General features: G+C 34.5%; 13 protein-coding genes across 13 annotated transcripts; 6 read left to right on the top strand and 7 right to left on the bottom strand.

Annotated features, from left to right (window-relative positions):
* Positions 1-1,922: 1,922 nt before the first annotated feature.
* On the bottom strand, positions 1,923-3,462 carry LOC108993090. Its single transcript, XM_018967853.2, has one exon. The coding sequence runs from the start codon at positions 3,011-3,013 to the stop codon at positions 2,285-2,287; it is 729 nt and encodes a 242-aa protein (XP_018823398.2). The 5' UTR covers positions 3,014-3,462; the 3' UTR covers positions 1,923-2,284.
* A 15,394-nt stretch (positions 3,463-18,856) lies between these two features.
* On the top strand, positions 18,857-24,529 carry LOC108993045 (synaptotagmin-2-like). Its single transcript, XM_035693503.1, has 12 exons — positions 18,857-19,411; positions 20,087-20,185; positions 20,299-20,349; positions 20,452-20,575; positions 21,145-21,263; positions 21,382-21,483; positions 21,841-21,915; positions 22,193-22,269; positions 22,383-22,629; positions 22,967-23,317; positions 23,729-23,860; positions 24,092-24,529. The coding sequence occupies exons 1-12, from the start codon at positions 19,301-19,303 to the stop codon at positions 24,221-24,223; spliced, it is 1,620 nt and encodes a 539-aa protein (XP_035549396.1). The 5' UTR covers positions 18,857-19,300; the 3' UTR covers positions 24,224-24,529.
* Positions 24,530-31,051: 6,522 nt separating this feature from the next.
* On the top strand, positions 31,052-38,978 carry LOC109003885. Its single transcript, XM_035693064.1, has 2 exons — positions 31,052-31,360; positions 35,503-38,978. The coding sequence occupies exon 2, from the start codon at positions 35,612-35,614 to the stop codon at positions 38,663-38,665; it is 3,054 nt and encodes a 1,017-aa protein (XP_035548957.1). The 5' UTR covers positions 31,052-31,360; positions 35,503-35,611; the 3' UTR covers positions 38,666-38,978.
* Positions 38,979-40,211: 1,233 nt separating this feature from the next.
* On the top strand, positions 40,212-46,144 carry LOC109003886 (endoplasmin homolog). The gene is made up of 15 exons (XM_018982220.1): positions 40,212-40,366; positions 40,573-40,690; positions 40,782-40,935; positions 41,020-41,100; positions 41,254-41,365; positions 41,476-41,602; positions 41,700-41,838; positions 42,856-42,973; positions 43,204-43,409; positions 43,498-43,713; positions 43,820-43,985; positions 44,286-44,427; positions 44,541-44,691; positions 44,812-45,216; positions 45,613-46,144. Exons 1-15 carry the CDS (start codon positions 40,300-40,302, stop codon positions 45,889-45,891), a joined length of 2,481 nt encoding a protein of 826 aa, XP_018837765.1. The 5' UTR covers positions 40,212-40,299; the 3' UTR covers positions 45,892-46,144.
* Positions 46,145-47,133: 989 nt separating this feature from the next.
* Positions 47,134-49,300, bottom strand: LOC109003887 (thaumatin-like protein 1). The gene is made up of 3 exons (XM_018982221.2): positions 48,916-49,300; positions 48,155-48,830; positions 47,134-47,492 (listed from the first exon to the last, which is right to left on the bottom strand). Exons 1-3 carry the CDS (start codon positions 48,980-48,982, stop codon positions 47,294-47,296), a joined length of 942 nt encoding a protein of 313 aa, XP_018837766.1. The 5' UTR covers positions 48,983-49,300; the 3' UTR covers positions 47,134-47,293.
* An 8,119-nt stretch (positions 49,301-57,419) lies between these two features.
* Positions 57,420-60,567, bottom strand: LOC109006932 (thaumatin-like protein 1b). Its single transcript, XM_018986379.2, has 3 exons — positions 60,344-60,567; positions 59,509-60,202; positions 57,420-58,010 (listed from the first exon to the last, which is right to left on the bottom strand). The coding sequence occupies exons 1-3, from the start codon at positions 60,402-60,404 to the stop codon at positions 57,791-57,793; spliced, it is 975 nt and encodes a 324-aa protein (XP_018841924.1). The 5' UTR covers positions 60,405-60,567; the 3' UTR covers positions 57,420-57,790.
* Positions 60,568-72,762: 12,195 nt separating this feature from the next.
* On the bottom strand, positions 72,763-75,128 carry LOC108979393. Its single transcript, XM_018950073.2, has 6 exons — positions 74,725-75,128; positions 74,549-74,597; positions 74,378-74,429; positions 73,678-73,832; positions 73,477-73,590; positions 72,763-73,367 (listed from the first exon to the last, which is right to left on the bottom strand). The coding sequence occupies exons 1-6, from the start codon at positions 75,078-75,080 to the stop codon at positions 73,212-73,214; spliced, it is 882 nt and encodes a 293-aa protein (XP_018805618.2). The 5' UTR covers positions 75,081-75,128; the 3' UTR covers positions 72,763-73,211.
* Positions 75,129-77,284: 2,156 nt separating this feature from the next.
* Positions 77,285-81,924, bottom strand: LOC108979395 (protein PSK SIMULATOR 2-like). Its single transcript, XM_018950075.2, has 12 exons — positions 81,530-81,924; positions 80,513-80,721; positions 80,271-80,363; positions 80,094-80,184; positions 79,720-79,813; positions 79,486-79,583; positions 79,213-79,282; positions 78,427-78,530; positions 78,219-78,329; positions 77,970-78,046; positions 77,809-77,850; positions 77,285-77,712 (listed from the first exon to the last, which is right to left on the bottom strand). Exons 1-12 carry the CDS (start codon positions 81,692-81,694, stop codon positions 77,478-77,480), a joined length of 1,389 nt encoding a protein of 462 aa, XP_018805620.2. The 5' UTR covers positions 81,695-81,924; the 3' UTR covers positions 77,285-77,477.
* Positions 81,925-97,860: 15,936 nt separating this feature from the next.
* On the top strand, positions 97,861-101,241 carry LOC108979396 (tubulin beta-1 chain). The gene is made up of 3 exons (XM_018950076.2): positions 97,861-98,423; positions 99,933-100,202; positions 100,294-101,241. Exons 1-3 carry the CDS (start codon positions 98,021-98,023, stop codon positions 100,968-100,970), a joined length of 1,350 nt encoding a protein of 449 aa, XP_018805621.1. The 5' UTR covers positions 97,861-98,020; the 3' UTR covers positions 100,971-101,241.
* A 4,120-nt stretch (positions 101,242-105,361) lies between these two features.
* LOC108979394 lies at positions 105,362-106,999 on the bottom strand. The gene is made up of 4 exons (XM_018950074.2): positions 106,462-106,999; positions 106,072-106,134; positions 105,847-105,912; positions 105,362-105,761 (listed from the first exon to the last, which is right to left on the bottom strand). The coding sequence occupies exons 1-4, from the start codon at positions 106,852-106,854 to the stop codon at positions 105,459-105,461; spliced, it is 825 nt and encodes a 274-aa protein (XP_018805619.2). The 5' UTR covers positions 106,855-106,999; the 3' UTR covers positions 105,362-105,458.
* Positions 107,000-108,335: 1,336 nt separating this feature from the next.
* LOC108990494 lies at positions 108,336-108,740 on the top strand. Its single transcript, XM_018964483.1, has one exon. It carries the CDS (start codon positions 108,336-108,338, stop codon positions 108,738-108,740), a length of 405 nt encoding a protein of 134 aa, XP_018820028.1.
* A 3,675-nt stretch (positions 108,741-112,415) lies between these two features.
* On the bottom strand, positions 112,416-116,089 carry LOC108983683. The gene is made up of 5 exons (XM_018955401.2): positions 115,661-116,089; positions 115,421-115,532; positions 114,629-114,702; positions 114,003-114,530; positions 112,416-112,826 (listed from the first exon to the last, which is right to left on the bottom strand). Exons 1-5 carry the CDS (start codon positions 115,862-115,864, stop codon positions 112,719-112,721), a joined length of 1,026 nt encoding a protein of 341 aa, XP_018810946.1. The 5' UTR covers positions 115,865-116,089; the 3' UTR covers positions 112,416-112,718.
* Positions 116,090-128,332: 12,243 nt separating this feature from the next.
* On the top strand, positions 128,333-131,218 carry LOC108983681 (probable alkaline/neutral invertase F). Its single transcript, XM_018955400.2, has 4 exons — positions 128,333-128,836; positions 129,065-129,496; positions 129,810-130,368; positions 130,608-131,218. Exons 1-4 carry the CDS (start codon positions 128,447-128,449, stop codon positions 130,901-130,903), a joined length of 1,677 nt encoding a protein of 558 aa, XP_018810945.1. The 5' UTR covers positions 128,333-128,446; the 3' UTR covers positions 130,904-131,218.
* The last annotated feature ends 6,974 nt before the right edge of the window (positions 131,219-138,192 follow it).

Genomic DNA, 138,192 nt, shown 5'->3' with positions numbered 1-138,192 from the left:
TGGAACACAGAATTGTTCATATGTGGGATTTCTTTTTTGTATCTTTTCTTGTAATTGCTTATGTTTATGCTCTTATGCATATCTCTTAGTGAATAGATTGTGAGAACTGTTTGAATAAATTCATGTTCGCTTTGATAATTTTAATTTATTTTGATAATCTATGTCTTTATTTTTGTTGCTTTTCGATTAATTATGGTACTTGGGTTTGGATACTTGGCGTTATTCTATTTTAATATAATTGCTGATGTGAAATTTTAACACGTTCGCGGGCTGGGACATGTCTGTCTGTAGCACTACTGTTAAAATATAGACTAATAGTATTGCACGTGTCTTATTTCTGCAGGATATCAGGAGGGAGCTGGGCCTTCTCGCTGATTGACCAGGAAGTGTAGTTGTCAAATGTAATAAACTTCATTACGCAATAGATAATAATGGACTCGGCGGTGTTTTTCCTAGAAATCTACTAATTTCTTTACTCTGATTGACAGGTAAAAAATAAACAAAAAAATCTTCACAATCTCTTAACACTCTACACTCCATATTATTTTTAATTTTTATTATCTTTTTCTTTTATTAAATATTTATTATATGAATAATGAATAAAAAATTTGAAATAATTTAAAAAAAATAAACTCAAAAAAGAATTTAAAAAAAATATTAAAAATTTAAAAAAGTGTGGAGTGTGGTAGAGGTTGTGTAGCAATGCTCAAAAATAAATGTGAAAAAGGACAGTGAACACCACCGAGAGGAGCCTGGGCATTCGGCCTTCTTTTTTTTTAGTTCTCTTAAAACATTAAAAAAAAAATCGCATCATTAATAAGAATATTTAGTATTAATTTATTTATAATGTATTTGTAAAATTATCTCTTTTACAATATCTATTTTGCCATTCAAGAAAAATTCTCACAACGCTTATGCATATTATTTATTTTTTTATTATTACCTTTTTGTTAAAATCAATTTTTTTATATATATTTTACAATTAAATCCACTACATATATATTTGATATTAATAATACTAATAATAAAAAATATAATTTTTTAATAATAATATATTAAAAATATAATAAAATGAAAAATATATATAACATATTATAATAATAAAATGAAAATGTGCAAGTAAAAATTTATTGTGTTGTTGAAAAAAAGAGAAAATAAAAAGATTGTGAGAGAGTGGGAAGAGAGAAATAATGATTAAAATATAATTTATAGCATAAAATAGTAGTTATCCAAACAGTTTTATATAGATAGTTAAATATTTAGATATATATAAATCAATGTGAAGAATTTTAGAACCATACTATATGCAAATATAACTTTGCATATATATATATATAAATATATGCTATATAAATATATGCTAATGCTCCAAGTTAAAAAAAAAAAAAAACAGACGTCCCCATTTTCCTTCAAACAGATGGATTTTTTCTAATGTTTTTTTTTTTGAGATTCTTTTAATTTTTTTTTAATGATTAAAGTATGTTAAAAAAATATTTAAAAAAAATATTTAAAAGAAAATAATAAAAGTATGTTGGTTGGAGGGTAGATATACATTTTACCGTTGCACCAAATGCAGCCATATAAATTTTTGAGAATTAAGTTTTTTATGTTGCTTAAAACAATTAGAAAACCACATTTTCACCCCCACATTTTAACATTTTAGGGTGAAAAAATAACATTTTATTAAAAAAAAATCCGTTCATTTGGAAAGATCACGGTGGGTCGTCTCGTCCCTGCCAACGGCCTCATGTAAAAAATAACTTCAATAAATTTGATACTGTAGTTTGACGAATCACACAAGTCATGTCAGAAACTGATCTCTCCGGCATGTTGGAATTTTTTTATAAAGGGCAGCTTGCCAAGTTTGACAGCAAATTTGTATTGAGCTTTCTGAATCCGGTACAAAATCAGAACAAACCTTGTGAAGAGAAACTACGCAATTTATTTCAGAAAGAAGAAAGAGTACACAAAACATTTCAGGAAGAAGAAAGAGTACATAAAAAAAAAAAAAGCCAGAAAGAAAAACACTCGAAAAGAAACAGAAAAAATACACCCAATCTTACGCAATCTCCTAATTCCAAGCTCCCGATCCTAATATTCGTCGCATTTGTGCACCCCAAACAAAAACACAGGTGGTGATCACAAATTTCATGAAAACGAAAACGAAAACAGAAACAGAAAAGGATTATTACAACACAATAAGCATATTAAGCAAAGCTGCACTCACTGATATTTTTATTTACACGAGCAAACGACAAATTAATCCATCTTCACCCATACAGCTTCAAGGGAGGCGTAACAATCTCCGGAGATTATCCGTCGCTCCGGCATCGATCCCGACAGCCTCAACGTTGCAACAAAGCTTCGGCCTCAAACTAAACTTGGGCAGCGGCAAGCTACTCGGAGGTGGAGCTAGACTAAACACTGTACCCGAAAACTCTTCTAGCTCTTCTATGCCAACCGCACCAAGACTCTTACCCAAAACTCGAGAAACATCCTTGGGTAGATCATTTGGTTCAGGCCCCAACCTCTTGGTGGAAGCGATGATCAAGCTCTCGGAAATAGCTTGCCTAGTTGTTGCCAAATCGTGCTTAATCGGATCTTCTCTTTTCGTGGGTTTTGGTTTCTTCGGCGTGAGGGACTGATCTCTGCGTTTGTTGGGTTTTCGGGCAGAAGGAGGAGAGGAGAAGCCTCGGGTTCGAGAAGGGAGAGAGTGGTGGGTTATGGGGACAGGTAGAGGAAGGAGAGGCGGTTGTTGCTGCTGCTGCCGCTGATATGGATGGTGGTTGAAGATTGAGACCGAGGCGGGGGGGTAGGAAGATGAGAGAGAAGGTTTGGGATGAGGGTACTGCTGGTGCAAGATGCCGCCATGGATGATGTTCGCTGGTGCAAGATTTTCTGAGGATTTCGAAATGAAAGCGCGAGAGTTTTTCCTTGGCGTTCTGATTTGCTTAGAGCTGCAGGAAAAGATTGATTGGTCCGGTGATGAATACGGTGCCACAACTGCATCCATACTCAGATCGATATTTTAGTTTTACAGACAAAAAAAAATAAAGAGAGTTTCAATAATTTGAACCAGAAAAAAAGTAGAGAAAAAGTGGCGTCAATCTTATAATAACACGATCGACAGCCTTAAACTTGTTAGGAAAAATAAGCTACAAAAAATTAAAACCTGTACCAGTGGAAAACTAATCCGTTCTTCGAGATTGATTTGAGAACGTACAAACAAAGATCAAGAAGTTTCAGAAAATTTTATACAATCATAGACAAGACAAGACGAGAAGCTTAATCGATCCGAGAAAGTAGCTAGTGTTAAGAAAAGCAGATCTATGTTAAGGTGTTAGAAACAATAAGGAAAAACCAACATGAAAATAATGAAGCTACCATATAAACATGGGTATGTATGTTAGATTTCTGACCAGAAATGGATACGAGAGAGAGAGAGAGACAGAGAGAGAGAAGGTTTTGGAATTGCTTTCTATGTGGCTCAGACCCCCATTATATAGAAGCAAAGCTCCAACGGCTACTTTATTATTATTATTATCATTATTACATTTCGACTGTTTATTATTTCTTATTTATTTTCAATTATAATGTCACAATTACTCCAAATTTACCGACAACCGTTCAGTCAGCTTTACCCCTCGAGTCCAAGAACCGGAACTGTAGGGCGGCAACCGCCAATGCGATTTCGACCGTTGGATTGTGTTCTGAGGAAAGAGCCGTTGAGGATATCATAACCGTTGGATCTCCTCCTCGGGTTCCTCTAAGGTTGGTCTGGTCAGTGGGTGGAGACGGGAGGAATCCCAGCCATACACGTTTCCAGAATGATGGTCCCCACATGGCTTTGTTTTTTAGTCCTCCTGTGACCTCACGTGGAAGGAACGAGGGAGCGCAACACAAAAATTAAAAGATCTTTTGCGGTGGACCAAATTGAGTTTTTACACGTGGCGACATGTTTGCCATTTATTACGTAACTTGATTAGATTTTCTATTGAATCATTGAGAGGGCCATGTCCATCTGTGCCATGATAACAGTGGTACGTATACATTTAAGGCTTTTGCTGACGTGGCCTGTACCCTGGATCCATCTTCCATACGACCTATTCTTGTTCTTGGATTGGCTTTTCCTCTTTACAAGGCATGGATCGTTTCAACGGATACCTTAAAAGGAGGGATACGAATCTCTTGTACACTGTTGAGAGATATATTACTTGAGATTCTTTTCTTGATTATTTAAATGCAATTGCAGACAAATAAATCAATATTAAATCATTTATAGGAAATTCATAATTCTAAGGTAGGTTTGGGGGGTGAGATGAGAATTTTGTGTTTTGTTTTGAAGTTTAAAATATTAAGTTTTAATATTATTATTGTTTTAGAATTTGAAAAATGTGTATTGGGATTTGAAAAAGTTGAATTGTTTATTATATTTTATATGAGAATTTGAAAAAAGTGTAATGATGAGATGAGATGAGATGATAATTTTGTGTTTTGGTTTTGGCCCCAAACCTGCCCTGAGTTTTGGATAATAATTATATTAAATTCAAATTTTTGCTAATACACAATTTATATAAGATTCATTATAACTTTAAAAAAATTAAAACATCAATTATTTTTTAACATAGCTAATATAAAGGGCTTTCACATCAGTAATATATTATGCGGGTAAAAAATAAGATTAGTAAATATATTTTCTCTTAAATTAAATGTTGTTTATTTTTATTCAATATTAAACCATCATATTGGTCAAATTACTAGAAAGTGTATTTATTCTAAATTAGCAATATTACAAGCCACATTTTTATCTCATTTTCATTTCCAGTTTGGATTGAGAAATCATCTCATCTTATTATTACAATTTTTTTAAATTTTTACACAAAATATAATAAATAATTTGATTTCTTCAAATCTAAAATAATAATAGTATTAAAAAATAATATTCTAACAATATTTTATTTAACTTTTAACTTTTATCTAAAATCATCTCATCTTATTTCATTATCTAAACGAGCTTTAATCACTTTTAGATGGTCTTTTATTAAAAAAAAATTGTTTAAAAAAAATTTTTAAGTTGGTGGATAATATGTCTTCATTATAATGAGATAGGAGTGGGATGAAAGTATACTTTGTACACTTTTCGCTCAAGAAATATGTCCATTGTTTAGTGGATCTCATTTCTATTGGAAATACGTCCAAACCAATTATATTTTTTTCTTGTTCGGTTCTAATTTAATAATGCTATGATTTAGATTCTAATTTAAATCAAACTTACCCTCTATGAAAAAAATGACAGGTGGAAACACTAAAAAATAAAAAATCTCAATGACAATAATTGTGTTGGATGATCACAATGTTGTCCCAATATTTTCTAACAAGTTGTCATGTCATGAATTATTTGTGTTCCTTAATTTATTTATTATTTAATAATTAAAATTAATAAAATATCGTGAGAGAAAAAATCATCATGAAATGATAAACATTATTTATTACCGCAGAGTAAATACAAACCAAACTAATCTGAATTCTTAAATGCGAATATGCCCGCATAAGTCAAACGTGACAAGCTCTTGTTTATTTTATAGTTATTTGCTTTGGTCGGTCATGAAAAAATAGTTTGGTTTGTAATCAACGGATGGATCATGCGGTTGGATTTTCTGGAATATATATTTTGATAATAGAATCGGCTGTACGTTAATATCATGCAGGGTGGGTGCAGCTTTTAACGACGACCAGAAATCTCCGTAGGGAACATGACACGGACCAACCAGTACAATATTTTATGCCTTTAATTTAGGGTGCGGCTACTCTGCCGCCCCTTCTTGACCGCTGGGCTTACCGCCCAGCGTAAACTAGTTTTTTTTTTTTTTTTTCTTTTTTCTTTTCACATTTTTTTAATATATTTAAATACATTTAAAAAATAAAAAAAATACATCAATACATTTAAAATCACTTCCTTAATCATTAAGTAAAAAAAAATAATAATAAAAAAATAAAAAAAGATAAGTGGTCAAATAGAGGTGTCAAATTGAGTGGGCATAGTAGTATTTTCCTTTAATTTAACTTCTGTCGGGACCCTCTTCCTCGCCGCACTTGAATTTGGAATACCAATCTGACGGCTATGGATCATGCATTCTATGTTGAGTCTAATCCATGCTAATTTGGTTGCTATAAATATTGATGCTGATGGGGGATCTTATTTTTTGCTTTACAGGTCTCTCGACCACCGAAAGTTTGTGGTTTAGATTTTGGGCGTTAACGGTAAAAAAACTCGTAACGGTAAAAAACTCGTGACGGATGATTTTGAAAGTAGAGAGAAGTCGAGTTGAGTTGAGTTGAGTTGAATTGTAAATAATAATATCTTATGAGTTATATTGAAATATGTTTGATTTTTTTAAATTAAAATAGATTTAATTTCTTAAGTTAAAATATATAAAGTAAGTTAACATGAATTTAAATTTTTTGTAAAAAATTAAAAAAATAATAAATTTCATTAATAATTGATTTAAAATAAATTGAGTTTGATTCAATAACAAAATACACTTTGAACTTAAGTCCTCGAAGCACACAAAGATAATATAATCGAAGCAAAAAATATCTTCTGAAGTTGTTGTCAAAATTTATGAGTTTTAAATAGGAAAAAGAAATGGCATGTATTCTATAATATTTATTGTTGTTAGTATGAATATATCATATATTATTAAATTAGCAATAAATATTGTAGGACCTATTTTATGTATCATTATCTCAGCTTCTACTATAGACCCTCGAATTTAGATAAAAATTTGAGAAACCTTAATCATAAATAAATAAGAATAATATTATATACAATTATAAATTATGTAAATGCTGCGTACTTATTTTGAAAAAGAATAAAATTTATTATTAAAAAAATTAAATTGTTACATAAGATTAATTTGAATTATCTCAAGAAACAGAATTCTCACAAATTCATATATTTGCTCGTCTTATAGTCCACATCACTTTATTATTTATACATCTAAAGCCTCCTAAAAAATTGCATGCTTCAAGATAAAAATATCTAGATATTTTCTCTAATAAATTGTAAAAATAAGAGAGTTTTTCTTTTGTACGTATGGTATTTTCCCACATATTTTTTTAATGTACGTAAAATTCATATTTAAAGAGTTTTTACATGTGAGGTTAATTAATTTTCTTAAAATTGTGGTATTGGTGAAGAGTTAATTAATAACCTCCACACCCATGTGGACACATTATGGGTCATGGGGTACCCACCACAACATAAAATTTTCGTATAAATCTTATTATATTTACTCACTTTTTTTTAAAGAAGTGTGCGACGTATAAGCACTTTATGACTGTAAATATTATTGTCCCTTTTAGCGGGGTGTTAAACCGTGAATCAAACATAATTATTATTGAAGTCTAGAAAATAAGGAAATGATGATTTGGATATGCTTTCCAAGGAAATATTGATTGATGTTTAAGTTAGTTTTAAAAGAAGAAATTAGGAGAGAAAAAGTATGGGGTCAAAAAAGATTATTGCCTTAGCAACCGAATTATTCCATTTCTTTCCCAGTTAAAGGTTCTGAGTTTCTTTTCCAAGCCAGCTAGATTTGAGGGTGGAATGAGACACAAAATTTTCATATAATCTCATTTTATTATTACACATTTTTTAAATTTCTATATAAAATATAATAAACAATTCAATTTTTTTAAATTTCAATTTAACTTTTTTAAATTCTAATACAATAATAATATTAAAATATAATATTTTAAACATAAAAATAAAATATAAAATTCTCATCTCACTCTTCAAACCTGTCCTGTCAGCACTCATTTCAACCAATGATATTGATTGCTTATAAATTGCGTGTTTGGTTTAATTATCACCGTTGATGGAAGTTGTGAGCCTTCTAATTTCTGAGCATGTCTTACTACGGACGAATTTCAGGTTTAAAAAATAATTAAATAATAATCAAGTCCCTTGGCTTTGATATTACAAGAAGATGAGTTCATATAATTTTTTAATTTAAATAATTTTTATAATTTAGCGAAAAACAGAAACAACATATAATGTATTTAATTTTGGGATCCATATTATCCATAAGAGCTGCTATTCATAAGCCCATACTCCACACACTAAAATTTTTTTATTTTTTTTAAATTTTTTTAAAGTTTTTATTTTATTTTATTATTCTTAAAATAATTGAATTATTCTATTCATAATTCATATACCACACATTTAATAAGAGAATAAAATTAAATAAATCATAAAAAAATTGGTGTGTGGTATATGAGGTTTAAGAATATAATTTTTCTACCCATAAACAACATTATTACCTTGGAATCCACATAGTTTGTTTATCGCTTTTCGAATTATTGAAAATATTTAATACGGAAAGTTCTTTTCAATATTATCACCTTATAACATGTTTGGATATTTAAAATTTTGTAATTAGTAGTAAAATAATTTGATTGAAAATATTTTATTGAGTTTTAGAAAAAGTGAAAAAAAAGTTAAATAAAAATATTATAAAATTAATAAGTTGCTTGAATAAATTTTTTAATATAATCTTTTTTTAAGTTTATAAAAATTATATTAGTTATAAAAAATTAAAAATCTGAAATTAAAAAATATTTTATATTTTAACAATGTTTGATAATTAAATTGTGCGAAGTGAATTCGTTACAAGCCATAAATTTTTTGTGCTTCAACCGAACATTCCGAGCTAGTTTGCTCCGTAACTATTACGCAAAGGCTATATAATTTTTTGGTGAAATAAGTAAAGTCACGGCCAAACGCTTTAGAAAAAAAAAAAAAAAAATGGTAACGGCCAACCGTACTTAGTGGCCACGAGTGAAATTACGTTCTATGTTATAGAAATGTTAGTTAAGGCTTTGCTTTTGGTTATACAGATTATACAGACGAAATGAGGAATATATAAATAATAATGGAATAATTTATGAATATTAAATAGTAATAAAATAATTTAAGTTAAAATATTTTATGAATTTTTTATAAATGAAAGGAAAAAAAAGAATAAAAATTGTTAAAATATAATTTTTTAATATAATTTATTTTTATGATTTAAAAAATTTGAATTATTTTTATGTTTTGTTTATAAATTTAAGAAAATTAAAATGATTAAATAATGATTAAATAAAAAAGTTAAAAATTAAAAATTTTATATTTAAATATTAAAAAATATGAAATAAAATAAGTTAAATAGATGAAATGAGAATTTTATGTTTTATTTAAAGAATTAATTTAAATTTAAAAAATTTAAAAAATTTATTTTATTTTATATAATAAACCTGCCCTAGACGATCGGTCAAATGAAACGGGGCCTAAATTCGAGGAGGTTGATTTTTTGGAGAGACAGAACGACAGAACGTGCGTTTCAATAACTATATTCCTACTTTTTAACTTTTTTTTTTTTTTTTTTGTCAGCAACTCACTATCGTCAAATCATCTTTACCTACCTTTACCATGGTCCATTGTCAATTTGTCATCATCTTGTTCTACAAATAAATATCTTTGCCCCAATTATTACTTTCATTAACCCAATATTGTATTATATGTGTATATTTATAAAAATTATAATGATAAAATAAAATAAGATGAGATGAGATAAGTTGAGAGTATTTTTTAATCTAATATAAGCATAAAAGAGTATATCTATAGTATGCAAATTTTTACTTTTCTTTTTTGATCTAAAAGAGTACGTGGATAGTATGAGATGACCTATTTATTAGAGCGTCGGGTAATTCTTCCTTCTAAAGTAGCTCATTCAATTTGACTGATAGTTGAAATGTGTATTTTTATTTTTCTTTTCATATATTTTTAACATATTAAATATTTTTAAAAAACAAAAAAATATACTAATATATTAAATATTACTTTCTTAATCATTAAGTAAAAAAAATTAAATACACAAACGATCAAAATAAATAAACAAACTAATATTTTCCTTTATCTGAACGTGATAATAATAATATCTTACTAGTTGAGAAGACAGATAAATGAAAGTGACATATCCCAACCCCATAAAAAATTCAATAAATACTTAGATAGATAATATTAATAATATAAGACGAATCTATATTTGAATTCCAACTCAATACCTAATACACGTCAAGTCACAAGAGAGTAACCTAAAATATCATTGAGCTATAATCCTTAGTAGACTGTAGTCAAATATAATAAATGGTAACTATGCAACAACTTCAATTGAAAAAAAATTCATCCTAAAAAGTGGGTTTGTAACATCGCCACGCATATATACCGAATTGTGTCTTGATAACCTATTAAGTATCGCCTTAATATTCAAAATTGTTACTTTAACGTCTTATAAAAGCTACTATTCCAATCTTATTGATAAGTATGTACATATACAATTTGTTTTTTGGTTTTTTTATACAATGGGAGTGGGGAGTTCGAATCCATATTCTCTATTTAGAGAAGTGATATGTATGTTATCATACCATCAGACTCTTAGCACGAGCCTAAACAATCTAACTCCAGCCCGAACCGCTGAACATATTTTGTAGTTTGTATGTCTTGTGTAAACAAAAATATAAGTCTACTTTCTACATTCTACCTAGTGTGTACTCTACATTACATATCTTGAATATCACTTTTTTGTTTTAATTATTATTATCAAATAGCACTGCTTACCCAAGTTTTATTTTCAAAACGACAAAGAAAATATTGATGCAATTCAAGCCGTTGGGTCTTAACGAATGATGTTATTTATTATCCATAATAATTAATGGTACAATGTGTAAACTTTAATAGTTAGATGTTTAGGATGTAAAACAATATTATTAATTTGAAGATAAATGGTGTATTTTTCTCGTAAATGCAACCATTATTTCAATGAATCGTACACATAATCTTTATATTCTAGTCTCCCAGGTTTTTCTTGATGGATGTTAAAAATATAATACAAAGAATAAAATTTACATATTTTTGTCTAATTAAATATTCTACATATTGGACTCACTTAAAGGTGTAAATAGGTTCGGTCTAGGAGCTAATGAATTGAAATTTTTGGTCCATAATTTTTCGGGACTAGACCAAACTAAATACCTATAGGGACCAAACCAAACTAAATACTCATAGGGACCGGACTAGACTGGTAGCTATCGATTCGACTCAATTATTTTGTTATTTTTTCATTTTTTTCAAATAAATTAATAAAAAAATTTATTTAAATTACTAAAATTAAAATTAAGTGAATTCTTAATGTGGATTATATAACTAACTCATTAAAAAAGATATTTAACAATAATTATATCTATGATATTGATAGTTATTACTTACTAACTTAGATTTTACTCTTTAGTATGCATAATTATTAATAATTTATTAATAATTATGATTGCTCTAACAAATAGTACAGCTACAAACAATCTCGTCAATAGAAACTCTCTCAAAAATCCTCCAAATCACATGATAAGGAAAGGAGGAAGGGTTTCCTCCTCCTTCTCATTTCTCCTTCCCCCTTCCTCTTTCATTCCCTCATTTATCTTCCTTTTCCCTCCTACCTCCATCCCTCCATCTCTCTTTCCCTCATATTCTCCCTCTCCTTCCCTCCATTCTCTCATGTTCTTAATTTATTTTTTATTTTGTTTCCTTTAAGGTTGAAAAGAATGGATCTACAGTTCTCCGGCACTTCTGGTGAGGCACAAGCAGCACAAGATGCTTCATAGGCCGATCGTTGGAAAGATAGTGGTGGATCACCAGATCAGATCATTTAGATTTGACTTTTATGGCTGATTTTGAAGTCTAACGGAGTAGATCTAAACTGTAATTCGTCATTTTCATATCTATTTTTATGCTTTCATTGTTGTTTCATTCTGTTTAGTTTTAAAAAAATCATCTCTTAGACGTTTTGTCCGTAGAGGTTAAGTTCTCTCCTCCTATGGAAAGTGGGGTATGAGTCTTTGTTTTAGACAGGGTGCTGCCTCTTAGACGGTTTATCTGTAGAGAGTTACAACAGTAGTTAAAACCATACCAATCATAAATAATTTTATGTACTGGTGGAGCTCCAAATGTAGTAGTTGGCTTGTGATATGAGAATTTCTCTGTATGTATCTAATCATGGATGTAACTTTTCTTTAATGAATGAATAAAGTCAATTTTTCATAACAAATATATATATATATATATATATATATATATTAAATAAGTTCATTGTATATAGATTATTCATATTTGCTTACAATTTAGGTATTTAAAAAAAATTACCTAATTACTTAAGTGTAAATAGTATAGTATGTATGATGTATTAACTATTTACTTATCATGACATAAATTATCACATGATTTATGATTTATTATTAATTGATAGCATATATTATTTTATATTTTATATAGTTAATGATAATAAACTAGATGAAAATTACATCATTAACTTATATAATTATTATATAAAAATAACATATTAAATTATTAAAAATATCCTTAAAATATATACAGGGGTTCGGTCTGGTCGAGTCTAAAATTTATAAACCACGGAATCAAACCAAACTCCTTACACCTCTAGGCTCACTCATTGAGAGAGAGTTTAGTTCACACGTGAGGGAGAGTGTTAAGATATAAAATAAAAAATAAATCTATATCTTCCTATCAGTTTAATCTTTTGGGACAAATGTTGACTTCACATAGTATCAAAGCAGAAGTCTTAAGTTTGAATCATGACTCTATACTCTACTAATTTAACTAAATATTTTACGTGTTGGACCTACTTATTGAAAGAGACTAGCCCACACGTAATGGTTAGTATTAAGAATATAATATAAATAATAAAATTTATTTATTTTTATTAATTTAAACTTTTAAAATAAGTCATAATTTCACAATAAAAAGGTAAATATGTGTCCCATATCACGATCACTTAACTTACCAAGGACAAAAATGCTTTCAAGAAAATCAACAAATAATAAAACAGTATTTTTAAGTGCACATGATATGAAAGGTCTTCTCGATATCTCCCGGACTAAACTCCAAACTTCTCAAAGCATCTTTTTGCAGCTGCCAACAAAAATAATAATAATAGTAGTAATAATAATGAGCATCTTTTGCAATCTTTCTTACCTAAAGCTAAAGGCATTGAAAGCTATTGGCAATAAATCCACAATTCATTACATTTGTCATCAATCGTGTCTCTTGCATTCTTATTGGGGGAGCTGACCCAACCGACCACTCTAGCAAACCTCGGACTCTAACCTATATATATGTTGCAATATTTGATTTCTTTTTTTTTTTTTTACAATTTAAAATGTTTGTAACTTTGTGTGCTTATTATTTTTTTATAATGTTGGATTGGGGTTTCTAATTTAAGCATTTTTAATATAATTATTTAATTCAAGCATTTTTAATAATTATACACAATGTCTCTAAATATTTTTAGAAAAATATATTATAAAAAAGCCTAATTCACTTATTTCGGTCAATAATTTCTTCGTCATATCCCTCTCAATTATTATAAAGGGAATTGTGGATGAGTTCTAAACTCAAATTAACAAAAAAAAAAAACGTTTTTGTTTCTCATCAATGGAGAGGTGTACCCCTTTTGTCTCACAAAACGCAGCCATGTCCTACCACTGAATGTGATGCTCTTTCCAAACACCACCACAAGATTCCAATCCTCAACTCCTGCTAATTTTTCCACCAGAAACGGAAAGTAACATGTAGTATACTGCAAGAGAAGAGACCCCAGATAAAAATAGAGTATACTAACGATGTAGGGTAATACTAGGTCTATCGATAAATACTATTGAAATATTATATATGAAGCAGTTAATATTGGTCTGGCCCAAATTAGAGGCCCAAGGCCTATCATCCATAAATGATAACAATTCAAAGGAGTTGTGTAACTTAACGTAGACCCTAGCCACCCTAGTTATTAGAGAGAATTATACCTCTTATTATGAATATGGATAACGTAGTGATTAGATAACTTTGATATATCTGTGATAGGCCTTCTAACGGATGAGCATTGTGCAAAGTTAATCAGTTTATGATACTCATCCAATATTCTTCATGCTTATATATAGAGACAATATGTAATTTTCGAATGATCTGATTGAGCATTCTTGAATTATTATGTTCCACTTATTGTTGACTTAAGCATCGGAAGGATCACAAGCAAACTGTGCCGCCCACTTAACAATTTGCAAGTTAACGATTACGGCCGGTGGTGGAACACGTCCTTTACATTAAGTCTTTTTAAATCAATCATTTGTATGTGTTTTTTTTTAAGTATTTTTTTTTTAAATACACTATCGATATCTTCCTTCTGTGGATTTTATCGGTGGGACTATCATTTCTCAATAATGTACTGGGAAGAGAGTCTAGTCCAGTCCAGAGTGGGTTGCAAATAGTGGTTGATGACGATGACGATGACGATGGTAAAGTTTAAAACTCAAAGATATAATTATTATAGGGGGCATAGACAGATCACTTCCTTGTCCCACCATGTTACTATCTGATAAAAGTATACCTACTAGTGGATGCTGCTACTTTTGTATTTCAATGTGCTGCCAACAAGCACGACGACCCTCAATAATTAGCAGGGTTTCTAATGTAATTGCAAGTGTTTATATGGATTTGTTCTTATTTTTTTCTTCTTCTTATGAGAATTAGAGAGGGGACATAATATATAAAAAGGCAATGATAATATTAGTAGAATTTAGAATAATGAAGATAATGTTTTATGTATTAGTGTTTAGGATGGGCCACCTGTTGCTTTCATTGGGCTTTTTGACGCAACAGTTAGAGGCTACAAAAAATGGAAATGACATATATATCGGTTCTATTTCAATCTTCACATGAACAGCGAAGATTTTGAGATATGCTCTGCAATCTAGCTAGCTCTCTTTTGTTCATTTCTGAAATATTATTAGGAGAAGTTACTATTTATAGCAGTTATTTTTGCACATATTATATGTCAAAATCTACACCACACATTTCTTAAATTTAAAATTAGAGATGGATGAGAGAGAGAGCTGATGAGAGAGAGCGGAGATGTGAGAGAGAGAGAGAGAGAGAGATGATGAGAGAGATCGAGATGAACAGAGAGGAGAGAGAGAGAGAGCGGAGATGAGAGAGAGCGAGATGAGATGAGAGAGAGAGAGAGAGAGAGAGAGAGAGAGAGCGGAGATGAGAGAGTGAGCGGAGAAGATGAGAGAGATCGAGATGAGAGAGAGAGAGACGGGAGAGAGAGACGCTGGTAAGAGAGAGAAGCCGCTACATTTGAAGGAAGAAAAAAAAACAAGTGGATGAGAGGCATCCACGTAGTGTGTGCATTGTGTGCACCACTACAGTGGATGCTCTCTAGCACTCCTATTTCTTTTTTTATTTTTGAATAGAGAAATGATTTGCAATTGTTGGGCGAAAAACAGCCTATCAACGGGCTGGCTACACGGAAGATCAAGGTTCTGTAGCACAATAAAATGGAAAGTAACTGATTAATTCATCTAAAGAAATACCTTAGAGCCAATCGGGCTTATAAACACTTAAAAACAACCAGCCAACCCTATAATGCCACATATGAGGCACACTCATTCACCTGTGTGACTGATATGCATATGAAGAAGAGTATGCGATTGATACCCTCTCGTCTCCCCCCCTACGCCCCTTCTCTACTATGTGACCTAACCCCCAAAACAAAAAAGAAATCGAAGCCCCTCTCAGCCCACCCCCTTTCTGTGACTACCGCCCCATCTCGCAACGGTGGTGGTGAAACGACCCGCCCCTCTCAGCCCCATGAGCTCTCATCTTATTTCGCGACAAAATAATAAGTAATCTCTCTTATTTTTCTCATCTTCTTCTTTGATTTTCGTTGAGTGGAGCAGTTTTGAGCATGATTTTGTTGAATAAGAGAGGCTAACCGATCTGTTAGTGTTGTTGTTACCTGAGCTTTTGGACTGAGGAATGAGAGGTGGGCGCCGTAAATAAGGTGCGGAATGAGAGATGGGCGTCGGAATGAGAGGTTGGCATCGACAAGAGATGGACTGAGGACTGAGGTGGGCATCGTGTCTACGTGAGCTAGTGAGACGGACTAAGTATCTTCAAAATGGAGAAAATTTTGAAAGGGGGTTGTGTGAGCTTGTGATTCTTTGTGGTGTATCTTGTATCTGTTATGTGTAATATCTGATGTGGTATATAATTAGTGGAGGGCTGTTTTTATACTAAAAGTAGCCGGACCGGCTAGAAGCGCCTCTCTTCATCTAATAGTAGAATAAAATATTGCTAGAATATTATTTTTTAATATTATTATTGTTTTGGAATTTGAAAATTTTGTATTGTTTATTATATTTTATGTTGGAATGATGAAATGAAATGAGTTGAAGTGAAGTGAATTTTGAATTCAAACCTCCCTTAATATTTTCCCATAAAATATTAAATTGCATTTTTTATATGTGCATGACATATTTGAAAATTAAAAATTTGAATTTTGAATTTTTTTAAAGATAATTGATTGTCATTTTTCACATGCGCATGATATGAGTAAAAGTTTGAATTTTAAATTTTTGAAAGATGATTAATTATCATCTTTCACATGTGCATGTTTTGTTTGAAAATTTTGAAAAATGATTGATGCTCTTTTTGACATATGCAAAAGATAGATGATTTTGTTTGAAAATTTTGAAAAATAAATAATGCTACTTTTGTCATATGCAAAAAGTAAAAAATTAGGTTTGAAGATTTTGAAAAGTGAATGATGTTATCTTTGATAATTACAAAAAAAGATGAAGTTTTATTTGAGATTGATGCTCTTTTTGACATATGCAAAATATATATGATTTTGTTTGAAAATTTTGAAAAATAAATACTGTTACTTTTGTCATATGTAAAAAGTAAAAAATTAGGTTTGAAGATTTTGAAAAGTAAATGATGTTATCTTTGATAATTACAAAAAAAGATGAAGTTTTATTTGAAAATTTTAAAAAGTGAGTGGAGCTCCTTTTTGACATGTAAATCTTTTTAAATTTAAAAATAAAGTCTATAAAGCCTGATGCATGGATGCGGATAAATAGAGAGTTTGGGTAAATGATGAAATCTGATGTAGGCAAGTGCATAGTTAGTCACATAACATGTTGACGGGACAGAATGGGATTGGAGGGCTGGTTATGGCTCCAGGTTTTCACTTTTGAGTAAGACTTTGTTAAAAGGGGCTCGTTTGTTTTTAGAGATGTGATGAGATGAGATTAGGTTAAAATTAAAAAGTTGAATAAAGTATTGTTAAAATATATTTTTTAATATTAATTTTATTTTGAAATTTGAAAAAATTGAATTAAATTGTTTATTTTATTTTATATTAGAAATTGAAAAAATTGTAATAATTAAATGAGATGAGATGAGATATTTTCTAAAAACAAACGAGACTTGATATCAAAGATTCATAAGTGTAAAGAAAACATCCTATTACAATTGATAAAACCAGTATATTAAAAGCAAAGAAACAGGCAATAAAGCCAAAATATTGGCCCAGACCCCATTTTTATAGATTTCGAAAATGACCGAGGTAGTTTGTATATATACATAGAGAAGCGCTACACATATAAAGAAATTTATAAAAATAAATTTATAAATTGACATGATTTTATATAATATCTTAGATCTATTTTATAATAAAAGTAATATTACAATCTAATATATTACATCAAATCATATTAATTTATAAGTTTATTTTTACGAGATATATATATATATATATATATATATCATAAAATTTTTGCAATACAATGATTTAGGACATGTTTGAGAGGTGGGATGAGAATTTTATATTTTGTTTTGAAATTTAAAATATTATGTTTTAATATTATTATTGTTTTGAGATTTGAAAAATGTGTATTGGGATTTGAAAATGTTGAATTGTTTATTATATTTTATATAAAAATTTAAAAAATGTGTAATGATGAGATGAGATGAAAATTTTATGTTTTGTTTTGTACCCCAAACCTGCCCTCGGAGCTTTCTCCACCTTGCTGTTATCGTACTTGGTGGTCCGCGGACTTCTTACTTGACTGGTGGGCGGGAATGATAGATCTTCAAAACCAAAACAACGAGGGGGGGCACATGGTGACAGACACAGTGGGATAGCAAGCAGTAATGGATCTACACAAACATGTAAACATCCCCCGTCAATGTGAAAAAACATAAACCCAAATAAATTATGGAGATCAGATCAGCGAGCCTTTGGTAATACTCCATTTTTGTTTTCAATGTTTTGTACTTTTGAAGCTTATCTTGCTTTTCCATTCAACGGGTGGGTCTATTGCTGGCCCTACATAAACCCAACAAGGAAATTAATTATTCTTCCATTTAAAGGTGTCAATAATGCTTAAAACAGCAACAAAGGATCACAGAGTCAGCTATAGCTATCGAATATTAAAATATTCATCTCATTTTGCCACAATAATACACCATTATTTCTTTCTTTTCAATAAACAAATATTACTTGGTCACCTTATCATAAATAATAATTATTAAATAATATTGAAATATCTATATATATATTTGTTACTCTTATCCTATCATAATATGTTGAGTATTTAATTTACATATATAATTAAAAATTAGTACACGTAACCAAATATTTATAATTTATTGGAGGAAGTTTGATGTTCTGAGATTTTTCTTTTTTGGTCAGATATTAGTAGTTTAATTAGAAAAAATAATATATATATATATATATATATATATTTTTGGCACATAAAACTAATATTTTCTAATATCATATATATATATATAAATCACATTTTTTAGACACATAAATAAATATTGAGATATCGAAAGTTTTTAAATAATAATAATGGCAATTTATTATTGTAACGCTGTAGGCTGTAGCGGCAGTGGCAATGGCAATGGCCAACGGACACGGTCCCATTTGAAACGTTACCGACACCCCAACCTTTACGCTTCTGAAAATTTCCTTTTCAATCCGTTGTGTATCCAATAGCCGTTGAACGTTTGAGATTGGTCACAGCCTCACAGGAGTAAATGCTCCTTTATTGCAGATGAGAATTATAGATACACATCTTGTCCAGTAACTACTGCAAAGTATTTATTTCCTTTCCATTTTTCCCACACCCACACAATGTCATTTCACAAATCTCAAGGCAGGCAGCAAGGCGGAGATGTTTTAGTGGATGCTTGATCTCTTTCGATTGTGGGTTTCATTTGAGGTGTTTTTCTGTGCACAGGAAGTGAACCCGGGAGGTCTTTTGCTTTGTTCTTTTTCTTGTTTTGTTTGGGGACGGAGTGGTTGGAGATTTGGGGTGGTCTGGGACTGGGTTTGAGATGGGTTTTTTTAGTACTATTCTGGGTTTTTGGGGTTTTGGAGTGGGAACTTCAATTGGGCTTGTGATTGGGTACTACATGTTCATCTACTTCCAGCCAACTGACGTCAAGGTCTCTCTCTCTCTCTCTCTCTCACTCTCTCTGTGTGTCTCTCTCTCTCTCCGTATAAATTTTGTTTTGATAGCAATTTTTGCTTTCCATTGGTTATTCTTGGTCGTGTTTGTCTGAATGTATCTTTTCTTTTCATGCTTTTGCTGCTCTGAATGTTTGCTAAGCCTAATATTTTCGACAAAAGGGTTTTTACAGTTACGTGTCATGATAGTGCCATTCATCCGTATAAATTATTGAGTAAATCATACACACTATGAATATTTCATGGCCATGTCTGAGCTCCTGCAAGATATTGCTGTGCTTGCATTGCATATTGACATGTATGAACGCTGTTCAGGAAGCGATTCTCTATACCATAATCTCAATCTAATTGGATAGGATGTGCAGTGTATGCGACTTCAAGTTCTATTTCGCAATGGTTTGAAGTTTGTGTCTGTTAAAATCACACAAACTTGGTTTCTCGCACAATATAGGGTACCAAATTTGGCCAATTCTTAATCTCGATCTGTCTTTTTTAATTTTTACTGCTATGACAGAGTTTTAGTTAAAATAATTGTTTGTTGTTAAGCGCAGCCGCACTAGAGTTCGAGAGAAAAGCAAAATGAATGTAAATTATGTAGCATGTTAAACCTACTTGTAAGTTGATTGCATTTTTCACACGTTTTGCACGTCCAGGATCCTGTAGTTCGCCCTTTGGTTGAGCAAGATACCAAAACTTTGCAACGTTTGCTTTCAGAGATACCCCCCTGGGTTAAAAATCCTGATCATGATCGCGTATGTTATTCCTTAGAACTCTTTTTCCCTCAATTTTTATAATGATTAATTCTTATATGAATTATCTTTTTGAAAAATAATAACAAGTTTCTTGTACTTTGGTTTTTCTGAAGCTTGACTGGCTTAACAAATTTATTGAAATTATGTGGCCTTATCTGGACAAGGTATGCATACCTGTGATAATGTTTATTACTTGTAGCGGACATTATTCTTTAGAGAATTTTTCTACTTTTGCTATTTGAATATTGAATGTTCAGTATTTCTAGGCAATATGCAAGACTGCAAGGAATATAGCAAAGCCCATTATTGCTGAGAAAATTCCACAATACAAAATTGAGTCCGTTGAATTTGAAGCATTGACCTTGGGCTCCCTACCTCCAACTTTTCCAGGTGGAACCGATCTCCATCTCTCTCTCATACTCGCACCTGCCAGGAGGGATTATTTTTGAATTATTAAACTATTTTATAAATTTATCTATGTTCCTTTACCATTATTTTTGTTTATATTGATCTGGAACTTAAGAGGCTTATGTTTGGGCTGTACCATGTAATATATACCATTCCAAATAAGGCACATTATCACCATTCTTCATGTCCTTGTTGAAATCTTAGGCCCGGTTTGGATACAAAAGTCCAGCAACTCATCTTATCTAATTATTAAAACTTTATCAAATTCGTACAAAATTTAATAAACAATTCAAAATTTTCAAATTTCAAAACAAAAATAATATTTCAATAATATTTAATTCAACTTTCATCTCATCTCAACTCACTATCCAAACCTTCCCTTAGTTTCTATTAGAGGAATTCTTGTCCTCGTCTTGACTCATATACCAAGTGTCAACAATGACTCTAGTAACTTCATTCATCTTGAGCCTTCCTTACTTTATGTGCACGTTTTTATCCCATCTAGTGTGCTTATAGATAGAATACTAATTATTGATCTTGTTCCCTGCCAGGAATGAAAGTTTATGTCACTGACGATAAGGAGTTGATAATGGAACCATCAGTGAAGTGGGCAGGGAATCCTAACATCACTATTGCAGTTAAGGCTTTTGGGTTGAGAGCCACAGTACAGGTATTTCTTAAACAATAGCTGGTGAATGGAAAGATACTGCTATTTGTCAGTTGGGTTGAGAGAATTATTGATGGATTCAAGTTCCTAAAAGAGTTCTGATTTCATGGGAGCATTTCAGGTTGTTGATCTGCAAGTGTTTGCTTCTCCACGTATCACCCTGAAGCCTTTGGTTCCAACCTTTCCATGTTTTTCTAAAATATATGTGTCTCTCATGGAGAAGGTGCGTGTCAATGATTGAATTTTTAAAATATTAAGTTATCAGTGGTAGTTTTTAGAGAAACATTATCCTTGTTGCTACATATGCTTTATCTGGGCTGATGCCGATAGTGTTTAAATCTCGATAAGAAGGTTTCATGCTTAAGGAACAATTTCTTAGCACCTGTTTTCAGTCAAAACTTAATCTCATTTATGTAGGGCACAATTGCCAGTGTTGGTGTGCAGTTATAATGTCCATAATATGTATTTTTTTACAAGAAAAAAGGGGGTGCAAGAGAACTTTCCAGGAATAATATCCATAATATGATGTCTCAGTCTCTCTCTCCTTTTTCTTTTGTCCACTTTTGGTAATTTTTTGCAGCCACATGTTGACTTCGGACTCAAACTGCTTGGAGCAGATGCTATGTCCATTCCTGGACTTTATAGGTTTGTCCAGGTAACAGTTCTATTTTCGTTTCCCCCTCCTCTCGAGGCTTAATTTATGAGTCTATTATATTATTGGCCAGAACATCATTACATACCTGACATTTGATCCATTTCAAGGATGGATTTTTTTTTTTTTTTTTGGGGGGGGGGAGTAAATTATTAACGAAACGAAATAGTAGCATATACTTGGTTTACCATTCACTGAAAATCTGATTGAATTTACTCCACTTTTCTTAGTTGTATTTAGTAAAATCATGTTTCTTTCCCTGATATCCCATTTTTCCCAGGAGCTTATTAAAGATCAGGTTGCAAACATGTATCTATGGCCGAAAGCCCTGGAAGTACCAATATTGGATCCATCAAAGTAAGTGTATCATTGTACTTTTAAATTATGATGCAAGCCTTTTGTTAGGATTTGCTAATGTTAATTATTGGCAGGCCATTTTAAGGTTTACTTATCAAAAAAAATTTTGGCAGAGCCATGAAAAAACCTGTCGGGCTTCTCCATATAAAGGTTGTGAGGGCAATGAAGCTTAAGAAGAAAGATCTACTCGGGGCATCAGATCCTTATGTGAAACTTAAGCTCACTGAGGACAAGCTTCCTTCAAAGAAAACAACTGTCAAAAACAGGAACTTGAATCCTGAATGGAATGAGGAATTTAATATGGTTGTTAAGGATCCAGAATCTCAAGCCCTAGAGATAATTGTTTATGATTGGGAACAGGTGTGTTTTCTTTTTTCTTTTCTTTGGGGGGGGGGCGGTTGGTGTTGGTAAATACTTGAGTCCAAGTACACCCTTACATGTAGTCCATAGAAACTTTCCAATTGAAAATGTGGCAAATTTTGCACTCATTACCTCCAGCCCCTTCTTTGTTTGGTACAACTTTTGGATTTCACTGCATACCTTTAGAAATTAAGTGGAAAATTCAGAGCCTTTCTTTAGTCCAAAATCATCCTTTGGTTGAGCTGTACAGGTCTTCGTGTTATGAAACTATTGATGTTTAGTTGGATTTTCTTCATTTTTTCTTCGTGTTTCTCAAGTTCTGTTTCCTTTTACTCAGGTTGGCAAGCATGACAAGATGGGTATGAATGTTGTTCCTTTGAAAGAGCTTACACCTGATGAGCCTAAAGTTATGACTCTTGAACTTCTAAAAAACATGGACCCAAATGATGTTCAAAATGAAAAGTCACGTGGGCAACTTGTTGTAGAAGTGCTTTTCAAACCTTTCAAGGACGAACAAATTCCTGATAAAATGGAAGATAAGAATGACGTACAAAAGGCTCCGGAAGGAACACCTTCTGGCGGTGGTTTGCTTGTAATTATTGTCCATGAAGCCCAAGATGTGGAAGGAAAGCACCATACAAATCCATATGTCCGGTTGCTTTTCAAAGGGGAAGAGAGAAGAACTAAGGTATAATGTTGTCACTAATTTGTTTTCTATTAATGACTAAATCCAGCATTCTTTCCTTTTTTACAGCTATCCTGTTCAAAGCAGCAAAGATCTCTCTTTTAAGGAAAATTCTATGCACCACATTACCATCTCACTTTCATTCCACTAAGTAAGATGTGACACATTTATCACCATTAAATGATTATTTATTGGATGCATCTTTATCATCCAATGGTGATGAATGTGCCACATCTTATTTGGTAGAATGAAAGACATTACTCCTCTTTTAAATACGGCATCCTGCTCATTCGATAGGTTGCCTCCAAACTAGCTGTAACATTGTTTTTGAAAGTGGCCAAGTGCATTTTTTTTTCCCATGGGGTCCTTGCCTCCAACCTAGCTGTAATTGACAATCTTGTGCAATTGGCACAGCATGTGAAGAAAAACCGAGATCCAAGATGGGACGAGGAGTTCCAGTTTATGCTTGAGGAACCACCCACCAAAGATAGGCTTCATGTGGAAGTACTTAGTGCCTCCTCAAGGATGGGCCTGCTGCATCCGAAGGTACACATTGCATTCACTACAAAATCATGGTCTTAGCACTAGTTTTAAGATGGTAACACATTGAACTCATGCAGAGCAGATCTATTGGGGGGTACACTGCAGGAAATTTAAATGCTGATTTTTAAAATACTGAATTGTGTCTAGTTTCTGCATTCTCTTTAGCATGCGAAAATGAGCCATTTATAGTTCAGGTTTTTATGTTTCCTTTTATTGTATTCTTTTCTCCATCAGGAAACTCTGGGTTATGTGGATATAAATCTGGCTGATGTTGTCAACAACAAAAGAATTAACGAGAAGTATCATCTCATCGACTCAAAGAATGGGCGTATCCAAATTGAGCTGCAGTGGAGAACCTCACCTTGACAGTATGCTTTCATGACCTGTGTGGCTATTCCACAGGGAATATATGATTCAAAAGTATTCGTTCTTCTATTCACAGTAGGATTTGATATATGCTTCAAAAACTTATTTCTGTAAAGAAACCGAAGAAGAAAAACAATCTACTCCAGCTTGAAGTTTGCTTTTACCAAATTTGTGTTCTAACTTTTAGCATATAAGCTGATTCAATGTTGGGTTTCTAACTTTCTCATGCCCCAAACCTTAAGGGGCATCATTTTTCCTCAATTCGTATGTAATTATTAAATGAATACATTGGACTTCGTGGTGAAATACACTCATTAAACTAAAGAATCAGAAAAATTCTTTTCATCAATCATTATTTATCACTATATCTCACTGCCACACCTTATAATAAACTAAAGAAAAGCACGCTCATATCTTATGAAAAAAATTATAGATGTGAGGTATGAGAGTAAATAGTGGCGATGTATAGTAAATCTCTTAAGTAAATACTCTTCTTGAATGTCAATCAGAGCAATAAATAATTCATTAAAAATAACCTTCCAATATCTATCGTTGTGACAGACAATTTCAAACTTAATATACAGTCTTCAAACTTTTTTTCTTTTGAAGCAAGTCTTACTACAAGTTCAAACTTTAAACTGAATAAGGTTCTCTTTGTCATGAGAATCAGTCTCCTTGCCCAGCTACCAAGCCCCATGTGCCCAATTATTCCTGACCTTTGACACGCTCTTCAACTTTATCCTTCAAATAAATTATAGGTGGAAGATGACTCCACCGCTCAATGGACAAAATGATTAAACTATGTGTAATTTCAAGAAACTTTCTTTGCCGTTGAACCCAAGTTTTTTTTTATTGTTCCGTTTCATTTTAATAAAATATCTTTCTTAAAACTGTCAAAATCTGCATTATTTCTGAATGCATAGTACTAACAATAAAGTGAAACGAATTTAAAAGAAATGATACTTGTAGTTTTAGGGTATGTAAGTCATGATCGGGACTTGCATATCCTAAAAATATATCTAATATTATTCTAAATTTAATAATGTTGGAAGGCCAAAACTTGTCAAGTAATTATAGAAAGAATTGTGCGAATCATAGTTATTTTTGTCGTATGTGCAACTATCTCATCATAATCTTGATGGTCGATAAGGTTCTCCACCATAATCATATCGGCGTTTGACACAATAAATCCACGAGTAATGTTACATACAGTTATGGAATGCGTAAGTACTGTACAGTCACTTTGAAAAAGAATAAAGTTTACTATTAAAATATTAATTTTTTTTTCATGTGAGTTTCGTATTTATTCACTTTTTTTAAAATGATTACATGGCGTTTATACACTCACGACATATATATATATATGTACATATCAGGAGGCCAAAATTGAGTTTGCAAAGCTTTTGTGGGAGTAGGATCTAGTATACAAGTCAAGATGATGATGCCTATATTCATGCACAAAACATGGTTTAGATCCGAGTTGGAGGTTATCCTGATTAGTTTTCCCATTCGTGTCTCATGAGACAAAAGTTTAATACGTTTGGAGATCAAACATAACCAAATATATGAAGATTGAAATAGCTAAAATAACATCGATGGAGACAAAGATACGGAGAATGATACTGAAATATAGGAGATTGTTAACTCGGAACTTTCCTTAGTTTTGGGCCATACATTGACTGTGTACGGTGTGTAGATTTGTAGAACATAGTTGTATTCCTTGCGACAAAAAAACCTTTATCAATAGATTCCTGTTTTGGATGCTATACGTCTGTAAAAATCATAATATTATTAAAAAATATTTTCTTAATTATTAAGTAAAAAGAAATTTTTTAAAATAAAATAAAAAATTCAAACGATAAAAAGAAACGGTAAAAACTAACGGTGATACTATCATTTTCCGTCCAATATATATTTATAGTTGGAAGTGTCCCTAATACAAATAAATTTTTGTTTTAAAATAACTTTTAAATATATTAGTAGTCATTTTCTTAATTATTAAAAAAAATTAAAATATATAAGTGGTCAAAACAAAGAATAGAAGGAGGTGAAAAACTAGCATTTTCTTTCTATTTTTACGGTTCATTTATGCAGAAATTGCACCTCACTAGTAATGAATCAATGATAGAGCTTATAAGATGGGTCCGTAAAAGATTAATGTTATTTTAATATATTTACATCGCACATATGACATAATTTATACGACATGTAAGTCAAAAATTAATGTTATTCTAATGATTTTACACTAATCACATCTGTGTGGCCTAATTTAATTGGTGCGGATTGGGATGAAAGTTGGTCAATCTAAACCAGAGAAACTGATCAGACCGGACCGGATAAGGAGATCAGTCTCTGTCCCTGAAATAGAGGACCGAGACTTTTCAGTCTGGTCCCAATCCAAGGGTTTCCCACCCTGGACTGAACAAATTTAAAAAATATATATATTATTTATATAATAATTATATAATTAATTATATAATTTTCATCTAACCTGTTACTATTAAAAATATAAATTTTTAAAATAATATTCTATCAATTAACTAGTGTATAATATCAATTAACTAATTATATATAAGTTAATAATATAATTTTTATCTAATTTATTATCACTGACCATATAAAATAATTTTTAATTAAGTTAGTTACATAATTCATATTAATAATTTATTTAATTTTAATTTAGTATTTTAAATAAATTTTTTTATTAATTTATTTAAAAAAACAAAATAAAAAAATAAAAAATTAATTGAATTGGAGAAAACGAACTGATAGTTGATGGTCCAATCCGATCCCTAAGGATGGACCAATCTGATCCAGAGAGATGATGAGACTGGACCGGACCGATTTACAAACCTGGGCGCGGAGGTTATAAGAGTTGTTGGTAGGTGGGGACATTTTTAGAGGCATTCTGCAACTGAGCCGAATAGCACAAGATCGAAGATTCTACGCTGTGGCCGATTACGATGAGCTTGCTGTTGGTTACCCCATATGGTTATCTTTGTATCCTACCACTCGATTAAATTCTCGAAAATAATAGTAAAAGAAAGTATTTATTTAGAGAAATTAAAAAAAAAAAAGAAGAGAGGTTTCAACAGGACTTAGATTTGGTACTACAAGTTTGGAGATTATAATTTATAAAAAATAATATTTGATCCATAAGATTCAAATTTTAAATTAAATTATATTAATAAAAATATGAAAAAATCTTATTATAAGTAATTTGGTATACTAAATCGTGCACCAATATTAAATATAAGATATTCTTTTATTTTTTTAAATAAAAAAAATTATGTGAGTATTCGTACGCAATTTCGTGCGTCAAATTGTTTGTACTTAACAAGTCTCTAAATATATTAATATTAAATTATATTATATTAAAAAAAAGTAAAATTTATCTTTAATTAAATTATATTAAATCAAGGCTTCCAAATGAATTATGGGTCATCTACATGTGCTCTAAACAAATAAATTTTAAAAAAATAAAATAAAAAACTCTTTAGACTTTTATTAGGAGTTGAAGGAGTCATGTTAAAAGAGATTCGACCATTGGAAAGGCTTTGAAATTGAAAAGTTGTGCCGCGTTTGCTGGATGGATCCACAAACGAACGTTCATTGAGGTGTGGCCATAAATTCCTTTCAAAAACTTTTACGATATATTCTAAGCCGAAATGGATAGGACTTGAGCCCAATGAAAGAGATCGTGACTGCTTTCAACGTCTCAGTCGCAACCGAGTAGCTCAAACTTATCGTTCTTATCTTTTGAGGTCTTGTCAGAATGTTGTGAGTTCATTTTCTTAATCATGTAGATGACCCATAATTAATTTGGAAGCCTTGATTTGTTACCTCTAATATTCCTTGTTAGAAGTGCCACCGCACAATTTTTTTTTTATAAAAATAAATATATAAATTGACATCACTTCATATGATCTATTAAATTTATTTTATAATAAAAATAATTTTATAATTTAACGTATTACATCAAATTATATTAATTTATAAATTTATTTTTATACAATCTAATTAAAGTAATTTTTTTTAATTATTACTTGATTTGCACACTTTTCAATATTATTTAAAATTTATAATGTACCCTCTTCTTAAAGTATGTGATACAAGTACACCTATTATACCTGAAAAAGTATTAAAAAACTCAATTTATGATTGCCATTTCATTTATCATATTCACTATTTTATTTTCTATGATGATGCATTTTAGATTAATCTATGGTAATCTAATTGTTAAATTATTATTAAAAAAAATTAATTATGTTTCTTATCCTTTAAAAATTCGTATTGATAAATATCATTATTTGGTGCATGGATGAAGAATTCTAAATATTTGATTTGTTTTATATATCTTCCATAATTTTATATTGTTTATAGTTTATTTTTCACTTGGAATTATAATTATTTGTAAAACTTGTTCTTGTTGCATAGATTTATGACTATCATTTGATTAACCGTATTTTTTGTTGTAATTAATGTGCATATTGAAATTTGTATTTTTTATGACAAACACACAACAACACTTTCAATAAGTCATGCGTAATTTGCACATGGGCACCTAACTATTATATATTTGAAAAAATGTTCTCATCATCCAAATCAGTCTATTAAATTGTTATTAATAATTTGAACATAAATGTGTACTTATTTGGTTATGACAAATATAAAGCAACAACTTTACGACAACTTTTATAAAATTATGGATTAAAATAATATTTTTTATATTTAGTTTGACTTTATGTGTTTAAGTTGTGAACAAATATTATTTTATTAAATGTCGTAAATGGGTTGTAACCTATTATTCAGCTTTTGTAATAAGTTTAAAGATAGTAATGTATCATTGGTTTTATTTCATTCAACTTCTAAAATGTGTTTTATCTGATTCTATAAGGTGCAGTTTGAATAATGAGATGAGATAAGATAAGATAATTTTAGATAAAAATTAAAAGTTAAATAAAATATTGTTAGAATATTATTTTTTAATATTATTATTATTCTAAAATTTGAAAAAATTGAATTGTTCATTATATTACGTGTGAGAATTTAAATTTTTTTTAATAATTAGACGAGATGAAAAATTTTCACTATCTAAACGAAATCTAATCTTGCAATGTTAATTAAAGACTAGGGCAGGTTTGGGAGATGAGATGAGAATTTTGTGTTTTGTTTTAATGTTTAAAATATTATGTTTTAGTATTATTATTGTATTTAAATTTGAAAAAGTTGAATTGAGATTTGAAAAAGTTAAATTGTTTATTATATTTTGTATGGAGATTTGAAAAATGTGTAATGATGAGATGAGATGAGATGAGAATTTTGTGTCTCATCCTACCCCCAAACTTGCCCTTAATACTATGATTAGGTTTGGATAGTTAGTTGAGATGAAAATTAAATAAAATATTATTTTAAGATTTAAAAAAATTAAATTATTTATTATATTTTATATAAAAATTTATGAAAATTATAATAATAAAATTGGTTGAGATAAGATAAATTCAAATCTAGCCAATTGCACTTACCATTGCCATTCAATGACGATGTAACATTTTATGTCGTCATGTTTTGAAGATGTGTTGACTTGGCATAGTACGTGTCATTTCAGTGTTGACCGGTTAATGGTCAACGTCAAAGGTTATATTTGAAAATTTAAAGAGTTTTGTATTCATAATCTTTACACGCTATAATTTTTTATAAAAATAAAATAAAATATTTTTAATTTTGGTTTTGTTCTTTTTAAATTTATTAAATTATTCTATTTATCATCTATATATCACACATTTAACAATAAAAACAAATATAAAAAAAATGTGATATATGATATATGAGATGATGAATAGAATTTTTAAATCCCAAAATCAAATTCTTGAAAATTATGTAAAAATTATTAACACAATAAAAGGTTGATAACATAAAGAAATCTATAGACGATTAAACTCATCAGTTTTTAGTAATTTAAAATTTTAAGACAAAAAATGTTTTAACAACACAGCCTTTCTCATCTAATGGCGACCATAGAGAATAATTAATAATTTAAAAGAAACACAGAGAAAAGTCGACAAATTTGCACAAAAGCACGAGTAAAACAAGTATTCCATGCTTGATTCATTTTATGCGGACATTGGAAGAAACAATGTCAAGTTAGGTCCTTTTGTTAGTTCCAACTCACGTAGCTCTACACCATTCTATTTTTTTTTTAAATGATATTTGTAATTATAGAATGTATAAATATTATGTACTCATTTAAAAAAAAAACGAGTAAATATAAAACTCATAAAAAATTAAAATTTTTAATAATAGATTCTATTATTTTTTCATAAAAATACACAATACTTACATAACCCACGATTGTATCTAATATTAAAAAATCTTCGAATATACTTTATCAATAATAAATAAAGAGAAATTATATATAGAAGCCTTACACGATATTATTACATTTAATCAATATGTGATTTGTCATTTTTATTATTTTATCTTAATGTTTAAATATATGTGTTTAAATATAAATATAAAAATAATAAATTAAAAACTGATTAAAGGAATGTGTGTGACATAAGATTTTCTTATAGCATTTAAAAAAAAAAAAAAAAAAGTACACAAAACGGGGACCAAGTCCAAGTGAGACATCAACAACGATAGGTCCATTCTCTTTTCGACTTGGACCATGTCCAAACCGTCCTCCTTTTCTCCGAAAACTCCCAACTGCTTTTAAAAAACACTGGAATTGATCGTTTTTAAAAAACTCCCTAGAACCCAACGTTACCGGTTCACCCGGTCCCTTCCGAGCCGACTCGATCCCAGCCACGACTCTCACGCACGCACGCTCGCCGCGTGTTGTTAACCAATGGCGAACCCAAGACAGGCAAACAGACAGACGGATCCCAGAAAATTAAATTGAAAAAAGAAAAGAAAATGGAAACGTTGCTCTTGCTCTCTGGTTCGGAGAACAAAGCGAGGGTTTTGTGAAGAGGGAGAAGGAAATCCAAGCTCTGGAGTCTTGAGAGAGATAGCATTAGGAGACATAGAGAGAAAGTCCCACAAAGAGAGATAGAGAGAGGGACATAGCGAGGGAGTTTAGCTTCTCTTTATGAAGACTGAGTCGGAGCTAGGGTTTCCAACGCATTGACGAAGGTAAGAATTACATGTCACGGTTGTAATGATTGCTTTTTGCATTCTATTTTTTTTTCGTCTATGAATTAATTCTCAGTTATTAGCGTCATTGATCACCTGTCTACGAGCATTAATCATAATATTTTTTGTGTAATTCCCGAATTTATTTATATTCACTCCACTTCTTACTGAACCGAACCATCAGCCTGGGGTTTCTTAATGTTCTTGTTTCTGTTATTTTTGAATTCTAGGGTTTGGTACTCTCTGTCTATGGTAATTTGTGCTCTCTCTTTTATTTTTCTTTTTTGGGAGTATTTGTTATTTCAGAGGAGATGGAAGTTATTTTGTATGGTTTCAAGCTGTTTTGTTTAGAATTATGCTTTCGATTTATTGAGTCTTAAGTTTTATCAATCTTTCTGTTCAGATGTAGGTTTTTTTGGGGTTTTGATTCGTCCCTCTGCTGCCGAGTCAGGACTTAATTACCTTTATTGATAGTTCATTTTCGATTTCTGTGACATTGTAAGTCATTGAAAAATTAAGTAATTGGAGTTCTGTTAAAATATTTGCATTTGTTTTACTGTATTCAAATCTTCTGCTCCATTGGTTGTTTTCCCCAATTAATCACGTTGCAAACTTTGGCCAGCAATTTTCTGGTGCAGTGAAACTTTTTTGTAAACGATAGGTTGGTATGAGCCTGATTCAGTCCTTTTTTCACCTTGTGTTTTGTTAACACTTTCATTTAAAGGCGCAGGACGTATGTACATTGGAAAGTGATCATAGAACATGTAATTCAAAATAAATTGAGATCGCTACTAGATAAATTGATTGATGTTATTACACCGGAAGGTCCTTTATTTTTTTATTAAGGAAATGTGAAGCCATTGTTTCCTTTTCTTGATAAGTGGAACACAAATCTATTGTTGAGAGTCTTACCCAACAAGGATGCCAATAGCTTGTGCCAGACATGTTGACAACTCCATACTAGCTGACTGTTGTCTTTGCGAATCATTGACAGATGAGCGTGGGAAAAAATTGACAAGTTATCTTCTTCATCACATGGTTGTTTGTTACATAGAGTTAAGCTTCTTTATTGTATTGTTGCCTTTTTCATTCTCAAACGTGTTCTACTACTTTTGGTCACCAATATGACCACATTATTCATTTCCATATATTTTTGGTTTCACTTGTTGATGCATTTTCCTTTTGGCAAAGATTAAACAAATTACATGCGGGGAAAGACATTGATGAATGCCTGTAGATATTCAAAGAAATATCCAAAGTGCCCGAGTCTCCCAAAAAAAGAAAGCACAAAATTGGGCCATTGTAAACTATGAGGAGCTGTATATCCTTCCACTATCCCCTAGGAAGACAATGGACAACTGCTCAATATAATATTACATTTTAAGTTGACAGCTGTTTTTTATTTCTCATGATACTAGCCCGATATTTACCAGGATGACCTAAATATGGTCTTCAAATTGGGGTTTGTAATTTTCAGGACGCTGATTCCGGACACCTGTTGCCGATAAAAAAAAAAAAAATTTGGGGTTTGTAATTTACATTGTCCAAAGGCAATATTGTTTCAACTGGTTCTGACAACAAGTGCTTTTATTTGCTATCTGATTTTGGGAGGATTAATAATCAATACATGTTTTTGGTGTAAACCACTCCGAATTACGTAAAAAAAAGTAAAACCACTTTGATTACGTCATCCTTTTTATTTAACCCTTTTGTCTGCTTTGTAGGGTTTATCTAGAGGTTTTTAATTCTTCGGGTTTGGGCTTGCCTTTTTGTGGAGTAATATAGTCCTTGCTTACTTATTTTCCTCCCGTATGTAGTGTATGGTCTTCTTTTTGCATAATCATCTGGTAAGAGTTCTGGTAGCTATTTCGTTCAATGTGCTCCTTATGATTTGGCAAGTTTATTGTGCCGCAAGTGGTAAATTTTTTTATTTATATGTTTTGGTCTGGGCCGTAAGGTTCTTCTCCTGTAATTTATTATTCTTATGCTTTGGGATAAAGTTTTTAAGTAATTTTTTTGTACGTTATATCATTGATGAATGTCCTTGTAAAGTTACTAAAAAGGAAAAAAATGAACTTCCTTGTAAAGTTGCTTGTGTTAACTTATAAAAAAAAAAAAAAAAATTGCTTGTGTTAATCTTTTTGACTTCATTATTAGTTTTTTCCTTCTATTTCATTTTCCAGTTATGACTGAAAAGTTATGTTAAAAAAGGACTTCATTCCAATTCCGTAAAAATATTGCTCTAGTGCCTTGTAGCTATTTGGAAGTTAATGTTAGTAATTTTTATGATTCCTACTACAAATTCAGTATCTTTGTCTGATTTTTTAAATTGCATGTTTATCGTTTGTTGACTTAAGTTTGTCAATTTTATTTTTACTTATAAAAAAATTTTGTCCTTTGATCATTTCTTTATCTCTGTTGAACTGTAGGAACATAGACAACCAACTTCTTATAATTAGTTATGTTTGTTCTTAACATATTAGTTGCCTCGTGTTATTTGTTGCATGTTGCCAAATTTGGGTAGTAGTTTGACCATTGATCCTGAACACAGATGCCTCCTCATCTCTGAGACTCTTATCTATTGGTATTTTGTTTAACTTGAATTTGTTCAAAACTTTCAATTTAGTTGATGTAAAGTTTGCCCTATATTGGGCATGATTCTGGAAAATGGGCCATGAATAGATAGGAAAATTAACTCTCGGTCGAAAATTAATTCTATCTGACCGAGATATGCTAACAAATATGTACTTGTATTAAGGGGTCACATGTCTCATTGAACTGGAACTAGTGCATATGCTAATTCAGTTTGTTGGCTGAGAACCTACCCCTAAAATTCTAAAGTGCAACCAGTAAAAATATTCTGAGATTATACCTTTTGATAATTTTGATTAACATGCACATCGATGGATCCACAGATGCACATGCTCCTGCTAGCGCATAATTATTTTCTTGCATGTATATTTTTGATGAGTAAGAGGTAAATTTGAGGGATGCTACTCATCATCCCACGCCACACACTTTATATTTTTTTTTGATAAGTAACACACTTTATATATTTTAAAATTAGTTTTTATTTTATTTTATTTATTTATTTTATTTTATTTTTGTTAAATTAATTGAGTTGTTCTACTTATCATCTATACACCACATACTTATTATAAGAGAACTGAAAAAAAAAAAAAATTAAAATAGATTTGGTGTGTGTGGGGATGATAAGTAGAATTATTCGGTAAATTTTATTGATACAAATGAAATAGGCATGGTCCATGTACACCTGAGGTATACAAAAGAACGCCTAAATACATTCTAGAATCGCTAAATTAAGGATAAGAAGTTATGAGCATTGTTTCCATTAAACACAATGGCTGAAAACCAAAGAAATAACGTGTGTACAAAAAAAGCTCCGTCTTTGTGTGCTCCCTACCTTCAAAGCACTGTGCATTATTTTCTTGCATGTTTCATGCTCTCACGAAGTCGAACTTCTTTAAACCTAACTATTTCTGTGGAGAAAAGCCTTTCTTTTTTGAGTTTATACTGGAATTGCTTTGACAAATTAGGGTATTGATTTTCTTTCTTTTTGTTCAATTTCTAATTAGTTCAGTTAATCTTGCCTAATTTGAAGTTGAGTCTATCTTTAAAAATCTGGGCATTGTTTTTGGGCCAGTTGCCAAGTTAAGACTTTATCGTTGTGAATACTGTAATTTATTGAAAGATAATTTTCCTAATTTATCTGTTCTGGTTGGTGTTCCTTTTTTTAAAACATATTGATTCTTTGTAATTTATTTATCATGGCTAAGGCTTTATATCTAGCTGTTTATGCTTTACTAGAAACTGTTAGTGCATTGTGTTCGTTGTTTCCAATTAATCTGTAAATGCTGACAATGCACTTTAGTCAAAGTTAGAGTATGTTTCCAACAACGAGTCTTGTCGTATAAACTTAATTCTGTGCCACCAGAACCTACTTGGTTGAACTTTTTTGTACAGATTCCGGTTTAGGTTTCTTGTTCCTCCCCTTGGTTGATCCATATTAAAGTATTTTGGATGACTTATTGTTGTAGTTTGTAGGAATTTTGCTTATATAGGAACTATGCTAATGTAAAGGAACTATATGTTTAGTCTTTTTGTAATTTTATGCTCTGCAGGTCATTTGGCAAACATTGTCCTGAAATTGTGCAGCACTTTCAATGGGAGAAAAAGCATCAGCATGTCAAGGACTTCTTTGATGCTTGGAAACTTGGTATTTGAAGTAGGATGACACTGGAGGACTTCTTTACTTTGACTGAGATGAAAGATGGGCTCACAGCCCCATCTCGAGTTGCAGAACTCCTCAATGTAATGCAGAAGGAGAAAGATTCGGTTGTGAAGAATGTTGGTGATGCAACCAGGCAGTGGGCTGCTGTTGCCAGCACTATTGCTGCCACAGAGAATAAAGATTGTCTTGATCTTTTTATTCAGTTAGATGGACTTGGGTTTATTGATAGATGGTTGAAAGATGCTGAAAAATTCGATAATGATACAAGTGAGAGTTTCATGGAAGAGTCAATAACTGCACTGTTACGAGCAATTGAAAAGCTGCAAATAGACAATGAGAGATCAATATCTTCAGGGATTTGGATAAGTGTCAAGAATCTTCTTGGCCACAATAGCTCTAAGGTTCAGGATAGAGCAAGACTGTTATTTGATAGCTGGAAGCACAGTGAGAATTCTGATTCAATTTGCCAGGATGTTGATGATGAAAGTAGAAGGCTTGCTGAAGAGGATGGTGTGCGATCTGTTTTAGAAAATCCTCTTGCTAGAGGAAGTCCTAATGAAGAACATCATGTGTTAGAACATGCCAGAGATGAAACCTCACCTTTGAGAAAATCAGATGATCTTCAGCCAGAAAAGACTGAACATGTACAGATTCCAGACCATACTAATCAGCCTGGATCCCACATAACATCGGATGACGACGCTAAAGATGGGACTCCTGACTCTTTACCGTCTTCGTCTAATGATTTGCTAGAAAACCCTTCTAAAAAGGAAGAATCCCCCACAGGTGTTGCAGAAGGAACTACTTCTCCCAGTACTCGTGATGTTCCAGTTACAAAGCAGTGCACTGAGGAGGTACTTTCTGATGTTCTCAAGTTGTATGAGTCATCAGAGAACGAAAAGCAGGTCATTAAAGTTGATGATTCTTCAGAGAACTTGGGCATGACCAAGGTCTCTTCTACCTCGGGTGCATTGGAATCTCGAGCTGCTTGTACTGGTGATGATGCTGCAAGTATGCAGAAGAGTGTGAGGGAACCGGCTTTGCATGACATTGTTGCTGCCAATGAGAGGGATGCCTGTTGGAAAACCACTGCCCTTGGTGATGTGAGGACACCCACTTCTGATTTTAAGAGTGGGTTAGATGATATGAGACTTATAAACCATAGCAGTGAAAATGTGTTCAAGACTACTGGTCAAGATGGTGAGTGTTATTCCAATGCTTATCTGGACTTATCTACCAATGGGAGTATATCAGGAAAACGAGAGGATTTAGACCCTACTTTTTCGAGGATGGAAGATGCTGTCGAAGCTGATGAAGATAAGGAGCATACTAGTGATGAAGGTGATGATTTGATGAATGCTTCTGATTTTCCTCAACCAGCAATGGATACTGAAGTTCCCGATGTGATTGACAGGAGAAGGTCCAATATTGAACTGGAGTATGGCATAGTTGATGCTCTAGAAGTTGCTCGGCAGGTTGCTCAAGAAGTAGAGAGGGAAGTGGTGGATTATAGAGAACCTTCCTGCAGTTCGTCTTCAGAGAAAACCTCAGAAGGTGGAATCAGACAGCCATATAGCCCCAATTTTATAAATGGAAAGCAGGACCTCCCTACAGGGGTCGCACAAGATGTACCAACTGGGCAAAGTCATTCTGCCGAGACAAATCCTGATGGGGATGGAGGCTCAATTAATTCAGCTAATCTGGTGAATGGACCAGAAAACTCCACACTTGATATGGAGTCCTCTCAGGTGACTGAAGCAGCTCAAGAACCAGAGGCTAACACAGAGAAAGGCCTATGTGATTTTGATCTGAATCAAGAAGTCTCCTCCGATGAAACGGATTGTGCAGTGAACCCCTCTACACCCATTTCTTTTGTTGCTGCTTCAAGGCCAGCAGCAGCTCCTGGATTGCCTGTAGCCCCTTTGCAGTTTGAGGGGAGTCTTGGATGGAAAGGATGTGCTGCTACTAGTGCTTTCCGTCCAGCATTTGCTCGCAGAGTTCCCGATATTGGTAAGAGTCTTTCTATTGAAGGAACCAATGATGTTTCAAAGCAGAGGCATGATTGCCTTGACTTTGATCTGAATGTTGCTGAAGGTGGAGATGAGTTGGGAAAACAAATTCCCATGTCATCAGGCCTTCCCTCTGGGGAATCTTCAGTTGAAGTGAGCCAGATGAGATCAGGGAGGCTGAAGCTGGATTTAAACTGTATTGGTGATGATGGCGATGCTCCAATGCTGAATTCAATTATGGGAGAACAGCTCTCTAACAACTGGAATAACCATCGGAGCCCATCTCCTGCATCATCATCTTCGTCAAAGCAGCCTTTTTTGAGAAATATTGATTTGAATGACAGACCTTTTCACAGTGATGCTTTGGATCACGGGCCCAGTAAGTTGTCTCAACATATAAATGCATATGGAGGGCCTAAACCAGATGCTCCTGTTATTTCTATCATGGGCACCAGAGTGGAAGTAAATAGGAAAGAGTTTCTCTCTCAAACTCCATCGTTGTCAAATGGCAAGTCTACAGAGCCTACAATGGATACTAGCATGATGAGAGCAGGGGGTGTTTTGGGGATAGGCCCCACAATATCTTATGCCCATTCTCCGGTTTTTGGGTACAACGGACTGGCATCAGGGCCCGCCATGTCTTTCTCCTCAGCCATGTATGGATCATCTGGCCCGATTCCATATATGGTGGATGCTAGAGGAGCCCCCGTTGTCCCTCAAATTGTGGGGTCTGCATCAGCTGTTCCGCCTGCCTACCCGTTCATCATGAGCATGAGTGGTGTACAGCCAGGGATAAATAATGTCGGGCAGTCTCGCCCAAATTTTGATCTGAATTCTGGGTTTACGACTGAGGGAGGGAATAGAGAGACAACGGGTTTGAGGCAGCTTTTTCTTCCTGGGCAAGGTAGGTCTTTGGAGGAGCACCTGAGGACCAACTTACAACCCTCTTCAAGCTCTGGCATCAGTCCGAAAAGAAAGGAACCAGATAGCGGATGGGAACCCTATCCGTTTAACTATAAATATCAACAACCACCGTGGAAATAGAGGCGGTTTATCTTAAGCTACTTCCTTTCTTTGGATCAGTTCATCAACCCAACCAAGCAAATGATGCGGAATATTTGGTGAGGCCATTGGCTTTAGTAGGAGGGGAATTAGAACTGAATAAGGCCAGGGGAATTGTGAATGTTATATGATTCTTACCATTAATTGCTGAAGAAGGGAAAGCAAATTAGGTTTATTATTTAACTTTGATTTACTTATCTCCTTTTATGTTTCATAGATGGCCATCGCAGTCATAGGAGGCTTTGTTCATTTAGCTGTAATTTCCCTTTCTTTATATCACAGAAATTTATAGGAACTGGTCTCTTTTTACGTTGTTTTTTGGTGCTTATATTCAAGGTTAGAGAATAAATGAGTTCGTGTAGGACTTTTGCTTGCATTTTTTTATTGAAAAATTCTATTTGTAAGCGTGCAATACACAACTTCGGTTTCATAAATTCTTGGGAACACCACATTTTTCCTTTACAGCTCCATATTACACGTGGAAACAACGTTACATCGTAAATAACACAAAAATAAATGAGAGTTGATTGGCATTTGTAACCATGTCCCCCCAAAGATGCCAGCGCCAATTGATCGGGCTGTGGCTCAGCTGACTGTGGGTGGCCCCGATCCAAAGGTGGGGCCACTCCACAATCGGGCTGTCCATAAGAGATCGGGCCGCTCGTGGGCTGGCCCTTGGTACCACTTGACCACCTTTTATTATTATTATTTTTTAATATAATTATTTTCGCACGTTATTTTTAAATTTTTGTACTTCTGTTTTAATTTCTATTGTTTATTAATACTTTTTTAAACTCTTTTATTATTTTCTAAAAAGAAGAATTTATCATTTTTTAAATTTACTGTGTTTTAAATTTTTTTAACCTTTTTTCTATTTTATTTTGTCTTTGTTTTATAATTTTTGTTATTTATGTTGTGTAATTTTGATTGTACATTTATTTTCAAACATAAAATAAGAATAATAAGATTTAAGATAAACCACATATATATATATATATATATATATATATTTAGAAAAAAAAAACAGGAATTAGGAATTGGGAGGTTGTTCCTAGTCGAAGTCAATTCTTATCTAGGACATGGAGAACGCTACAAAATCGAAGGTAGCCAAACAAGCCCCGTAGAGTTATCTAGAACGCTCGACTTCTCCACGTCATGGTGAGAGCAGAGACCAATAAAGCCCTGCCATGTTTCCACAAAAACGAGGGGAACAAATTTAGTCGTTAGATCATCCACGGTGGCAGATCGAAGTTATTCGGACGGGTCAAGTGGACTTACTTCGTTCAAGTCTCCGAGTGGGTCAGTCCTCCACACTCGATTTCTCCACGTCAAGAAAACAAACGTTACCCAATGAAACCACGACACGTATCGTATTACAAATCTTGAGCCGCTCGATGATCCACGCTGGCAATATGGAACCAATCCAAGGCACCTTTACCTCCTAACCCAATAGGAGCCAGAAGGGTCAAGGTCCCGTGAAAACCACGGTCTCCGGTTCGATAACAGAGCTATATATACATTCGCAGAAACCCGAAGTCCCAAGAAGCCTTGGGCCTTGGCTAACCTAGACTGATCGTTTGATTTCCCTAAAGGAATACTAGAAGTCCTAGAGTACGATGAGGAAGTGGACGATCCCTTCAGCTCTGCTCGTTCTCTGCCTCCTCTTTGTCCTTCCAGATCAAGGTACGGTAGGCTACATTTCATTGTTTTCGCCCACTAAGCTTTCTTTCGGAAAGCTATTCACAGGAAACAAAAGTGCTGCTTATCGGATCTCGGCGTTTTCTGTTTACGCATACTTTGAAATTTCTGGATCTTGAATTTCTGATCTTGTTGCTCGTGCCCTCCCCTACTAAACTGCGCCGTTTTCTTGGTTGGATTTGGTTGTGTAGGTCGGAAGCTACACGCAAATGCAGAGGCTTCGGAAGAGCTTGTAGATCCTCCGAAGGTGGAGGAGAAGATCGGGGCCATACCTAATGGCCTGTCTACCGATTCTGATGTTGTCAAGAGGTTTGTGAATTTCTTAATTATACTCTCAGTCCCACAGCACATGCATATGGCACTTAGAATGCTGAAACTTAAAAATTAACTTCGATTGCAGGGAGTCGGAGTCAATCTCCAGTAGATCTCTGCGCAACAGCGCGGAGAAGTTTCAGTTCCAGGCCGAGGTGTCTCGGCTTATGGATATTATTATTAACTCCCTCTATAGCAACAAGGACATTTTCCTCAGGGAGTTGATCTCCAACGCTTCTGATGTAAGCCTGTGTTTTAACGATATTCTCTGATTATTAGTAGGATTTAATTTTGATAATGAAAATTTATTTACTTGTATATTGCAGGCACTGGACAAGATCAGGTTCCTTTCTCTCACGGACAAAGAGATTTTGGGTGAAGGTGATGACGCGAAGCTTGAGATCCAGGTCAGAATGACGATACATTGCAATTTTCACACACAAGAGAGTGAAATTTAGAATTTTTTTTCGCTAAAGAGAGGGATAAGAAAAGCATAAATTCTTCCGTTATATTCACTGCATCCAATGCTGAATATGGAAGTATGAACTTATATAATGCAGATAAAATTGGACAAGGAGAAGAAAATCCTTTCAATTCGTGACAGAGGTATTGGAATGACAAAGGAGGAGTTAATCAAGAACTTGGGTACCATAGCAAAGTCTGGAACTTCAGGTATCTATGTCACGCTAAATTCGAAGTACTTATACTTTACACCCAACGTTTTGTTATCGAGAACAGTTGGGTGTTGACTATCTGGATCTTTTTTTTTTTTTCCTGCACAGCGTTTGTGGAGAAAATGCAGGCAAGTGGGGATTTCAATCTCATTGGACAGTTTGGCGTTGGTTTCTACTCTGTGTATCTTGTTGCGGACTATGTTGAAGTCATTAGCAAACATAATGATGACAAACAGTAAGACTTGTTGCTTCAATATGACGCTTAGTTGAATCTGTTTCTCCGACTGTTGAATCGACATAACTGTTCATCATATAATTTACCCGCCGTTCAGGTATGTGTGGGAATCGAAGGCTGATGGGGCATTTGCCGTATCTGAGGATACCTGGAATGAACCACTAGGACGTGGAACTGAGATTAGATTGCACCTCAGAGATGAAGCTGGGGAGTATTTGGAGGAGAGCAAACTAAAAGTGCGTATTAATGAACATATTTGACCTTGAACAATTTTGTTGCCTCTTTAGTTGTTACATGTGATGCTTGTATTAAACATGAAAACATGCATTATGGCTAGAGGGTAAGCACTCACTTGACTATCATCTCATGTAGCTGGAGATTTATTTTGCTTTTGCCCCTCCTTAGTATGATAGGTTTGAGCTGCCATGTACCTGTAAACTTTCTAATATGCTGCTGGTTAGTGTTACAGTTTTATGTTGCTATTACTGTTTGATACTTCCTTGTCCCGTTTGTTGTAATTGGTTTTGGCATCTATAGAAAGCAGTGGTTAGTTGGTCCTTTCTTAATCCTATTGGATTTTTGAGATCATCGTCGACTGGTTGCTGGCACTTAAACTTTCTTTTAGTCATCAACAATATTACTCTGTCCTGCTCTTATAACTTTTTCACAGACAATGTATTGTTGATGCCTTTGCCATATCAATCATTGCTAATTCCTTTATAGTCAGAAGCTCTTAATATCTGGAAAACCATCAGATACTTTGAACCAAGAGGAGTGTCAGCCGAAACATTCTCTTCCACTTTCTAATTTGGTGTAAAGCTCTTTTTATAGGCTTTAAATTTACCTGTTCCTCGACATAATTAAACATTCCATTGTGCTGTGTTAACCTTGGAAATTGATATACTCTACAATAATTCAGTATCTAGTTTCTTGTGTGGCATTTTCACTATGCATTTTGTTGCATGATAATTCTTGGATTTTATCATGCTTATCCGTTCCAGCTGTCCTGACTTGTTCCGAACAATTGCTGTTTGTGCTTTTTTGTAATCAAGTCTTCTGATGATATTTTGTTTATGCTTTGGTTGCTTACTAAAGGTTGGATATTTATTTTCTTGAGTTATGTCAATTGCAATCAATTACTTGTTAGATTATATTACAAGGGATATATTAATGTTTCTGTCGGTATCCAGTTTTGGTTTATTATTTGACTGAAGTTAAGATATTAATAATGCACGGTTGTTCTTTTTTTGCAGGAATTGGTGAAGAAATATTCTGAATTTATCAACTTCCCCATCTTTATCTGGTCAACCAAGGAGGTTGATGTAGAGGTTCCAGCTGATGAAGATGAATCTAGCGATGAAGAGGAATCATGTATGGAATTCAAATGCCTGAAATGTTTATATTTACTCCCTAGTTATGTGTGTATATACGAACATATCAAAAAATATATTTTTTTGTCATGTATGTATGTATTTAATATGTATAGGTTTATTAATGTATTCTAAGACTTTCGTGGGTAGCCAAAATTCATCTTATGCACTAATGTTTGCATCTTTTCTTGTTACGAACTCTGATTCTCTTTTCTCAATTGCTCTGAACAGCCGAAAGCACTTCTTCCGAGGAAGGGGAAGATGAGGATTCTGAGAAAGGTGATGATGAAGACGCTGAAAAGAAACCAAAGAAGAAGACGGTTAAGGAAACAACTTCAGAGTGGGAGCTTCTGAATGATGTTAAAGCTATATGGCTGCGGAACCCGAAGGAGGTGACGGATGATGAATACGCCAAATTTTACCATTCTCTCGCAAAGGTAATTTGCATATTTGATAACTTTCTGGATGACTGAGTAACTTCTTGTTTTAGTTCTCTTTATTAGTTGTACTTTCTGCATTCGACAGGACTTTGGCGATGAGAAACCTTTAGCATGGAGTCACTTTACAGCTGAGGGTGACGTTGAGTTCAAGGCAGTTTTGTTCGTGCCACCCAAGGCGCCTCATGATCTATACGAGAGTTATTACAATGCCAAAAAATCTAACTTGAAGTTGTACGTTAGGCGGGTTTTCATCTCAGATGAATTTGATGAGCTTTTGCCGAAGTATTTGAACTTTTTAATGGTAAATCAGAGTATTATTGATTGCTGAAAGAAGGTTTATGTCAATGAATTGGCGAAGAAATGTGGTTTCTATAATTTCTGCTCAAGTACGTTTTCATTTTGAGCAGGGTCTTGTTGATTCTGACACTTTGCCACTCAACGTATCACGTGAAATGCTTCAACAACACAGCAGTTTGAAAACAATCAAGAAGAAGCTCATCCGCAAGGCTCTTGATATGATCCGTAAAATTGCTGATGAGGATCCAGATGAATCCAATGACAAAGAAAAGAAAGGTGAATGCAGTTGCTTCTTCTGAGTTTTGGAAAAAAGTTTCATCTGTTGTTTCAGACAATCAACTTAGAGATTTGTGTCATGCTTAACGGTTGGATAAGTGACCATTCTGTTCCTGTTTTGTTATTGGCAACCCTGACATACACTTTTAGTACGTTATAAAAGAGAACAACATGCTAATTTCTGCTTTTTGATTCGCAACGTTTGGTTTTGTTCTTGCTAATTATTAAACGATCTGAAAGTGTTGCTGATTTTCACTTGATTTGCTGTTTGGTTGGTATTGAATCTTGATGGATGAGCAGAAGTTGACAAATCTGGTGATGACAATGAGAAGAAGGGTCAATACACCAAATTCTGGAATGAGTTTGGCAAGTCCATTAAACTTGGTATTGTTGAAGATGCAACTAACAGGAATCGATTGGCAAAACTTCTCAGATTTGAGAGGTATTTCTTTTTTATTTTTTTAATAGTATGTCATTTTAGTGTTGCTGCCTTTTGAATGTAATCCAGCTTTCTGGGGATCTGAGGGACTTTTTTGTCTTTGAACTCTCTTACAGTACCAAATCAGATGGCAAATTGACTTCTCTAGACCAGTATATCTCAAGAATGAGATCGGGGCAGAAGGATATCTTCTACATAACAGGAACCAACAAGGAACAATTGGAAAAGTCTCCATTCCTTGAACGGCTTAAGAAGAAAAATTATGAGGTACTATTGCAAAAATTCTCCATTCCTTGAATGGAAAAGTCTCCATTCCTTGGTATTGTGTTTCATTCCCCTGATCTTGACGCTGGGAAACATCTTTTTGTTTTGCTCATATTGCTGCAGGTCATTTTCTTTACCGATCCTGTTGATGAATACCTGATGCAATACCTTATGGATTATGAAGACAAAAAATTCCAGAATGTGTCCAAAGAGGGTCTGAAACTTGGGAAAGACTCTAAAGACAAGGAACTCAAAGAATCGTTCAAGGAACTCACTAAATGGTGGAAGGGTGCTCTTGCCAGTGATAATGTTGATGATGTGAAGATATCCAACCGTTTGGCTGACACACCATGTGTGGTTGTGACATCAAAGTATGGATGGAGTGCAAACATGGAGAGGATCATGCAGGGGCAGACTTTATCCGATGCTAACAAGCAAGCATATATGCGCGGAAAGAGGGTACTCGAGATCAACCCAAGGCACCCAATTATTAAGGAGCTCCGGGAGAGAGTGGTGACGAACCCTGAGGTACATTTTAGAACTTTTCCCATTCTTGACAAGAAAATCTCAGCAACTTTCTGGTTGAGAAAGATAATTAGTGCATCACATGCAGCAATCCCTGTAAGAAGTGATTGGAGGATATGGAATCCCTTGCAAATAACATGATTAGTTATGCTATACATTTCACTTATTTCATTGCTGATGTGGCTGCATTCCTGGACGACCATTGGTTCAATTTTTGATTTTTAAAATGATGATAAATTCAAGGAATAGGATATGAGTGGGACAAGGTTGGAGTATATAGCATTTTCCAATATGTTTAGTGCACTGCATAAGTAGTACGGTATTCCATTCAATGTGTTTAATGCGGCATGCAAATTTGTGCTAATTTCTGTTAAAAACATGCTTTGTTTGCCCGCCCAGGATGCGAGCGTGAAGCAAACAGCATATCTTATCTACCAGACTGCACTCATGGAGAGCGGCTTCACGCTGAGTGACCCCAAGGATTTTGCATCTCGTATCTACAGCTCGGTGAAGTCTAGCCTAAACATCAGTCCTGATGCAGCAGTTGAGGAGGAAGATGATGCCGAAGAAGTTGAGACTGAAACTGATTCGAAAGAAGCCGCAGCTACACCCAAGGCTGAAGCTGTGAAGGATGATGCAGATTCAGAGCCTTCTTTTGTTGACAAGGATGAGTTGTAGATTGCTTGAAGATTAGACAACCTCGCTTGTTTTTTTTTTTTTTTTTTGACTGCGGTTAAGGTGAGACTTAAAAGGTACTACGCGCATTTTGTTTCCGTTGGTAGAAGCTCTCGCTAAGAAGAAACGATAGATCAATAGATGGAACTGTAATTGTTACCGCCCTGAATTTTGCCCTCTACCACCCACCTACCCACCCAGTTACTTAATGAGTTTATAAAATTATGATGCGTGCCTTGCAAAAACTGTTTATACATTTTATCTTCATCTGTGATCTCCTGATTTCTTCGGCAATTATTTTCGGAAAACAATGATTTTTCCTTTTAAAAATATGGGAAAAGATGCTCCACTATTTTGTTCGTGATGTCTATCTCTAGCCAGATAGTCTAGTTATCCAATCCTCAGCCCGTTATATTTGCCTTATGCTGGGCGAGCAGAAGTTCAGCTCAATTTGGTACAAGAAGTTTTTACTTGTTATTTGTGTCCATCTTTGAAAGAATAACAAGTAATTAAATAAAATGAATACTGACACTCTACACTTCCTTTTGTAAGCGCTTAATTTTCACGATTCTAGTTCTTTAATTTTTTAGGTCTAGCCTCTACTATTATATTCTCTCTTTGAAAAAGTAGTTGGCTCAAAGATAAACGGGTTTAAGTCTAGTTATTATATTATATAATTTCCTTCACTTTCTGATAATTAATTGATACAAGATTTTGAGTAGTCTCCCATGTGTTCCCCTTCCGCTTCATATGGGAGTATTATTCATTTGCATTATTTTCCCCTTCTTGGGTCGGTTCATTTATTAATTAGCGAAATGGATTATATTCAGAAGCTTCATGATTCCCAAGAACAAGCGTTTCAAACATAGAATGGATCTTGTAATAATGAATGATTACATGCCCCATTTCCAATAGATACCACCATTTCCTTCCAAAGTAAATAAATATACAATCAGTAAGCTTGCAATTGCAGCAAAGTTGGCCTACTTTAGTTGTTGATCACCAATCAACACATGTAGATTTAAAGTCAAGCAAACACTTCTTTTCTAGCAAATGTATGTCATGTCGGCTCCATTATTAAATAATAATAATAATAATAAAAAAGCGATTTCTTTTTATCTTGTGGTTTAAATTAACAAATAAAAATACTATTCGTCATTTTTTTTCAATACTATCTTTTCCTTATCTCTTGATATAGTATCAAATAATTAAATAAGTATTTATCTTTAATTTATCTGCCAATCATTTAATACAATATCATTTGATGATGAATAATACTTCTTAATCACAAATTCCTCGCAAGGTAAGAGGGAACAGTTGGATTCGACGTTTAAATTCTGATAATTATCTACACAGCTGGAACAAAAAATTGGGCTTTGCAATCACAGAGAGAGAGAGAGAGAGACTAAGAATGCAGGAAAAAGAGAGAGAGAAACGAAGCCAGGGAAGCAATCACTGAAGCAGAAGGAGAAAGGGTCTTAGATGAGTCTCCAGAGAAGAAGTTTGGAAGCCATGAGGGACTGTTGTCTTCGTTTGGCACCACATCCTGCGACTCTGTTCCGGAGCTATTTGTTGTTGGAGATGCATCTCTTGCGGATTTTTGACTGTTCAAAAGGAAAAAATAAAAAAATGGGTTGGAAAAATTACATGAATTTCATTTCATTTAAGATAACATATATAGCATAATCGCACTAATAATTGATATTGAACCAAAAAATATGTAACTATAACTATATTATTTTCAATACAAATGATTGCAAGTACAGTGTATTCTTTTTAAAAAAAAATAAAAAATAAATTTTTCATCTAAATTTAAGATTGGATTACTTTTTTTAAAAAGAACAAGTGAAATTTAAACATTTTAATATTACAAATATCATTTTTCTTATTACAATTAGGAAAATGATATCAATGGTTGGCCCCAACAGTGCAGCAATCTATTTTTATCCATAACTTGGATTTATTTCAGAAAATTCCAATTATGGAAAGAATAGTACTATAGCAATACGGCCTGTAAATAAGACTCTCTACAGGTCTAAATCATCCAATTTTAAAAAAGACATAATATTAAACATTTACATCAATTAATACAAGAAACATCTTATATTGTAAATTTTTTAATACATTTTATAATTTGACGTAACATTTTATAATTTAAAAAAATAAGTTAAATTATATCAATTTATAAATTTATTATTATAGAATCTGCAAACATTTTTCATAAATAAATAAATAAAAAGGAAAAAGGTGGGAATACCATCCTTACCTTGTTCCCGAAGGGCAGAATGTTATCGTATAATCTGCTCCTGTACACGTAAATGTACTCGTGGCATCGTCGTAAGCGTAGCTATACGATCTCGGACACGCGGCTTTAAACATCTCCGAGTAAATCGACGGCTTACAAGTAGCCGGTGAACCATACGCGCCGCTGCAGCAGTACTCGGGGCTCCCAAACGCCTCGCATGCACTCTTGCACGCAGCCCCGTCCCCGACCCGCAGCTCTTTCGGGCATCGTTGGTTCAAGTCGGTTACGCACCCGGTTGACAAGCACGTGCCCGACCCGCCACTAGTGTCGACGATCATGGGCACGTTGTACCCATCGACTAGGCTCACGTCGTAGAAGTCCTGCGTGGCGCCCGACCCGATCGTGAACTCCGCGAGAGTTGCAGGTGGGGTCGCTCCTGCACCGTTGCACTCGACCTTGTTGGAGCCACAGTCACCGGTGACGCAGCTCCCTTGACCGGTGTTGGGGTCAAATGTACAACCGGTTCTGCCCCAGAATCTTCCGGACCAATTCGGCGGGGCTTGGAAGGAGCGAGACCTGCCTTGCTGGAGCTCGAATCCAGTGCTATCTAATACGGCGCTACCGGCATTGGATAGAATCCCGGGCCATACCGTGTATTCACACCTGTTTATTATCGTAAATGAAGCCGCCGATATACCTGGTAGCAAAAAAGATCATTTAATTAGGTGAAAGAAACAAGATTTATATGCGACCATTATTGGAAACCTTTGAGAAATCATTACCTCTGCAAAATGCAAACAAAACTACGAGACTGATGTAAAGAGAAGTGTAGGACACAGTGAGATCCATTTCGGAGATACAATTAATACGATACAGATGAAGAATATGGGGTTAATCGTGGCAATTAGAACTTTCTCATAGGAAAGAAAAGCTGCATTGCCTGCTGACAACAAGAAGAAGAAGATGACGATGATAGAGATGATGGGTAATGTAGGGAGGGATTAAATATAGGATAGATGATGCATACCAGTGATTGTGAGGGAAGAGGAATATATGAAGAAAAAGACGGGATTTTTAAACCGTGAAAGTATTCATGAGGAAATGCTTTTACTGTTTTTTAGTCGCAGAAATGGAAATGGTAGGAAGAATTCTGATGACGGGAATTAAAGAGATTAGTATACGCAAGTCTGTACTTCTCTCTCTCTCTCTCTCTCTCTATATGTATATATAATATGTACGTGAAAGCTGGATCAAAATCTACTGTTCCATAAGGAAGATGGTCAAAATACTCCAATTGAGAGAGAGAGAGAGAGAGAGAGTTAAATATGAAATATTGAAATATATAGATCATTAGATGACAGTTAAAAGAGATCAAGACAAGCATCAATGTGTATGGAAGAAATAAAACAACTTTCGGATTGGATGAGTATCAAAAAACAAAGATCATTATGGTGTGGAGGCCCATTTCTTCGGATAAGAAGAAATTTTTTGTATAACTACTTTTTTCCATTCCCACTGATTCGATGCCATAAATACTATTGTCTGTGAAGACCTGCATGCTAATTTCTAGTTTCTACTAAATTCGATGGTGAAACTGATTGAATTAATAGCTGATTAGGTAAGAGACTGTTACATTAATATACTAGTATATTGAGTGTATTTATAAATTAAATAATAAATAGATTATTTTTCTAAATATATATTTATATATATAATATATATTTATTGATATGTGCATAATACTGTCAACTTTGAGGCAAGCATTTCTCAATATATTATTACTAAGAGATAATGAATATCCGGCAAGTGAGTTTAGGGGACATGATCATGATCAAACCAGATCAAAGAGATATATATGAAAAAATTCTTTTGACTTTTGATCTAGTGGTCATTGATTTTAAAACAACTTTACTTTCTAATGTTGGTAAAGTTTATTGTCCAAAAAACACGAGACAGAAAACAGTCAAATGAATTTTAATTAGCTCCGACCAGGTCGGAACCAGAAAAATCTGGTTTGGGGGCCAAGTTACAGAAAAATAATTCTGCGGGTCAAATGCTAATTTTTATATAACCTATTTTATAGAAACACATTTTAAAATTTAATTTTCATCAAATTTTAAAAATTTCTAGGGCCAAGGGCCCCAAGCCCCCTTATAAGTAGTTCCGACCCATGCATCATTTCTAGAATTTCCCTTCGGCCTCTTATAAATTAGTTGGAATTAATGTAATATTTCTTTACCTTTTCATGATTTAAGCAGCACTTGGGAGACATGCATCCAACATTAATTTAGTACTCCGAGGAATGATTATCAATATTTCCTTAATTTTATTTCTATATGTCTTTTTAAAAAACAGAGTGCTAGCTGAGCTCGACTTAAGTACTGTATATAAGCCTAGCTAGCTAGCTCGTATATGTTTTTGCCTGCAGTCTGTGAAATAGGATGAAGAAACTGAATAGTTCTTTATTATCTATATTTAGTTCTTCTGGATATTGAGTCTGCATGCAATGCAGGCGGCCCAGAGACAAATATGCATGTATACATCTGGACAAAATTGATTATGCGAAATGCATGCATACATGATACAGCTTAAATAATAATATTGTGATAGAACAACGTCAGACCATTAAACAGATCATCGAAATCTGGTGGGAATATTTTCTTTTGTTTCTGATGAGATTAATTCGATCGGTCGACTGGACAGACATGATGATTAATTAGGTGTCAACTTCAAAAAGTTATCGTACGTTTCTTGAATAAATTCAATTACGTGATTCTAGTTATAATCAAACAAGCTCATGATTGATCCATATATATGTTTAAAAATTGTCCTCCTTTTGTCATTTTCAGTTGGAATCCAATTCCATATATGCATGCATATGGGGTACTACTAGCTAGATAGCTAGGAAAGCTGTCAAACGGCATGAAAATTAATGTCCGAAGATTTAACTACAAGAAAAATAGATTTTTGTGATCATTTAATTGCGATAAAAATATTATTTGTGATCAAAACAGACTCATTTTAACTGTAAATAGTCATTTCGTTGAAATTAAATGGCCACAAATAAATAATTTTCTTGTAATAATTAATTTGCCACTTCGAATCATTGAATATAAGAACCAAAAGCCAAGATTCTTAAATACACCCCAACACGTTTATTAGCTAGCTAGGTGGAATCCATATACGTTGATCTAGATCGGCCACATCTAAAGATGCTTGGCCAAAGCGGATCATTATATGATCAGCGAATCAAAATTTAATTGTTTGTCTTTACCAAATTAACCTATATATATATATATATAATAAATTATATTTACAGAGGGTATAAATATCGTGTATTCATTTAAAAAAAATTAATAAATATGATATTTATATAAAAAAAATTAATTTTTTAATAATAATTTTTATATTTTTTTAAAAAAAATACACAATATTTGTATAATTTATAACTGTATCTATTACTATTCAATTTATTATGCGTGCATTGGCGGAAGTGGAACCTTGAAAAGAAAAAGGGGCGGGGGAGCCGGCTTTGCATGCATGCTTTGAGACTCACCAAACGGAACATGCTGACGTGGAATGCACTTTCATCGTGGGTCCCTAACTATAGCTACCACAACTCATTCACTTGTGGAGTGGTGGCTGCTTTCATGAGTACGTATTATTATGAATTTGCAGCAGGACTTGATCGTATTCCAGTCCTGCGACAAGGTCTCTAGTGTTCAAAACTAGTACTTCAATCTCATCTCTACATAAGCAAGCTAGCTAGCTAGCTGTTTGTAATTGGGTTGATCTAAACGTTTAAAGAAAAATTATATTATCAAGTCAAGTACTAGTCGTCGATGGATAGATTTTTTTCTGTAAAAATTATTTTACTAAAAAAATTTAAAAAATTCTTGCAACAGCATATACAATGGCAACTTTGCTCGCTAAAGTACTCTAGTCTCAAGTGAGATCTTTACGATAGATATATAGTGAATCAGATAATATATATAGTACTAATGTTTGTAAAATAAAACTTTTACGTACAGCTGCTAGCTAGCTTTCATCTTAATTGGGAGATTAGCTTTATAAAAGAAAGGACGTGGTCCATTGAATTAACGCATGTGAGAATTGAATATTCAGATCAATTGTAAAGCAGAAGTAAGAAAAAAAGAACATAAAAGATCAGAAACTAGTACTGATCAGGATGCATGAAAGCAGAACCAGATCAATCCAAACTAGCAGCAGCTAGAAGTGGTTGTTGACCCAGTAAAACACTTATCGGATTAATGTTAGCATTAATACTACGTACTCTACGTGATGACATGCAAAAGTGGGATGCCGACGCTGCATGCTCTAAAGTTCATGGTCGGTGACGTGCCCATGTCTACTCCATGTCCTAAACAGCCAAACATTTTGTGGTTTTTAAGCCACCGCTGTATCTTTTGGACCATATGCTATTAATACACTACTGAAAAAAAAAAAGAAAAAAAAGCTCCAACGGTGTCGTGCATGCATGTGCTGGCCAAGCAGATCAACATTTTGATATTGTAGCTTTATTGCCCATCCCGCATCATAATTTTGGTAATAAATTCAATATCGACAAACAGAGATCGATCATCATCATCCTGTTTGTGGAAAATAGGTTTACCATCGATTGATCACATATAATATATATATATATCACGTCAAGTGGAAGGGAACCTTATAACTTTGTAAAGCAATTTTGCTTTTTACCCCTTGGAAGCTTGGAATTAAAGTAACATGCAGTTTGGATAATCTATACTACGATCGAGTAACGAGAGTGCTCAAATTTCTAGCTCGACTTAAGGATATTGAAGTGGTCTACATCTCAAAAAGATGACGGACGATCGAACAACCGATCTCTTTACCACTCAGTAATGATGTTCTCTCAACGTCAAATTTAGAATGCAAAGTGACAGATGTTATCTGTCGTGTAAAGAACCGTTTGGATAATTATTGCACGTATGCAATTTTTTTTTGTTTTTTGCCGAATCATGATATCGATCTTTCTTTCTTTCAGCATGCTTTATCTTTACTGAAGATCTGAGTCGTCACACCTACCAGCAGACAGCCTTTGCAGTTTGAAACCTCTAAAGAAGGATTAACTCATGCTTCCTTTTGTTGATCTCCAAACTTCGAATACTTCAGTACTTCGTGGTCACGAGTGTCTCCGAACAATATATGACTAGACTCTGACGAGTCATCTCATGTGTACATGATCTATATTCATGCATATTCTTCCCTGGCCAAGGAACATGCTAAGCTGACCTTGATTTTGATGGGAATTAAAGGTGAAGAAAGTGGATAATGGCCGACGTGGACGTGCAAAAGAGGCATACGCATATACTAGCGATCAGTAGTACTAAAGAAAATTATGATCAGTACGTAGGATCTCTGACTATTAATTAGTTTCTCACAAAGTAGCAAAAGGTGGATCATCTGTACGTATTATCTTCGTAGCCAAGTTTTCTGCGTCTCTGTTAATATATAATCATATCATGACATAAATTATCGTGAGACCCATACAGTTACTATAAAAAGCTGTATAAAAACTGTCAACAATTTTTATTTTATTTTTTTAAATTGTCAAGTGAATCTTACAATTATATATATATATATATATTTAAAAAAAAATTACAGAATGTTAATTAATTACCGTGAATTAATCTGCATTCGTGGATAAGTTAATTGATTTGACTAAGCGTTCATCTGCATATAAGATTGTCCGAGACATCAAAAGGAACAACATAGGCGTAAAGGCACACGTGCACCCATGCATCAAAGATCCGAATCTGGACCCTATGGAATTTAGTTTTGGATTCCATAAGGGGTTCGTAGACAGCATGATCTGGAGCTATTTCTATTGATGCATGTAGTACCTGGCCGGCCTTTTAGATTATATTCTGGGTCAGATACTATATATACTTTCTGTATATATATATATATATATATAAGACTAACACATGCACAGTCATGAACATGTGTCGTTAATTTTTTGGGTTTTCCAATACCAAAGCAGAAAATTCTTTTTCCTATAAACTGATAAATTATGAGTTCAAAACTGATCGTGAATATTCACGATTATCTTCACTACTAAGTTACGTAGGTATTTCTTTATTATAAGAGAGAATTATCAATAAAATTAAAATATCCTCCTTCTTTAAAAAAAAAAAAAAAATCACCAACATATATGACTTTCTGAGCTAGCGCCAGCAAATTAATTAGGAGAATCTGGATTGACAAAACTTAAAGACAAGACGAGATGTATTCATGAGAGAAGTAGTGATTAAAGAACAGTAACTTAAGCCCGTATTAATAATGCTTTGGTTTAATTTTGGAAGGGTTCAGGTTCTAGATGGATCATATATATATATATATATATATATAGACAATATTAATAATGCTTTGGGCCGGGTTGGCCTCGTGACATTTTCGGGGCTTTTGGATGTTAAATTGTCCATATTTACAGTAGATCCATTTTCCAGGCCCAGTACAAATCTTAAAATTGGTGTTTAGTTGATTACAGGCTGCCCATATATAAGTATATATAAGAAGATATTCATGATGATCAGCACGTAATATATACAGAACTCTCTAACTAATTTAAACCTATATTTAATTATTAAAAAGATTTATCCTTTTTTTCCTAATTAGATAGCCATCTATCTATCTATTGATGATTGAACGCTAACTTGCCTCAAAAGTCTTAAAGTGAAGGTTCATGAATTAGGCAGAAAAAAGTTTGTCGAATTTCAACGACAGACGTATCCCAGTTAGATATTATATATATATATATATATATACACACACACACATGATGTAAAAGCGAGTCACATTATAAATTGGATAATCAAGATAATACCATTACATTTTCTTTACTGTTACTTTACTACCCCTTCCTGCTGCTGCTACCAGAAAAAGGTGGCGTAGATTGAGAGCATGTGAAACATAAAAGGATATATAATATATTGCAGTCCTGTGGCTATAGGCCGATATGCGCCCACATGTATCTTTGCCACAAAGTTTGAAACTTTAAGAATATTTATTTCTCCATGGCCGATTAATCTGGTTTATGCACTGAGTGGAGACTGGAGGCTATCTTGCGTGCATGGTAGGTATTTCCATTAAAATCAGAACGAAGTTATAGCATCAGCATTGTTTTCATCAAAGTCATCTTTAAAATTTAGTTAAAAGTATATATTTTTTATAAATCCAAAACCAACCATAATCCTACATTGGATTAATCATAATAATAATATAATATTACTTTTTTAATAATATTATTTATTTATTTTTTCCTATACTAACCATATGTGAATTAATAATTACTAAATATTACTTAAATTATTAATTGTTTCCCAACTAATTTTTTTCTTCAACCTAATTATTCAACAAACACATTTTAGAATAAAATGTGGAAAATATTCAAGTAGTTGAATCTGATATTTTCGAATAAAATATTACTTTTAAAGATGAATAATAGTACATCCTTAAATATGAAGAAATACTGAAGCTCATAGTTTTTGTTTTTTTTTTTTATAGTCAAATCACATTCATTTCACACCAAACATTACAAATGTTTTTCAAACCAGATGACTTGTGCAATACAGTTTGGGAAAGATCCCACCACACACAAATATCATCTACATTCCAAGCAAATTTTGCTAATTTATGTGCAGCCTCATTGCCCTCACGAATGGTATGTTGAATAGTGCAGCTGTGAAACATCTTCATTAGATCCTTAGGTTGTGTTTGGCTGTTGAAGTGAGTTGAGTTGAGTTGAGTTGAGATGATAAAATATTGTTAGAATATTATTTTTTAATATTATTATTATTTTGAGATTTGAAAAAGTTGAATTGTTTATTATATTTTATATTGGGATTTGAAAAAGTTGTAATGATGAGTTGAAATGAGTTTGGTAACCAAACTCACCCTAATATGAGGTTTCCTAGGAGAGATATAGAGCACCCTGCAGCTTTTATAGCATTAACCATCAACAAAGAATCACTTTCTAGAATAAGATCTTGGATTCCTTGATGAGCACAAAGTTATTTACTTATAATCTTAAATTATAATCTTTTCAAATTAAATACAATAGAATTAAAATTTACTGGAAAACAAAAGCTAATGGGGAGTTCTGTATCATAAACAAAATCTGTATTCATAATTTTAAATATCATAAACAAGGGAATGTATACTTAGAAAATTATGGATAATACACACACCCCTCAATTAATTTTTTATGAGAGACTAGCCGCCGTGATATCAAAGTTGAATTATTTATTATATTTTGTATAGGAATTTGAAAAAGATGTAATGATGAGATGAGATGAGATGAAAATTTTATGTTTTGTCTTGTACCCTAAACCTGCCCTTAGTTTCAAAAAAAAAATAAAAGAAAAGAAAATTAACTCTTGCCGTGATGTCAAAGTTGAGCCTGAATGCTTGATCATGTAGTACTGATTACTCAACTTGCTCTAAGGATAATCGATGATTAAAGGGTCCACCATAAGAAAGTTGATTGCTACTCCATGCATGTGATTTCAAAGTTGAGCTTAATTGTATGTTTGATGTAGAGATTACTCAACTTGCTCTAAGGATATTCGATGATCATGATAGGGTCCACCATAGGGCGGCCATTGCCCATCGCTTTTTTTGTGGGTTTTAGTTCAGATTACTTTTAACTCTTGCTCTTGAAGTTACCTTATAGCCACAACATTTTCTTTGAAAAATGATTACTCTAGATTTTATCATCTAGTCAAATACCACGTTTTAAATAAGAGTAATTTTATATACAATTATGAAATGCGTAAATACCGAATAATCGCTTTGAAAAGAGTAGAGTCTATTATTAAAAAATTAATTTTTTTCACGTGAATGTTTTATTTATTTTTTTAAAATAATTACGCGACGATTACACAATTTATGATTGTAAATATTTTTTTTATTTAAATAATTATGATTTAAATATATATGCATTAATAAATGTTGAAAAAAAAAAAAGGACAACCAACCGACAATTGCCTCACCAACAAAAAGTTAACACACAAGGGATGTTTATAAGAAGACAAGAGCAGGGGGGGCGGGGTACTGTTATAACTGCTTATTTATCTCTCAAAGCATAAGCTTCCACGTCTCACATACGTGTTCATCGTTTATACAACAACATCAAACACGAATACAAGTTGCAAAAACTTCTATAAAAAAAAACTACTACCTACCTATAGATCAACCAAATGGGGTGGTGGTTACAGAAAAATAATTGACACTTCACCCAAAACTAAACAAATGAATCTCTCATCCGACATTATAAAGAGATGGAACTCAATAATAATAATGTTTGGAAAGAATTTTCTTGGCCTAACAGGTCTATTACGTGCACTTCTGCACACCACCACAAAAGATTTAAAAAAAAACAAAAACAAAAACAAATCGCATCCCCTGCCTATATTTTTAGTTTCCTTTCGCTCTCGTTGACATTCAATGCATCATGTCTCTAACTTCTGGGTAGTGAGCAACCCTTTCAATATATTGTGACAGGTGAGAGAGCTGCTTCATTCTGACTCGTATCCTCGTCATTCCGGCCAAACCTGCGGGTCCCTTCCGGGTCACATGCATGGTCCTTGCCTTGAGAAAACTAAGCGAAGGAAGTTAGAAGAGAACACGACAGTGCCACGACCGCCATATTGCCAATGCGATGCTGAGCGCAGCCGCGATGGCGTGGGACCGTGAAACCTGGCCACGCGTGTGCGGTGATGCATTGCTTTCGCCCAATGCGCCCTCGTAGATCATCGCACTGTTGACGGACGGTGTCTCTGTGGTTGCCGTCCTTGGGTTCGACGCCGTGGTTTGCCCCTGCGAAGCCTTTTTGCTGCATGCACAGAATAATTCACCTGTCAGCAAATATAGAAATAAATACGTGTCGTGGTGTGACTGGTGTAATTGGGCAGCCTTTAACCTATTTAAGTGACCGTTAAGCATCTGACAAAATTGAACCGAATATCTAGATCAGTACATATTTATAAGTATAACAGTGTCGTGTTTTGCATCACAGTTGTCAGAGATATACTTCCCCTACCGAGGACCACAACGGAACATGCCTGAGGCATTGATTAATTAATTAATCAAAAAATCTACTCAATCTTCTACTATTCATACAACCTCCACATTTTATATTATTTTTAATTTTTATTATTTTTTTTCTTTTATTAAATATTTATTATATAAATAATGAATAAAAAATTTAAAATAATTTAAAAAGAATAAACTAAAAAAAAAATTAAAAAAATTAAAAATTTAAAAAAGTATGGAGTGTGGAGTGTGGTGGAGGTTGTGTAGCAAATCTCTTAATTAATAAGACAGAAAGCGACCCAACTTGAGCTAAAAACCAAAAAAAAAAAAAAAAAAAAATCGTAAAAATATTTCAAGATATTGTCGCGTGGATTATATATATATGTATTATTATTATTATTTTTGAAATAGACATGTATTAACATTTATCAAATATATATATATATATGTATTATGGGGTGGTGACGAAATTGTGTTTTGCTTGCGAGGCTGTTTATGACTCATGACCAACTAACTTTCTTTAATTCCGTGTTGACACAATAATCGAAAGGCTCTCAAAAGTGCAGCATTTACAAACATGAGATAAGTAGGGGTCATGTAGATAAGAAAATGATGTGTGTACTAATTAATGAGAAAAACCAGGTCGGCAATAGACCCATGATAGAGGGATCGGGGTCTCTTCCGATCGGACCACTGTCCCCGATTACGGATATTTTAGACAATATCGCAGGAGAAGAGGATACAGGTCCCATAAATATAATTCTCCTTTTTGGGAGGGACGCATATCCAAACAAGTGATCCCTCTCTCCCCTGAAAATCTCGACCGAATTGTCTGACTCCGGATATGGGAATTCTTTGAAATGTTTTGACGAGGATACGAGATGAGATAAAAAATAAAAAATATATAAATTATTAAAATATTATTTTTTAAAATTATGATTATTATTTTAAAATTAAAAATATTAAATTATTTATTATATTTGATATAAAAATTTAAAAAAATTATAATTATAAAATAAGAAAAAATGATGTGAGTTAAAAACTTTATATATCAACCCTCACCTGTAAGAGTCTACCGAGATAATGATCAGCCGAATGAGGTGAGTTGAATGCAACAAATAACATGATATGCTTGCTGTCTAAGATTGTCTAGCATGAAAAGTTGGGCCAGAACATGGGGGACATTAACGTTAGAGAAGACTATATCCTTTATCCAGACAAGACTACCCCTTTACCGTTAAGTTGAGATAGCTAAAAACTAGCCGGTGGAGTAGGGATTTTTGAGTAAATTGAATTACCTGGTGTTAGGGGTGGGGCAGAAGGTAATCGTATAATCAGCGGAGGCGCATGTGAAAGTGCTTGTCTTATCGTCGTACGCGTAGCTGTAAGCTTGCGGGCACGCTCTCTTGAATATCTGAGAGTAAGTTGACGGCTTGCAGACATCAGGAGTGGCATAAGCGCCGCTGCAACAGTACTGAGGCTGGCCGAAGGCCTCGCACGCGCTCTTACAAGCCACGCTAGTGCCGTCGGAGCCGGAGCTCGTGACCTTCAGCTCCGAGGGGCACGAGTCGTTCAGGTCGGTCACGCAGCCGATGGTCGTACAGTTCTGACCGGTGCCACCCTGGGGCACGACCAGCAGAGGGAGGTTGTACCCATCGACCAAGCTGACATCGAAGAAATCGAGACCGTTGCCGCCGTCTAGCGTGAACTCGGCCAAGGTGGCGGGTGGCTTGCCAAAGCCGGAGCATTCCATTTTCCCGGAGCCGCAATCACCTGTGACGCAGGAGAAATTGCCAGTGGAGTCTAAGGAGCAGAGAGTGCGGCCCCAGAGGCGGCCTCCCCAGGAAGTCGGCGCTGTTATGATCTTGGACTCGCCCTTTTGGAGAGCGAAGCCTGTCGGGGAGAGCGGAGGTACACCGGCGTTGGAGAGAATGCCTGGCCATACGGTGTGGCCGCAACTGTTTATAATTGTGAAGGTGGTCGAAATTACTCCTGTAGTTGAAATGGTGCAGCGATACAATTAAGCATCCATATAAAAAGAAATTCATGAGTAAAATGATTATATGTAGTATCTAAGAGTAGAGCTTTTCAATATATTTTTCATGTAAAGGGATATTTATTGATTATCACTACCTGATACTGATAAGATAAGTGTTACTAATGGCACTAATAATAATGATGTTACTTGAGCCATTCGAACTCAGGACTAGTGAGTATAGGGAGGGAGGGAGGGGAAAGTAGGAGGTAGAGGAGGAGGAGAAGAAGCTATGCTTTATGTGGTGGTGATCCCAAAATCTTCTTCTCCAGCAAGGAAAATGAGGAATGGGAGTTTAAGGTGAGAGGGTCTGAAGAGAAGTGAGCAATGGGGTATTTATAGAAGGAAAGAAAGAGTTACAGATAGAAACCAGATTAGGAAAAAAGAAAATTTATCAAAGGACCAAAAGAAAAAGAAAAGAGAATTGACGAAAAAATAATATCACAAATTGATATGATTTGATATAATTTATTAGATTATAAAATTATTTTTATTATAAAATAGATTTAATAAATTATATGAAGTCACGTCAGTTTATAAAATTATTTTTATATAATACAATTTAAAAATAAAAAAGGTGCGACGGCCTTTTTAAAGTTTTTTGTTTTTCTCTAATCACCATCATTAACATTAATAAATAATATGAGAGTGCTCCCAACAACCTTACCAGTCTTTTTACATAGCACAAATGCATGTGGGCAGGTCTTAATTAATTTCCACTATGGTAGGAAAAAACAGATAAGGAAGCTGAGTTTTTACGATATACATATATATAATTATATATTATGAAATTTAGATTGTTTAAGAGGTACCATATATATATATATATATATATATATGAAATTTAGATTGGATAGCTGCCCACTATTCACTAACACTGTTAAAGAGTGTGCAACTCAATTAAATTCGTGGTTTCAAGAAGCTAATATATTTTCCATATAATTAGGCTTTTAAAAAATCATATAAAAATATGAGATAATATTAAACATGAAATACATAGAGTCTCTTTAATGTATCTATATTTTTCAATCTAAAATAAATAGAAAATATTGTGGCCCACGATATATATTAATATTAGTGCTCTATATCGTTGCTTAGGAACTCCGCTCATGTTAGCCTTGCTTGAGAAGTTAGATAGTACATGACCCCACCTATCAAAACCGGATATGCAAGTAATCAGGGAAACTCTTAAATCAGGATAGTCTACAATCCAATGAATCCATTCCTGGTTATGCAAGTTTTTAAACGCACGGTTGACCCCACCTATCAAAGCCGGATATGCAAGTTTTTAGTACTGTATATTTGTTTAAGAGTAATATTACATGTACTTATATTTTTATTTATAAGATTCATTTTATTTATTTTCTTTTGAAAATAAAATTTTAAATTTCATGATTTTCAGCATATCAATAACTGATACTTGGAAAAGTAAGATTTTATAAGTTTTTTGTTTAAAGACCACACAAACAAACTGAAATCACGGTGTGAAAGAATTAAATATATTACTGGCCAGTTCTTCTACGTACAACCGCGGTGAGAAACCGCGGTGTAATCGCCAATTTACTTCTATACCACATCAGACGATTTAAAAAAAAAAAAAAACCAACGGACTTTGTTTTCCCTCTACTCCATCGCACCTTATTTCTCCTTCTCTCCTAAACTTCTCTTATTTTCTTTCACAAAGACAACTCCAAAAACCCAGATGACTCCAACCAGACGACATGAAATATGTTAAGAATAAAATCTAAGAGATGGGTTTTGTTGAAATCAAGAGATGGGTTTTTTTTTTCTAGGTGGAGAAATGCTTCAACGTATCAGCTCTGATTTGCTGCTGGCCTAAAGAAGAAGAAAATCTCAGCTTCAATACTGCTCTCCGCTTTTTGCTTTCCCACCTTCTTCCTTTCTTTTTTCTTTCTTTGCCTTTTTCGTTTCTGTGTTGTATTTCTGCATTATTTTTTTTTCTTTTCCACGTGGGCCAGCCGGTGGGAGCTGCGAATATTCAAGATAGTATTGTGGGGGCTGATCAAAGTGGGTTTTTGAAACACAATAGAGGGAGGGAGAGAGCAAACCTGCCGTGGGGGGTGGGGAGAGCACAGATTCTATTTACCAGGATCTTGGTTTAGATTGCAGAGAAAACAAGTAAAAAAATCCAGAACCCCAAAAGAACACAAATTTTGAAAAAAAAAAAAAGGAACCAAAGTGAGAGTACGCAAGCTAATCAGTCAAATAGAGAGAGAAGAGTCATCATCTAATTCCGTTTAACTTTTCTTGCTTGCGTTTAGCTTTTCTTGCTTGCCTTGGAACGATGACCTCCATTGAAGGACAAAAGCACTTTACCACACGTCTTTTTCTAGAAAGAGAAGAAGAGTAAAATAATTCTTGATTTGGGTAAAGCAGTAGGGGGAAATGATTTGGGTGCATTTTTATTTCTTTTCCACGTGGGACGCGGTTACTCCGTGATTCCCCCGCGCGGTTGTATACATCATTTTTCATTACTGGCACATTTCGTTGGTTTTTTTTTTCTTAGAAATGATTTGTACAAATCAGACAAATTTCGTGCAATCGATCACTTTGTAAAGAATTGAATCATACTAAAAAAAAGTGAAAAAAAAACATTTAATTATTTTTAATGAGATCTATTTTTTTTTTTTTTTTATAAAATATCTATACGAAATTTATCTATTTAAGATTTGTACATTACTTTTTATTTTTCTTGTTATTGTTATTTTTGTTTGATTTGAAAAACTCAAACATAATGATGCCATTTTGTAGTTTCTCTTTTTATTCTAATTTTTTCTAATTCCCCAATTGAAATAAGTTGGACTAGGGGTGTACAGGAACTGACAGACCGACCGTCGCAGATGAGAACAGGTCGTCGGACTCAGGAACCGGCTGAAACTAATGGAGAACTGGTCAGTTGATGGTAGGAAATACAAGAAACCGACGTTAGTAGGTTTAGTCCCAGTTTGAACCATATTCAAACTGCTAAACCGGCTGATAATACATATATATATATATATTATATCTTAGATAAAATAATGCCATTTCACTTCAATGATTTAAACGACGTCATTTTACAGTTAATGTATAGAAAAAAGAATATAAGTGAAACACCATTTGATTTAATACACCAAATGGTGCCGTTTAGATCTAGGGTTTAATAACCCCTCCCCTCCCCTCTCCTCCTTCTTTACGACGCTCGGCATTAGGCCTATCCCTCATCTTTTCGAGATCTCTCATCTTCGACCTGTCCCTCACTTCTCTGAGCTCTCTCATCTCTTCTCTCTGAAATGTCTCTTTGAGCTCTCTATTGTTCATGGTTGACGGTTCACCTCTCTCATTCTCCTCTCATCTCTCTCATTTCGAGGTTTTGTCATGAATTTATGATTTTATTGTGAAACTCGAGTTGATTTGTTGTGAATTTTTGATATGTTATGGATTTTGGTTTATTTGTTTTGAATTTGTGAATGTGTGATGTGAATTTGAGGGTGGGTTAGCAACCGATGAACCTACCACTAAACCAATCGGTACCAACCATAAGATTTCGGCCGGTTTTCTTTCTCTCTCTCTCCCTCCTTGTCGGCCAGTTTCAGTCGGCACCACCCTTTTAAAAAACTATCGGTGCGGTTTCGGTTTTTAGCCCTAAGTTGAACTAATTGGTAAAACTATATAGTGTATATTTTACATATATAGGATAGTGTGTGTTAGATAATTTTCAGCCCTGTATGGAGTGTTCCATGCAGGGCGGGGTAGCCGGGGCCTGCTACCCACCCGTACCTCTAGTGTGAAATTTTTTAAATATTTTTTTACATATTTAATCATTAAAAAAATAAAAAATATATATAAACTACTATGCTAATAATTACTTTTTTAATTATTAAAATAATAATAAATAAAAAATAAAATAAAATATTTAAAAGATAACTTTAAACAATAAGTTTAAGGAAACTAAATATCATTTACCCATACAGGTATCTCTGCGCAGCTAATAAATTACCTCAATTATTCAATGAATGCGATGTAGCCTAGATCACTAGACACTAGCTAGTTCCCAAAAGAGAAAAGGAAAGTACATGTTAATAAGATCTCAAACATATATATATGCACCAGTCAAGAGAGGCTGAATAAGACATGGATTAATTCAACAGTCAAGAGAGGCTGAAAGTCATTCTTTAATGTTGGACGAGTCTACTTTGACAGGCTTTTGAATTAGGACACGTGCGTTTCGATTCGCTTATGTCTTTACAAGATCAACAGGAAATCATATTTACTCTATGACCATTGTGTCTGTCCCAATTATAAGCACTACTAAGAGCAGTGCATGCTGCCCATCATGCATCGTCGGATTCCTCGAACGACAGTTATATATATAGTTAATCCAAAACACCATATATAATGCTTGAAGTACTGCTGGCTCTCAGACTAGTGTCTTTACTAGTCTCTCTACTCGTCTTAGCAGAGACAATATCATGATGAACTTTCAACAAATTAATGCGACAGAAAATACTATTATTGTTGTTTGGTGCTTTAATTAAATATATGCTATATAGCTAACTATGTCGCCTTTAGTGTTGGCAGTATGAAGACCAAACACGTACGTACGTAAGACCCTTCAAATTTCAAAACATCATATTCAGATTAAACAAGTAGTGCGATTTTCATTCACGTGCGTTAAACAATAGATGCATGTATAGTCTACTACTACTGGGTTAATGTTTATAATACATGTATGTATGTATGTTTAGCTCAAAAATCTTGACTGAAAAAGTTGTGTATTTGAAGCCATGTTTTCTTGATGCTAACCGGCCCTTAGAGGTACTAGAGGGCAGGAATTATAATTATAGGAAAGATATATATTCTCAATATATAATTTAATTTTGAATACTACTTCTCTTAACAACTGGAAAACCCGTACTAAGTAATTCTTTCCTGCTTTGATTTGGTCCTTTCTTCAACATGGGTGGTAGTTGTTAGTAATTAATTCTCGCTACAAGAAAAATAAGTTTTTGTGGTCATTTAATTGCAGTGAAAAGATTATTTATGACTAAAGCAGACTTATTTTAACTGTAAATAATCATTTCGTAGAAATTAACTGATCACAAATAAGCAATTTTCTTTTAGTGTTTCCAATAATTCGGCTCTTTGTTAATTTGGACGTCTGTGGCTTATAAGATCGTTAGATTTATTTTTTAATAAAAATAATTTTATAATTTGATGAATATATTAATTTATTAAGTTTTTTATAATCTTTTTATGATTAAATTTTTTTTTTATTTAAAATAACATGATCTGCTATATATAATAGTACTATCGTCTGCGGTAAAAATTAAAAAAAATAATTTATACATAATATTTTTCATAATATATTTTATAATAATATGTTAAATGAAAAATAATTTTATAAAATAATTTATAAGAATAATATTATTTTATAAAAATATCTTTAGAAATAATTTTATAAAATATTTTATAAAAATATCTTTATTTTATAATATTATTATAAAATATATTATAAAAATGTATTGCGTGCAGCAATACTCAAAATTAACTCACTGCACTTGACTTCATGAATCGGATTACTCATGTTGAGGAGGCGGCTCTGAAGTTTCAGTGCACAGTATATAAATAGTCCAAGAGGCTTATCTTATCCATTCGTCCCCTACCAAATCCTCGTCTCATGTGGGTCAGCATGTTTTGGAGTAAGCTCATGCAGCCAGACGCCAGCAGCCGTGGCCTTGACTCTTGACTATTCTCAAAAATTAGCTTTGAGGTTTTGATTGGATAGATAGATACCCGCGCGTATAGATCATGTCGCCTCATGCGACTCCTTTTGCATGAGAGAAGATTTCATCTTCGTTTTTATTATAATTAAAAAATAAATTTTATATATTAAATAAAATCACGTTAATTTATAAATTTATTTTTATATCTATAACACTTCATATCTATTTAATATCAAAATATAGTATTTTGATAATTTCCCTTATTAGCATATTGATAATTAATTATCAAGATACCTTATGTTCTACACTAAATTGATACTATTTATTTAACTTGAATGGGAGAAGATCATATATCTCTTATATATTTCCCTTTATACTTAAAAGTCGTTATAAATGTGAATAATAATAAACAATGATACGTGAACAGTAATAAATAGTGCTACATGTTTTATGCTTTTCTTTTTCTCCATTACGTCCCTCTTTACATCCGCGTCCCTCTCTAAATCCTCACAGTAAAATCACTACAAAAATACCATAAAATTACAAAATCACCACACATGTTTCCACACAAATCACAAATCAGGGGTCGTCGGTTGGAGGAAAGGAGGAAGTGGAGGGGTTGTCAGCGAAGGACGAGGCTGGTGGTGGTGATGCGGTGCCGTAGGGGTGGCTAACGGCGGTGCTACGGGGAGAAACCCGTGTGTATAGAGGAAGAGAGAGGGCTATGAGCTTCGGCCTGTTTTAGGGGGAGAGAGAGAGGTCTGTGGGGATGAGATTGGCATGAGGGAAGGTCGTCAGTGACTGGGCTTGGTGGTGGAGCGGTAGCGGCGGTCGGAGGCGCTGGGCAGAGCCAAGGATTAGAGATTGAGAAGGAAAGAGGCGTGCAGCTGGAGGGAGGGAGGGAGGGAGGGAGGAGAGAGAGGGAAGAGGAAAAAATGAAGGGAAAAGTTAGGATTTGAGACTTTAAATCTCAACCTTTCATCTTGAATCTCCAGAATTGATCCAATAGTAGAGGTTAAAATATTAAAAATAAATTAACTTAAAATAGATAATTAAAATACAAATTCAACTTTAATTTATAAAATACTAATATTTCATCATTAAATAAATGATAGTATTTTGTTAAATATTTTTAAGAGAGTAAAATCATATAAATAATTAGATTTTTTAATATAATTTAAATCTCATAATATTTTTAATTAACTAAAATCATTTAGATAAAATGATTTTCTACCATTATAATATTTTTGGAATTTCCAAAATATAAGAGACTTACTTTAATGATGAAAAAATGTGAGAGCAAAATAGAAATAAAAGACTATATTTTTTTAGTGTTCCCTGGGTCATTAAGTAGTATGGTTGAATTCTACAATTCATATATTTTACTAAGAAAACTATTCTTAGAATATCCAAAATCTTTTAATTTTCATATTACTCATATTACTATAACATTTGGTTATCATTATGATGCTTGTTAAAATTTATTTTTCAACTCTTGTGCATTAAATTATTGATTAATTAATTTTATTTAAAAAAACATATTATTTTTACATTTTGTGAATATTAGTCATTGGGAAGATGTGCATTGCACGCCACTCCACAACTAGTATATATTAAAAACAGCTACACGCCACTCCACAACTAGTATATATTAAAAACAGCTATCTCCTTATGAATAGTAATGAATAGTCTTTTTGTTTGACACTTTCTAAGTCGCTTTTGCCCCTGTGTGATCTGCTGTAATTACAGTTGTGCCCCTGAGTCTTGTATTCTACTTTCCGATTGAGCACCTGACTACACTACTTTATGTTCTGCTGAGTTTGATCTTTCACAGCAGGGTTGGATTCTCGCATATTTCTAGCAATGTGCCTATCTTCATGGTATCTTTTAGATTTTAATCTAAAATATTTGATTTTTGTTGTGTTCCTCTTTTTCACAGATTCTTTTGAAGTTCAGCGATCATTTCTTGTTTCCCTACACTTTACCAAACCCAAAAGGTCTCTCTTTTTCTCTACAGGTCGATTTATTTTATCTGCTTTCAATTTTTTCTGTAATTTATATTGTGCATGATGGTGTGAATCTTTTTTATGCGAGCATGTGGAGGCAAAGATGGCGTTGAAATGATAGGTTTCTTGACAATCTTGGGAATGGGCTTTGTTTGTCTTAGGCGGTGGCTGCTGTGAGGGAGAGACAAAGAGGAGAGAGGGGGATTTTCTATTGCAATGAAGGCAATCTTGGTTCCTGGGCTTTCTTCCTTCTTGGTGTTGGCCTCTCTGAGCTCGATTTTAGCCCTACCTCGCAATGGACCCCATTCGGATTCTTACAATTGACATTTGTTTAGGCTGAAGTAGTTCTTCTCATTTTTTGGTTTTTCTTCCTTGATCGGCATATTGGGTATAATCTTAAGTGTCGTTTTGTTTCTTGTTTGGTTGTTGTGAAAACTGAGGAAAACGAAATGAAAAGGAGATTTCAGATATTGCTATCATTTAATTATTTTCTCCATCGGTCTCACCCATGCATATGGGGAATAATGATTTGAATAAATCTCGCACAGTTTCTCTATTAAAAAATTTGGACGGAATAAAATATCTCAAACCTAAATAAAAAGCTTAACCCATCAAAAAACCCTCACTAGAAGACAACAGAATGAGAGAGGAATAAGAGAGAAAGATGGGACAAAGGCTGAGGAAGGAAATGGTGTAGGAGGAATGGTGGAGATATGACTTAAAGGAGAGAATATGTGATATAATGCAAGGGAGGAGCAGAGAATAAAGGGGGCAACTTCTTCAGCTTCTTCAACCTCACGACAGAGATTCCAGCGACAGGATCTCCACTAGAAAATAGAGCTTAGATCTCCATTATATAGCGAGGATGAAAGACCATGATAGATTGTAAAACAATTATATTATAGTGGATTCTTTCCTCTCCAAACTCTCGTGGACATAGACATTACTCCAAACCTCGTCTCTTTATTTTTCCTGTATTTATTTAGTGCCCATCGCCATGGACACATGCGCGGACACCGTACAGCTGCACTGGTCCACCATCGAGGGCTCTCCATAGCACCGATTGAAGCCCAAATAATCTCAGTGGACTGGGAGCGACTCTTTCTCCCATTCCGGCCTGCTGCACTATTTTTAGGCGTTAGCAGACATCACCATGAAAAAAAAAAACTATTCTTTATTAGTGGAATTTATTTTAAAATCTATTTTATAAAAAACTTGTATGAAATATGTATATTTAAAATTTGTACCTAGAATTACTTGGATAGATGAGGTCTCTTGCGCAATTGAGGCAGAAGGGAGATCTTTAGACAATATATTAGTGAATTAGCTAGTCCACCCCTTCTGCATGCACGCTTCTAGCTGTTTTGGTATTGTCATATATAATGCATATCTGGATGATTTTGAGGACAATAATAATAATAATAAAAATCATCCAATAGAATAGATTTTTAAGAATCATAATAAAAAAAAGTTCAAACACCAAGAAAAAAAAACAAAAACAATATGGATCCCACTACCAAATTAAGCTGCATGCCCTTTAGTGCGAGAGTACTATGAATCAAGAGATTCTCAATCCTTTGCATTCATCGTTTGCAAGGAAAGTTAAAAGAGAATACATTCCAGGCAGTCCGGCTGTCTATCCCCAAATAACAGCCCCCCAATAATAACCCTACACGTAAGTGGTTCAATTTATGTGTCCTACATCTACTCTATAGAAGATTACAAACTCCACAAAAGCTTCCATGCCCTCATCTTCCATCCTGACCAGAGAGACAAACTTAGAGAAAACCAAGTGTCATGCCCCTTCGTCTTCCACCCTGACCAAATCCAAAGAACACCTTGCCGAGTCGAGACAAGCTCTTTCTTGCCGAGCCAAGAAGGACAGAGATCATCCACCCAAGCCGCGACGAACTGATCTCGCGACCCCCAAGCACCCATCCCAAACCCAAGGGTCTTGAAGTTTCCCATTTGAGAATACTGCCCCATTCTTTAGCAACGGAGACCGAGAGAGCGACCTGAAATGGAGTCGAAGGAGGCGAGAAAATGGCAGCGAACTAAGCATTGCAAATCTAAAAAAATGTCGGTGTGGTTTTCATAGGGTGATCAACACTTTTTTTTTTGTATAAAAAAATGAGATTTGTGTGTTACGGTGGTGCTAGGTGCTATCGACGGTGGTGGAAGAAATTGTGCTCTGTTTTTGCTCCTAAAAAATAGAGGTTTGTTGGGTGGCATCTGGGCTATTTTCATGGTGACAACGGACTGATTTTGAGATACTCCCCCCATTCACCACTCAATTTTATTTTATTTTTGGTATGAAAAAAATGAGATTTGTGTATTACGGTGGTGCTGGGTGCTATAGGTGGTGGTGTTAGGAATAAATTGTGCTCTATCTTTGGGTTTTGTTGGGCGGCGTCTGGGCTATTTTAATAGTTGTTCAAAGCTTGCTACGGAGGTTAGACGGGGGGCTTCGCGGTGCACTTTTATTGCAGTGCCATGCAATGCTCGGTTATCTCATGGTGGATCGATTTTTTTTTTTTAATTGTGGCAAGGGTGGTGGCGTACGATGGTGGAACTGAGATGGCGTTGGATTGGTGGTGGTAGAACTCTGCTTTTTTATCATGCGACGGTGAAACTGGAAGTAATTTCCTATCGTGAATGAGTCTCTTTTCCTTTTTATGTGAACGAGTATATTATAAATTTGATGTAATTTATGATGTAACAGTATATGTATGAAAGAGTGTTAAAACAAAACAAAAACAGCCTGACCGGCTAGAAGGCCCTCCCAAGTTAAAACCCTAATATTGTATTATTATCAGATGAAGGGGCCGCAAGCATGCATGCACTTAACTTGACATTGACAACACCAATATAAAAAAGAACAAGTGGATTTTGGACTATCGATAAAGATAGAAAAGAAAGTACTGATCATAAAGACTGAAAATATATATCTGTACAATCTCACCCTACACTAAGAAATTTCAGCTTAAGATCTGTCGACAGTTTTACTTATAAATATCTTACAATCTTGTCCAATTAATTAATCACCATAAGATGTAGACTTCTAGTACTGTTTCGTCAGCAAGCACTCACCCTTAATTCTATCAAATCATTTCCTAATCATGAGGTGAAAAAAAGGTATTAAAAGCTGGCCTCCTTACCATGACGAAAACGACATTAATTGGAATATGCTTCTGAACTATTACCGTCAAGTGCCTTTTTTTATCCTGGCGCATGCAAATTTATAAAAAGAACAAGGTCATTAAAATTTAAAACGACACTACAATTTGGTCATGACTCATTTCCTAACATGTTCTAGCTGATTCATGCATAAAACAAATGAATTACTCGTCAAAAGAGGAGTTTTCTTGTGTGTCCTGACAATAACAGCTTCTGGCCGGGGTCTCATAAACTACAAGTTATCCGGATCAAGGGGTAGCTAGGCCGAATATGTTGAAACTGTGAGATGATTTCAGAAAAGGATGTCGGGCTTTACAAGAAAGGAATTTCGTCTAAGAAAGATAGATGGTGGATGCTGAGGGTGACTGTTGAGAGAGCGAGCATTCACAAGTAGGATAACCCTGCAGCCCTTCTCAAAGACGATTCCCATTAAACAAAAACAAAAGATCTTTTTGAATGCTGATCTCGTCATGAGGAGGCCCAAATTCTGAAATCGCTTCGTTAATCACCAGATTAAACAAACCCATTTGGGTCGGACGAAATTATAAAACTAATAACAAGGTTTAAAATCACATCAACCGATGCAAAAAAAAAAAAAAAACTAGCCAAATTTCATTATGTCAACCTCAGTATTGCGATGTAAGATTAATGGTTGCGTCTTTTTAGCAATAATTCTTTAGTAGTTTTGTCTACACTGAAAACCCATTTATCTGAGATGATCTGAACGATCAGCACCGGCCATCTTATATTATATGTTTCTCCAATGAATCATTCCCCAGGCTTGATAGCTACAAGTTGACAAGATATTATTTAAATTTGATGAACAATTGTTGGAAAAGTAGGTTCATGATGCATGCAGCATGGCACTCGTAGATTCTGTTCACATGCTAAGTAGTTCTTCACAAGCATAAAAGAAAGGTTCCGGAACATGATGATCATAAGTCAATGAGTTGTATCTGAACATAGCCGACATTACAGTTTGGCCTGGTTTAGATTAGTAACTTGAGATGAGATGAGATGAGTTGTAAATAATAATGAGATATTTGAGATGATATAAGTTAGAAATGGTTTGAGTTAAAATAATTTATGAACTTTTAGAAAATGAGAGAGAAAAAATTCAATAAAAAGATTATAAAGTTAAAATATTGTTAGAATATAATTTTTTAATATAATTTCTGTTTTAAGATTTGAAAAAGTTGAATTATTTTGTGTATTTTGTTTGGAAGTTTGAAAAAATTGTAATAATTAGGTAATGATTAGATAAAAAAATAGAAGATTTGAAATTAAAAAATATTTATGTTTGTAGTGTTTGGATATTAAGATGAGATTATATGAGATCGGATGAGATGAAATGGAAGAATTTCTCTATCCAAACCGAGCTTATACTACCAGAGAAATTATGTTCTTCAATAATATCCTTACAACCCTTTATAGAACTTTATTTTAAATTAGGGATTTATATATTCTAGAATTTGGAATTTGAAATTTGAAATAAAGAACTTCATATTTCTAATAGAGTGACACTATCATATTAGTTGGTAGTATAATAGATTATAAAATAGTTGTAGAATATAATTATTCTTATAAATATTTTGGTGGGTGAGAGAGTCATGCGAACAATGATTGATCTCGTTAAATTAAGGTTACAATTTGGACCATAATTTTAGGCCGGTGAGGCCCAAACCTGAAAACCCAGCACACCACAGGTCAAAATTATAGATGCCATACTGAGGGCCCGCCCTTGACTAGCCATAGCTTGGTCTGCACTTAGCCATTCCGCATTGTACATAGCACCAATACTCAATTCATTACGATCTTCTTAGAAGAAGAAGAAGAAGAAGAAAATATGGCAGTCTCCACTCCTCTCAATTTGGCAATTCACTACAAAGTTTGCACCACATACACCGGATGGTGGCCTAATATGGCATCCATCGACCAGTAACAGTATAACCTCTGAAACTCCGGTGCCCACACAGGACGATCTTGTTTAAGTATCTATAATATCATGCTTCAAAGGGAGGTGTCACAAAAATAATCGTAGTAACCAATATAATCAGATATTAATCACTAGGCATTGTCTTCACGAGGGAAAGAAGGAAACGAGTGAGGGACTTTCTGGCAGCCATTACTGCTACATCTGCTTCTTTTTCATTTTCCTCGGTAGTGGCCTGCCGTTCTTGAATTGAGTGAACTTTCCGGACAAGTTTGCGCAATTCCTGTCAAGAGATGCTAGTATAAGAAATATGGAGCAAAATATACACTCCCATTATCGCACCGAAAAGAGCCAACCATGTGATCAAAACTGCAGAGGTGAATTCAACTAACCTGACGGTCAAACTCAACACTCCGGATTGAATAAACCTCGTTGGTGATTTTAGTGTCCTTACCGATCAGACCTTCAAACCATCTGGTGGCCATGTTAATGCAGTCATCAGAACCCTGGAAGCATCACTCGAGAAATAAAATGGAATAAGGATTCAGAGACATCGATATGTTTAATAAGTTTCCCAGAATATGATATGTTACCTCTTCTTCCTCATATTCAGATTCTTCAGCTTCTTCGTCATCATTTCCAATAAGTACTGAACCAGATAATGCCTGCAGCCTACTCTGGTCTCCATCTTTTGTAGCCTGTATCAAGCCATCCATCAATTCAGGTTGCACTTCACGTAGCAATTTACCTAACATAATTGAAGCATCTCTATTAGCATCACATGCAGAAACTGTAGAATTTACATAATCACCTGCCAAACTTGCTACAAAATCCCCATCCAGTACACTAAAACAAAAGCATGGGAATGCAGAATTCACTTCACCGGTTTAGGGGCATGTCAAAACATATAAAAGCAAACAATAGTTATGATAGGTATTATCAGAAAAAATATGGAAAAAGAAAAATGTATGAAGACTCACACCTGTGAAATCCCATGAGATGGTAATGTACTGGGGTCTAGATGCTTAGAAGTTTTAAAATTTTTGGAGGCACAATTCAGACATAACAAAGTTTGTCAAACAATGACACCTATATAATTAATGGTCTCGCTTCTCCTTCCTCATCCCTAATTCTTTGGAAAACCGATGCGATAAAATGTATGCACAAAGTAGCGACGAACTATTACAACATTCTAATCTATGCCGATAAACAAGGAAAACAGTATAAGCAGCCAATCAGCCCGATCCCACAAACAATTACAAGCCAATATCATAAATGGATGAACTTGATTACCGATATAATTAAACTGCCTTCGCTTTCCTTCCCGGACATCAGGACCTAATTTCTGCGAGACCAAAAAACGAACAGTTTAGCTTCAACAAAAAAACCCAGACCCAAAACTACTGCACTACGAGGAAGAATGTTAAGAAAGTAAGCACAAAAAGACAACAACTACAGAAGCACCTTCACTATCATTAGAGCTTCGAACACCTCTTGGTCAAGTGAAGCCACTCTGCAATCCTCCAATGTCAGTTTAACACCATAACACCTCACAGTTGAGATGAATATAACAATTGGCAATATGGCAAAAACGTATATGTAATGCTAGTTTTGTAATAAGGAGGCTTTAGCTGGGGAACCTGAGGATACGTTTTATTTGAGGGGTAGAGAAGGAGGCGAGCTCCATGCCCCAACGGACGGCGCGCCGAGCCTGGCGCTTGAGCTGGTTTCTGCTTTTCCTTACATCGGGATCGGAGTCGCTGGCGCCGCCTTCTTCGAGGTCGGACGAAATTGGGGCATTGGGCAATCTGAGGCCACGTGATCGGTGATGGACGCTCCGGTGAGCCGAAGGCATTCCTGTTAGGGAGAGACGTGGAGTGACCGCTTTTGTGACTGGTACCAAGGTTGAGTATACGAAATGATGCGGTGTTACGCAAGCGCAGAACAGGGGGTGCAACGTCGGCCATTGCTTCAGAAGCCGTACCAGGTTGGCCATATTTCACGGTGTGTTACTCTCCGATCTCTTGTGTGAGACAACCTGACCAGTGAGCTAAAAAAAGGAGCCGACGTGAGGCCCAGGAGTAGGGCCCAATCTAGATAGGGATATGAATATGATAGTAGAAGGTGATGTCCACAAAGGCCCAACTAAATTAAAATAAAGGTCCGTTTCGAATTCCATCATCTGATATCTGTTGCTTGTCCTCCTATAACTTGGTCTATGATTGGCCTTTTATGTTTGGTACTCGGACCGTCGGACGGAGAGATAGAGATTGGGAGATGCGAGATGGGTGCCCGCTCCAAGCCTGGTTATCAGGGATGTACAGGAACTGATGAAACCGGCCGGCGTCTACTGAAATCGACCGCCAAAGTCAAAAACCGGTCGGCAGATGGTGAGAATTTGAAGAAACTGATGCCAGCCGGTTCAATCCTGATTTGAACCAAGTTCAAACCGATGAACTAGACGATATAATATATATTTTAAGTAAAACGGCGCCATTAAGTGAAACAACTTCATTTTATACAAACCGTTTAGAAAAAAATTTAAACGGAAACGACGCCGTTTACTTTAATACACCAAACGATGTCGTTTTAGTTTAGGTTTAATCCTTTTTTTTTTTTTTTTTTTTTGCGTGAGGCAGCGGTGCATCTCCCTCTCTCTCCTCCCTCATGCAGCCGTCTATCGCGCATCTCTCTCTCTCTCTCTCTCATCGCGACACCAAGTCATCTCCCTCTCTCATCGCACTGTCACGACATTGCCGAAGGGGGACCAACGTCGAGCCATCTCCTTCTCATTTTCCAGCCATTCGCGATGTTGAAAGGAGACCAACGACCGATTGGGATCATGCTGAAACCGATGTCTCCGGTTTTCTCTCCTTTTACCTGTCGGTTTTGGCCAGTTCTATCAGTGTGTAGTAGCTGTTGGTGCAGTTTACACCCTATGCACCAATACCAACCGGTTTCGGCCGCACCGATACCATTGGTTTACACCCCTACTGGTTACGACACTCGGGCACTCTCCTTCTTCACCAATCTGATTTCAATTCATCTCAATTTATCTTATCTAATTATTATAAATTTTTAAAATTTTTACACAAAATATAATAAACAATTTAATTTTTTCAACTCTCAAATGAATAACTATATGAAAAAATAATATTCTAATAATATTTTATTCAACTTTCATCTCACTTCACTATCCAAACCTTCCCTAAAAGTCTTTTTCCCACCTTAGTGTTGAATATTAAGGCTCGTATCTCATATTATTTGTGAATAATAATGAAATAGTCTAAGAATATCTATTTGAGAAGATCTAGAACAGGTTTTATATATTGGGGGGGGGGGGTCAAATGATGTTTAAAGCATTTAGGCCATTGACTAAAGCCCCTCATCCTATGCAAGGCTCCCAAAAATAAAAGTGAGGTACTTTTTTATTTTCTTTTTAAAAAAGAAAAATAAAAACCATTTTATTAAATAAAAATTTAAATAATTTTTATATTTTTCAATGTATGCAAAATCTCATAATACTAGATTTAATATTTAATACAATTAATTATTTATATTTTTAAATAACGTTTTTAAGATCTTTCTAAATTGAGGTACAAAAATTTGCTTTGAGACCTCATTTTAAGTTGTATTAAGTATAAATTTAAAAAAAAAATTATTTAAATCAAATAAAATCTCATTTTATTGAAAATATTTCATATATTAATTTATATTTTATTATATTATAATTAAGAATGAATCATTTAAATTTTACCTTAAACCTTAATTTGTATTGAGCCGGACCTAATTTAAGTGGGAGAGAAAAACTTGAGATCTTTTCCTGTATATGACCCACGTTTTATTATCGTAATCTTGGACTTGAATTGTTGCTTAAAAAAAAAAAAAAAAAAAAATCTTGGACTTGAACTACATTGTTTTAATCAGAAAAGAAAGGCAAAGCTCATAACACCTTGTGAAAAGCATATGATTTTGTAGGATGCTACCAGTTTCAGAAGTCAAAACAATGCTGAATTGTGAAGCCGAACTGTGTGAAGTGTGAACACCCTCCACCTCTAATACAATGGGTTTCAAAATTTGAGACAAGAAGAAAAAATGACTCTCAGAATTATCATATCATATGCTTATTTATTTCCACCGAAGATAGGTATGTACATTAGAGTATGGGTATTTATGCCCCCAATAAAATAAAATAAAATTAAAAAAAAAAAAGAAAAAACACAATAGTATGAAGAGGGAGAAATGCCTGAAATGGGAGGGATATGATCAAGATATCCCAAAACATGAGTCTTCTTCTATCATGTTTTGCTCAAATTTGCAATGCCAATCACCTTATCTAACTAATTTCTATCTTCCTGACAAAGTTGAAGTCCATGTGTTTTAGAACTGCAGTTCATGGATAGGAAATGCTCCATCTTGGAGTGAAATCAAGTGCCGTACGATTTGGAGATTGTAAGGGTAGAGGCCTGAAAGCATGATCTCTATGTCTTGTTAAACTGATCACACGGTAGAGCAAGGTCACCAATTTGAGGATGTATTCATCTGTCTTCTCCTTATCTGCGTAATATAGCGTCTGGATACAGATCGGGTTATTAATGGCTGTGCTTGATTTCTTATTGAACTCATTACTGTTCAATGGAAACAAAACAAACACTACTAAGTATCATTCTAGGGAATCAAGCATCTAGTCATTCAGTAAATATTGCACACACTGATACACTGACCTAGTCCTTGCCCATTCTCCAACCCAGCCAAAACGCTGTGCCCTGTCACCAACAACAACAAAAGGAAAATAAGTGTTCTTTGTAAAGGAAAGAGTAAAGAGGAAGACATTCACTCCTATTTGTGCAAGAAGTACGTAGAGATTAGACATGGTATAACCTACTTAATGGTATTTCTGGCAAGTGGAACAAGCCACTTTAGAATCTTTTCCACTTCATGTTTGACCTGAATAATTGAAAGCTGTACGAAAACAGAATGCGAAGAAATTAAGAATGGCAGTTACATATCCATATGCAGACACTGACACATGACAAGAGAAAGAAACCTTTGGGCTAAATCTCCATGGAGCAAAAATATGAACAAGTAGAGTACAAGAATGGGCAAGGGTTTAACTATTCGTCAGAGAACATACCCGTTCGTTGGGATAAAGATTTCGGGAACGTAAAGCCATCTTAACACTGGTGGGCAATGCCCTATATAATTGGTCCCTCAAATTTGGGGCATGGGAGGATGGGCGAGTCGCCTGTTAACGTATAGATTTCCATTCAAGGACTTGTGTTTGGCAAAAATATACCAATTATATGAACATGCCATTGCAGAGAAGGGAGATTTATACTTACAATTATATTTATCTTACTGATTATGTTAGCATAGTGTAATGCAAGACCAGTTTCACCAAGTCTTGGAGAACCCTTACTATGCTCCATGCTAATCAATGTTATACCTGCCATGAATTGGAAAAACCCAGAAGAATTAAAGAGAAAATCATTTGAAGCACATAAATCCAAAGCCAACAACTCAAAAACCATGTCCAAATGACTTGCATTTGATCAGATGGAAAAAATATTGGATGGAAGCAAATCTGGGAACAATTCCCTATTGCATTGACATGATAAATCCATGCAGTGAGAAAAGATCGATACATAGAAATTTTAGTAAGATCAGGGCATCTGTAGTTACAAAAAGACAAAAGGCTGCAGATGGGATTCTACACTATATTTTCTGGGTGAGTAAGATTTTGTGTTCTTACAGGAGATTTTGCAATAGAAAATAGGATCTTTTTTTTTCTTTTGCAGAAGCTTTCATTTTTTGCCAGAAAAACCTGAAATTACTGAGATTCAAGGGAAGGTAGAGGAACTTTGGAAGTATTAGTCGATACTCGGCAGTATGGAACTTTCATTCCAAACAGATTTCTATATCCTCCATAAATGGTCCTCCTAGAACTCACATACCCAGATGAGAAGCCATGTGTTTGACTGGGTAATCACGCAAATGATAACCTTACTAAGTTCTACGCAGCAAGGAAAAGAAAAGAAAATAAAATTATGAACACATGCATTATCACATTTATGAGGGGATTAATGGACATATGTTGAACACTTCATTATGAGATGTTCAGTTCATACCATTATTTCCAAAAGCTTCCCATATAGCTTTATGTATACAAGTGCCAACATCCGAAAGCTTCTTCACAATCTGCAAATGAGCAGAATAATTTGAAACAGAAAAAAGTATTTTTTTTACTTATCAAAAAAAAAATTTGAAACAGAAAAATAAGTAACTTTACAGAGAGAAATAATAATTCTACTCTGTTCTGTGGAGGGTAAGACTAATTATTTAGACACCATGCTCAGTATCAGAGTATCTCTTCAGATAATGACATGTTCATAGATATATACCTCTTCAAAATTTCTAGACCAAAGAGATTTCTTTTTCAAACTCCTTACAAGCTTTCTTTGTTCTTTTAGCTCAGAGTCAAAAGCTGTGAGATAATCTCCTACAATTACAAACAGAATGCCCAGTTAATATGAACCTATTGCTTTGCATGTATTAGACAGATACAAACTTCTACATAATATGACAGATATATCTAAGAAATCTATGGTAAGTGGAAACTTTTTTTATGCCTAAACCTTGTCGAGGGAGATTTAGGGACTCCATTTCCTTCAGCTGTCGCCTATAATCTTCTTCAAATCTTTTGTAAGCATTCATCTCATGGTATAATTCCTACATAAGTGAAACAAGTTAGCATCTTAGAGCGAGACATGTTAGTCATAATGCAAGATATGAATTCCAATTTCAAGGGCAGATGGATGAAATGACAAAATGTATAAAAAGAAGGAAAAATTACTACTACAGTTAAAAAAACTGCAGAGTGTATACTTCAAAAACTGTTTATCAAGCAACCTTTGTAAAGGATGATCAAATGCTGCCTACAAATTTGCACAATCAGTAGTACTTCTCCAACTAGCAGCACATATAAATGCCAAGTTTTGAATTAACTTACAGAAGTGTGCCAAGACAGCATAGTCAACTCCCGAATTGTCTTGTCTGCATCAACTTTGAGTTGTTTGCGGCTTGGACCATCAGAATCTAATCTGAAGTATTTCAACCAGTTCAAGAATTATATTTGCATTTTCAGCAAACTATACTGACTATACTGAATTTTATAATGGCAACTTACTTGGAAAAGTAGGGACCCAGATTGTGCCACTGTATGTCTTTGCACAGATCTCCAAATCTAATTACTTCCCGCAAGAAAACTTCATACTCCAGCCTAGAAATGCCCCCAAGGTTAAAAAAAGGAAAACGAAATTAAAAAAGATGAAAGAAACAAAACTAGTTGTGATTAAATCCTAGCAAACTAGACCTAAAGACAAGCACAATCATAGCAAAAGCAAACTATTCTATCTAACAAGAAATAACCTTGTGTCAGCAGTAGCAAAACTCAGTAACTCCTTTGTATCTGTGGAAACTAATTGTTGTACTCCTGAATGTAAAATCTCTTTTCTCAGGACCTGGATATTTTCTTCAGAAAGAGATTGTAACAAGTTTGCACCTTTGGCTATTGTATTAGCTACTTCAAATGCCAATATGGATATTTTCTTCCCACTACCGAGTCTCTTTTTAAAACTCTACAAAAGTATTAGATAAGTGACAGTGCATCAATAGCATGAACAATATGAACATTCTCATTCTCAAATAACTATCTGAAAACTTGTATCACCAATCTAAGCAGAGCAATATTATTGAGTCCAGAATATATTATATATATATGATATAAAAATTTAGACTTCGATACAAGCTTCAATCCTTTTTTCCTAGATTGTGCAAGGAAGAAACCAATTCCAAAATCCCGATAAGGAATTGTTAAGATATAAAATAAATATTAAAATCTATGTCTTCCATCAGCTTAAGCTTTTTGTGATAAATGGTGATTTCACATGGTATCAAAACAGGGGTCCTGAGTTCAAACCCCGACTCCACACTATATTATATTTAATTATTCCATGTGTTAGGCTCACTCATTGAAGGGGAGTCTGGCCTATACTTGAGTAAGAGTGTTAAGATATAAAATAAATAATAAAATCTACCTCTTCCTATCAGTTTAAACTTTTTGGATAAATGATGATTTCAAAGGCATAATATGATGAGTCCTCTCGTTCGTGTTTATTGAGACAAACAGCCCTGTTCCAATGACTTCAATCACAGATCACCATTGATTGGAAACATGAAGCTCCCAATACCATAACTTGAACCAAGATGATAGTTGGAGCTTTTGTCCTTTTGCAATGAAATTGGGCAAGAAGATTCATTGCTTAGCAATTAGCATCTTTATTGCATCATGCATTTGTTATAGCTAGCACGAAACCAATTATCCTTTTTTTTCATACTAACATTGAAATCATCAACAATAATCAATTTAGCAGTCGTGGAACGAACCTGGCCTGCCCAAATTGGCTGCTTCGGCTTCGACCAAGGCGGCGTGGCAGTCGTTGACGTTGGCGATGTCGGCGCCGAAGCTTCTGTCAAAACAGGTTTTCCTGTCGTTTTGCCTGCAACTTTGTCATTGCACTTCGCCACCCCGCCGGAGCACGCAGCTCCCATTGTTCGATCTCCCCCAAAAAAATCTTGCAACTTTGTATGTGTTGCACAATTTTGATCAAGTTAATTTATTCAACACCCAAAGAAACCGCATAGACGAAAAAGAAAGTAGACATTAATCAGCTGAGACTAATGCAACAGTTCGACCAAGCCGAGCTCTACTTTTTTTCTGAAGAAGTCAACAGAACGGCAAAGTCGACTCAGAGTACCGATTCCAAATAATTGGAAGAGGAAGAGGGAGAGTTTCTAATTAGCTACAGTGAATGATTAAATGTCGAGAAAAGGGGGATATGATTCATGGCTTTGACTGTGTTATATAGATTCACGAAAAAGAAAAAAAAATATATAAAAAAAACTCCATGCGAAGGTCAAACTCGAAGTTCAAACCCGGCACAGCACTTGCCATGCCGCGTCCATTCCATCAAGCAATCGTCGACTCATCCATGCATGCGCGCGTGATCTACGATTGATTAATATATATATAACTTTACTGAGATCCATTGACCGAATAACTTCTGTAATGTTCTTCCCAAAGAATATGCTCGGTTTAGAAGTTTTTAAATTCCGTTGTTTATTGTACGTGTTGCTGGACTATCAAATTAAGCAATGTTAATTAAAGTCTTGTAATGGAACTAATAGATTGTCCTCTAACAAATTATAAAATAATTGGGTCTACGGCTCTTGATTCAACATGTGATTTTCTTACTTTCTACATTGATTGGTTAGAGGAAAATTATCAGGCGTTCCTGAAATATGATAACGTCAATTATCTTATCACACAAATGTTATATAATTAAAATTATTTATATAAGTATTAATTTTAATTGACGTGACATTTTATAATAAGAAGAGATTAATATAGCGTGTCCCTACTCCCATAATATCTAATAATTACTTTTACTTAGAAATAGTTTTTCATTGAGTATGTTCTATTAAATAGTGAAAAAGATATTATTTACCACTAAGGTAGGATATCAGTTGGTACGAGCCGGTATTCCATAGCTTCAAGGTCATGAGTTCGAGTCTAAACATAAGTTGAAACCACTTGTGGTAGTCTTAAAATCCGACCTTTGGGCCATATAGATGGGCCTTGGACCAACTGGATACTTATCAAAAACTAAATTTTCTTCCTCCAATTCTTCTATTTTTCTTCCCTCAATTTGTTATGGATCCCTCTTCAAATTTTGATGATGATTATTATGATCATGAGTTGGATATGATGTAAGCAATTGCAATGATATTTGAGGAAACATCTTCTACACCTTGTCGTACTCCTCAACTTCGTCAAAATTTTTAGTTGAATATGGCTGAAATATTGTTGTTGCATGGCATTCATGCCACTTAGATCTAGCATCATTATCTTTGCCTCAAACTTCATCTTCTTTAGTTCAAATGTTGCTGATTTTTCTATTTCTGCCTTCAGCACATAATTTCTACACTATTGCATGGATGTCGCTCTATCCTCGATCATTTTAGCTAAGGCAATTTTGATCTCACCATTGTTACCTTTCATTGACTTCCACTTCCTCTTCCTTTCTTTCTCAGTTTTTTTGCCTGGAGGTCTCTCAGCAAAAACCTCCACGTCCTCCTTGGCTATGTAAACAGCAACTTCACTAAACACTTTTCTGGTGACCTTCTCTTTTTACAAACGGTGGAGATATGTTGCTGCCATTTTGGTTGGTGTCTTAGAAGACACCAACAGTGCTCCATTGTGAAATTAGACTCTTGTACAACATATTTGACTTCTCAATCTACAAAGGTGAAGAAATATTTGTTAGTTCATAAGTAAGTCTATCACAAATTGCATGAATGGTGGAAGACGGTACATACATTGTCTTGCTCCGTAATGATACATATATTGTCTTGCTCCGTTGCACCACTTGAGTGCAATGACTCTATTTGTGCTAGAAATGCATAAAATTTATTTGTCCATTTTTGAATCGTAGATCACTGATTCATTAAAAAACCCTTAGAACGGTTGGCAATGTTTGATTTTTTATATTCATGATAAAATGTGGTAATTCTTTCCCACATTTGATTGGACTTTTGATCAGTATCCCTTATTGCATCGATGTTAATGTTGAACTACGTTAAGATGAGAAGGTTATCCTCTTCAACAGTGAAAGATGCACATCTTTAAACTTTTTTAGAAGGATGCATTTGTTCACCGTCGTTAGGGGTTGCTTAGACAACAACATTACCATGTTGAATTGGGGTGCTATTACAACCTCATCATCCACTTTGTAATAGAGTAGTGAAGAAAGAGTTATCATCAAAATGTGTGTCCATCTTTGAAAAATATTAAATTTTCAATAAGTCAGAGAAGTTGGCCAATATTCAAGTCCAATTTCAATTTCTCAGCATCATATTGTTGTATTACATAGTATCTTAGCATCATATTGCAGTATCTTAGCATCATATTGCAGTATCTCAGCATTATATTGCATAAACAAAATAAATTGAATAATGAAAACCAAAGGAATAAGAAGTACAAGGGTTATTTTGTAATCTGAAAATTTGAAAATGGCAAACATCCATTCAGGCAATGTGCAACATTAAAGTGAAAATTTGATGTCAGCAAACATCCATCTAAAAAAATAAGCACAAATACTAAACATAGATAAATGCACTAAATGATTAAAAAAGGAAAAAGAAAAAAGAAATACACAACAAGTATATTGCAATTTGTCAAGCAGGACGGATTATGAGGGTTAATTTTTTTTTTTTTGATAAGTAGGATTATGAGGGGTAATGACTAGCTATATTTGGGTTAATCCACAGATTTGAATCTATAAAGGATATGCTTTGAGGTTGATTTATTAGATGAAGAGATCATGAGACTAGTCTTGTAGTGCTTAAAGTTATACCATGAGTTGTACCATGAAGGCTTTAGGGGCATTGGAATATTATTCTAGTTGTCTTCCAAATGGGTGAATGAGGAAAAAAAAAATGTAGAAGGGATTAGTAGTTTGGTGGCAGGGGTTCCATGGACTGATCAGTTAAGTGCTGATCTCTTGCTGTGACAATAAGCCAATTGAGGCCATAAGTATTTTTTATAACCAAGGTTTATTTTGACTTATGACAATAGAATTAGATAGGGGAAAAGTAAATATCCAAGTATCTTTCATTTCCTAGCAATCCCTAGCAAACCGATTTTATCATTAATTTAAGGAAACCAAACGAAACAACAACAAATTTAAAGAAACAAATTCTGAAGTTTGCACCAATTGAGTTATTAAGTTTTTGGTTGGGAGATGCCTAATTTGTAGTGCTATAGATCATTTATGGACATGAACACTACCCTACCAAACAACAATCTATTTCATCATGTAGCATTCATGCTTAAAAAGTTGCACATCATGGTGTAAACATCAAGCTCCTATATGCCTACATCCAAAGTTTTGAACCAAAGGTACTTCATCAGCAAATATTACCCTCATGGACTTCATGTAGATATGCCAAAATCAACAAACAATAGATGAACAATATGCCAAAATAGAGATGGTAGAGAATCAATACCCAATATCAAATGCAATACACCATACCATTTCAGAGAATCAAATGCAATACACCATGCCCAATAACAATATGCCAAAACAAAGAATCAATGACAGTAGAATATACCATACCATTTCAGAGAATCAAACCTAAAAAAATACTAAGCAAATCTGTGGCAAATATTATACACCATAAATACACCATACCATTTCATCCTCAAAAGAACAAAAAATAAAAATAACAAAGCATTTACCCAAATAGCACATCCAGATATGTAGTGGCAAATGCTGTGTAGGGTAAAGCCCAAGTCGATTCATGGAGGAATTTGTAATGCCTTCTGGACGATTTGTGGAGCCAAGCCGATTTGATAATTATTTGTCCTAGGTAGCAAATTTGTAATGGTTTAATCACTCGATGAAGATAAAGTGAGAATCAGAGAAGAGCGAGGAAGAGAGACTTACGTTAAAGACTACGAAGAGGACAGCAACTGCTAGAGAATGCGACTGTTGGAGAGAAGGGGATGCTTGCGGCCTAGGGAAGAATGGGTTGAAGGAAAATGTCTTACATGTTGAAGAAGAAAAGGGCGAAGACAGAATACACAGAGAAGAGGGAGAGAAGAGCGAGGAATAGAGACTTACGTTGAAGACCACAAAGACAAGGGCAACTGCTGGAGAGAAGGGGACGCTTGCGGGCTGGGGAAGAATGGGGCTGAAGGAAAATGTCTTGCGGGTTGAAGAAGAAAGGGGTGAAGATAGAGTTTCAAGGGAAACGGAAAAAAAAAAAAAAAAATAGATAGATGAATGAGGGTTTTGGGATGAAGACAAAAAAATGGAAAGAAAGAGCGGGAGGTAGAGAAAAGATAAAAAATAATAATAATAATTTGGTCCGTGTACAGTCCCTCGTCAAGGATGGAGAGCTGCTAACATTTACTGTAACAGAAATGTAAACTTAAGATATTTAGCTAGGCCAATGCTGAGGTTGTTTCTCACATTTTTCTTTTAATTTGAACTTGCATATTGGCAAATGGCTAGGTCATTGTCAATGCTCTAAAGTATTGGATTGACCATTCTATTCTTTAAATTTTGACTAATATATAGTTTTTTCACTTTTAACTAATTATTCAAAGCTTGAAGTCTACATTGGATTAATCATCACACTCTCTATAATAATAAAATATTATTATTATTGATTTTTATATTTTTTAATTACTTGTTTATTTTATTTTCATAATTTTCAATAACCTCCAACAATCATATTCATTTTTATTTTCACAACCCAACAATCTATAATATAATAATCTCATATGCATATAGATGGTAAAATCTCATATGTAAATAAAAATTTCATATTTATAATATAATAATCTCAAAAAATAATTTTAGACTTGTTATAATTCTTTTCATATTTAAAAAAAAGAATAAATTTACTGTAATTTATATTTTAGATGAAAATAATTTAACTAATTTAATATAAAATAAATATAGATAATATTTATTAAATTTAAAAATGAAAATATATTTGACTAATTAATATCAATGCTACGCAGGACTATCAATTATTAATCACGTAAATAATAGAAAAGTAATTTGCGTAAATTCAGGACGTGCAAGTCAATTCAAGAAAAAGAGACACCGGTAATCGTGTCCTTATCTTTTTGTGTGTGTGTTTTTTTTAAACCATTTTTTTAAGAAAAAACTCAATTTTTTGTTAGATTTTTTTCGTTCAATCTAAACATCTTTAAATATCTAAAAATGATATTAATTTAATCATTTATATAATTTTTTATTATTTTAAAAAAAAATTTAACAAAAACAAAAAGTGCATATCTACTATTTTTCTCCGAACAATTATTAAGTATCGTTTAGATAATGAGTTAAATTGTCATTTAAAAATTAAAAATTAAATAAAATATTGATAGAATATTATTTTTTAATAATATTATTATTTTAAAATTAAAAAAAATTAAATTATATATTATATTTTATGTAAAAATTTAAAAAAATTATAATTATAAAATAAAATATTTTTACTATCTAAACATAGCCTTAATCTCACTTCAACGGACTCCACCTAGTTCTATATCTCAAATAAAAAAAATATCTACAAAAATATCTACAAAACTTTTTCATCTAAACATATTATTTGAAAGGAAAATGCTTACTATACCCATAAAGCGTACCACTCAGTGTTTTTTTTAGTATTTATATGTGTTTATTTTTTTAGTACTTAAAAAAATATATACACAAATGATTTAAAAATAAATAAACAACACCTTTAGGCCTCGTTTTTATTCGTAATCAATCTCAACCCGCCTCAACTCATCTCATCTCATTTTACAACTTTTTCAAATTTCTACATAAAATATAATAAACAATTCAACTTTTTCAAATTTAAAAATAATTTTTTTAAATTTTCACACAAAATATAATAAATAATTCAACTTTTATTCTACTATTCACAAACCATCTCAACTCATCTCTGAATCCAAATTACTCTTTAAGTACCGATCAGTCGGTGCATGTAGCACCACCCTATTTAATTTTTATTTTTTTTTATTTTTTACAATTCTTTCTTCAATTCAAACATTTAACAATCCATTTATGCGCATGTGAGATTCGTTTTGATCATCCCTAAAGTTTTATGGTAATTTTAAGTTAACACTATAGGAGTTTTTCAAAATGTTAATGAAAAATTTTAAGTTAAATGGTCTAAATTTATATCTCTCCGATGATAAAAACTATTTAATTTAAAAATAACGAATATAATTTTTATGAATTATTTGCAGGAACTATTACTAAATAATTGTTAAAAAATGTGTAAATGAAAGAAGCATGCAACTTTTTGTTAACGTATATAGCATGCAACTTTTTGTTAACGTATATATATATATATATATATATATATATATATATATAATATTATATTGCACAATCAAAATTATTGTAATTTATTTTAGGATCGTGCTACTGTGCCGTTCAATTCTTACAACTGGGTTTGACCGCTACTTTATTTTACTTTTTCTAAAAAATATTTTAAAAATGTTTTTAAACATACACTAATGATCAAACTTCTTGTCAAACTTAACATTTTCCTTTTTTATAAAAAAACAATCGATAAAATGATTGCAAGTTTCAACGGATGTCTATTATATTAATTATTAAGTTGCTAATGTTCACCCTGATGTTTGATGACGTCGATGAGTACGGTTGTATTTGAATATTGAGTTAAGCTAATTTTTTTATAAATAATAATGAGTTTAAGTAGTGAAAATAGTTATATGAGACTTATCTAAATCGAATTTAAAATATATTTAAATATTAAGATGAATTTAATATTTTTTATAAGAAGTTGTGAAGAATAACAACATGGAATAGTAGATTGCAATAACTCCAATTCCCTCCTTTTGATAGCTAAGGATTTTTTAACACTACCAAATTGGGACTGACTCCAAATAGAAAGATCGAGATTACACTTCTTAAGTTTTGCACTTAATGTAACATCAGTAGTGGATTTCCATACAGATACAATCGTTTCCTCGCACCCTCGTGCACCAACCCACATAGTCTCAAATTAAAATACTCGAGGATAATGCATGTGACAAGTCTGCAAGTCATCTGTATTGAGCAATAAACAGCTATGGTCTGAGATTGATGTAATAATATTTTTGACCTCACAAGAAGGATATAACTCAAGCCAATCACAAGAACTAACAAATCTATCCAGTCTCTCCTTCACCAGTGCCATACCATCTCTTAAATTACTCGATGTAAATTGAGATCCTTTAACATCAATATTGCGAATTTGGCAATAGTCTAAAGTATGTCTAAAAGCAAACATTTGCCTAATTGGCCTTTCTCTACCTCTTAATTTTTCAGAATTGTATAAGATCCCATTAAAATCACCAAAACATAGCCATGGTCCAGCAAATTGATTTTTCAGAGTACACAGCAATTCCCACGTTTCATGTTTACGCCTAGTATCAAGATGATATATAGCAGACAATCTTCGATTCGAATCAATTATAGAATCTGCAACAAACATATCAAAATGAAATTTGGTAAAAAGAGTGCAAGACCAAATTTACCTCTTTGTTCTAGTAGAGACATAAGCCACCACTTCGGACTACACTTGCCACAGTGAGAAAACAAGAGAAACCCAATTGAAACTTTAACATTTCCATATAACAATAGCTAAATTTCGTCTCCATAATGAAAACGATATCAAGATCTTCCCTCCGAATGAAATTTCGAAGGGCTCGAACTCCTCGAGGGTTCCCAAACGCTCGAGAGTCCCAACTCATAATTTTCATGGTTGTCGGAGAGGCTGGAGTCCAGCCTCGGCAGATAGAATTGGCACAAAAACCATATTGCCATCTTCAACAAACTTCAACTTCTTATGCTGTCCAGCATGAATGTAATCCTTCACTGATTTATCCCCATAGTGACGTTTTGAAGGAACCATTGGCAACTTCAATGAAACCACATGCCTAGATCGATTGCCTCCCTTCACATTCTTTTTTTCCCTTTTGGAAGTCGAAGTTACATAGGTAGGGCTTCCTAAATTTAGGGCTTCTTGAAAAGGCAAGCCCGATTAGAAAATAAGTCGAGTTGAAGCATTATGAAGCCCTTGAAGTAGCCCATTAGAAAGAGGCCCATCATCATTTCCAGAGGAAAAGGATCGACGGTTATCTTTAGTTAAGAACCCCTTCCTTAACTGCTTAATCTCCAAAACCGTCACCACCTTTGGTTCTTAGGGAACAGTCGCCGCCAAAACTTCTACTGGTGACCCACTACGACTACAACCCACATCAGTATAAGACATAGACCAACCTTTGCATGGAACCACCATTAGCCCTCAACCACAAACCATAAGGAAATCCTGACTTTGCAAACTAATCCTTCTTATCAAACCACAACAAGCAATCATGATCTCCATGACCAAGTATTCCACAACAATAACAAAATTGAAGAAGTTTCTCATACTTAAAATGAATCCAAACAAAGTCGGAATGGCCCACAACAACTCTCTTCCCACGAGGCAATGGTTTCTTAATGAAATACATGCATGAACAAACTCACCCCAACCAGGTTGTGAATCAAACATATCAACATCTTCAAAATCGCCTAGAGACTCTGCAACCTGACGCAAAGCCCTAGTCTGCATCCCATCCAAGGGTAAATCATAAATTCTAATCCAAAAGGAGGCTTGTTGCAATGGAACTTTCATTGGTTTCAAAGAACAATCATAATCGGCCATGACTACTAAATTGTTCCCAAAAGTCTAGGGATTATTGAACATAACCCTCTCTATTTTCCCTTTTAAGGAAAACGCAGTCAAGAACAAATCATCACCCATATCATAAATACGAAATCCAAAAGACGGACACCACAAATTTTTCATTATTGACTTAAAAGACTCCTTATTGACAAACTTTACAGTTAATAACTTAAATAGGAAACACTGGGTAGTATCAAATGGTCTGTCTGAGAGCAAATGTTCAGGAAGGCAAATGGTAAACTACTTTGTCTCAGATAGAGATAAGGATTTCCATCAATCAGACAAATCATCAGCCATTGTGAATACATATAAACTTGCAAATTACAAGACAAAAACTCCCAAGCAGCAATTGGTGTAATTGCAGATTGAGAGAACAAGAATCGCCCACAAAAAGTAACCGTCAAGCACTATCACCAAACAAAAAGTAATTGTCAAGCACAATCGTCAAACAAAATTACAACCTTATCCCTTTTGGTGATCTCTCATTCCATAACTCAAGTGGCTTTCCACATAGTCTTTTTAAATAAAAAAATCTATATAATTCATTCATTAGATTTTGAAAATTTCTCTTCAACAATCTTACACCACACACTTGCTGAAGAATAAAAAAAAGCAAGTGTGTGGTGTAAGATTGCTTAGTAGAATAACTCTTATATTTTTATCTTCAAATGTTATCTATTGATTACATTACTTATTACTTTAGAAAAAAAATATTTTTTAAAATATTTAAAAAATAATAATTGATCTAATAATTTATAGATAATATCATGTTAATATAATAGAACAGAAGTAAAATTAAGGTATAATAAATATGCATGGTAACTCTTTTGAGAATCTATTTTTTTTTTTTTTAAGCAAGCTTCATTCAAGAACAAACTACACTATTATAATTATTATAATCGAGTTCATAATTAAGCTAAAATATTAGGAGGGTCCTTGCCTCTATGAAAATCAAGAACACAATCTGGAATACAAATAAGGGGAATGATTTCATAAAGGTGACTGGAAGCTACCCATTGCGCTATCTGATGCGCACATCGATTTTAAGATAGATGAATTTTCTTCACTCTTCAATCTTCAAATGTAGGGAGTAGGTAATGAATATCTCTGGTAATATTCTGCATTGCCCAATCTATTGGAGCATTTGATTTGGAAGTGGTTTGAATAACTTGTTTGGAATCTCCTTCGATGATGATTTTTCTTGTGCCCCTATTTGTCGCTTCCTGTACTGGCATTAATGTCGCAGTTGCTTCACCAACATTAGGATTTGTACTATGTATGAAATCAGTAAGCACAAATATTGGGGCACCTTGGTCAGTTTTGCATATAGTTGCAATTGTGCTTCCATTCTTCCTGATTGCTATATCAAAAGAGAGTGAGTGGAATCCTTGAGGAGGGGCTTGCCATTTGGGATCCTGTTGGGAAGATTTAATGGTCCAAGCTTTAATATGCTCTGAGAAGATTTTGGAGACTTTAGCCATGAACCAATTTGGATTGGGACAGTTTGCATTATGGATGACCTGATTTCTGAGATACCAAAGATTATCCATAGCATGGATGGCAAAGATTTGAAATGAATGAGTATCATCTTCAGGAATTTTAAGAATAGTTGATAAGTTAATGATGATTGAGATCTAGGTTGAAATTGGATGGCTAGCAAAGTTTTCAATGTTTATGGGCCATCTAGAGTTTCTCCACAAAATTCTAGAGAATGGACAGTTGAAAAATGGGAGAGGTCCTCTTCTTCAGATTTTCACAGGGGACAAAGGACTTGATCCTCACTTAAGGGGATGAATCTTTTTAGAATGGATCGGGTAGGGAGAATTTGGTGCATAGCCTTCCAAAGGAAATGTTTCAGTCTGTCTTGAATCTTAAGTTTCTACAATTTTTTGTATGTATCCTTCATCTCTAGCATTTGAGGTGATATTTGAGGCTTAATCATGGATGCATAGGCTGATTTCACAGAAAGTTTTCCAGTGGAATAGTGTAGCTAGTTTATATTGTTAGGAATGGAGAAGTAGCCGTGATAAACCGAGCGAGATTTTAAGAATGACATTGATAGATTCCGTATTGAAAAGGGCCTAAAGAAGGAGAGTGTTTCATCTTCTGGGTTCTTCTAAAGTCAGTTCAGCTACATTCATTTCATTCTCTCTTATTTGGTTATTAGGATTGGGGATAGGTCTGAGAGTTAGGCCAAGAATTCAAGGGTCCATCCAAACATTAACAATGGTTCCATTATTAATTTGAAAGTACATACTGTCCTTTATGAATTCTCTCTACTTCATAATGCCTTTCCAAAACCATGAATTCGTGTGTCTCCCATTCATTTTAGAACAAAATTATTTTTATTTTATTTTATGGATTAATAACATGAGAAAGCATGTAACCTAACATTAATAGTGTTGGGTTAGCTCCTTTGGAGTCCCACATCGGTGGGGAGTGATGGAGGAGCTAAGGCCTATGGCCTATAAATAAGATGGCTTAGACTCTAGTTAAAGTACACCAAATCATAAGCTTATTTGGTAACTTGTGACTCTAGTAAAATTCCTCTATTAGCCTTTTCTTGTAAAAGGGAAAGATGTGAGAGTTAAAGTTTTGCTAGTGGGGAAGTTTTGAGGGGTGTCATTTGGGGTGAGGATAAAAATTGTGTGATTGTAATAATTGTTCACATAGTGTATTTTCTTCTCTGAGTCTGGTGATTTTTTCTCCTGCTTTGGGAGTTTTCACGTAAATTCTTGTGTTGTTATTATTTCTCTATTTTTCTTCATATTTCACCAAATGGTGGATCATAGGGAATGAATTTAGGAGGTCCAAATTCCTAATAAGTGGTATCAGAGCCACTAGGTTCTTTTTGGTGGGTGGAGTTTTGGTGTGGTAGTGTGGATACGTACAGTCTAAGGAGATTCTGTTTAGGAGATTGATATTTAAGTGGTCCAGTGTGACCCTCCAATATTTCCTGGGAACCTTGAAGTTCTGTCTAGGAAAGAATAATCATTCCTGGGAACTTACTTAGTGAGTACCATTCATTTTTACGGTAAAATTCATCGAAGCAATGTCAGGAAGTAAGGCTTCAAATTCTATCAGATATGAGGTGGAGAAATTTGATGGGAGAATCAATTTTGGCTTGTGGTAAGTTCAAGTCAAGGATGTTTTGATTCAATAATGATTACACAAGGCGTTGAAGGGCAGACCAACCCCTAAAGTCAGCAATGATACTAGCGTGACTGATAAAACAAAGAGCAGATCTGTAATGAGCGATGAAGATTGGGAAGATCTGGATTTGAGAGCAGCAAGTGCGATACGTCTGTGCTTGGCCAAGAATGTTCTTGCAAATATACATGGAATATCTACGGCAAATGAACTCTGAGAAAAGCTAGAAGAGTTGTATAAGACAAAGAGCGTCTCAAATCGGGTGTACTTGAAGGAGCAGTTCATACACTGCATATGAGTGAAGGTACGACTATTTCAGATCATTTAAGTGTTCTCAATGGCATTGTCTCTGAGTTAGAATCTATTGGAGTTAAAATTGATGATGAGGATCAAACCTTGAGGCTCATCTGGTCTCTTCCATTTTCCTATGAGCATATGAAGCCTATTTTGATACATGGGAAGGATAAAATAATTTTTTTAGAGGTTATCAGTAAACTCTTTTCTGAAGAGAGAAGACTAGGTGGTGGAAGAAATGGTCCACCTGTGAACTTAGCATTGGTAGTAACTGGTAATGGGAAGAAGAAGAACTCCATGAAGATGAAAGTAGTCTGCTGGGGGTGTGGACAATTTGGGCACGTCAAGAAAAATTGTCCAAGAGCAGGAGCAGGTTCGGCAAGTGGCTCCAAGTCAGTAAATGGAGATATTGGTAATGAAACTAACGCTGTGTCTCTCTCCATGGAAGACGATGTTTGTTAAAATGACATGTACATCCTCATGGCATGCCGTTAATTTCCAAAGTTGCCATGATAGATGATGTGTTAATGTTAGCGAGTCAACAAGTTTACACACAAGCATTGGTTTTGCATTAATGCAGGGTGTGGTGGAAATTTATGTCGATGGCTAATGAACTTCCAGGAAAGTCAAACGTGGAAGTTGCACCATAATTTTTTAGCAAGGTTATTTTCGACATGTGCCGAAATTGAAATGCTTGGAATTGGTTTATTCTAAGTGGGTATGCTTTTATGGTGGAGCATGTAGCAGAAGTTATGAAGATCTTCATTGCGGTGGAGCGTGGCTGTGGGGTGGCTGTGGGATCAACCAAAGTCGCAAGGTGGAGATTGTTGGGTTAGCTCCTTTGGAGTCCCACATCGGTGGGGAGTGATGGAGGAACCAAGGCCCATGGCCTATAAATAAAAGGGCTTAGCCTCTAGTTAAAGTACATCAAATCATAAGCTTATTTAGTAATTTGTGACTCTAGTAAAATTCCTCTATTAGCCTTTTCTTGTAAAAGGGAAAGAGGTGAGAGTTAAAATTTTGCTAGTGGGGAAGCTTTGTGGGTGTCATTTGGGGTGAGGAGAAAAATTATGTGATTGTAATAATTTTTCACATAGTATATTTTCTTCTCTGGGTCTGGTGGTTTTTTCTCCTATTTTGAGAGTTTCCACGTAAATTCTTGTGTTGTTATTATTTCTATATTTATCTTCATATTTCACCAAAAGATAGATCTTAGGAGGTGAATTTAAGAGGTCTAAATTCTTAACAAATAGTTATCACGTCAAAAATATTTGTTGATTAGGAGTGAAATAATATCACGTCAAAATCGGATAGGTGAGATGAGAGTGTACCATATAACATAACACTAATAGTTATCCATTATGTGTCATAAATATAAGAATTGATGCCTTCAATTTTATTATTTTTTATTCGAGCAGTTCTCATAAAAAAAAATATGGAAAAAATAATAATCGGACATTATGTGTCTAATTTTTTTAATATATATATATATATATTATCTTAGATACATGACATGCCATGTCAGTACTTTCACGTAGTGTTTTAACACAAAATCCTAAAAATTATAACAGCATTTTTTACAAATCAAAAGAAGGCCTGAAAAACTAATTATTGCAATATTTTCCCAAACTATTCGTGAGGGGGTAAATATACAGGCCCAAGATGCAGGGCCCAATCCATTAGAAGTCCACCATTAGAATACAAGAGGGAGGAAAGGACAAAAAAAATAAAGGAAAATAAAGAAAGGAAGAGCCAATGAAGGGACATGGGAAATTAGACACGCAAGAAAGAAATGAAATAAGAAGAAAAAAAAAAAAAAGAAGAAAAAATGGACAGGCATGCAGTGAAGTCAAACGGGATAAAAGATATGAAGTGACATAAATAAGATACCTCATCTACCATTGAAAGTCTGACATGATTCAATAAAAGTGATCAAATCTGTTGAAGAATGGAGATTGGGGCAAGTACTATGGATTTTGAGTTCATTTATACAGTGAGATATGAAAGATTAATATAAAATATTTATATTATAGTAAACTTGTCTTTAAATAATCCGTAGACGTATGTCCTGTGATAAATCATATAAATCTATATATCTCATTCTTTATTTATTTATATTTATATTTCATAACAAAAAATGTATTTTCTATTTGTTGTTATGGTTATACGTATGAATACCTTATCGTCACTCCAAATCGCTCTCGCAGGCTTCAAACAATACATCAGGGCTCGTGCCGCCATCTCAAACAGAGATGACCTTTCCGATCTGTGGGGGCGATTTACGTGCTTAACGCTACAAATAGCTTATGAAGTTGGCACCACTTCGGCATGGGATTCTCTATTATTTTTTATCGAGATTTAAAAACGAAAATATTGAAGATAGATTTCGTTTGGGAGACATGGCATTGCCCCCAACAATGGATCGATCCACATGCAAATATTAAAACATTTAAAGTATCACCGGCAATAGATCCACGTGCGTTCATTTTTAAAATATACCATGGAAATGAAATTCTAAATTTAGGTCATTTTTTAAAAAATAATAAGTTTTTATAAACTTTTTTACTCAGAATAATAAACTCGCTATATTCACAATTTTTTCTTTTTTATTGAAAACCCTTTCATATCTGTGTTTACAGAATTACAATAGTACGGTGCCTTCCCTTAACAAATGGCGTTGCTACTTAAACTCTATTTGAATTTTAAGGGTTTTTTTTTTTTTTTTTTAAAGGCATGTATGAATTTTATGGCAGTTGTTGTTGTCCACAAATCATCAAAATCCATCAAATTCTTACTTAAACATTGTAGAATCTATATGATGTACGTGTTGTGAACAATAACAGAAAAATAAAGAAAAACAAACAGAATCAAACACACAATACAAAATTTATGTGGTTCAATAACGTGCCTACGTATATGGAGTTGTAGAGAATTTTATTCACTTGAAAAAAAATACAAGTATACTATGCAACAGTACTATTCACTCTCTTATATTTCAGTATAGACTGTAGTGTATATATATATATATATATATATATAGGTGTGTGGCTAAACCATAATCAAAACAATTATTGAGATATTTACTTGAGAGTTACGAATGAACTCTTTATTTAATATTCATTTTAGTTAATTGTTGAGCGAGTATCAAACAAACTCTTTATCTAAAATTTGTTTGAGTGACATGTTAAGCGAACGTTGAACAAATTTTTTGTTTGCATTCGCTTGAGTCACAAAGGCTTAACAAAATTCCAACAATAAGGACAAAGAAAATACAGAAATGTGATTTGTTTAGTTAATGTACTAATTTGTGCATAAACAAATAAAATAATATATATTAATAGGTAATTCACTCTAATAAATAGAGGGAAAGGAAAATAAAAGAGTATTGGTACATTTACAAAAAAATTATGTAAATTTTTTTTTATAAATTAACGTGATTTCATCTCATCCGTTAGATTTATTTTATAATAAAAATAATTTTATAATTTGACCAACCACATCAAGCTATATTAATTTATAAGATTACTTTTGTATAATCATTTTATGCCTAAAATATTTTATAAAAAAAAAAAAACTACAATACCGCCTCAAAGTGATCGTTTCATTTGACCAATTTGTGAATTTTTTTTGTTTTACTTAATAATGAAAGAAATGATTTTAAATATATTGACGTCTATTTTTATTTTTTTAAAATATTTAAATATATTTAAAAAATATAAATAAAAAATAAAAAAAATATTAAATACTAATTAGGCGATAGAGTATCACCACTCTTTTATAAAATATAATATATATTACGAAAAAGCCAAAGCACCGAAATCAATGCAGGCAATTTTTAAGAAACGGTGGGGCGCAGTGTTTAACGTGCCAACCCTGAGCGCCGAGACGGTTAGCTGAGACTCCGCAGTCCACACACACGGGATATATACATAGATACTTTAAAAAATATCCCATCCCGCCCTCAATTATTACCATCCTAACCACCGATTCTTCCTCTCCCCCTCTGCCTCTCCCTTCCTATATATTTATACATCTCCTCTCTCTCTCCCTCTCTCTCAAAACGTCCATCAAAGCCAATTCACGCTCCTAACCACCAAACTCCGATACACCATGAGGGAGATCCTGCACATTCAAGGAGGCCAATGTGGGAACCAAATCGGTTCCAAGTTCTGGGAGGTGATCTGCGACGAGCACGGGGTCGATCCGACGGGGCAGTACAAGGGCGACGGTTCTTCATCGGACCTTCAACTCGAGCGGATCAATGTTTATTACAACGAGGCTTCTGGCGGGAGGTACGTCCCCAGGGCGGTGCTCATGGATCTTGAACCGGGCACCATGGACAGCATCAGATCGGGCCCCTACGGCCAGATCTTTCGCCCCGATAACTTCGTGTTCGGCCAGTCCGGTGCGGGCAACAACTGGGCCAAAGGTCATTATACTGAGGGAGCGGAGTTGATCGATGCCGTCCTTGATGTCGTCCGCAAGGAGGCTGAGAACTGCGATTGCCTGCAAGGTATTCTGGCTCTGAACTTCTATCTGTTTTATTATGCTTCTCTATGTGTGAATGATTTGAATTTTATTCCAAATTTATCTACATTCTTTCGTTCATTGGAAACGCATGTGGACCGTGTTCTTGCATTTGACAATATTTTGATTTCTCCGGGGATCTCCAAATACTGAAGAAGAAACGTTGTGATTGCAGTATTTCATTCTCATAGTTGTGTAAAAAATGGATAGCGGAAAGCGGATCACTGAATATGATAGCACTAGGAACGAAACTCAACAAGATTAGGCTGATCCCAATAGTGATATTGCTTTGTCCTTCCTGTCTCTTTTGTCTTGTAAACTTTATGCTGTCTGATAATGCATTTGGCCCCTTCTCTGATTTTTGTGTTCAAAATATCAAATGTAGTTATAAATCTATAGTTTCTCTTTTTTGTTTCATTTTTTTATTTATTAAAAACTTGCCGAAAATCTAGAGATAAAAATATCTGCCTCACAGAGGATCTAATATCAAGAGCAGGTCCGAATTCTTTATTCTATCTCATAATTGTAGCTAACTGTTTATGTGCTAAATAACATAATATACGTTGATTAGGCTTAGTTGTTCGCCGGCCCCTTCTGTCCGGCGTGCAGACACCACTTTTTGTATTATGTATAATAAAATAAGAAAATCGATGTATTGGTCTTATCATGATTGTGATGGCTTAACTTAAGGTTTACATGTTGCCGACCATTGCTTCCTAAGCAAACTTACAGGAGCAGTAAATCTTATGGCACCCATTCATTTAACTTCCCCGTGGGCCCTTGTCAACAATGATGAGGAATCAGAGATTTAGAACTTTGTGGTGCCCGTAGTGACTAAAAGCAATATGAAGCAAATTATTGTATCGACTTTATTTACTATGATTCCGACCTTTATTGATAAATTAAGGCATTTGATTTAACCTTGTCCCCACCACTTGGATCTACATCTGAATCAGACACGGAAGAAGGATTGTGAGAAGAAAAAGGTAACTACTGTGTGCGAATTGCTACAGTGGACAGCAGTAACTAATAACTTGTGATAATGCTGGCCTGCTAAAACATAATCTCTATGCTTATTTTTTATTGCGACTCTTGTCGGTAAATGATACCCGTCCTTTAATGATTTATTTTACAAGATGCCATATGTGTAGTGAACATTTTATTATGAAACGACAATATTCATTATGTTTTTTGGGTCTATTTTGTGCTAATGGCAACAATCTAATAATACTTCTTGTAACATGTAACGGAATCATTTTTTATATGGTTTATTTGGGAATCCTTTCAATTATTCCAGTTCTACTAATTTCTGGTGTAAACGAATTGATTCTGCTAAAAAAATCTAAGAAATTTGACGTGTAATTTTGGATCCATTACATGTTTTTATTGTATTCATAATTCTTCAAACTTCACTGGTTGGTAGTGGCGATGATATTTGGAATTTTCATACTTAAAATTTCTGGTTAAACTTAACCGTGAATCTTGTTTTGGCCAGGGTTTCAGGTATGTCACTCGCTTGGAGGAGGCACCGGGTCTGGCATGGGAACCCTCCTGATCTCGAAGATTAGAGAGGAATACCCAGACAGGATGATGCTCACGTTCTCTGTTTTCCCTTCTCCAAAGGTCTCTGACACGGTTGTGGAGCCATACAATGCCACCCTCTCAGTTCACCAGTTGGTGGAGAATGCTGATGAATGCATGGTTCTTGACAACGAAGCACTTTATGACATTTGCTTCAGGACCCTAAAACTCAGCACTCCAAGCTGTGAGTATCAAATTATTTTTTGTATTCGGTGTCAACTTGATGCCCCACAACAATACTCAAAGCTGCCATTTTTTTGCCTTTCCTTTTGCAGTTGGTGACCTTAACCATTTGATCTCTGCAACTATGAGTGGGGTAACATGTTGCCTGAGGTTCCCTGGCCAGCTGAACTCTGACCTCCGGAAGCTGGCCGTTAATCTAATCCCCTTCCCACGTCTTCATTTCTTCATGGTGGGGTTTGCACCACTCACCTCTCGTGGGTCCCAGCAGTACATCTCCCTCACTGTCCCAGAGCTGACTCAGCAAATGTGGGATTCCAAGAACATGATGTGTGCCGCTGACCCCCGGCATGGCCGCTACCTGACAGCCTCGGCAATGTTCAGGGGAAAGATGAGCACCAAAGAGGTGGATGAACAGATGATAAATGTGCAGAACAAGAATTCATCATACTTTGTGGAGTGGATTCCCAACAACGTAAAGTCAAGTGTGTGTGACATTCCACCGACGGGTCTGAAGATGGCATCCACTTTTATTGGAAACTCCACATCAATCCAGGAGATGTTCAGGAGGGTGAGCGAGCAGTTCACGGCCATGTTCCGCCGCAAGGCCTTCTTGCATTGGTATACTGGGGAAGGTATGGATGAGATGGAGTTCACGGAGGCGGAGAGCAACATGAATGATTTGGTGGCCGAGTACCAGCAGTACCAGGACGCAACGGCCGACGATGAGGGTGAGTACGAGGAAGGGGAAGAAGAAGCTTATGAGGGTTAAAAACGGAAATAATTCTGGAGACTGCATCGTATGCTGAATGAGGTTACCAGCTCTCCTCTGTTACATTCTAATGCCTCTATTACCATGTGGCCATCAGTGTTTCTTCAGTTTGTTCTCTTGGCTTATTCCATTTCCGAGTGTTTGATATTTTGTATCCTATGAATGATGATATTGTTGTTTGTTCTATTTGCAACCCAAGAATTCGAGTTGAGTTTGGGTGAATCAGATTCCCTCGAACTTCGGATAATAAATATATGAGTTTTTATTTTCATCCGAGTTATACTAAAAAAATATTAGTCAAATAAAAATTATAATAAAAAAAAAACTTTTCCTTAGGTTTTTTTTAGGACGCTTTGAACCTATTTCTGCAAAATAAATTTTAATCCCGTGTATCGTACTCTAAAAAATTTCTCTACTAGGACCTGATTAAACTCATGAGATATTGAACATTAGACCACTCCCTTAAATTTTTGCTGATGCGTAAATACACTGCTTACAATTGGATCCATTATAACTTTAAAAAGCTAAAATACTAATAATTTTTTGGCACAACTGATGTGGAAGCTTTTCCACATGAACGCAGTTATGCCGAGTGTGCAAAAAAATCATGTTTTTATAAATATATTTTCTCTATTCGATATAGATAGAGTTTGCCACAAATATATTTTCTGAACAAAACACCAATAATTTTTTAGCATAATAAATAGAGTGTGCAGGTTGCGTAGAAAATAAGACTTATAAATAAATTTTTTCTATTTGATATAAACTGTGGATCCGAAATCATACATAACTTTAGACTTGACGTAATACTAATTAAAATCCTAACTATTTAATCAGAGTTATTCTATTTGAAAGAAATAGAGAAAGACTCCGCGGATATAACTTAGAACACTCTCGTTGGATTAATCAAAATTAAATGATATTTTTTTATTAATATAAGAGAAATTTGATTTTTGATTATTTCATTCACATAAATCTCTATATTAGAATATCTATTTTTTCATTATATAACAATAAAATAATATAAGACGAATTTGATTTTAATTATTCACATCAAATCTCCACATTAGATTATACATTTATTCATTATACACTATATAGTAATGAATAACTAATCATTTCAAAAATATTTAATTTTTTTAATTATTAATTTATTTTATTTTATCATATTTTATTATTCTACCTATTATATATTAATTAATAATCATATTCTTATTAAATTAATGTATCACTAACTCAAATTAATATATCAATTGTGATAGAATATGTGATCGAAAGAAAGAGATGGAGAAATAATTAATAAAATATGTATTTGATGTATGTACAGTAACTTTTAAATTTAGAAAAATTTTTAAAAATTATTATAGCTAAATTCTTAATATTTAAAAATTAGCTAATCTATTTTGAATATATTTTGTTATTTAATAATTAAATATTTAATAAATTTAATTTTTAGCTGATCTAAGGAGAGCTCTAAGAAGTGACAAACAACACAACTACAAATGCCAGGCGGTTGATGTCCCTTGGAAAGCTTGTGCGATTTGGACTCTTGTTCCAGGCATTGAACTTGGTCCGTGGCTAGTTAATTACTCAACAGACAATAAACATGAGCACAGCATCTGGCATCTCGAACTCCTTCTAAATAGATTGGTACTTTGGGTGGGTTTCTGAACACTCAATAAAACATTAAGCCCAGTCCATTTACACCCTTTAATGGGTCTGCAAAATTTGCTGGTGAATATGTAATGGCCCATTCACATTGTTGGCAGTCAAACATGGTGGCGGAAGATACTCGTGCTGGGAAAACTACAAGAAAATGCCTAAAACAAAACCCATGAACCAACTAATGTATGTGTTCATGGCCGAACTTGTTACACATCTAACTAACAGTCTTGTTGATAATCCTAAGATCTGAAACATTTATTAAATTAAATATCATTGTAACAAATATTCTTACACATTTTCCTTGTAACAAATATCATTCTCTCATCTGAAAAGTTTGTATCTTACACATTTCATCGTGGAACTTCTCCCCCAAACCTTGTGGACATTGGCCACACTATCGAACCATGTTAAATATCTGTTTATTTATTTACTTCTGCACTTTATTTAGGCCTGATTTGGATAGTAAAATCTTTAAAACTCATCTTAATATTCAAACACTATAAATAAAAACGCTTTATAATTTTTATTTTTTAACTTTTTCATATAATAATTACCTAATTATTATAATTTTTTCAAACTTCTAAACAAAACACAAAAAATAATTCAAACTTTTTCAAATACCAAAACAAAAATAATATTAAAAAATTATGTTATAATAATATTTTAACTTTCTCAAACCATTTCACTACTATTTATAGATTATCTCATCTCATCTCACTATCTAAACTAAACCTTAGGTCTCGTTTTATTACACAAATGAGATGAGATTATATGAGAAAAATATGAATAATAGTGAGATAATTTGTTAATAGTAGTGAAATGATTTGAGTTAAGATTTTTATTGAATTTTAAAAAATAAGAGGTAAAAAGTTAAATATAAAAATTAGAAAGTTAAAAGAGTGTTAGAATATAATTTTTTCTTTCTAGATTTTAAAGATTTGTGAAACCAAACAAAACCTATTTATTAGATCATGGACGTACACTACACAATTAGCACCATCATACACGAGTCATACGACCAATTATTTACTTCCGCGTCTTGGAAACGCATAAACAATATAATTATTGTTTTAACTCCATAATGTAAATGTGTTAAGTATTATAAAAAAAAATTCATGATTTTAATATGATGCATGTTGTTCGAGACTCTATGAATATAATAATCTATATGTGAATATATAAATTATACAAAGATGTTTATAAAATTCTAAATTTAGTTTGATAAAGTTGTGTGATACAATATGTCAATCTTAATAACTCTTTTTATCAATATTAAATAATTTGTGAATAATCCCAAATTCGTTAAGAAAATAGATGAATAATTCATAGATATAGAATATAAGATAAATCATAATTTAATTTATACTCTTTTTTAAATCTTTTAAGTTACTAAAAAAAACAGTTTAAATTGTGAAACCATCTTAATTGTAATCATTATAATTTTTTTAAATTTTTAAATAAAATATAATAAATAATTTAATTTTTTTAAAAAATTTTAAAATAAAATAATATTAAAAAATAATATTTTATTTAAATTTTTTTCACATCTTATTTTATTGTCGGAAACTAAAAAAGTCAACCTCAAGTTGGATAATTGACCATGCAGCAATTAATTACCTCTTATTTGTCAGCCCAACAATACCTATGTTGTTCTGTTCTCAATCCAAGGAAAAAGAGAAACACATACACACGTCCTGCTGCTTCTATTACCACATTGGCCTAATTCAGTTATCAAACAAATGAAAAGGACAGATGCTGTACTTTAACGAGAAAACGAAACGTTTTTATTGGCCAATTGGGTATCATTAGTAATTACCACACGTATTAGTTCGGGTACCAAAACTACAAGGATAAATGTTTTTTATTATATATTACAATTTGACTTGAGATAATGATGCGTATTCACGTGTCAATTATTAAAATTAATAAAAAATGAGTAGCTTTGCAACAACAAAAAATTTATATAATTTCTTACTATTCACACAATTTTCATATACAATATTTTTTAATTTTTTTTATCAAATATTTAATATATGAATAATGAATAGAAAAATTAAATTAATTTAAAAAAAAATTCAAAAAAAAATTTTAAAAATATTAAAAATTTTAAAATTCTAAAAAAATATGATATGTAAAAAACTGAGATTGTGTAGCATTTCTCCAACAACAATAGTCCCAAACGGAAGCTACTAGTAGAAAGAGTATCTTTTTTAATAAAAAAATTAAAAATTTGAATTAAAAAATCATGGATAAAATAAAACTATCGTTTAATATATGAAAAATTGTATTTGTAATCTTCAAATACGAATTGTATGTTCAAACATTTTATTAAATAAAAAAATATCATTTTGAGATAGATATTATTATAATTTTAAAATATTTTAAAAATAAAATTAACTAAATTTACATATATAAGAATTTGAGAATCTCAAATAAATAAAAAACAAAAATACAAATAATATCTATTTAACATTTAATATTATTATAAAATTCAACAAAAATATGGGCAAATTGTGTTTTTCTTTGGCTTGAACCCCCACCCCAGATTTCAAACAAGAAATTAACAACATATTTTCCCTGCAACTCTTCCAATTTACATCTAAATACCACGAAGAATTTTATACATAAATTACTATTCATTTTTACATTCTACAATTATAATTTTTTTTTATAAGATATGAAGATATTTTTCAAATAGTGTGAGATGTGGTATAATAACAGTGACGGATGATAAGAACTTTTCTTTTTAACTAAAACATTACATCCCAATTCTCATACCAAAAAAGACAAAAATCTATCATCTATTCGTGTAGTTTACTTTTATTAGCGGCAATGGAGTTTCTTGGCCCTGTAGATCTGCATCCTTCTCTGTCTGGCTTGAGCTGCCACAACCCTACTGAAGTTCACGTTTATCGGGTTAAGATCAAACGGTCTGGATGAGTCAATCGCAAACGTCTCCTCTGCAGAGAGGTTGAGATCGGGAAGAGGAGATGGATCAACATTCTTATTAACCAAGCCAAGTCCACGGCTACATGACAACGTGGAGTGCATTCTCACTGTCCGATCCTTGTCTTGATTTTCAGTACCGAGAGAATCGACGGTCTTCGAAAAGGGTCCGAGACTTAACTGTAGAGAAGCGTGTATTAATTTATGTATAAAGAGGGACCAAACCCAGAAAAAAAAAAAAAAAAAAATCTGGTAAAACTAGTACCTTTGCCTTCATCTCCAAATTGGAAGCTCTCAAGTGGGTGCAATGCAGCCTCAGATATTCTCTCTCCTGTTTGGATTCCACAAGAAGTATTAGAGAGAAATTATAGCTGCGGATTTTCTTGAAACGAGAATCGATAGGAAAATCAAAAAGATAAAAGTATCACACGTACTTTGAGGGGAAAACAAATTTAAGGCAACAAGGAACCAAAAATACAAAAGTACTCACCTCGTTTAGCGAATCCCTGTAATGAGTTAACTCATCTATGATCTCCAGCCAATCCTCTCTTTTCTACAACATCCGAAAAAAGTAAAAAAAAAAAAAAACATCAGAGTCTGATCCCAAACCAAACAGGCAAACATTGAAAGAAAACAATAAATAAAGACAAAACCCAGGAGTCAAAACTCCAAGAAAATTGTAAAAGCGAGAGAGAGAGAGAGAGACACCCTTTGAAGATGGAATACAAGACGGATGGTAAAAACTCCGAACCCCGAATTCAAAACTTCAAGAAAATTGAACTTCGTCGAGAAAATTTGAGAAGGACGAGAAAATTAGGAAGAGGCACATATATTGCCAAGAAGAAAAGTACAAAAGACTGCAAAAGCAATAGAGATATACCCGCTTAGGAGGCAGTACTTTTCTTTTCAAGGACTGCTCGGGCTTCTCTTCAGACTCGCTGCTGGGCATGAACGCAAGAGGGGTCGCAGGGCTTGAAGCCTCGGCCTTGACTGCCGGTTGACCTTTCTTCTGACATTTAGGAACCACAGCACCAACCTCAGTCTCGCGACGAAACTCAGATGGGGGCGAGTCGGGCGACAACACGAAACCAAAACGAAGGAAAGACTGAATCGGAACCCCCAGAGATCTCTTCCTTCTGGCGCCCCATGAAGGAAATCTGAGGCAACTCTCGGATTCAAAGAATAGTTGAGGGAGATGGAGCAGGATGTCGGCGGCCTCAATCTCATCAGCAGTGAACTCGTCCAACGGAGCGTCCTCGCTCCGTTGCATCATTGTTTATCGTCTGGAGTTTCTCTCCTCGACTCTAATCTTTTCTTTGGAAGTCAAATCTCCTTAAACAGAGAAAAGTTGCATAGAAATAGGAGAAAGCGACAAGGAAAGAGGGCAAAGGATTGGGTTGGGAAGACAGAGGAAGAACAAGTTGCTTGGGGACGGGTCTTCATATAAAGGGAAGAGAAAGAAACCCAGGTCGTGGCTGAGGACACGTGTCCTTTAGATGGGTGATTGAGGTCATTGTAGGGTTCATGGTCTGTGTCCGATATACTATACGAGTTTCAACTAGTGAAGAAACTCGGGCGTGCTTTGCACGTGCTCACCTCAAGTTCTTTTTAACTTTGGGATAAGGTAACCTAAATTGTTGCCCAAATATAATAGTATGAATAAAAAAGAGATAAATCTTGCTATGCTAGTTAAGTAAGGATGGAGAATTTTGCAATATCCTAATTCCTTATCTTCTACTTTGTTGAAGCTTAAATATTTTTCCAAGTTTGATTTTTTTAATGTAAAAGTGGGAAGTAACTCATCTTATATATGGAAAAGTATTCTATCTGCAAGAGAGCTTCTAAAAGCTAGAATGCACTGAAAAATAGGAAATGGGAAGTCAGTGAGAATATGGTTTGATCCTTGGTTGCCACAACCTACAACTTTCATACCTCAAAGTGGTAACAAAACATTGGGAGAAGAAGCTAAGGTGGAAGCTCTAATGAAATCAGATGGAAAGGAATGGAATCTTCCTTTAATTAATGGGATTTTTTGCAGCAGAGAAGCCGAGCTAATCAGGCAGTTACCAATCAGCCAAAACAATCAACTAGATAAATTGATATGGAGAAACAATGGAAATGGCTGCTTTACAGTGAAAAATGCTTATCATTTACAAGGGGAATTACAAGATAAGTTAAAAGGTCAAAGTTCTTTCACCAATAATCAGAGGGACCAACAGTGGATAAAATTATGGAAGATGAACTTACCTCCAGCAGCTAAGAACTTTCTTTGGAGAGCTTGTCAAAATATATTGCCTACAAAAAACAATCTGTTCAAGAGAAAAGTCTTGGATAATCCCACGTGTCCTATGTGTCTTAGTGAGCCTGAAACAGTTGAAAATATTTTGTGGGAGTGTGCCTCGGCAAATGATGTCTTGAGCCAACTTTCCAGGACAATTTAGAAAAGTAAGTGGTCTTATAGTAGTTTTAAAGATTTAATAGAAGATATGTTCAACAAACTTGATAAACAAGAAATGATGGAATTGTCTTTATCTCTCTGGATCCTATGGTGGAGAAGAAATCAGTTAGTCTTTAAGAATATTTTGTTAGATCCATAAATAGTGCTTCACAAAGTCAATCAAACGAAGTTGGATCTTGGTACAATTAATCCTAGTATTGAGCAGATTGGTTTTGTAACTACCAGAAGGTCTGATCCATGGGTTTGTCCTCCTCAAGGTTTTTGTAAGATTAATTGAGATGTGGCGGTTGATAAAAATGTGTAAAATAAGAATTGGGGTAGTTTTCAGAGATGATATGGGTAATTTTTTGGCAACCTTGAGGAAAAATCTTAGTTCTTTACCTGATTCGAACCTTGCTGAGGCTTTAGCAGCAGGAATTGCAGCAAAGTTTGGAGTTGATTTAGGCATGAGGAGTATCATTATTGAAAGAGACTCCATAAAGGTAGTCACTGAACTTAACCTCAAGAAGCATAATCGGAGTTACTTTGGGATGATCATTGGCAATGTTCAAGATACAATGGCAAAGATGCAAGCATGTAGAGTTAAACATGTGCATAGGGAAGGCAATTATGTTGCCCATAATCTAGCTAAGGTTGCTTTATATGTATCTAATTATATTGTTAACATGGAGGAAACTCCATTGTTTCATCACATCTTGTAATACATCTTGTTATCAATGAAGGCAACTTTTCTCAAAAAAAAAAAAAGAGATAAATATACTGAATATGCATTATAATCAATATTGTTATAATGATATTAAATACAACCTTAAAGTGTTAAGTTTTGTGTATTAATTTTTTAAAAAAAGTAGAGTCTAATATTAATAAAATAATTTTTTCATGTAGTTTCAAATTTAATCACTTTTTTTCAAAAATAATGTGCGAATTTTGCACACTTTAGAAATTTATTTTATGGTAACACATTCTAAAACTTTAAATATTATTTATTTTCATATTTTTATTGTTTAAATATTTTAGATAATATTAAATGAGTAATAAATGTTATATGATCGTCTCTTTTCACTTAGCGTCCTCAAATTCAGAAAAAAGTTTAAAAGATTTTTTTCATTTTGTTTATGAGTCTCAAGCGGCATTTATATTTTTATGTTAAGAATAAAATCAATTACTTTCTACCGGTTGGTCTGCTGTCTCTCTAATAACAGTCCTCCAATAAATGTTTGTCATGTAGGCTCTTCTATTTCACATCTAATGTGCCTGCCTACAGTTGATAATGCTGTGAAAAAGGCTCCATTTTATCTGTTGTGAAATGACAATCAAACCCTCTCTCCTTCAATTGTTTTTCCTTGAATTCGTTTTTATCACAAAATAAATCAACCACCGACCCCAATGGCATTCTCTCAAAGCTTCTCCTCCTCCTCCTCCTCCTCACCCCCCATAAGGCAAAGACGCAGCCAGCCAAAAGAGAAAGCTACCTACCCCACAAGAACCCGTATCCCACTATGAGTCCCAAGGGCCCGACTCCCAAGAAGCCTTTACCAAGGTCATAGAGGACATTTAGAACGCTCTCTACAGGGGTAATCTTCTCCTTGAACGAGCAAATATTTTTTGTTACCGTGCTTTGTTTCAGTCTGTTTATTGGGCTTTCATTAAAAAAAGAAAAAAAAAAACAAAAAGAGAGCTTGAAAAGGCAGAAATGGAAAGTGCTGTGATTCATGGCAGTTGTCATATTCCTTTGTCTCTAATAACAATCCTCCAATAAATGATTGTCATGTAGGCTCTTCTATTTCACATCTAATGTGCCTGCCTACAGTTAATAATGCTGTGAAAAAGGCTCCATCGTCTCTGCTGTGAAATGGCAACCCAACCCCTCTCTCATTCAATTGTTTTTCCTTGGCTTCGTTTTTATCACAAAATGGAACAACCACCGACCCCAATGGCATTCTCTCAAAGCTTGTCCTCCTCCTCCTCATCCCCCATAGGGCAAAGACGCAGCCAGCTAAAAGAGAAAGCTACCTACCCCACAAGAACCCGTATCCCACTATGAGTCCCAAGGGCCCAACTTCCAAGAAGCTTTACCAAGGTCATAAAGGACGTTTAGAACGCTCTCTACAGTGTAATCTTCTCCTTGAAAGAGCGAATTTTTTTTGTTACTGTGCTTTGCTTCAGTCTATTTATTAGGCTTTCATTAAGAAAAGAAAAAAAAAAAGAGCTTGAAAAGGCAGAAAATAGAAAGTGTTGTGATTCATGGCAGTGGTCCTATTCCTTGGGATTTCTCTCACTCGTAGAAGGATAAGAATGGGTGGAGGAGAGTTAGCTAAGAATGCTCATGGGCGACGGAGCTTCGTGGGTTTTGCTGTGCTTAGGCAGCTTTTGTGCTAGAATGCTCTGCACTGTCAAGTATTTTTTTCTCAAATGGGTTTTGGTTTGGTGGGCGACGAAGCATCGTGGGGGAGAAAGAGCTTCGTGGGTGCGACGGAGCTCGGTGGTGTGACTGCGTTTTTCGATTGTGGAGGCAACGAACCTAGTTTGGTACTGTGGTGGTCTGGATTTGGTGCGGAGGCAAACTAGTTTGAAGAAAAAGATGAAGTTCTATGTTCTGACTTCTCACATTGATTATTATTATTATTTTATTTGAGAGATGGGGGTTTCGAACTCCATACCTCCATTTTAGTGGCTAGGAGTTATGAGCCATAGGGCTTTTGGCAACTTCTCACATTGATACAAATTAACTTTTCTTGATGTAATAAGATGATACCAATTTTAGTGTCTATAATATAAAACTTCTTACGTGTTATATTTTGATTGAGGGCTGTTAAATGCCCAACATCAGCTCAACTGGTCAGAAGCGGAACTCTTTTATTATACCTCATTTAAGATTTCAAAATAAAGCACTCAAGTGTATGAAAAAAATGGAGTTTTAACCGTTTTGATCTCATATTTCTCGATTCTCAATTCAGAAAGTTGCCCTATTTAAAGTTGTTTCATCAATTTAAATCTCATAACAATTGAGTTAGAGTATATATCAATTTTCACTTTCATTGATGATGAGAGAGCATGTAATGGTAATCTCTTTGACAAAAGGTACATTGAGAGGACCGTGAAGCTCATAACAAAGAGATGATAGAGCCTATGAAGTGACAGTAGGGCATGTAGTCCACGTGCCAGATGGTGGAGTTGGGCAACATGAAAATTTTCGGCAAGTCCTTCGTAGAAAAGTGAAAAAAACAAAGAAACAAGGCTAAAATACATATGGAAAGTTCAAAGTATAGATAATTCCATTTCTTTGGAATTCAGTGCAGATAAATGTTACCACGTGCACACTGCCACGCTTGCATGGTCAACGCAGATCCATGCTCGCGGTATTTCCTTAGACAATTATCCCAAGAAATATCGGGACAAAAAAAAGAAAATTATAAAAAATGAGCCATTGTCACTGTTTGAAAGTCAGCACTCGTAAAATACATTAGACTTGAGACCAGATTTTGAACTTACAACCAATGAGATAATGTATCTTTTGATACTTTGGGCCATGCATACTGTTAACGCTTAAAAATAATGCAACAGGTCAGAAGGAAATAAAAAGTCATTTTCAGCCTATTCGGACGTCGATCGGTGCTGTATGGAGCTTTCAACAGTGGTCCAATACGACTATGCAATGTCCGTACTTGTTTTCATGGTAGTGAACGAAAAATAAATACAAGAAAGATAAATAGAGAGAGACACAATTTTACGTGGTTAGGCATTGGACCTACATCGACGGGTCGTTTGGGAAGGTGAGTCTACTATAATATGAGTATTTTACGATCTCACAAGATTTCTCATCATCGCTATATAATAAAGATCAGAACTCTATCTTTTGGAGAGATCTCATCGTTAAAATCCTTGTCGTAAGGTTGAAGAAGCTGAAGAAGAAGTCCCCCCTAGTTTTATTTTATATATCATCTTCTCTCTTTTATGTCACATCTCTACTTTTCCTCCGGACACCATTTCCTTTCTCAGCCTTTGTCCCATCCTTCGCTCTTCTTCCTCTCTCCTTGTCTTCTAGTGAGGCCCTTTGATGGGCTAAGTTTTGTTATTTAGGCTTGAAATATTTTATCCCCCTTCACAGGTATTTTACCAATGAAAAATTTTACTTATCATCCCCACATCACACCCCCACACATGATCTTTTATTTTTTTATTTTTATGTTTTTTTCCTAACCAAATGTATAATATATGTAGTGTATGGATGATGAGTAGAAGAATTCAATAGTTTAGAAAGAATAAAAAAAAAAAAAGTGTAATGTGTAATGTGTGGGATGATGAGTATCAAAACTATTTACCAATATCTTGAGTCTAGCAGACAAACCAGTAGAACAAGATTGAGAAGTAGAGAATGAGCGAAAATAGATCAACCCAGGAGGGCCGGTTCCTGTGCACTACCTCAATATGAATATAAACATTAATTAATATATGTTACATACAAGAAAAATTAATATATGTTATACTCATTAAAAGCAATGAGCAGACAAACTTGCCTCAGACTACCACTAAATAATAGTGACAGGAAGTAATAGGCTATTACAACATTAGCCACAAGTAAAAGTTCAACAAACAAATAACAAATGACAATTAAACTGCTATCCCACCCCCTCCAAATGACGAGCAGGGCAGGAAGAATGCTGTTCAAGAGTCATCCATCATCTTATTGTCTTCAGCTTCGGAACCTTGAAGTTGGATGAGAACAATTTTGGGGTATCTGAAATGGAGATAACACCAGCTCCTTTTCTCTTTGAACCTTTGATTCCCTGATCAACAAAGAAGAAAAAAGCTTTGACAAGTTAGCCTTTCTTGCTGTACAATGTAAGGGAAAAAGGTTTTTCCAATAGAAGTTCAATTTTGATTATAAACATTAAATTAAAAACAATCAAACCAATAAAAAGGTTTCGGCACGAATTAGAGAATAAAAAGGATGGCCAGACAATGTCACAGCCCATTCGCATAAGCACTAACAGTTTGAGACTCAAAAGGAGCCTATAAGAGTACTGCCAAGTTTTGGCTAAGTAGCTCAAAAGTGTTCTGAATTGGAGTGGTCAAAACTCCAAAACTTACTTTTGAGCTACAGTAAATTCATTAATTTCTCCAAATTTGGCCTGCCAGTGCTGCCACTATTCATCTTCAAAATAATATTTTACTCTAAAGATATTCTCAATGGCTACTATTGGATAATTATGTTAAGGAAAAAAATAGTTGGAAAACAATAATTTTAAGTAAAAATTAAATTATTAATTAATATATAGAGTGCATTTGCAAAATATAAAAATTAACAAAATTATTATTAAAATATCTAATATTATATTATTATTTTGACTTTTAGATGGATAATCCAACATAGATTAACCTCTCCAATGGTTTTGGCTTTAGCCAAAACCTCAACTTGTAGTCAAATTTTGGACTTGACAATGGCTAGACCATTGTCAATGCTCTTATAAAGCTTGATGCCTATTCTTGGGCATGAACAGTACAAATTAATTCATACGGAAGAATGGCTTGACACTGAAAAGATTAAGATGTCCAAAACAAAGTACTTGACCTCTTTAGTTCACAACACAGTCAACAGTAGTACAACTTCCTTTTTTCTGTAACCTTCACGAACAACATTGTGGATGGCAAAAATCTCACCACGTTTGTCATGTAGCCAGTAATACTAACTTGCATCATTCATTGAAATTGTAATCTAAGATATTATATCCTTAGGCAAATTGCTTCAAATTAATTTTTTTCAAAGTAAGATTTCCTATCATGCACAAAAACCTGTTATTGCTGTAAGAGCAATTTAACTTGAACATTTTGCCAAGGCCCTCAAAAACAGATGAAAATATCCTGGGAACTTTCACTGGGCCAACTACCATCTAGAATAAGTGAAGGGATATGGTAATTTCAGCCATGTTGTGGCAAAGAAAACTAATTCACTTCACAAGTACCTTTTCATTTTCCTTCACAGAATCAGGGACTTGAGCAGCAGATGATTCTTTTTTGACATTTGTGTTACTTCTGCCACTATTCTTGGCTCCCAAACAAGGTTTAGCTCCTGCTGAACAACGATTTAAAATAGGTGTAACTGCAGCCACAACTCTAGATGACTTTAGCAAATCCAACTCTTGGGAGAGTCTGAAAGTTTCTTCATTTAATTTAGTTGTATCAACCTCCGTCTTAGTCACTTTATTTCTAAGTCTTGCTATCATTTCATCCTTTTTATCATTCAGTGACTGCAGTTGCTCCATATTGCCAAGCAGCTTTGTTATTGTTTCATTTGCTTCTGTAACTTCAGAATGATTACTCCTTAATTTATTGCTGTAATCATTCTCCAAAATCTTATACTGATTCCACATAAGGTTCTTCTCTGCCAACAGCGCAGATACCTCGGAACTCTTTTCTGAGGCAAGCTTCTGATATTCATGCTTTAACCTCCTGACTTCACCTTCCAGTATCTTAGAACACTGCTCTTCTGCCTGCATATCATCGAATTTTCTTAGAGAAATTGGAAGCTCTTGACAACATATAACAGACAAACTAAAACCTATATCAATGAAACTGTAATGGAACATACTTTTGGGTCAGAGGATTTATGAGAAAGGTGGTCAAGCCATGCTTTGAAATCTGCCAACTCACTCTCTGCATGTTCTGCAATAACGGAAAATAAAATCACCTTGTAGAAACTGAAGCAATGGTAAATATGAATCCCAAAACCACCAACAGTATTCTCTCCAAATCAGGCAATTTTTATCAACATTCACTACCTACAACTGAAATGTAAAGGAAGACACTCATAAAAATATATGATTTCCAATCATTATAACAAAATGAAACAAAAGCATCAGAATCTATAAACTAAAACATGAAAACATGGTGAAGACGACAGTGTGACTCATATTTGAAGCATATTTACATAGAACCCTTATCAAAATTAAATGAATTACTACAGGCCTTGTGTCCATCATTACTTAGGATCAGATACCACTTTGGGTGACTGTGTTTCAACTAACATCCATGGCAATTTGAGCGGGCAAAGAAAGGCAAAAAGTTCTCAGTCAATCTTGCAGCACAAATGCAAAAATGAAAAAGGCCTTAGAACCACAATTGGGACCTATTTTTCATGCTTTCTTGTAAGAAAATATGTTTCTTATTTACTTTTTCAAACCGTAAATTAGTATGTGAGGGAAATCAATGCTCCACTAAATTTCTGAGAAATCACAGGAAGAGATAATACAACTCGTAGTTCTTAAATTCTCTTCAATCCCTTAATATCTTTTCTTTTACGTCAACTCGTCGTAATTCAATCGAAGCCTGGGCCTTTGTTAAGGAAATCTGGACCACCGTTACATTAAGTAGAAACACGAACCTAATTTCAAGTTTTCGAGAAAAGCCTCTCTCCGTTTCACACTCGCGACAAAATCTGACTTAGCCTCCTCGAGCGAGTGTGTCATTTCTTGCACTAGCAAATCCCCCTTCATCTGCGTAAGAAATTAAAATAACAAGGCTGAGAAATTAGAAACAGCCCTAGACCCCGGTAATCTAGAAACCCTAAATTTTCAAACTCCAACTGAAAATTTTCAACATATTTTAAAAAATTCGTACATGCCTGAGAAATCCGGTCTTCGTAGAGGTGAACGTCCGAGATCCATCGCTCGTGTTGCACTCTGATACGGTCTTCTAGAAGTTTCCTCTCAATAGCGAGGGTCTCGAGCTGTGCCTGTTGGCTCTGCAACATATGCACGAGACCGTGGAAAATCTTGTCCCATTTTCGTCTATAGGAGGAGATTTCGGAGCCTTTATTCGTGCCCATACCAAGTCACATAACAGTAATAATAAACTAAGAAGAAGAAGAAAATTCCAGTAGCAGAGTAAAATAAGACTGTTGAAGTGCGAGATACGGCTGAGCAATCGCAACGCAAAAGACGGGGAAGAAGAAGAAAGAAAGAAAGAAAGAAAGAAGAAAGCTAAGATGTTTGAGTAACGAAAGAGTGCAAAATAAGACCGTTGCAGGAATAGAAGGGCTTGGGAAGTAGCAACGGTCGAGTCGAGTAGCCTCTTATAACGGCGGTTTGTATTGAATTTGAGAAGTTCCGGTTGGTTCTCTATGATACTTTTATTTTAAGTATTTTTTTAACATCTTTAATCATTAAGAAAAAATTAAAAAAATATATAAATTTACTAATTATCACTTACTTAACTATCAAATAAAATAAAAAACTATAAAAAAAATCAAATATAAAAAAAATAATAAATAAGTAGTAAGAAGGTAGAAACCCTATCATTTTCCAATTCCATTTACGGTTTTATTATTGACACATGAAATGTATTAATAAAGTTTCATATTAATTAGTATAAATAAAGTTTATAGTTTAATTTCTTTTATGGTTGATTTGGTATTATAATAAGGAAAATCTGGACAACAACCCATGTGCTTTATCCTAGTTAATGGAAGACGTGTCACACTGTAAGCCTGTCACATATTTTGAATATATATTTTTTCTTATTTTAAAAAATTAGAACAAAATGAAAAATGAGAATCAAAATAATTTTCTTTTTATAAAAATTTAGAAACACAAAAAAAGAGGGATTATATGCATCAGCTACTATTCACTTTCACACCTTACACTTATAGTTTTTTTTTCATAGAGTATATGAGTGTTTTTCATAAAGTGTAGAGATATTTTTTATATGGAGTATGATGTGAGATAGTGAATAGCGATTGATAAGAAGAATTTTTCTATAAAAAAAAAGCTTTAAAAAAAGAAACCCATGAGCAAGGAATTCAACCACCCTGTGGTTACCCTGACCCATTGGAACCCCACGATGTACAAGCCCTTCAAAAGTGCATGGAAAGCTAGACATCTTGATTCTTTAAAGATTAGGCCTCGTTTGGATAGTGAAAGTATTTTATCACATCTTATCATTATAATTTTTATAAATTTTCACATAAAATATAATAAATAATTCAAAATTTTCAAATTTCAAAATAATAATAATATTAAAAAATAATATTCTAATAATATTTTATTCAATTTTCATCTTTTATCTAAAATCATCTTATCTCATCTCATCTCATCTAACCATCTAAATCACACCCACAAAAAATAAATAAAGTAAAGAAAGAATAGAAGACAATTGTAATACACCCAATTAACTTGGGCATACTTGATTGGCCTCGTAACATCCCTTTAGTTTGTTTACAATAGGAGTTTATTTACAATAGGACTTAGCACCGGTTTGTCCAACCACTCTCAATTAACAGCCAGCCAATAGTTAAGTGACACGTAGACTTCCCACCATAATTATCATGTGGATGCACAATATTAGATTCTCACACCAATTAAGAAGAACAAATGACTTTTAAAAAGAAGAAGAAGAAGAACATATGAGAGAGAGAGAGAGACGAAAACCAATTTGCAGAAATTGCTCAGCCTTTAATTCCCTTTTCTCAAACTTTTCTGTCTACCTTCAAAGATTCTTACCTCCTTTGTCTGCTCGTGCTAAATTTTTCTCAAAATACCATCTTTTTGTTTCCTTCTCTACCTTCAATTCCCTCACGCATTCATCCTCCAACTTCTTGATTTTAGGGAGAGCTAGAGAGAGCGAGTTGAGAAAATGCAGATCTGAGTTATTGTTGGGTGGTGGTACAACAATTTTTTGATCATTTCCAGTCTGGCCATTTTCATCTCATGGTGCATCAATTTTTTTTTTTTGGGTGGCAAGGGTTGGTGGCGCACGGTGGGGCTTTGGGCTATTATAATGGTGGTTATTGCTGGGTGGGTTAACGGAGGCTAAACACTAGTCTTTCTCTCTATGTATGTGTATGTGTGCAGTGGCTATTGTGGGTTCTATCATGGAGGATGAAACTCACGGCGTGGAGGATGGCAACGTAGGAGTAGATATTGAGGGTGGCGGTGGAACTGAACTTCCAATATTCATTTTCTATTTTGAGAGTTATACCGTATGAATGAGACTATTGTGGTTTTGGTGAAATTACTAACGTGGCAACAAATGAAAGGGAGGTTGTTATATGCACAATATCGGTTGGACCGCTCAGAAGCATAACTCTTTATTTAATTGAACTCTTGTTAAGTACTTAGTGTTTGGTCTAGCCCATGACCTTTATAGTTTCACTAATAGTTGCCTGACATTATTTATCTAGGGGAAGGCCGAAAAGTGAAAATTATTTTGGAAATTCTGTTAAACCCTTGTAGTTTCATCTGGAGGAATTAGGTAGCCTCGAGGCTGAACTCACCCATACATATATGAATTTTAGTTTACTCTATTACTTCTTCGTCTTGATTATTATCATCTTCCCCATCTCTCTATTTACTGTTTGTGAGTGAGTGAGATTCGTAACAACAATCCAAATTTGATGCAATGGTTGTCTTTGGGGAGGCAATGATTGTGTGGATATTTTGAAAGAGCACTTGGACTCATAATCTCTACACCACACATCATACATGATTTTTTATTTTTTATTATTTATCTATTTTTGTTTTATTCTTGCTAAACTAAATAATTTTTTCTACTCATCATCTATACACTACATATTTGATAAGGGAAAAAATAAAAAAATCACAAACAGTATATAATATAAGAATGATGAATATAATTTTTCATTTTGGAAAGGTGGCAAATTGTGATTATTTGCTCTATCATTGGCTTGTGTGCTACACATGCCCGTGGCAATGGGTGGTGGGTGGTTTGTTGGCGAGGTGAGGGAGAGGCAAAATCGATAGATGTGTGGCAAGCGTTTGAAGGGAGAGGGGAGCATTAGCATTGAGGTAGGTAAAGGCAAATGCAAAATCTGGCTAAGATCACATGTCATATTTCAGTCCAGAGAGATTCACACATCGAATTATCTATTAATTTAATAATAATAATATTTTTTTCTTAATTGTTTTTTTTCATATTTTACAATTATGCTTACTATATGTTAATTAATAATTTAATTTATAATTAAATTATTGTTTGCTAACTATCTTTTTTTGCCAACTAATAATATTTTGGAAGAGAGATAAATAACTCATAAAATATTCAATAGATGAGAAATAGTAACCCTCCAAATATGTAGATTTACTGTAACTTGTAAGAAAAAAAAATGCATTTGTCTCTTCCAATGTAGACAATTTAGCGGGGTTGTTAACTAAATCTTGGTTTGCATTTACATTTGCCTACACCAATATTTATTTATTTTTATATCAAAGAAGAGCTTTATCGCAAGAGAAAGGTTTACAACCAATTATCAACCCAGATGACCCGAGCAATATCAGGAGGAAAAGAACCCCACCAAACACTAATATCAGTTACATTCCAAGTCAACTTTCCAAGTCTATGAGTAGTTTTATTTCTCATTCTTCCCACATGTTGGATAGTGCAGCTATTGAAACACAACATCAGTTCTCTAACATCTTTGATCAAGTTGCCCCACTGAGACAAAGAAACTTTTGTTTGCTGTAAGTCCTTCATTGTTACAAAGAGTCACTCTCTACAATCATATCTTGAATACTAGAATGAACACTGAGTTGAAGGCCTCGAAGTATGGCTAATTCCACTTCAATGGCATCATTAACCTCATTCTCTCTTTTACTAGCAGTCATTAAAACCAATCATTTATCATCTCTGATAATGATCCCCACTCCAAGACAATGTTGCTCAGCAAACATGGCACCATCCACATTAAGTTTCAAAATTCCTTGAGGTGGAGGTTCCCAACTGCAACATCTTTTTGTCTCCTCTTGAGACCTTCCTCTATGCTTCTTATGATTCTTCTATAGTGCAAGTGCTAGGCTAATTACTTGGTCAAGGGTCAAAACCTTGTTCTCATAAATCCGTTGGTTTCTTCTATACTAGAAGCTCAAAGAAAAGCTCCACATCTTTACTCTGGCCTTGCTCCTTGACCTGATTTGCAATCTCCACAAATTCATGGTGAGATTGAGAGATGTGTAGTGCAGGAATATGTTGTTTCTAGCTCTGTGTAAGTGTAGGACAGTTCCAAAGTGCATGTGTCGTGTCTTCCACTACATATTGGCAGAACTAGAAATTTTCTTCATTGATCACCTTCCTCTTCAACAGGTTGTGTCTTGAGGGAAGGCCCACTTTACAAGCTCTCCAAGCAAAAACTTGGCTGCAATTTCCAAATTTATTTTCATATTGCCTTCTTTCTTCCAGCATTAGAGCTCTCCTCTAGTGTACTCTCATATTTCCTGTCTTTGAAAAGTCTATAAGCACTTCTCACACTAAAATTATTGTTATGCTTAGGTGCCCATGTGATAGTATCCTCATATTCTCCTGCACTGAGCAGCATCTTCAGAACCTTATTTGCAGCAACTTGAGGTAGCATAGTCCTCACCTTTTCCACATCCCACCATTTAGTATGCTCATCAATGAGACAATCCATAGTTTTATTTAAATCTCTGACATCCCCCTCTTGTAGGTAATGTTGTAAGCTTGTAAAACTTGGAATCCAGTGATCTGTCCATATCTTTATGTTTCTCCTAGTGCCTACTCTTCATCGGCAGCCAAGAGTCAAGTCTTTTTTAGCCGGCCAAATGCCCCTCCACACATGAGGGATTGTAACCTAAACTGGAACTTATAAAATCCCCATCAGGAAAATATTTAGCTTTGAAGACACTATAGAGTAAAGTCTCATTTTTCTTCAGAATTCTCCATTCTTATTTAGCCAAAAGAGCCTCATTAAAAGATATCAAATCTTTAAAACCCATGTCACCTGCATGTTTAGGCTTGCACATGTGATTCCAGCTGACCTAGTGAATTTTATATTCTTGATGTTTCTGCCCCCACTAGAATTTGGCCATCATTTGCTCTAACTCATTGCAAAGGGTGCCAGGTAGCTTGAAGCAGCTCGTAGAATATGTGGATATAGAAATAGCAACAACTTTTATTAAAACCTCTTTACCCCTGAGATAATAACTTCTATTTTCAACTCTGAAATCTCTGCCATACATGATGTTTAATATCAGAGAAGGCTTTTGATTTAGCTCTACCCACCAGTGGGGGCAATCCCAAATACTTATCATACTGCTGAAAATCTTGAACACCCCCAAAATGATAATAGATCCTCTTGATCCTCCCTGCCCACATTCCTGCTAAAAACCATGGTTGTCTTCTCTTTGTTAATTCTTTGTCCTGAAGCTTGCTCATACATCTCAAGTAGTTTCTTTATTCTCTCATTCTTCTGCTGGCTAGCCTTGCAAAATAAAACACTGTCATTTGCAAAAAAGAAGATGAGTAACTTTAGGAGCACCTTTGCAGATCTTTATACTCGAGATTTATTTTCTGGCTTCAGTTTGTTGTAGAATTGAGATTAAGCCTTCTGTGCATAACAAAAACATACATGAGACAAGCCTACACCAATATTAGTGCTCAAACAGTTTGTGATGTTTTGAATGGAGGAAATGATGCAAGCCGGAGAAGGCGCGTGTGGCTCACGAGCTCATTGTTTAGTGATTGGGCCAAGATTGTTGGAATGTGGACGACGAGAGAGATGGGTGGAGCCAACGAGTGGTCAGTCACATGTAGAGTTTGGAGGGCAACAAATTGAGTCTTCAAGCATCTTTCTACAAAAGTGAAAAAACAGCCTAAAAATGTGTAAAAAAAAAAAAAAAAGAACAAAAAAAAAGGACCATATAAAGGAGAGAGGCTGGCTGGATATTGGAGTTGTTGGTGAGGTGGGGAGGATGGGAAGAGCAGGAGCTCCTTTCCCTACCTTGAAACGATTCTTGGCTGGAGGGCATGCAAGAAGGGTTGTACGTGGCTTCTACAAAGATATTAGAAAAAGAAAGGTACTCAATCGAATGCCTTTGTATCTATCTAGACTTGATTTGCTAACATATGGTTGGTCATCAAATAATTAAACTGAGTTTAAAGAAGTTCTTGATATTATATTCAAAAGTTCAAAGGTTCTTTGGGTTAAAATATGACCTGATTCTATATTTAATGTAGCTTCGGTCCAAAATTGATGCCGCATCGATGACGTCTGGACTACTTTAGAACCGGCAGATTAGGGGGAGAAAAACGGCTTCTTCGATGTCGGTGTGAGTTGGTGTGGTTCGTTAGTCTATCGTTGGCACTGCTGTGAAGGAGGAGGCGAGTGATAGGGGTCGGGGCCCCGCTACCTCCCCTCGTTCGCCCCGCCTCCTCCCATGCAGGGCAGGGGTTCTAGCCCGCTCGACTGCACTCCAAGAGGCCTGCGGAGGCGGGGGATGGAGGGGGCTAAGCCCTAATCTGCTTTTCTCCCACCCCGCTTAATATATATATATATAATTTAAATTATATATATATAAACCCCATTAGTAAGTGAAATGGCGCCGTTTCACTGTTAGTTAAGTTCCCCCCTCCCTATTCTCCCCGCGTTCTTCTTGAACTCTCTTCTCTCTCAGACTCACTCTCTCTCTGTCTCTTTGTCTCTCGCGCTCTCTCAGTCTCTCTCGCTTGATCTATTTTCTCTCTCGCATGACTGCACGAGCACCACTGGGACTCCAATTACTCCACCATCGTTTGAACTTGTTATTTTGAAACTTCACATTCGCCGCCACTCAAAGGCATCCAAAACCCTAGATTTTATTTTTTTGGTTTTGGATTGGAGATTGGAGGAAGGATGGGTGGAATCGGAGATGGAGGATGAGAATGATTGTGAATTTGTGTATTGTGGATTGATTTGTGCATGTGTTTAAAATTTATCTATTCTCTATGTTTGTTTGTTTATTTTTATTTTTTAGTTATTTTACTATTTTTAGGTTCGTAGGGGTTCAATCCGAAACCCTAAATTCAATTTAGGGGTTTCAATTTGAAACCCCTAAATAAAATGATTTAGAGGTTTCAATCGAAAACTCCTAAATTGTGTTGGCTTTGCACTTTGCCTTGTTTTTTCATGTGTGGTGTATTATTATAATTTTTTTATGTTGTGTATTGATTGATTTTATAATTTTTTATTATGTTGTGGAATCAGGAATATATTCTAAAAGAGATTTCACTGATAGCTCTCATACCCCTACCAGTATCCCTGCCCCGGAACCTAACCCTACTCCAATCCCTGGAAGTGGGAGTACATCTTGCCCCACCCCCAAGCCCACACAAAGCAAGAAACATGTTTTTATAGTTTGATTTTACCAAATTAGAGGGTGGTGATCCCAATAACCCTTAAGCTAAATATAATTATTGTGAAAAAATATATAGATGTCACTATAGAAAACATGGTACATCCCAGTTAAATGTCCATTTATAGGAACAATGCAAGAAGAGTCCAATATTAAGATCCTTACTGGAGAAGAGTCAATCTAGACTATAAATTGGACTAAAAAAAATGACAGATGGGAGTAGTGGGGGTCCAACGTTGAAGGGGTATACGAAGTATAATGTTGATGAGTGTAGAAGGAAGTTAGCTCGTATAACTATCATAAACGAACTACCTTTTCAGTTTGTGGATGGGAGAGGGTTCTAAGAATTTGTCCAAGAATTGGAACCTAGATTTACGCTTCCTTCTCGCCACACTGTGGCAAATGATATTAAAAAGATGTACTGGAAAGATAAAGATGTTTTGAGGGGCCAATTGGCGGGTTTGTTAGTTTGCTTCACTACCGATACTTGGACTTATGTCCAAAATTTCAATTATATTTCTTTGACTGTTCATTTCATTAATTCTGTTTGGATTTTTCATAAAAAGATTATTAAATTTTGTCAAATAGCTGATTACAAGGGTGGGACGATTGAGAATGCCTTGGAGGCCTTAATAAAGGAGTGGGGGTTGGCACAGGTTTTGATAGTTTCGGTTGACAATGCCTTGTTTAATGATGTCGTATTGGGATATCTGAAGAATTATCTTAAAGAGGCAAATAAGACATTCTTGGGTGGTGAATATTTGCATGTTAAATGTTCTGCACATATCTTGAATCTAATTGTGACTGAGGGGTTGAAAGATGTTGATGACTCGGTTGCACGAGTAGACTGGCTGTGAAATTTGTGAGGTCTTCTCCTTCTAGATTGGAGAAATTCAAGATTGCTGCGAAGACTGTGGGCATAACATTAAAGAAGTGTCTTTGTACTGATGTTCCTACCAAATGGAACTCAACCTTCTTGATGTTGGAGGCAATCCAAGAATATAAGGCAACCTTTCAATTATTGGGTGATGAAGACATTCAATATGTCACATACTTTGATGAGAATGAGGGATTAGGAAAGTCTAATGATGATGATTAGGAGGTAGTTTATACTTTTGTTGATTTTCTCAGGCGTTTTTACGATGTCACATTGAAGTTATCTGCTTCTTTGCACCCTACATCCCATGAATTTTGTCAACAAATATGTATGGTGAAAGAATAATTAGACGACATGTGTAGAGTTCTAATCTAAGGATAAGGGGGATGTCATTTACCATGAGGGTCAAATATGACAAGTATTGGGGAGATTTGACTAGATTAAATATTTTGTTATATGTGGCTGTTATTTTTTATCTTTGTCTGAAAATTTCAGGCATGTTATATGGTTTGAGACTTGCGCACGATCAGACATAGATTGACCTTATTGGTGAGATAGCCTAGGATACCCTTTATAAATTATATGATGAGTTTAATGCAATTAAAGGTGGTACTGCATCTACTACACCTACACATACACCAACACCTCTTCCAGACACCGGGGCAACAAAGAAGCGTAGATTGGCATGGACTAAGACCCTCGCACATAATCTCACACTAGTCTGTCAATCTACGGAGGTGGTTTCAGAGTTAGACAATTATTTGTTAGGAGATCTTATTCAAGATGAGGATGGTTTCGACATATTAGGATGGTAGAAGGCAGCATCAAAGAAATATTCCATCAATTTTGAGATTGATCGTTGTATATTGGTCATCCCTATTAGCACTGTTGCCTCGGAGTCTGCCTTTAGTACCAGATGATGCATATTGGATCATTTTCGTAATTCATTGTCTCCTACAATTGTGGAGGCATTGATATGCACAGAGTTAGATGATGAGAAATGATATTTATGTTCCAGATGTTTTAGATTTTAAAGAGACCGACGAAGAGAGTGGTGATCAGTCTGGATCTGAACCATCTGGTAATTGTTTTTTTTATTTTTTTATTTTGATTTATTTATATTCATTTCGATTTCATCAGTATTAATGTTAGTATTGATTGTTGTAGCAATACATGAGACGACTCAGACGATGTCTACCTCTATTGCAATATGAATATGTGTTCAAGCCTCAAGAGACTACCCATCCGGGCGCCCCAAATGTCACAGTCAAAGACCCAAACAACTCGCCTCTATTTTTAGATTCTTAATTTCTTAGAATATTGAAATTTGACTCAGTTGTACGTATTATATATTTGATTTGTAATTTTGTAATGTTGATACAATGTCCCTTTGACACTTTTTTATTTGTAATTTTGTAATTGTTTAGACTTTCCATTTTATTTTTGTAATAGCTTAGTTATTATTATTATTTATTAGTTTATTAGGTAGTAGACTTGTAGTCTATAATAGTACTTCATTAGAGTCTTAATTATATAAATTTGTATAATGTATATATTATTTTTATTCATATAACTTTTTTTCTTTTTAACTCTTTTTTTTTTAAAATTAAAAAAAGACTTCTAATTTTATGAGTCCAAAATGACCCAGAAGCTACTTCTAGGCTATTTTAGCCTATTTCAGCAGTTTTTGGGCAAAAAATAGCCTAGTAGAGAGGCAGACGGATGACCTTCCTACCCGCACCCCGTTAGCCGAGACGGGGTACCCCACCCTTGCACTCTGGAGGCGGGGGACGAGGACGAAACTCACCACACCGCCCATGTCGGGGGTAGCACCCCTAGCGAGCGGCAGGCTGTGTCGCCAGTGGAAAGTTATAAAGGGAATAAGACAGGGGAAGAAGAAGAAGAAGAAATGAGATTTATTAAAATTAGGAGAAACGGCGCCTGCCCTTTTTTTATATATGATTAATATAAATATATATATAACAGCAAGTTCGACTGTTTAGATTTGGTTCAGATCGAAACAAAACCGGCCGACGTCGATTTTCTTAATTTTATATCGCCGGCCGACCAGTTCTATATCGATTTTGGCTGGTCCGCATCGAAGATAGTTGGTCCCGTCAGTTTCAGTACAGCCCTAAGCAGATATGAGAAGATATTGTCTCTGTAATGAGAAGTTTATTTGTCAAGTTATTCTATTTTCAAGTTTGTGTGTAAAACACATCATCCACATAACTTAAATGGTAATATTTGATTTGTAAATTCAAATTTTATATTTTATATACTGAATCAAATTATATTATATAAACAATTTATTATATATGTTATCCACACTTATAAATAAAAATTTTCTTATCTATTAAGTTTAGTAAGTATATAGAAAAGTCAACATGATAGCATATTTCCGTGCAGAAGATGGGGTTTAGGGTGTTGACTTTAGAGAAGGCAGGTTGTAACTTATCCCAACCCGAGATATGAGTAGGTTCATTCTACAAATGGTTTTGTTGTGTGATTTTTTACTTTTGGCATTGCTCATGCCCTTTTCTTTGAGCTGATTGAATGGAAATTGGGTTTTGAAAGGAAAACAAACAATGCACTCCTCACGAGTCATGAGTATTGAGTTACAATAACTTCTTTTTTATTTGGCATTACAATACTCACAAAGCATCCACAGATACAACTGCTATAAATGGCATGCACCATTTGTTGTCCATTGCCAAGTCAATCAATTATTTTTTAGATTAAACACATCATCCCACCGTAATCAAATGCATTGCATCCATTAATACGATTGAAAATTATTAATTAAGAACGGTATTTCTCTTTTACGAGAGGTCGAAAAAATCTAGAATTCAAATTAAAACTTAATACATCACTTTAAAGGAATATTATATTATGAGTCCTGTGGCCTTGATGATTTCTATCGAGAAGTGAAAAATACTTTTTTTTTTATTTATTTTAATTCTTTTAAACATTTAAAAAAAATTCACAAACTCATTTAAAAACATTTTATTAATTTTATCAGAATGCATTCTCGGATGCATAATTTCCTTTATGTTATATCAATTATCAGCTAATATTGACTTTCTTGATAATTGATGATTCATGCGTCAGTTTGAAGTGGCCAAGAATTTGGTATGAATAATTGTATATATAATTGTAAAGTACGAAAATATCATGAAATTGTTTTGAAAAAAAAATATGGTTTATTATTAAAAAATTAATTTTTTTTATATAAATCTTATATTTTTTTATTTTTTTAAAAATATTACGTAATGATTACACAATTCACGAATATAACTTTTTTTTTCGAGTAATGCTACTCATTATCTTAACTTCTATCATCCTCCCATCATCCTATGATGTAACATTAAATGATTGGAGATTATTTATTATATTTTACTTGTGAACCTATCATTTAATGATATATCATAGGATGATGGGAAGATGATAAATATATATATATTTTTTTTTTCTCATTTAGCCAAATTTGGAAAAAATATAGTTAACCGAAATAAACCATAAAAAATAGCCAGTCTCGCAGTAGACAGTGTATCCCACCAAACAGGTAGTTTGTAACGCGAGGTCTGTTTTCAGTAGTTGAAAAAAGACGAGCTCGTGAGGGAATATCGCTACCCATCATTGGATTTCCCGAGATGTTAACTTTCCACCCGATATACAACTTCACCGGCTTTGCATCGGCCGAATTACATTTTCTAACCAGCGATATCAGGTTTTGCCACGACTAACTTCACCTACCCGCCATGCCGCTATATAATATATATCACAGAAAATAAAACCATGGCTCGCAGGAAACGTGATTGTTTTCTTATTCATTCTCGTTGATGTGCACGAAGGTGACGTGCGTCTGTTTCTCCTCAGCTCCACGGCGCTTCCGAGGCATCTTTCCACTGAGTTAGGTTTCTTTCTTGGCATTTAAGGTTCATAAATCGTTCTGATTCTGGTAAGCATCTTTTATTATCTTCTGTCGTATGCTACTAATATCGTGCAAGGATTCTAAAGTTTCATAGCAAAACTTTTTTCTTCTGTCATTTTAAATCGCCTCATTTTCTAGGTATGTCTCATTTACTCCATGCAGTACAACAATTAACCGTTCATTGCTACTTGTTGGTTGACTTTGGAAGTCTATAGTTATATTGCAAATCGATGATTCCTATACGTCAGCTACTATTTATTTTCGCACATCATATTTATAGTTTTTTTTTTCATAGAGAGTAGAATATTTTTTATAGGGTGCAAGATATAATGGGTAAGTGAATAGTGGCCGATAGAATTTTTCATTGCATATAAACTTTTTTCTCAGCGACCAAGTGTAGATTTTGAAACATTCATTTTGTAGTGGGTATTTGAGGTTTTGAGTATTGAGATTTCAAGAATGTCATCAGGTGTCACGAATATGTCCCAAAATGGGAGTAAGAAGAGTTTTGAAACGCCAGGCTCTATATTTGAAATCGAATATATTTTGGGGTCATTGGACAGATCACCAAGGCCGATTCATGTAGAGAAAAATAGATCCTTCGATGAAAGGTCAAATGGCGGATATGCAGACAGTTCCGCTCCCATCGTAGACCATCTTGAGTATGGATCTTCTCCCTGTAGAAGTTCTGGTTTTAATACACCCAGATCGAGTAGCCACTTTGAGTCACATCCCATGGTAGCTGAGGCATGGGAAGCCTTGAGGCGTTCCTTGGTTTACTTCCGGGGGCAACCTGTTGGGACCATTGCTGCAGTTGACCATTCTGTTGAAGAACTTAACTATGATCAGGTGAATCCCAATTTCAATTGAAAACTTCTTGAAATTAACTTGTAATATTCTGATATTTGTTAGAAACTAAGATGTTTGATCCATTGAAAAATTCTTGAGTTGGTTTTTTATTTTTTATTTTATTTTTCTGTTCTTTTAACATTTCGCACAATTTTCTCTGAAATAGTTCTTTGCATTTTATTCTTCTTTTTGAGCACCGAAAACAATTGAATTTACTTTACATGGCAGGTCTTTGTTAGAGATTTTGTACCAAGCGCCCTGGCTTTTTTGATGAATGGGGAGGATGAAATAGTAAAAAATTTTCTGTTGAAAACTCTTCACCTTCAATCAAGGGAGAAGATGATAGATCGGTTCAAACTAGGAGAAGGAGTTATGCCTGCAAGTTTTAAAGTGATCCACGATCCAGAAAGAAACTATGAAACGTTGATTGCAGACTTTGGTGAGAGTGCAATAGGAAGAGTAGCACCTGTTGATTCTGGATTTTGGTGGATTATATTACTTCGTGCATATACAAAACATACAGGGGACTCTTCCTTGGCAGACATGCCTGAATGCCAAAAGGGTATGCGCCTTATTTTGAGTTTGTGTCTCTCAGAAGGCTTTGATACTTTCCCAACTCTGCTGTGCGCTGATGGATGCAGCATGATTGACAGAAGAATGGTTAGTTTATTTCCATAATTTGTGATATAATAAATAACCTTCAAAAGAGAAACTGTGACATTCGAAATTGGACAGGCAGTTGACATGAAAAGATTTAATTTTACATATTGTGAATGGATTATATATTAGAAGTTTTCCTGCCAGTGCCAGCTCTCAATGCCTGGTTTTAAAAATGCCACTTTGTTATTTCTTGCATTTGGTATCCAGCAACATGTTATTTTGTGGACCATAGTTTGATTGGTGCTCATGTACTTTCCCATGATTTCTCGGTATTCTTCTGTATTCTTTAATTGTCTAATTCTTCATCATTCAGGGAGTATACGGATACCCTATTGAAATCCAAGCACTCTTCTTTATGGCTTTAAGATGTGCTTTGCTTTTACTTAAGCAAGATGAAGCAGGGAAGGAATTTGTGGACCGAATAGTTAATCGTCTCCATGCTCTTAGTTATCACATGAGGAGTTATTTTTGGCTGGATTTGAAGCAGCTCAATGACATTTATCGGTATAAAACAGAAGAGTACTCTCATACTGCTGTTAACAAGTTTAATGTAATGCCTGATTCTCTTCCGGATTGGGTGTTTGATTTCATGCCAAGTCGCGGTGGCTACTTCATTGGGAATGTTAGTCCTGCAAAAATGGATTTCCGTTGGTTCTGCTTGGGTAACTGTATGGCAATTTTGTCATCTTTGGCAACCCCTGAACAATCTGTAGCTATAATGGATCTCATTGAATCACGTTGGGAAGAGTTGGTTGGAGAAATGCCATTGAAAATTGCTTACCCAGCACTTGAAAGTCATGAATGGCGAATTGTAACTGGCTGTGACCCGAAAAACACTAGATGGAGTTACCATAATGGAGGCTCTTGGCCAGGTTAGCTTCTGCCTAGATTTTCTTAGTTTTGGCTAAGATTGTCGTTTAAGGTGTCATAAACTTGGGCATGCATATGATTTCTTAACTATGAGATGCTTTGAAATATAGCTTAGGCTTAACTAGAGCCAACTAGCATTCAAAGTGTAGGTTTCAATATATATCATGGCTCTTTTTTTTTTTCTCCAACAAAAAAATGTTGTTCCGAGATATTCAGTTGATGCAATTGTCTTTCGCTGCAGTGCTTTTATGGCTGCTCACAGCTGCATGTATCAAGACCGGACGTCCACATATAGCGAGACATGCCATTGAACTCGCCGAAATCCGGTTGTCCAAAGACCACTGGCCAGAATATTATGATGGAAAGCTTGGCAGGTATGTTGGAAAGCAGGCTCGAAAGTTCCAAACCTGGTCAATTGCAGGATACTTGGTGGCCAAGATGATGCTTGAAGACCCTTCTCATTTGGGAATGATATCACTCGGGGAAGACAAGCAGATGAAACCCCTTGTAAAAAGATCTGCCTCCTGGACTTTTTGATACGTCCAAACTCGTATCTCCATTCTCAAATATATCTCTTTTTCTCATTCTTCAACGTTTGACCAATAATCTAGCTGGGATATGTTAAATCCTACATGAAACAATGGAATTCATGCACTACACAGGTTGAAGGGTGACTATTTTTTGTTATCTAAAAAGTGTTATAAACTTATGCTGCGTGTCACCATATTTCCACAATTATTTGGCTTGGACACATTTATGATTGTGATTCAGCAGAATAAGCTTGCATTTGGGTCTTAAAAATTGTAATAAGTTTATGCTATCGAACAATCCGTGGAATCATATTATATTTTATTTCCGTGAGTATGGAGTAATTATCAGGTATTGGTGTAAGGTAGTTTTTTTTTTCCTCAGCAAATAGAAGGGATGTTAAATATCAACCCAACGTGTGAATATGAATGTGAAATTGTCTTGTATAGCTGTCCCATAAATTAAGCTTGTCCTCAAGCATTTATGGTGTCTCCAAAATATCAAAAATGTCTCCCAACAGTGCCTCAAATTGTCAATGGCGGTGGCTGTAGATTAGTTTGTCCCCTAAGCTTTCTCCTATAAAAGGAGATCAGTTGTAAATGGAACAGGGGTGTGGAAAATCTAAAGAATGCAGTGTAGAGATAGTTTTTGTTAGAGTTTGTATATTTTGAAGAAGTTTTGAAATATATTGTTTTCGCTACAGTGGACGTAGGCAAGTTGCCGAACCACTTTCATATTGTCTCTATCTTGTGTTTGAGTGTGTTTCTGGATGGTTTTGGTACAACAATTGGTATCAGAGCTTCGGTTTTGTGCTATCCAGAAAATTTAAGTTGATCCAAATCAACTTTTGATCACACCAGGAGGTTCGTCTCGAGAAGACGAACACGCTGCCGCAAACGGAATCAACAACGGAGGCCGGAGCAGCTCACACGCGCCCCTAGAAGGTCGGAAGGTGCGATTCACGCACCAACGGTCGTCCAAAGGTTGAAGACGAGAGTGCATCACACGCGCCCCCACTCGCGCCAAAGGTTGAAGACGCGTGAGTTATACTCTCTCACGCGCCCTCACGCGCTCCAGAGGAAGACGACGCTTGAGTTACACTCTCCCCACGCGCCCCCACTCTCGCCACGCGCTCCACGCGCTCCACCTGCTGTTCCGGTTCGATCTGGACCGTTCAAAATTTCAGATCTGTTTTGGGCTTGTTTTAAGCCATTCGGAGTCCGATTTCAACGATCCAATAGTAGTTTCCAACTATTTGGATCATTCCGGACTCATCCGTACGGTTGAAATTTTGAAATTCATTTTACAGAAGTAAGTAATTTTTCAGATGGAATCAGAAGGAGAAATTACAGGTGATAGGAACTCTGGAAATGCTAGTAGCTCTGGGCGTAGATCCATGATGTCAAATGCCAAATTTGAAGTTGAGAAGTTCGATGGAACTAATAACTTTGGTATGTGGCAATGTGAAGTTATGGACGTTTTGATCCAACAAGAGTTGGATATTACGCTAGAGGATAAATCGGAGGACATGATGGAGAGGGATTGGGACAAGCTTAACCGACAAGCTTGTGGTACAATCCGTTTGTGCCTTGCCAAAGATCAAAAGTATTTTGTCATGAGAGAGACAAAAACAAGTGAACTTTGGCGGAAATTGGAAGAAAAATACTTGATAAAAAGTATTGAGAGTCGCTTATACTTGAAGAAGAAGCTCTTCAGGTTCCAATTTCGAGAAGGTATTTCTATGTCTGATCATTTCAATAGTTTCAATCATATACTTGCTGATTTGCAAAACTTGGATGTAGAAATCCAAGATGAAGACAAGGCTTTACTTTTATTAAATTCCTTGCCTGATACATATGAGCATTTGATTACCACACTTTTGTATGGGAAGGAAAAGATTAGTTTTAACGATGTATCTAGTGTTTTGATAAATAATGAGTACCGTAGAAAAGATAAGGAGGTACAGCTAAATACATCAAATGAAGCCTTTATAGCAAGGGGGAGACCAAAGTCGAAGTATCCAGAAAAGAAGAAGGATTCTCAATCGAGAACACGGGCCACATCACGTGGTTCATCAGTCGGAAAAGGACTCGCCAAAGATGAATGTGTCTTCTGTCACAAAAAGGGGCATTGGAAGAAGGATTGTCCCAAGATAAAGGGGCAACAGAAGATCCAACCCTCCACAGCCAATGTCGCCAACAGAGATGAAGATGCAGATCTTGCCTTGACAGGTCTATCATTCATTTGTCATTCTGATGAATGGATAATGGATTCTGGGTGTACCTATCACATGTGTCCCAATCGGGACTGGTTTACTGACTTCACAAAGAGTGATGGAGCAGTACTTATGGGCAACAATAATGCTTGTAAGACTCAGGGAATAGGAAGCATCCGCCTGAAGCTGCATGATGGAACTGTCAGGACATTAACAGAAGTTCGATACGTTCTAGACTTGCGGAAGAATCTTATCTCACTTGGAACTCTGGATTCAAAGGGATTCAGACTCACCATAGAAGATGGAATTCTCAAGGTGGTAATGGGAATTCAGGTGACTATGAAGGGCTTAAAGCGAGGAAATCTGTACTTCTTGCAAGGAAGTACTGTTAGTGGAAGAGCTTCCACAGTCTGTGAGAAGCTAGATGAGACTGATGATGACACCACCAGACTTTGGCACATACGTATGGGACACGCCGGAGAAAAAGCTTTGCAAACACTTGTAAAGCAAGGTTTACTCAAAGGTGCCAAGATTGGCAAATTGTCTTTCTGTGAAAACTGTGTATTAGGGAAGCAGACGCGGATCAAGTTCGGAACTGCAGTTCATAGTACACAGGGGATACTTGACTATGTGCACTCCGATGTTTGGGGACATACCAAAAATGCATCTTTGGGAGGTAAACATTGGTTTGTAACATTTGTTGATGATTATTCTCGTCGTGTATGGGTGTACACGATGAAGCATAAAGATGAAGTGCTGAAAATCTTCCTTGATTGGAAGAAAATGATCGAGACTCAAACCGGGAGGAAGATCAAAAGGCTTAGATCTGATAATGGAGGTGAATACACTCTAGACCCCTTCATGGAAGTATGCCGAAAAGAGGGAATTGTAAGACACTTCACTATATGAGGAACACCGCAACAAAACGGTGTGGCAGAACGGATGAATCGTACTTTACTAGAGAAAGTGCGGTGCATGTTACTGGATGCTGGATTCAGTAAACAATTTTGGGCTGAAGCTGTGACGTATGCATGCCACCTCATCAACCGATTACCCGCAGCTGCCAATGGCGGGAAGACACCCATTGAAATGTGGAAAGGTACACATGCTACTGATTATGACTCTTTACATATTTTTGGATGCCCAGCTTACTATCATACTAAAGAAAGTAAGCTTGATTCTAGAGCTAAGAAAGTAAAATTCTTAGGCTTTAGTATTGGTGTAAAAGGGTATAGACTCTGGTGCATAGAGTCAAAGAATGTAATAATCAGTAGAGATGTTACATTCAACGAGTCTGAGATGCTCAAGTCACATGAGCATAAAGACTCCCATGAAGGCAGCCATGATAGCGAAGTACCTTGTGAGTCGCAGAAGGTGAAGTTTATTACGCCAAAAGAATCAGGAGTCGCTAATGGAGAGCATGGACAACTTGAAGTTGATAGCCCAGTCACTATATCTCCAAGCCAACCTGAATCGATTGCAACAAACAGGCCGAGAAGAGAGACACGTTTACCAGCACGTTTTGCAGACTTTGTGACATATGCACTGCCAGCTGAAGGAGATCAAATCCCAACCACTTACAAAGAATCCATACAGTCTATTGAACAGGCTGAATGGAAAAGTGCAATGAGCGAGGAGATGCAGTCTCTTCATAAGAACCAGACATGGGAGCTTGTGCCGCTTCCAAATGGAAAGAAGTCAATTGGTTGCAAGTGGGTTTTTAATCAGAAAGATGATCAAGCTGCTAAAAGTGGTGTGCGATTCAAAGCTAGATTGGTAGCCAAGGGCTACGCTCAGATAGAGGGAATTGACTATAGTGAAGTATTCTCTCCTGTTGTAAAACACTCATCCATTCGGATATTGCTAGCTTTGGTTGCACAATATGATCTTGAGTTAGCCCAGCTTGACGTAAAGACAGCTTTCTTACATGGTGATCTGGAGGAGGAGATTTATATGTCCCAACCAGAAGGTTTTAAAGAAGCTGGTAAAGAAAAATGGGTTTGCAAACTGATGAAATCTCTCTATGGGTTGAAGCAGTCACCTCGGCAGTGGTACAAACGCTTCGACCACTTCATGATTGACTTGAAATACACTCGTTGCCAATACGATCACTGTGTGTATTTCAAACAACTTGCAAATGGATCTTTCATATATTTGCTTTTATATGTAGATGACATGTTGATTGCATGTAAAAGCAATGTGGAGATAGATCGATTGAAAAATCAATTGAGTCAAGAATTTGAAATGAAAGATCTAGGAGAAGCACGAAGAATATTGGGGATGGAGATTAATAGAGATAGGGTGAAAGCACAGTTCACCTCACTCAGAAGCAGTATCTTGAGAGAGTACTACAACGTTTCAACATGAACTTGAAGACGAAACCTGTAAGTACTCCAATGGCCCCATATTTCAAACTTAGTGCATTGCAGTCTCCTAAAAGTGATGAAGAGCGGGACTATATGAAAAATGTCCCGTATGCAAGTGTTGTAGGAAGCTTAATGTATGCCATGGTGTGTACACGACCTGATATCTCTCAGGCCGTCAGTTTAGTCAGCCGATATATGCATAATCCTGGAAAGACACATTGGCATGCAGCTAAATGGATTCTACGGTACATTCTAGGGACCGTAAATCTTGGTTTAAAGTTTGAGAAGAATGAAGATAGTCTAGTAACTGGATATGTTGACTCAGACTATGCTGGTGATCTTGACAAACGACGATCGACAACTGGATATGTGTTCACTATGGCTGGAGGACCAGTTAGTTGGCGATCTATCTTGCAGTCTACAATTGCACTATCCTCAACAGAGGCTGAATACATGGCTGTAACAGAAGCCGTGAAAGAAGCCATTTGGTTACAAGGACTGGTAACAGATTTGGGCTTTAAACAGCAAGAGGTTACCGTTTACTGTGACAGTCAGAGTGCAATTCATCTGGCCAAGAACCAAGTGTATCATTCTCGAACAAAGCATATAGATGTCCGCTTTCACTTCATACGTGAGATATTAGATGAAGGGGACATTCTACTTCAAAAGATTGGCACTGAAGACAATCCAGCAGATATGTTGACGAAAGTCGTCACAGGGATCAAATTCCAACACTGTTTGGAATTAATCAATATCTCACACTGCTGAGCACCTTCAGGTGCATTGGTGCCTTAGGGCGCATTTGATAGCGGAAATCTCTATTGGCAGATATAATGAGTATTTCAACGAGGGGGTGAAATCATTTGAAGGAAACATCAGTTTGCAGCAGCTTAAATATGATACACATGGGTGGAGGGGGTGATTGTTAAATATCAACCCAACGTGTGAATATGAATGTGAAATTGTCTTGTATAGCTGCCCCATAAATTAAGCTTGTCCTCAAGCATTTATGGTGTCTCCAAAATATCAGAAATGTCTCCCAACAGTGCCTCAAATTGTCAATGGCAGTGGCTGTAGATTAGTTTGTCCCCTAAGCTTTCTCCTATAAAAGGAGATCAGTTGTAAATGGAACAGGGGTGTGGAAAATCTAAAGAATGCAGTGTAGAGATAGTTTTTGTTAGAGTTTGTATATTTTGAAGAAGTTTCGAAATATATTGTTTTCGCTACAGTGGACGTAGGCAAGTTGCCGAACCACTTACATATTGTCTCTATCTTGTGTTTGAGTGTGTTTCTGGATGGTTTTGGTACAACAAGGGATTCATTAAGAAAATAAAGGAGTTTTACAAAGTAATACAGTAACCACAATTACATCAATTAACAAAAAATAAAGGGTGGGTCTTTTCCACTATGGAAATCCAGCATACATTGAGGCACTTTAAGAGCAGTCTCAACGGAACAGGCGAGGGTAAAAATAAAGTCTCATTTAGCTATTACATATGAAAAGCTGGTTGCAATGGATTAGGCAAAGTCACTGACTTTTAGCTACAATATTTTTTAAAATAAAGTCAAATTTGCTTGTAATAGTTCAATAAGCGAATGTTTATTTTATTATTTGTTTCGAACTCTCTCTCCTCTTTATATTTTCTCACGCAACCACCGTCGGTTTCTTTCATTCAAATTTTTTTTCTCACTTTTCACTTCTCTGCTTCCTTTCCTAATACCTCGTGAAATTGTAGAAGGATCAAGGAGCTAGCGGAGAAAATCACAAGAAGGTGAACCACCAGGGACGCTACCGCACCACCCTCTCCTCTCTCTATCTCTGATCCCGTGTGGTCTCTTCCTCTCCTAGTTCTAGGTATTTCATCTTCCTTCCACAAGTAATTATCTCCTCATCTGCTTCTCTCTCTCTCTTAAAATCTGTGTGTAGATGAACTTGATCTTGTTTATTAATTTATCATTTGTTATATGGAGAGAATGTTAGGACCGATGAATTTGGAGCTTACCATCTATGAAGATCTTTTTGAGGTTTATTGGGGGTTTTTAGGGTCTGATTTGGAGTTTACCATATGCACGCATTGCATTTTTTATAGTAACAAAACAATAACCATGACAAACCCCAGGAGCTAGAACACTACCAAGTCACGAAAAGACTCCGGAAGAAACATACTAACTCTGACCGAGCAGTACAGCAGAGCATATAACTTGTTACTAAATAACACCCTCACGTATATAATAACAATGCAAAAAGGTGTAATCAAAGAGTACTGATACATCTAAGTAATCTAATAAAACATATTAAAAGAAATATCTCCGATAGCACTTTTAAGTTAAGACATTTATATAGAATTTTAGATATGTTTAATTAGACGTTTGTGGTAATAGTATTAAATGACAATTGAAAAAATATAATTTTTTTAACCCATAATTTAATTAGAATATGATTACTAATTAATATATAATATTATGAATAATAAAATAAAATAAAATAAATTCATAATTAAAAAAATTAAAATATTTTTGAAATTATTAATTATTCATTACTATATAATGAATAAATGGATAATCCAATGTGGAGATTTGATGTAAATAGCCAAAGTCAAATTCATCTTATATTATTTTATTGTTATATAATGAACAAAAGACTATTCCAATATAGAAATTTATGTGAATGGAATAGTTAAAAGTTAAATTCATCTTACATTCATAAAAAATGTACT

Source organism: Juglans regia, chromosome 8 (genome assembly GCF_001411555.2).
Source record: "Juglans regia cultivar Chandler chromosome 8, Walnut 2.0, whole genome shotgun sequence".
In the NCBI taxonomy this organism is placed as follows: Eukaryota; Viridiplantae; Streptophyta; class Magnoliopsida; order Fagales; family Juglandaceae; genus Juglans; species Juglans regia.
Note: the sequence above shows the minus strand (reverse complement) of the source record. Positions and strands in the feature narration are given on the sequence as shown.

Bases quoted from the DNA above. Each gene is read 5' to 3' on its own strand.
- LOC108979393 (XM_018950073.2), bottom strand. From the start codon at position 75,080: ATGGCCAACCTGGTACGGCTTCTGAAGCAATGGCCGACGTTGCACCCC. The intron at 74,598-74,724 runs GTTCCCCAGCTA...GGAGGATTGCAG, and splicing joins CAAATAAAACGTATCCTCAG to AGTGGCTTCACTTGACCAAG. The intron at 74,430-74,548 runs GTGCTTCTGTAG...TTGGTCTCGCAG, and splicing joins AAGCTCTAATGATAGTGAAG to AAATTAGGTCCTGATGTCCG.
- LOC109003885 (XM_035693064.1), top strand. From the start codon at position 35,612: ATGACACTGGAGGACTTCTTTACTTTGACTGAGATGAAAGATGGGCTC.
- LOC108993090 (XM_018967853.2), bottom strand. From the start codon at position 3,013: ATGGATGCAGTTGTGGCACCGTATTCATCACCGGACCAATCAATCTTT.
- LOC108979394 (XM_018950074.2), bottom strand. From the start codon at position 106,854: ATGATGCAACGGAGCGAGGACGCTCCGTTGGACGAGTTCACTGCTGAT. The intron at 106,135-106,461 runs GTATATCTCTAT...CGGATGTTGTAG, and splicing joins AAGTACTGCCTCCTAAGCGG to AAAAGAGAGGATTGGCTGGA. The intron at 105,913-106,071 runs GTGAGTACTTTT...GAATCCAAACAG, and splicing joins ACAGGGATTCGCTAAACGAG to GAGAGAGAATATCTGAGGCT.
- LOC108990494 (XM_018964483.1), top strand. From the start codon at position 108,336: ATGTGTAAAATAAGAATTGGGGTAGTTTTCAGAGATGATATGGGTAAT.
- LOC108993045 (XM_035693503.1), top strand. From the start codon at position 19,301: ATGGGTTTTTTTAGTACTATTCTGGGTTTTTGGGGTTTTGGAGTGGGA. The intron at 21,264-21,381 runs GTATTTCTTAAA...GGAGCATTTCAG, and splicing joins GGTTGAGAGCCACAGTACAG to GTTGTTGATCTGCAAGTGTT. The intron at 21,484-21,840 runs GTGCGTGTCAAT...AATTTTTTGCAG, and splicing joins ATGTGTCTCTCATGGAGAAG to CCACATGTTGACTTCGGACT.
- LOC109006932 (XM_018986379.2), bottom strand. From the start codon at position 60,404: ATGGCTCAAGTAACATCATTATTATTAGTGCCATTAGTAACACTTATC. The intron at 60,203-60,343 runs GTAGTGATAATC...TTTCAACTACAG, and splicing joins ACTTATCTTATCAGTATCAG to GAGTAATTTCGACCACCTTC. The intron at 58,011-59,508 runs GTAATTCAATTT...CTGTGCATGCAG, and splicing joins TGCCCCACCCCTAACACCAG to CAAAAAGGCTTCGCAGGGGC.
- LOC108979395 (XM_018950075.2), bottom strand. From the start codon at position 81,694: ATGGGAGCTGCGTGCTCCGGCGGGGTGGCGAAGTGCAATGACAAAGTT. The intron at 79,584-79,719 runs GTTTAGGCATAA...TTGTAATTGTAG, and splicing joins CCTAAATCTCCCTCGACAAG to GAGATTATCTCACAGCTTTT. The intron at 78,330-78,426 runs GTAAGTATAAAT...ATACGTTAACAG, and splicing joins TCAGTAAGATAAATATAATT to GCGACTCGCCCATCCTCCCA.
- LOC109003887 (XM_018982221.2), bottom strand. From the start codon at position 48,982: ATGGATCTCACTGTGTCCTACACTTCTCTTTACATCAGTCTCGTAGTT. The intron at 48,831-48,915 runs GTAATGATTTCT...TTTTGCTACCAG, and splicing joins TTTGTTTGCATTTTGCAGAG to GTATATCGGCGGCTTCATTT. The intron at 47,493-48,154 runs GTAAGGATGGTA...CCTTTTGAACAG, and splicing joins TTCTGCCCTTCGGGAACAAG to TCAAAAATCCGCAAGAGATG.
- LOC108983683 (XM_018955401.2), bottom strand. From the start codon at position 115,864: ATGGGCACGAATAAAGGCTCCGAAATCTCCTCCTATAGACGAAAATGG. The intron at 114,531-114,628 runs GTATGTTCCATT...GATGATATGCAG, and splicing joins ATAAATCCTCTGACCCAAAA to GCAGAAGAGCAGTGTTCTAA. The intron at 112,827-114,002 runs GTACTTGTGAAG...TTTGTTGATCAG, and splicing joins CTGTGAAGGAAAATGAAAAG to GGAATCAAAGGTTCAAAGAG.
- LOC108983681 (XM_018955400.2), top strand. From the start codon at position 128,447: ATGTCATCAGGTGTCACGAATATGTCCCAAAATGGGAGTAAGAAGAGT. The intron at 129,497-129,809 runs GTTAGTTTATTT...TTCATCATTCAG, and splicing joins GCATGATTGACAGAAGAATG to GGAGTATACGGATACCCTAT. The intron at 130,369-130,607 runs GTTAGCTTCTGC...CTTTCGCTGCAG, and splicing joins TAATGGAGGCTCTTGGCCAG to TGCTTTTATGGCTGCTCACA.
- LOC109003886 (XM_018982220.1), top strand. From the start codon at position 40,300: ATGAGGAAGTGGACGATCCCTTCAGCTCTGCTCGTTCTCTGCCTCCTC. The intron at 41,366-41,475 runs GTATCTATGTCA...TTTCCTGCACAG, and splicing joins AGCAAAGTCTGGAACTTCAG to CGTTTGTGGAGAAAATGCAG. The intron at 45,217-45,612 runs GTACATTTTAGA...TTGCCCGCCCAG, and splicing joins GAGTGGTGACGAACCCTGAG to GATGCGAGCGTGAAGCAAAC.
- LOC108979396 (XM_018950076.2), top strand. From the start codon at position 98,021: ATGAGGGAGATCCTGCACATTCAAGGAGGCCAATGTGGGAACCAAATC. The intron at 98,424-99,932 runs GTATTCTGGCTC...TGTTTTGGCCAG, and splicing joins GAACTGCGATTGCCTGCAAG to GGTTTCAGGTATGTCACTCG. The intron at 100,203-100,293 runs GTGAGTATCAAA...TTCCTTTTGCAG, and splicing joins AAAACTCAGCACTCCAAGCT to TTGGTGACCTTAACCATTTG.